At 41.6% G+C, this 140,000-nt stretch overlaps 9 protein-coding genes across 18 annotated transcripts in view; 3 read left to right on the top strand and 6 right to left on the bottom strand.

Annotated features, from left to right (window-relative positions):
- The window catches only part of ank1a (ankyrin 1, erythrocytic a), a 161,190-nt gene extending 150,072 nt beyond the window's left edge, over positions 1-11,118 (top strand). For 2 of the 3 annotated variants that reach the window (XM_055162095.1, XM_055162096.1), the window contains 4 exons: positions 826-909; positions 2,614-2,742; positions 8,444-8,527; positions 10,618-11,118. In XM_055162095.1, the coding sequence (XP_055018070.1) occupies positions 826-909; positions 2,614-2,742; positions 8,444-8,515 (285 nt within the window). In that variant the 3' untranslated portion in view covers positions 8,516-8,527; positions 10,618-11,118. The remainder of the gene's footprint in view (positions 1-825; positions 910-2,613; positions 2,743-8,443; positions 8,528-10,617) is intronic. The other variant, XM_055162097.1, reaches the window with a different exon arrangement.
- Positions 11,119-16,629: 5,511 nt separating this feature from the next.
- LOC110172485 (eukaryotic translation initiation factor 4E-binding protein 2-like) lies at positions 16,630-19,348 on the top strand. The gene is made up of 3 exons (XM_020938367.2): positions 16,630-16,974; positions 17,866-18,051; positions 18,620-19,348. The coding sequence occupies exons 1-3, from the start codon at positions 16,836-16,838 to the stop codon at positions 18,655-18,657; spliced, it is 363 nt and encodes a 120-aa protein (XP_020794026.1). The 5' UTR covers positions 16,630-16,835; the 3' UTR covers positions 18,658-19,348.
- A 24,413-nt stretch (positions 19,349-43,761) lies between these two features.
- Positions 43,762-48,686, bottom strand: spaw (southpaw). The gene is given in 5 exon segments (XM_055161731.1): positions 43,762-44,075; positions 44,539-44,768; positions 45,155-45,718; positions 48,326-48,399; positions 48,401-48,686. Coding segments are annotated over 5 exon segments (1,152 nt in total). The 5' UTR covers positions 48,532-48,686; the 3' UTR covers positions 43,762-43,922.
- Positions 48,687-49,653: 967 nt separating this feature from the next.
- dguok (deoxyguanosine kinase) lies at positions 49,654-57,233 on the bottom strand. 3 transcript variants are annotated; one of them, XM_055162101.1, is made up of 8 exons: positions 57,126-57,233; positions 56,793-56,965; positions 56,135-56,244; positions 53,259-53,449; positions 52,038-52,185; positions 51,135-51,250; positions 50,402-50,501; positions 49,654-49,961 (listed from the first exon to the last, which is right to left on the bottom strand). In XM_055162101.1, the coding sequence occupies exons 2-8, from the start codon at positions 56,887-56,889 to the stop codon at positions 49,935-49,937; spliced, it is 789 nt and encodes a 262-aa protein (XP_055018076.1). In that variant the 5' UTR covers positions 56,890-56,965; positions 57,126-57,233; the 3' UTR covers positions 49,654-49,934. The 3 variants fall into 3 exon arrangements, with proteins under 3 accessions (XP_055018076.1, XP_020793988.1, XP_055018077.1); XM_020938329.2 differs by having other exon boundaries at positions 56,793-57,233; XM_055162102.1 differs by lacking the exon at positions 57,126-57,233 and having other exon boundaries at positions 56,738-56,877.
- An 874-nt stretch (positions 57,234-58,107) lies between these two features.
- Positions 58,108-65,361, bottom strand: tcn2 (transcobalamin II). The gene is made up of 10 exons (XM_020938378.2): positions 65,209-65,361; positions 65,031-65,107; positions 63,421-63,607; positions 62,199-62,386; positions 60,775-60,933; positions 60,196-60,368; positions 59,719-59,893; positions 58,900-59,080; positions 58,705-58,823; positions 58,108-58,264 (listed from the first exon to the last, which is right to left on the bottom strand). Exons 2-10 carry the CDS (start codon positions 65,086-65,088, stop codon positions 58,203-58,205), a joined length of 1,302 nt encoding a protein of 433 aa, XP_020794037.1. The 5' UTR covers positions 65,089-65,107; positions 65,209-65,361; the 3' UTR covers positions 58,108-58,202.
- Positions 65,362-65,588: 227 nt separating this feature from the next.
- On the top strand, positions 65,589-74,488 carry ccdc117 (coiled-coil domain containing 117). Of its 4 annotated transcripts, none has more exons than XM_055161725.1 (7): positions 65,589-65,883; positions 67,620-67,783; positions 68,661-68,756; positions 68,996-69,238; positions 70,956-71,099; positions 71,706-71,756; positions 72,048-74,488. In XM_055161725.1, the coding sequence occupies exons 2-7, from the start codon at positions 67,641-67,643 to the stop codon at positions 72,292-72,294; spliced, it is 924 nt and encodes a 307-aa protein (XP_055017700.1). In that variant the 5' UTR covers positions 65,589-65,883; positions 67,620-67,640; the 3' UTR covers positions 72,295-74,488. The 4 variants fall into 4 exon arrangements, with proteins under 4 accessions (XP_055017700.1, XP_055017701.1, XP_055017702.1 ...); XM_055161726.1 differs by having other exon boundaries at positions 65,612-65,883; positions 68,709-68,756; XM_055161728.1 differs by lacking the exon at positions 65,589-65,883 and adding an exon at positions 69,348-69,483 and having other exon boundaries at positions 67,691-67,783; positions 68,709-68,756.
- Positions 74,489-80,501: 6,013 nt separating this feature from the next.
- Positions 80,502-83,097, bottom strand: LOC129411241 (myosin-7B-like). The gene is made up of 6 exons (XM_055161461.1): positions 82,674-83,097; positions 82,379-82,505; positions 82,211-82,294; positions 81,906-82,099; positions 81,369-81,441; positions 80,502-80,708 (listed from the first exon to the last, which is right to left on the bottom strand). Exons 1-6 carry the CDS (start codon positions 82,988-82,990, stop codon positions 80,502-80,504), a joined length of 1,002 nt encoding a protein of 333 aa, XP_055017436.1. The 5' UTR covers positions 82,991-83,097.
- A 299-nt stretch (positions 83,098-83,396) lies between these two features.
- si:ch211-102c2.8 (myosin-7) lies at positions 83,397-89,371 on the bottom strand. Its single transcript, XM_055161460.1, has 18 exons — positions 89,282-89,371; positions 89,052-89,106; positions 88,867-88,977; positions 88,130-88,501; positions 87,805-87,876; positions 87,608-87,703; positions 87,428-87,535; positions 87,306-87,357; positions 86,828-86,936; positions 86,643-86,735; positions 86,252-86,364; positions 86,098-86,179; positions 85,819-85,941; positions 85,295-85,408; positions 84,953-85,183; positions 84,817-84,879; positions 84,221-84,280; positions 83,397-83,780 (listed from the first exon to the last, which is right to left on the bottom strand). The coding sequence occupies exons 1-18, from the start codon at positions 89,306-89,308 to the stop codon at positions 83,559-83,561; spliced, it is 2,103 nt and encodes a 700-aa protein (XP_055017435.1). The 5' UTR covers positions 89,309-89,371; the 3' UTR covers positions 83,397-83,558.
- A 23,289-nt stretch (positions 89,372-112,660) lies between these two features.
- Positions 112,661-140,000, bottom strand: part of osbp2b (oxysterol binding protein 2b) — a 39,541-nt gene continuing 12,201 nt past the window's right edge. For all 3 annotated transcript variants that reach the window (XM_055161811.1, XM_055161814.1, XM_055161812.1), the window contains 11 exons: positions 138,256-138,454; positions 136,115-136,238; positions 131,123-131,189; positions 129,337-129,489; positions 127,468-127,713; positions 125,440-125,560; positions 123,780-123,883; positions 122,215-122,310; positions 119,916-120,094; positions 118,095-118,315; positions 112,661-114,512 (listed from right to left, as the gene is read on the bottom strand). In XM_055161811.1, the coding sequence (XP_055017786.1) occupies positions 114,370-114,512; positions 118,095-118,315; positions 119,916-120,094; positions 122,215-122,310; positions 123,780-123,883; positions 125,440-125,560; positions 127,468-127,713; positions 129,337-129,489; positions 131,123-131,189; positions 136,115-136,238; positions 138,256-138,454 (1,653 nt within the window). In that variant the 3' untranslated portion in view covers positions 112,661-114,369. The remainder of the gene's footprint in view (positions 114,513-118,094; positions 118,316-119,915; positions 120,095-122,214; positions 122,311-123,779; positions 123,884-125,439; positions 125,561-127,467; positions 127,714-129,336; positions 129,490-131,122; positions 131,190-136,114; positions 136,239-138,255; positions 138,455-140,000) is intronic.

Below are 140,000 nucleotides of genomic sequence, written 5' to 3'. Positions count from 1 at the left end.
TAAATGACCAAATCCACACAGTGCTAGTCTAACTGAAATGTACATATTATATTTCCATCATGTACAAAGCTGCTCTCCCGTGTCTATATTCCACTTCCTAGTGTTTTTATTGCAGATAAAGAAACTACTACTAAAAAACTTCTTCTCCTTCATTTAGACCTTGTTATTATTAGCTGGTTAGCAGGGCTAGAGCAGTAAAAGAAAATGAAATGTTGGTAAGAAACATTAATGAACTCTGAAAATTTCACCAGTTGGCCTTAGGGGGCTTCCCAAAACAACCCCAACCATCTGTTGTACTGCTGTCTTTTCAATTAGCACTGAACAACTGTAAAAACACTGAGATACTGTAAAAACACTGGGGCAGTGTAAAAACACTGGGACAGTGTAAAAACACTGGGGCAGTGTAAAAACACTGGGGCAGTGTAAAAACACTGGGGCAGTGTAAAAACACTGGGACAGTGTAAAAACACTGGGGCAGTGTAAAAACACTGGGGCAGTGTAAAAACACTGGAATAGTGTAAAAACACTGGGGCAGTGTAAAAACACTGGAATAGTGTAAAAACACTGGGGCAGTGTAAAAACACTGGGGCAGTGTAAAAACACTGGGACAATGTAAAAACACTGGGGCAGTGTAAAAACACTGGGGCAGTGTAAAAACACTGGGGCAGTGTAAAAACACTGGGACAATGTAAAAACACTGGGGCAGTGTAAAAACACTGGGGCAGTGTAAAAACACTGGGGCAGTGTAAGCTACAGGCGGAGGGGTGCAGATGAGGAAAGCAGGGCACTCTCCCTGAGCTGATGTGTACATACATGTGTTGCCAGGGTGACGAGGCGGACAATCTCCCCGGGGAGCAAGTGAGCGAAGAACACTTCACAGACGAACACGGAAACATCGTCACGAAAAAGGTCAGTCCAATAAGCACATGTTCTGTGGTCTCAAACATGTCACTCCACTGAAGCACAGCCAAACACCATGTTAGACCAATGTACACTAGAGGCTCAGAGGTGACAACGACAGGCCCTCACTGGCTCTCAGCGCTTCAATGCATCACAAATGTTACAGAGGCTTGCATTATTTTATTCTTATATACACTATCAACATTCATATCACTCCAAACTGCAAACAACACCTCATAATAGAAATAAAGGAAGGTGAGGTCAGGTGACTCAGGAATAAAGTGCGTACACCTTTGTGGGGTTTTATTAATATGAAATAATATAGAAGGATTCTGAAGTGAAAATCGTGACGTGTGGTTTTGAACACAGCAGCAGTAATAGAAACATATTTACCCGAGACACAGTGGCAAGTGTTCCACAGAAGTGTTTAACAGCTGCTGTCTGTTCCATTAAACGACAGGCTCCATTTACACTCGTGCGCTCCAGTCCGTTTAATGTTCTCAGAGTGGATAGTGAGCAGTCCACACAGGGCACAGCAACACCACAGCTCGTGGTTCTGTACCTCCACCGCACGTTCACTATCGGCTCTGTACATGAGCCTGTTTGCTTTTACATATTTGATGGTTTGAACAGACTTTTTAGGAAGAGACTTTACATAAGTAGAAACCTCACTCATGATTATTATTTATTATTGAGGCGACCAATTTAAGACTTCATCTATCATCAGAATCATTTGTATCATTATAGGAATAGTAACAGAGGCACCCGCTGTGTCATTTTCTTAAAGGTTGTAGGAGGCTTTTTTTTTTTTTTTTTGTTTCAAATTGTCATTGAAACACTATTACAGAGACGCAGCAGCCTTGTAATTATGATGACCAAAAATAAAGAATGAAAATCTATCAACTGTGGACATAGTGAGGCCAGATAAACATCAGCCAATAGAAAACAAGGCTCCCTCTTTTTCTATTGGCTGTTCGGTTGTCAATCAAACTCCCTACGTTTCTAGTGTAACTGACTCGTCGGCGCGCGGGGATTATGTGGTTTATGCAGCCGTTCTTAGAGGTTTTCTCCAACTGTAGCTTCTTCGCAATTTGCACAAAGTTTGTCCCGATGGCGGACGAGAATCCACGACCAGTTCGCCGCAAAAGAAAGTCGGTTTTTGAGGTCGCTGAAAGAAGAAGAGAAGGGGAAAAGGAGCGAAGCCAAACTGAGGTGATTCTTGGAGATTTCTTCCAGTGATGGCGCGAATGAAGCAGACGAAGGGTCTAAAAACTGACACATCGGTCGCTAAATTACCTCTAGACAGGTCACTTCAACAGTAATTCTGAACGTGCACTGGATGTAAACAAAAACGTGATTTCTAGAGTAAAGAGGCGGGAGGAGATGTTTCTACTGAGGGAGCTGTGGAGGAGGAAGGTGGTGTCACACATGCACAACATCTGACAAAGGACTGTCGCTGTATTTCTCTTTCCTTAAAAAATCCTCTATACAACCTTTAAATATAATATGTGCTGTTTGGTAAATGGCGCGCAACACTCTCACAAATGGCACATGCTCTTGTTTTGAATTTGCACCAGGATTCATAAATGTGTCCCGTCCTTGTCCACCCTGAGCCTCACTAGTGTACATGTCCTCCTTCATCTTTCTTTTGCGTGGTCGTGATGCTCATTTTGTGTTTTCCTCTCCACCCGTGTGCCTGCTTGCCGTGTGCAGACTGTGAGGAAGGTGGTGCGGCGGGGCAAGGGTGAGGAGGGGGTTCAGGACATGACAGAGGAGGACCCCAATGACCTGGAGACCGAGCAGTACATGAGCTACGCCATCCTGGGCCGAGACAGCAGCAAGGTGGGCTACTGACCGGGCCCCTCCCTTAGCTAGCGCCCGGAGGACTCCACACCCACGCGCACTGTCAGAAGAGCTCTGAGAGGTGTGGTCGGCGGGAGGGGGGAGGCGGGAGGGGGGCAGGTGTGTCAAACTCAACGTTCAGACCGAATGAGAGCTTGTCACTAGTGGGAAGATTTAGGGCTTTGATAGTACTCTGGTTTTTCAGTCAGATTTCTACAGAAAACATGAATGTAAAACGGTGAGAGTGGCGGATGGGATAGTCACGGCAGTTTATCCTGCTGTAGATGGACAAACAAAACAAAGCTCAGGAGCTTTGTTAGAATTTTTGGGGCCTTAATTACACAGCCGTTCAAAAGTTTGGGGTCATCCAGACACTTTTGTGTTTTCCATGAAAAGTCACTTATTTACCACCATGAGTTGTAAAATGAGTAGAAAATATAGTCAAGACATTGACAAGGTTAGAAATGTTGATTTGTATTTGAAATAATAATTTTTTCCTTCAAATTTTGCTTTCGTCAAAGAATCCTCCATTTGCAGTAATTACAGCATTGCAGACCTTTGATATTCTAGTTGTTCATTTGTTGAGGTCATCTGGAGAAATTTCACCCCACACTTCTAGAAGCACCTCCCACAAGTTGGATTGGCTGGATGGACACTTCTTGTGTACCATACGCTCAAGCTGCTCCCACAACAGCTCAGTGGGGTTTAGGGTGAGGGTGAGGATTGCACAAGGGTTTTCTAATCATCCATTGGCCTTTTGACGCAGTGAGCAAACACATTGTACCATTAAAACACTGGAGTGACAGTTGCTGGAAATGAGCCTCTATACACCTATGTGGATATTGCACCAAAAACCAGACATGTGCAGCTAGAATAGTCATTTACCACATTAGTAATATATAGAGTGTATTTCTGATTAGTTTAAAGTTATCTTTATTGAAAAAAACAGTGCTTTTCCTTCAAAAATAAGGACATTTCGAAGTGATCCCAAACTTTTGAACGGTAGTGTATAAAATAATAGTTTGAGCTTTGGACAACAGACCCCTGTAGGGACCTGTGCTTTGGGAATGAAGTGTTCTGTTTGGGAGAGTAGGGGACAAGAAGATGTTAAATATAAGATGGGGTAAGATAACTGATGGCTTTGTATGTCAACAGCATGAGTTTGATATTGATCCTGGCTTTGATGGGGAATCGATAGAGGGAGACAAGCGCAGAGGTCTGTGGTCCATTCTCTGCTGCCCATTTCATATTATAACTGATGAGGAACTGAAGGTGAACTGGGGTCGCCACATTCAGATAATCACAAATGAAGCTATAAATTCATGTTAAATATTGCAATGACGTAAGGGAAACAAAATGGCTTTCCAGGTTCACATTTGAACTAAACCTCCTGTTTCTACCACATGGTGTGAACACAACACAGACATTTTCACTGCGGTCACTCAGTCTCATCATGTCCTGTGTGAAATAAATCATAGTGAGTCAGGAGTTTGTACTTCTCAAGAGCAGTGAGGGCAGAAAAATCTGTGTGTCATTCGTTCATTCGTTTTTCATTATAAAACAAAAAATAAGAAAAACAAAAAACAAAAAATGTTTTCATTATTTGTCTTCAAACCCAAATTGAAAAATCAGATAATGATTATTTTTTTCAGTTTTCGATTTTGTGTTTAAATGAAAAATGGAAAAAACGGATAAAGACCGTTTCCCGTTTACATGACTTCTGTGACTGCGATGCCGAACTGAACCAGGACTGAACCAGGACTGAACCAGGACTGAACCAGGACTAAACCAGGACTGAACCAGGACTGAACCAGGACTGAAACCAGGACTGAACCAGGACTGAACCAGGACTGAACCAGGACTGAACCAGGTTCGGGACCAGACCGGGACTGAGACCAGGACTTAGACCGGGACCAAGGACTGAGTCCGGGACGGGGACTGGGACTGGGACTGCGACCAGAACTGAGACCAGCATTGAGACCAGGACTGAGACTGGGACCAGACTAGGACTGAATTATTGTTTTTTTTTTTCATTTTTCATTTAAACACAAAATCGAAAACTGAAAAAAATGAATCATTATCAGTTTTTTTCATTTTGGTTTTAGAGACAAATAATGAAGAAAATAGTTTTTTCGTTTCTTATTTTTGATTTTATTTTGAAAAACAAATGAAGGAATGATACACGGGTTCAGAAGGAAGCTGTTTTCTGTGGCTGCAGCTGGACTAGACTCTACTGAGCTTGTCAAACTGATGCCATCACTAAAACACTAAAAAAACAGCAATTTATTAATAGATTAAGATCTTGATCTGATAAAAACCCAAACTACTCAACTACTCACACAGTCAGTACTTGTAGCTCTACTGTCGTCAGTTATATTTGTATATTTGTTGGTGGGGTAGGTGGTGCTAGCACAGGCTGGATGGGACCATGGGCCTTGGGTTTGACACGAGGGTGGGGGGGGGCTCAGATGACGCAGCGGGGGGCACAGTGAGACGTGTGAGTGTGTTTGCACAGACAGACAGACGGCCATCTCCTGCATGCTCCCACCAAACCACTGTGTCTAATCCACGGCTCTGGGAGAAGACCGGCTCACTGCAGCGCCACTGTTCTGTTATCACATCTGTCTATTATTCACCTTTTCATTATTAAAGACTCTAGTCCCTCATCTGCCTGTGTTCTCTGTCACTGTTCCACTTGCCCTGCCAATCCCCAGCCTAGAAACAAACAGCAGGAGTTATGGGCTGCGTTCACACTGCAGACTGAAGTGACCCAAATCCGATTTTTTGGCCCCTATGTTCCTGTATCTGATCTTCTAATGACAGTCTGAACCACACAGATCCGATTTTTTCAAATGTGACCCAGGACACTTCGAAATGTGCTCCTGAAACCGATACATATCTGATCTTCTGACATGCGACTTCAGTCTGAAGTGCATGAATCCGACCTACACGTTATCAACAAGACACAAACGTCACTATTCTGCGCTGAAGTAGCTGAAAATTGTTAATGAACTCCGTGTCATTGAAGTGAAGCACATCACCACTCACCACTCTTGTCTACGTCTCCACATCCACACGTTCCTTTCAACAGACACTGTCCCACAAAACACCACGACCAAAAACCTCATCCTTCTCCTTCTCAATCTCCTCCTTAAAACAAGTAAGTTGTTCATGTTCTGGCTCCGGTACGAGAGGAACTTTAAAATCTCCAGGTGCTCGATGCTGCGTCCATGTTTGGACAACTTCTGTAAACACAGAGACGCTCGCTGCGGTTGACGTCATCGTGTCTCCAGTGTCACATGTGGGACACTTTTGGGACGTTTAATGTTCACACTGGAGTCACATACAAGTCACATTTAACTAGAAATGTGAACGACCTCGCAAAAACATCGGATTTCACAAAAAAATCGGAATTGAGCATTAAGCCCTGCAGTCTGAACGTAGCCTTAGTTCCTTCACTTAAATGAGGTCCAGCTGAAATGACATGAAAATGGATCCACTGATTATAAAGCAATATTCAGCATTCCTCATTTACAAATGCAGGGAGTACAGCAGCAGCACATCTGGTGTCCCACTGGTACTTCTGGGTGACTAAATGGGGACTAGAACTATTAGTTTAACATTTAACACAGTACATTAACATCCGATACTGATCCGTGTACAAGATGGATGTCCAAATACACTTTTACTTGGGATTTCTTGGGATTTTTTACTGAATTTACCCAATTTTAATCATCTTACCACAATGTCGAGGAGAAAATTCAGTTCGTCGACTGGACAAAAGTTAGTTTGGTTGAAGACGTTTCGTAGCTCATCCAAGCTGCTTCTTCAGTTCTGGTCAGACGCTGGTGGACACTTCCTTATATCCAGTGTTGGGGAGTAACAGATTACATGTACCAGAGTTACATAATCAGAGTACAAATTATGAGTAACTGTATTCAGTTACAGTTACTGTTTCAGTGAGTGGTAATTAGATTGCAGTTACTTTGTTGAAATAAATGGATTACACAGCGGTATTTTCCTGTTTTCACATTTTGGGCTAAACCAGAACTAAAACAAGACTAAACCAGGACTAAACCAGAACTAAACCAGGTCTGAACCAGGACTAAACCAGGACTAAAACCGGGACTAAAACCATGACTAAACTAATACAATATGACACTAACAGGAGGATGGACATAATTGTGATCTCAGATAGAAATCATTTCTCTATCAATAATATTTATAACATGGTTAAGTAAAGACTGAACAAACAAGAATTTTCAGGATGTGGTTGTTACATTCATGTAGTTTTAAAAAACATGACAATATCAAAAAATCCAAAGTATTCAGATTACATTACTCATTTTAAGTAATTTAATGGATTACGTTACAAACTACATTTTGGGGTATGTAATCTGTAATCTGTAGGGGAATACATTTTAAAAGTAACCTTACCAACACTGCATATATCTGCAGGGAGGAGCTAACTCCACTGAAACTAACACACACACTTGTTTACTTGTTTACAGTTTCTGTTTGTTAGTTATGTTTATTGACCTGTACAGGGTATGGAGTCTAATTCATGGCCATAATGGAGCTTCCACACCTCTGGACCTGACCTGGATACACCTGTTGTTCTCTTGTTTGTTTAGATTTAGGTTTGAGGATGGAGTTGTAAATAGGAGATAGACGGTGTCTGAGTCCATTTCTGTTTAGAGAAGGATTCTCTTTCTTAACAAAAACAGCTTCTTACATGCTCCTCTCAAACCAATTATTTTCTCTGACTAAAATCTGTACCTCACTGTCCTTAAATTAGTGGAGATGTACAGCAGACTGAGGTCCACTGCTGCTCTCTCATCTGTGTTGGTTCATCCTCTTGTGAAGTAGATGTTTAGTTTCTCCAATGTAGCGTTCATTGCACTGAATGGAGTAGACCACATTACTTTGTTTGTGGCTCAGTGTTTTGTCCTTTGGGTGGTCAATAGGCTGAACTAACAAACCGAAACTGTAAACAAGTGTGTGTTAATTTCAGAGTAGTTTCAGTGTAGTTAGCTCCTCCCTGCAGACAAATAGAAGGAAGTGTCCACCAGCGTCTGACCAGAACTGAAGAAGCAGCTTGGATGAACTGAGAAATGTCTTCAACTAAACTAACTTTTGTCCAGTCGACAAACTGAATTTTCTCCTCGATGTGGCTTCTACCTGGACGACTGAGTGATTCTTCACACATCTTACCACAATAACAACTTGTTGAACATTCTTAACCATAATAAACATGGGCTTCTGCAGGAGTCCACAGTGTCATGAGCCCGTGGCCTTCCCTTCCTTCTGTTTGTCTGTTGGCCTGATGCTCCCTGAGCCTGGGTACAGCACAGGCTCCACACAAGCTTTTTTTTTTTACACCTCCCTGGGCTCACTTGTTGGGACTACCATCTCCATCAGCTCTACCCTCACAGTAGACTCTGAGTTGAATATGGAGCTATCAAGAGCATATAAGAGTGTAGATGTTAGCTCCTCCACAGCGGCTGCACACAGGTCAGCACCTCCACCTCAGCTCTGTGCAACTGTCCTCACCACTTTTTCTTTGGCTTGACATTTTCTCTTTTTGTTTTCACTGGCTGTCCTCAACTTCTCCTGCTCTTTTTCTGTCTCTCCCTTTCCTCTCGTTACTAACCTCCCTCTGGTGTGGGGCCCCTGTGGTGTGGCCCCTCCCCTGATGTAGCCCGATACAACTGATGTGAAGAGAGGGGCTCAGATAGTGAAATGTGCCAGTCTGCGGAGAGTTAAGCAGTGAGGCAGGCTGCAGGTACGCGCTGCCTCTAACCCATCTGCTCACATTTAACCCACTGCCCGCCCGGGTTAAATGCTCAAGTGTCACAGCTGAGCAAAACCATTCACTCTGACTGAAGCAAATAACAAAGACTCAATATCAAACACCTGCTGGATAATAAAAGAAAGTCTCACCTCTGCATCACACAGAGGCCAGGCCAAACCTAGCAGCTTATTCCAAGAGAGCCAGATACACCTGCAAGCGGCAATGAAGGGCCTTGAACTCACTAAAAGTGACCACAGAGATTCATTAGGAAACACACTCTTAAAACTTGTGTCTTTAAAATGTGAAAAACAAGAGTTTGCAGCATCTGTAGCATCTGAATAAAACAAGAGCCACTCACTTTACATTTGAGCCATTACGGCTGGTAAATAATGTATGCAATAGTTGATCTATAAGCCTATAATTGTCTTAAGAATGTGTATATTATATTTAAAGTTAGTCTCAAATCAGAATGCCATGTGATTAATTAACCTCAATTTTAAAAAGTGTTCAATCTGCTTTATTTTTCTATATCAACTGGCAGCACTAGTTTTAATGTGAATTAACAGGAGGTGGCCGGAATATTTCTTGACAAGAAGTACCACTAAATAGCTAGAGTTTAGTAGGTCTGTGCTAATTTAGTTTTACCAAATACTGAGCAAAGTGAAAACTTGATTCTGTAGAGCTAAATGCATTTGCTTCAGTCAAAATGGATTTCATCTTTATAGAAAAAATCTAATCTAACAATGTGCCTTTAATTCAGTACTAATCATATGTAACACAACACTGGCACTGCAGGCTCACCCTGAACCAGCCTGGACTCATCCATATGGGCCAAAAGGTTCCAAATACATATTGTTACTACTGAATGAAGCAGAGATTCATTCATTCTTGACATTTGCCTTATTGCAAATGGTTACAAATGACTGGAAATGTGTGCATGCGGGATCACATATTAGGCTGGTGTATTTCTACGCACACTTTCACATCTAACAGAGTTTTCCAATGGCCCCGACTGGCTGTTGCATGGTCTCAAAGGCCCTGGCAGCCACGGCTCCAGGCCAGAGTGAAAAAGTGAGAATGGAGCTTGAGCACAGCACTGCCCTGTGTGCGTGTGGCCTTTCCAGTCAAGCTCTATTTAGATGTGTTTGAATGCTCTGGCTGGTCTAATACAGCGACTGTCATCATCACAGAGGACAATTAAATATAGAGTTTCCATATTTGGCGTGTTTACTCACTAATGGCCGTGCATGCAGCAGGCTGCTTCTCTCTGGAGGAAACACTGCTCCTGTTCAGAACGAGCACTCCCAGCAGCAGGCAGCACGTGGGTTTACTCGACACGACGAGTCTGGGCTCAGTCAAAGCCCTTCACAGAGGACATGTTGGGCACAAAGCACACTCACTGTTGTGTCACACCTGTAGGAGCCTTATGCTTCTATTGACATTCACGCGCATATAACACCCACTGTGTTATTATAGTGAAAATAATAGTGCGTTTATTTTCCGTTGTTTGTTTGTTTGTTTTTTTCTACATTAGAGTCTAGTATTTTACACATATTGAAGGACTTCTGTATCCAGTTGTTTCTCCTCAGCTGTAAATTGGGAACAACACTTCCTGGTATATTGGACGCCTCGCGCAACCAATACTTTCACTTTACCCAAATGCTTGTTTAAACAGACTTTAATTGCTTATTTTCAAGATGCCATAATGACACACAATTCCTGTTTTCACCACCACCAGTAGTTGGTGATACACGTACGATTCAGCAGCGTCGCATAGTCATTTTGGTACAAATGCACATCCACTGCAGACAAACATGGCTTTTTTGTTGTCATTTTAGATTAATATTGGCATTTAAAATGTGAAAATGATAACATAAAGATCTCCAGGTGGGTCATACATCATAGCTGACACAAGCACAATATGTCTTCTATCACATACACAGCAGAGGACGTGCCCAGTGAGGCCTGCATGAGAGTGCCCGGTCTGAACAGAAGCAACAGAACTGTGAATGTTGAGAACACAACAAAACACAACCTTCTCTCTACACAGTAACCTTCACCACTGGCTTCTTTGCCCACAGAGTTCTCCACACGATTCCAGCCCTTCTCCTAAAGCATCGTACATGGACACATGACCCGGCGCTGTCTCTGACCAGTGACCACCTCACAGCAGACAGCCGGATAAACGGACCTGAGCACCACCAGACCTTCAGCACGCCACCACCGAAGGATATGGTTTTACCTGTAGTTTTTATGACATTTTTTTTAAAACCATGAGAAACATCTACTCTAGGCAAGACGCATGATTTCGTATAAAACTAAAACACAGACCAAAAAAAAAAAGACAAAAAAATTGAGCAACCAAACGAGCTTCCTGTATGTGTATGAGCATGAGTGACTCCCGCCGCATGGCCTGTCTTTAACTACGATACGAGGGGGGGTTTGGGGGACAGGCATGCAGCACTGAATATGGTCAATTATGGGCCAATAATAAAGTAAGGCGAAATTTGAAAAAAGGGTTATGAAATTTAAATTGAAAAAAATAATGATAATAATAATAAAGTCATCTCTAGGCAACAGTTTCTCTGCCCCCTGGTCCACGTCCACTGAACAACCAGTTCCATGTGGGATCCCATTTCTCAACAGTTTATCATGGCTTCAATATGATTCTGTAGATATCCTGCAGATGGCGCCATGCATCATCTTGTTTGGTCTTCTTAGCTTTCCACATTTTATTTCCATTAAGTTGTACAGTGTAGTTGACTTGAAGATCCCTTTATTTTACCCAAATGAGCAACTGAAAAGTAGTTTGATATGATATGAGAATATGTCTTTTGCCATTGTAGCGGCTCTGGTTTTATTTTGGAATTGTACACAAGACAAACAGTCCAGAAATGTTCATAGAAAGTTAATGACTGTGGTTTCCTAGAAAGAGCGACAACACAGCTTCATGGAAATAATGCAAAAGTTTGGGTTTCATATTGTCTTCTAAATGATCACAGAGAAGGACAGAAGACCGAGGAGAAGTCTCAGCCAAAGACGTGTAGTCAAAAGTTACATCTTATTTTTTACAGAATAACTTATATTTTCTTGCATCAAACAAAGATGATGAATGAGCTGCCGTGAGCGAGTCAGCGTCACGCGTCTTCCATTTGTGTGTGGTCTCTGTCAGTACCCACCGGTGCCGCCTCAGAGTAGATGTAGCAGCCTGGTCCTCGGGCAGGGGCAGGGGCAGGGGCAGGGGCACCGCGGGGCCGAAGAGTAGCAGCCACGTCTGGAGTCTGGCCCACAACCAGAGGCCCTCGAGACTGTACTGTGGACTGTAGCAAGGAGAGGAGACAGGTACGGGATTACATTTGTGCCTAAAGTAGGTTTCTCCTGTCAAAGGTCCTACACTCTGCATTACTTCTTGTGTTTAGAATGTGTTTATAATCCTGTGAACATTCGAGCAGTGACATGTCAGACTTTATGACACTGAGGGGTGAAGCGGTTTAAGGATAAATCAGTACCCTCTAGTGTCAACGTTCCTAAAAAGAGACACTAACATTGACATTATAATATCTGGAGCTGATGAAAACACGGTCAGTTAAGCATTACATTTTCTTAAAAGTAAAATTTAGAAATCATGGCATTTTAATTTTGAATCTGTATTATTGCTGTATTGTTTTCCCTGCATACATGAGCCGGACATCACTTCCATATTTAATGCACAATGTTTGCATAATCTGGGGGGCTGGTTTGGAGTTTTATATTGGTGCAAATAATGACAACATGAGCACAATCACCTTCAACAGATGTTCAAGGATCTGTATGTACCTGCACTCTACACTATATGTTTAACTGGGAACACAGATCTCACATACAGCCTCTTTAAGCAAGAATAACTGTGCAGTTATTTTAAAAAATGTATAGCTGGGGCACTTTTGTACAGTTAAATCCATTCTTCTGCATGTATGTTTTGGCACAAATGTAACTCCGTACTCAGTCGTGGAGAGAAGGGTGCGTCCAGTTGAGTTGAATGTTTGTCCCCTTGCTTTTTCTTGAGAGTCACCAATCACTGTGAAGAGTTCTCTGACCTGTAACTGTGAGTGTGGCCCATTACGAGCGCCACTCTCCTCCTCCAATCCAAACGCGCCCAAACCCACGCAGCAATAACAGCGCCGACAAGATTGTCCATGTGACCGGAGAGGGGACTTTAGCTTCATGTTCTTCCTAAACGCGGGCTTCTAGTCTGTGGAGAGCAGATTTAGGCTCCACTAAGCAATGATGTCAGTACATAGATACTTCATTTTGCACTTGTATAAAGCGACGATTACATTTCGAACGTAGCAACTTTTTTATCTCATCCTCGTTTGGTTTTGAACTTCCAATGAGCCATCTCACCTTCCAAGTGCCCAGTTCTAGAGATTTCCATTTCAGAGTGAAGAGTGTGTTTGTGGATGTCTGTGGTTGTTCTAAAACCACATGGGTTCTTCAGTATTGGGACAGTTAAAGGTTCTGAAATGGGCAGAGGACAAGCTTCATGTTCTCTGGAGTCTTCTACAAAACACCTTTTCTCAAGTTGATTTACCTCAAGTTTAAATGGCGGCTGGAAAGTTGCAAAATAAGACTTACTTAACTTTTTTTTTGTCACTTTAACCAACAAAAAGATTATGGGATGGAAATATCGGGGTTGCACAAGTTATCACAACTACCACTACAAATAAATGAATGAAAAGTCAGTTTCATTCATTTGAAAAGTCTTATTTTGCAATTTTGGTTTGCACTTTACGGCCACCAGAAAATCAATGTGTGCCATCTCATGTTCTATCATAAGCGTGTTTCACTTCCTTTCTCAAAGTTGTTCAAATAGTTGCTTTGTGTAAAGTCAGACTGATGTTGCAATAACCACCTAGCAGTGTTCGTTTAGTGCCACCTGAATCGATGAATGTACAGTCTTGGTGTACTGTAGTTCTGAAGTAGTCTTATGTGTTGATTGTATTTAAGTAGATTAGAGAATGTTTCACCTCTGTATCTAATCTAGTATAAAGTCATCTCAATGCTAACACAGAGGCACATGTGGGGCAAAAGGGTTTGAACTAACAGATGTTTCATCATATCATTTATATTTTGCTATATTTTTAATAAGACAGAAGCCAGATGTCAGTGAGAATACGCAGTAGCAGTTGCAAATGAAGGGCTCAAGAGTTTTGCTTGTTTTGGAAGCAAAGGGCCATTTTTATTCAAGGAGCCGATGTCAGGAGTGAGGAAGAGGGCAGGAGGGGGAGTGCTCAGAGTAACGGCTGTACGCACAGAAGAAGAACTGAACTGAAGAGCCACTGCTCACAAAAACTCTGTGGGTATTTAAAAATGTCTTTGTTTAAAAATGTTTTGTTCTAGAAATGTATAGATTGTTCCAATCCTTAGCTGATTCTGAGTCAAAACTCCAGTATATCCAAGAAGGAGATTCTGAGCTGGGATCCAAGACAGGATCCAGGACAGGATCCAGAACCCAGCTGGGTCATTAGCACACTGGGCATAGTTTAGGTGGGAGGTGAAACCCCAACAGGAAATCCTCCTGCAGTTTGATTTGTTTATAGGTATATGTTCTATATGACAAAACACAGCATAGTTAAAAACTTATGAGTGAACCATGAGCATCCTGAGCTGTGAGCTGCAGGGGGCGCTGTGCGTACAGCCACACTCTGAGCTGAGGGCCAGGGCACACTCAGCTGTTCACAGAGACGCCGTGGACTTAATGACCAGTTTTACAAGATGGCAGACATTGTCCCTCAGCAGCACAGCCCTTCTAGAGCCCACAGCAGATGAGCAGGCTTCCACACAGACTGAGACGTCACACAGGAGGTCATGCAAAAATATTACTGTTGCAAAAACTAGAGAACTTGTATATTCCTTTAGAATGGATTGAAGACATTATTAACGCAATAGTATATTACTCAATACTAAGGAATGCAACTGCGCACATGCACAGAAAATCTTTTTATCATAAAAGGCTATATATCTATAAATATATATATGAGATATAGGAAAATATATATATTTACTTAGAATGCTATGCACCCTTCCTTGTCAAATGGGATTATGTTATGGATGTACTTTTAGCATCATACAGCTGTAGCTACCAAGAGACTGTCGGGTAATGCCTGCAACCTGGGAAACAAGGGACGTTCTGGGGTATTTGAAATGATTTTTGTTTGCTTTTTTATTGTTATGGAGAATCCTACATGAATTTAAAATATATGTCAAAGCCTTTTAATCCAGTCGACTCTGTTAACATCTATGAATTTACTCGGTACACCAGCTCAACATTTACAAAATTAATAAAGAAATGAAATGTGTTTGTGTATCTTGTGTGTGTGTGTGTGTGTGTGTGTGTGTGTGTGTGTGTGTGTGTGTGTGTGTGTGTGTGTGTGTGTGTGTGTGTGTGTGTGTGTGTGTGTGTGTGTGTGTGTGTGTGTGTGTGGGTGTGTGTGTGTGCGCGTGTGTGTGTGTGTTTGTGTGTGTGTGCGCGTGTGTGCGCGTGTGTGTGTGTGTGTGTGTGTGTGTGTGTGTGTGTATGAAATATAAACCCACATCTGCTCGTGCGATACATGTGTAGAATATTCAGATTGTACTTTATCCATTCAGGTACATATTCTTGCTTCATAAACTTGTGTCTTTTTTAAACTGCCATTGTGTCTTTAGGCAAGGCACTTCCCTCACATTGCCTGGTATGAATGTGGTGTGTGTGAGGGTTGGTGGAGGCACGGTGGTGGAGATGGGCAGCTTCTCTTTAGTCAGTTCTGTGTGGTCAGAAGATGTTCCAATAAAACTCTGGAGAGAGGAGCAGAGGAGGACAGGAGGAGAGGAGCAGAGGAGGACAGGAGGAGAGAAACAGAGGAGGACAGGAGGAGAGGAGCAGAGGAGGACAGGAGGAGAGGAGCAGAGGAGGACAGGAGGAGAGGAGCAGAGGAGGACAGGAGGAGAGAAACAGAGGAGGAGAGGAGCAGAGGAGGACAGGAGAGAGAGCAGAGGAGGACAGGAGGAGAGGAGCAGAGGAGGACAGGAGGAGAGGAACAGAGGAGGACAGGAGGAGAGAAACAGAGGAGCAGAGGAGGAGCAGAGGAGGAGGAGGAGAGGAACAGAGGAGAGAGAGACAGAGGAGAGAGAGCAGAGGAGGACAGGAGGAGAGGAGCAGAGGAGGACAGGAGGAGGAGGCAGGAGAGAGGAGAGGAGCAGGGAGACAGAGGAGAGGAGCAGAGGAGGACAGGGAGGAGGAGGAGGAGGACAGGGAGAGGACAGAGGAGCAGAGGAGAGGAGCAGAGGAGGAGAGGAGCAGAGGAGGAGAGAAATGGAGGAGGAGAGGAGGAGAGGAGGAGAGAAACAGAGGAGGAGAGGAAGAGAAAAACAGAGGAGAGAGGAGGAGAGAAGCAGAGGAGAGGAGAGAGGAGGAGAGAAACAGAGGAGGAGAGGAGCAGAGGAGGGGGGAAACAGAGGAGGAGAGGAAGAGAAAAACAGAGGAGGAGAGGAGAGAGGAAGAGAGAGGCAGAGGAGGAGAGGAGGACAGGAGGAGAGGAGCAGAGGAGGAGAGAAACAGGAGGAGAGGAGGATAGGAGCAGAGGAGGAGAGAAACAGAGGAGGAGAGGAAGAGAAAAACAGAGGAGGAGAGAAACAGAGGAGCAGAGGAGAGAGGAGGAGAGAAGAGAGGAGGAGATGATGAGAGGAGAGAGGAGCAAAAGAGAGAGGAAGAGAGGAGAAAGCAGGAGTAGAAGAGGAGAGAGGAACAGAGGAGAGAGGAACAGAGGAGGAGAGGAGGGAGACATTAGTTTTAATGTCTAATTCAGGATTATGCAGTGTGTCTTGGTTTCCTTGTCTCCTCTGAGCTTGGGGCCGATTTTCACTGACAGATGAAAAATTGAGGATTGAGCAAAGGAATCAAGGAGAAGGAAGCGAGGAAAGAGAAATGAGATGCACCCAATATAACCCACAGGTCGTGAACCTGACCCACCTGGACACGCAGTGCGGTGTTGTGTCCAGCAGGGGGCAGTCCTGCTCCACTCAGGTCCAGGTTCAGTCGCTGTGTGTGCTCACTTGTCACTGTGTGTCCTCGGTGCACTCTGTGAGACTGAGCAGGAACGAGCCTCACGTCCTCTGTCCTCTGTCCTCACGTCCTTCTCCCGGTCCCTGAACACCTGCGCGCGAGAGGCATGTCACACACTGTGCATTTATAAGAAACAGATATTTCATTTTATTCTTTCAAAAAAAAAGAAACTTATTGGAACCTCTTTTCCACGAGACCTGAGTGGTTTGCGCCGACACAATGTCCACAGATGGACAGAAGAGCAGTGGCAGCAGGGCCATCCCGGGGACCAGGAGGGTGACGGTGCTCGACCCGGCGCACATGCCCCACGACTACAGCTCCACTCCCGGGGGCACCGTGTTCAGCACCACCCCGGGCGGTACGTAGGCAAATGGACCGGCTACAGCCCCGGGTTCCAGCGGCTCATCCAGGGTTTTACTTTAGACTGTAGAAAGAAAACATCCAGTGTGTGGGTTTACTGACACACGGGGCCATTCTTCCATATGGTGCGGGGCGTCGTGCCAACAGCCGGGCGAGTTCACGCTCAGACTTTAACATGGTTGTACAAAGAAAAGCATAGTCTGTTTTAGAAGTGCTCTTTCAAAGATGTAGAGTTGCATAAAGGTTGTGTAGCTTCTTAGTTAAAAATACAATAAGTAAAGAAAAGCAGCTGTGTGTATAAACTTTATGACTTCGTGGAATTTCGTCATTCAGTCACGTGCCGTTACCTCGCGTGAACCTGGTGAACTTCACCACAGCTCGAGCACTATAGACCCCCCCCCCACAGAGAGAGTATAAGTGGAACTGACCCCAGGTCTACTACACTACAATCTATGACTACTACAGAAATCTCTCAGGAGGACTAAACTTTGTGTATTTGAGTGAGAGTAAGAGTCTGCACTGTCTACACGTAATGATCAGGTTTGATTTACGTTCAGTGGAGTTTCTGACATATTCTACACTGTTAACACAGTATGTCTCCTCTGTCAGTACCTGTAGGACTGTAGTACAAGCCCACCACACACAGCAGGTGTATGATTCTTGGAGTGTGACTGTGGGCAATTGGATGATTCTTTGTTAAACACAAATCGTTGGCTATAAGACAATTGATTTTAGGAATGATTAATAATCTAATGAAGCTCAGTTGTCCTCAAACTCTTGATTAAGTAAGCTCGTCATGCTGAGACAAATGACGAGACAAACCATGACCATGAATGGAAAATCTAAACCCCTGTCCTCCTCGTGTGACTGACCGTGACTCCACACACAGGCACTAGGATCATCTATGATCGTAAGTTCCTGCTGGAGCGCCGGAGCTCCCCGCTGGCCCAGACTCCTCCTCGTTGTCTGCCTCACATTCCTGGAGTGACCAGTCCCTCGTCCAGTGAGACCAGAGACCACAGCAAAGAACCACTGAACAACAGCAGCAGCCTGGCACCACCCAGCAGCCACACTGGTAAGGACTGGCACACTGCTCTGAGCAGCCTGGCACACCAAGGAAGGACTTCAAAAACTTTTCAGATCCTTTAAGGGCCCTTTCAAATACTCTATCTTATTTTTTATTTTTTTATACATCTGCAAATCTCTAACACTGTTATCATGTGTCACACTGTAAAGCAGAGGTCCTCTGATACAGACACACTGTTACAAGTTCTAGACAGACAGATCTTTATTGATCTCACAGGAAAACAGAAGAAACAAACATAACATAATAATGTCATATGTTACACCGTTGTGTCCATAGGCAAGACACTTAATCCACCTTACCTAGTGCCTATGAATGTGAAATGTGAGTGATTGTGCTCAGAGGGGCTAATGGCACATATAACCAGCCTTGTTTCCACCAGTCTGCCCCAGGGCAGCTGTGGCCACAACAGAAGCTATAGAAGCGAGTGTGCAGTGAATGGAAAATGCTTCATGAAGCAGCTTGGGGGTCTTGAAAGGCGCTACATAAATCTAACCCATGAATCAGAGAAGTGAAGTAAAATCATACATCTGCCTCATGTTCGTGTGTGTTCTTGTAGGAGATGAAGACCAGTTCCAGATGGACATGGAGCTGTAGGACATGTAGCTCAAGTCCTGAGTCAGTCCTGCCTGTAAAGAAGAGTCCACCACTCTGCATCCTTCTTCTGTCTGCTTCTTTCTTCACTTCACAAAGCCTCAGCAGGCTCCACTCTCATATAGTGTGTATGTTAGTGTATATGTGGATGTTTTCATCACTGTCATACTTGTCCTCGACTATCATCTGAAAGAAGCTCTTTGTAGATTGAAGGGTTTAGGACGTCCTTGAGGATGTACCAACTGTTTAGTGAGTTTGGAGAATCCAACACTAGAATCATTTGGATCATTTAACTAACAATAAACAATTACTCAAACATGTGTGAATGAAAAACTCCAGATGTGTTTTTGAGGAGGGAACGACATTTTGACATGGTTCAAAACTCAATTTTGCCTAAAAACCTTTAATATTCATTTTCAATCGATCAAAACAAGAAAAGTATTTGGGCTTTATGGTGCCACATAAAAGCAAGAATAATGGTCAAGATGATGAAATAAAGACATGTATAAATGATAAGTGTTGAATATGAAGACAAACATAGTGTGGACATCATCTGTTTTGTTTGTGTTCTGTCACTTTTGCTATTAACAATGTTGCTAAGATTATGCATTACTTTACGCTTGAATAATTCCAAATTCAGCTGAATGCAGTTCATTGTTGTATTGTTTCTGCCACACAGCAGTGTCCGATAACTTGGAGCGCTTTTGGAAATTGTATGTACAATAATTGTACAGCACTTTGATTTTCACACATTATTTGTTGATAAACCTTAAAGAGTAAATGATCTGTGGATGTGTTTTCTTTGAATCTGAACTCGAGTTGTCAAAAGCATAGACTGTATAACGGAGTTTGACGTCACCCACAGCGTTTGGGTCCAGTCAAATGAAGCTCATGAAGTTAGCATTTATAGGGCAAATTTGGAGCTGAGTTCTATATTCTATATTCTATATATAGCAATAGGAATTTATTTACAGACAAAATAGTGAAATAAAAACAGCAGAATCATGTAGAGCAGGTTAATATGAACATTTTAATGTAAAGTCAGTTGGCAGCTAGCGGGTTAGCCATGTCTATTTATATACACAGTGTACGGTCAAAAGTATAGAAAATCTGACACGGATTGAAACAAGTTGATTGTTCTATTCTCAAGTATTGATAAGTTTGAAATGCGAAAATTGTGACAACACTGGTCTGAATCAACACTTTTTCTTCCTGTTTTGTGAAGATCCTGTCATCATGAGGAGATAAATGTGACAGCAGAAGGCTCGGGTTCCAACACATCAGTAGAATTCCTCTTTGAGTGGCTGCAGATAAGCCCAGCCAGCGCTCAGAGGTCTGGACACACCAGGTCAATACACGACTGGACACAGACAGTCACTTTCTCTGCCCTGCTCTTTAAACCAAGGAACAATGACACAGTTTGGATATTCTGTCCTTTGTCCACAAATCACTTTACACCAGATGCCCTTCCTGTCCCAGTCACACAGCTAGGAGCCAATACAGATAAGTATGTACACACTCACACATGTGCATGCATGTACACACTCACACATGTGCATGTATGTACACACACACACATGTGCATGTATGTACACACACACATGTGCATGCATGTACACATTCACACATGTGCATGCATGTACACACTCACATGTGCATGCATGTACACACTCACACGTACATGTATGTACACACTCACACATGTGCATGCATGTACACACTCACACATGTGCATGCATGTACACACTCACACATGTGCATGCATGTACACACTCACACATGTGCATGCATGTACACACTCACACGTACATGTATGTACACACACACACGTGCATGCATGTACACACTCACACATGTGCATGTATGTACACACTCACATGTGCATGTATGTACACACACACATGTGCATGCATGTACACACTCACACATGTGCATGCATGTACACATTCACACATGTGCATGCATGTACACACTCACACATGTGCATGCATGTACACACTCACACGTACATGCATGTACACACTCACACATGTGCATGTATATACACACTCACACGTGTGCATGTATATACACACTCACACGTGTGCATGTATGTACACACTCACACGTGTGCATGTATATACACACTCACACGTGTACATGCATGTACACACTCACACATGTGCATGTATATACACACTCACACGTGTGCATGTATATACACACTCACACGTGTGCATGTATATACACACTCACACGTGTGCATGTATGTACACACTCACACGTGTACATGTATGTACACACTCACACGTGTACATGCATGTACACACTCACACATGTGCATGTATATACACACTCACACATGTGCATGTATATACACACTCACACATGTGCATGTATATACACACTCACACATGTGCATGTATATACACACTCACACATGTGCATGTATATACACACTCACACATGTGCATGTATATACACACTCACACATGTGCATGTATATATTTGAGATTTGATGTGTTTTCATAGTGTTTCATTTATTTGAGCAATATATATGTGTGTGTGTGTGTTGGGGGGGGGGCAGGGTAGGTTATGTTGTTACATCCTCAGAAACATTATAAACATATATATATATATATATATATATATATATATATATATATATACTACTGCTACTACTACTACTACTATTGCTATTACTACTACGACTACTGCTGCTGCTACTATGCTACTACTACTACTACTACTACTACTACTACTACTACTTACTTTTTAGTGTTTTCATAGAAAAGCAGGGACAGCAAGCAGGTGATAGTTTTGGAGGAAAGGTGGATCCAGTGGAGCTGTCAGAGGAGGAGAGGGACATAGAAGAGAAAGAAGAACAGAACAGAGACAGAAAAGTGGATGAGGCTCAGATTGGCCCTGCAGCACAGGACAGCCCTGAATAGAATCTAAAAGACACCATCAAGGATCTGGGTGAAACGCAAACTGACCCACAACAAGTGAAATTGTCTGAATACCCCCAGTGTGGTGTGTAACCCTAACCCTAACCCGCAGTGTAGCTTTGGGATGAAAAAGAGATCATTCAACTCTAAGTTTGAGGCTTTTCCTTTGTAAGAATATTCACTATCTAAAGATGCAACTTTTTTCATGTAGAATCTTTGGCAGAAATTTGAAAAATGGTGCTTTTGTAAACAATGGCCTTTCAAATTGATAAAAAGCACGTGATCTCATCAGAGAACATGACAACACCAGCCATAAAGCAAGTGTCCACACAGCAAAAAGTAGAGTGTTAAAATTGACTCTCACAGAATCAACTTGAACAATTTCTCAGAGGTTATATGAGTCCAATCTGTTCTAGGGTTAATTTAACATTTTTGGAAATGTTAACTAAGATAACTCTGGACACAGTTTAACCCCGAAATCCAGAGTTATATTAACGTTTGAGAGTAAACAGCTAACACTTTGTAGAGTTAACCTGATTTCACTAAACAACACACAGAGCTGTTTTATTTTATTTTTACTTTATTTGAGTTCATTTAAGATTAAATGATGTACAAAACTGGTTCAAACTGGTCTGTAGTGAAGTGGTGACTGGGAGGAGCCAAATTAACACTAAGGGAAGTTGAATTAACCTCAACCACATCAACTCTGTCAAATAACCCCAACTCAAACCCCCATTTAACTTTCAAATAGTTAAAATAACACTTTTGGTGTTAAAAACAACTCACAATATTTTACCCTAAAATTTTAACCCTCCAGTTTTTGCTGTCCAGTGTTGGAACAGTTCTATAGAAAGTGTAACACACAGCAAATGAGGAGGAAATGAAGAACAGACAAGAGTATCGTGCCTGTGCTGTGGCCGTAGTTCAATTCCTGGCCAAGCAAAACATTCCTTTTCAAGGATGTAATGAAACAGTATAAAGAAACAACCAGGGACGGTTTTGAAAATTTTGACCCTTTCTTGCAATTATATAAAGTCATCTGAACTTGTACAGCTTTATCTAACTCAGGGCTGTGAATGCTGTCTTTGAAAATGTTCCTCCACTTCCTCAGTGCCTCATTAGCATTAATACCTCAAAGACAGTCAGGCTGCATCTCAGTTCTGTACTGTGTCCCTGCTGCTCATGTTCAGGTCTTCCTCTTGCTCTTCCTCTTTCTGTCTTTCAGCACATGATACAGCTCCACACACGTAAAGGTCACTGAGCTCTGTGCTACTGTCAAGGACATTTGTGCTGCAAATGAGAGAAAAAAAATAGCTGTACTTGCCCTGATTGATCGAATGGTTGCTGAGACTGACCACAGTTTTTCCTGTGAATGATCAAGTCCTTAGAAGAGTTCAAGCCTGCAGGCCCCTGTGAGTCCGCTTTCTCATGCAGCACCTTCAGAGACCTGCAGCCCACTATAATGTAGAGATCAACCCTGAAGAGGTCTTGCTGACCACAAAAAAAAAAAAAAAAAATCCTAAAAGACATGCAGTGTTGACACAGGTTCTTCAGACATCCCTCACAGTCCCAGTTGAAAGCTGCAGCGGTGGGCGTGTGCTGTGTGTGTGCTGCAGAGACACTTGGTTGAGGTGCAAGATGACACAAGATGACACAGGCTTCATCATGTGACTGTTGTATCAGTTGAGAAAGAAGAACTTTGTAAATGAAGTGATGTCACTGATCAGTTTGCCAAAATGAAAAATATGTGCTACAGTCTGCTGCTAAAGAAATGAAATGAAGGTTATTTATAAGACCTTTAAAAGCACCGAGGACCCGAGCTCTTGCAGGGCTTTACTGATTTCTCTTTTTTATTGAGCTGATTGGGACCTGATGAGTGCAACAATAAAGAATTATATTTTACATGATGTAGTTTCTGAGAAAAATGATGTCCACATATGATCTATAAAACATTCACTTTATGTTTTAATCATTTTGATGGGACACTATTATAAAGTCATAATTGAATAATGATTTGCAAAAACTATTTATTAAGTGCCTGAACAACCCAAAATGTGTTGAACATGTATGTCCACATATGTGGATGCCAGGTCCTAGGAGGACTGATTGTCACGAGGATAGATTTGTTCATTCTCAACAAACATACCAAGAGTTGTGTTTTGTTTCGTTTGTGTATGTTTCATTGGCTCCAGCGATACAAGCTAACACACTGGCTTTATTTACACATTATTTTAAGGACAGGGAATGCAGAGTGTTGACTTTCTACAGAATTGTTCAGTTTGTAAAACATTTATTGTCATTTAAATCAAATATAAATATAAAACAGCACTTGCACTGGCTTGTTTTTAGAGTACACAAAGCTTAGGAAACTAGTGTGAAAGTGCATGGCACAAACTCAAGCTTCTTTAGCCAGTTTATTCCATCTACATAGAATACTGAGGTGTTCATTTAAAATAAAATTCTATTCTTTTATGTGTTTTTAATGTATATTTTTAAACAGCCAAATACATTTTAAAAGTTGTTGGATGCTGAGTGCAGGATTTTCTAAGAAAAATCGACTTATTCCTATTTACATACAAGTTCATGTTCAAACATTGTGTTGAAATTAAATTTTTCTTAAAGTTTCAGGTTGTTCATAATATTATAATATTTTGTAAAAGAAAGAGTTCGTAGATATAGATTTGTGTTTCTCTGCACAAATATATAGGCCCGAGCGCCAGAGGCTGGTGAAGGACCTATTAGTATCGCAAAGCGATGCTCCTAGTGGCCAAAAAATGGAATGACACGACGTGACTCGCCTGTAGTGACCAGGGACCCTCGCCATGATGTAGCAATGCACCAGAGGTTTCCGAAAATGTATAGTTTGTCGGCAAAAAAAAAAAGCGGAACATTGTTCTCGTATCAGAAAATTATTCTTTCTTTCTTATTTTTTTTTTCCTAACCAACTCACCCATTTTTCACCCACTGAACAACGACGAAAAGTCCTGAAATTTTGCCATCTGGTAAAATTTGCGCTTCTCTAACTTTTGGCTATTTCCATTTACCAGACAGAAATAAAATGGCTCATCAGCGCCCCCAAACGACTCAAAAATGCATTAGGGAATACGAATGACAAAAAAAAATGTGCATGTACAATCATGAAATTTGACACAGAAGTCGATCATGTCAAGACAAGGAAAAAATATTATTACACCAACACCGTGCGCTCCACTAGGGGGCAGCGATATTGGCTTAAAGTTTGCTAAGCACACACATTATCTCAAGACGTGGAACATCAAAAGTTATCCACATTTTTCTTACAGTCTCTGAGCAGTGAAGCAACAAAAAATGCACACAATTTTGGAGATTTACAAATTGCTCCCATTTACTCAAACAAACTCTAATTTCAGTGAAATTTGAAACAGTTGTTAAACTCTCTGCCCTGAAGCTACTTAATGTGAAAATTATTAATTTGGGGCATTAGCGCCCCCTATAGATTGAAACTAAATTTAATATGGGAGAAAATCATTTGTTCCCAAATAGTTGTTAAAAAATTTCTGAAATTTTGCTCAAAATTCCATTTTAGCATCCTGATCCAAAAGTCAATGACACCCATGTCATATTTTTTATGGCGTTGCCATGGCGATGACATAAACTCTCAATTCCTTTTTATCTCTATTCCTTTATCTATTCCTTTGGGAAAATTTACAAATTCTGACACAAACTTTGGCTGATTTCACTCAAATTTTAATCGTGGGTTTGCACCTCAACCCTGAACAGACTGATGTCAGAAAAGTGGGTTCAATAGCGCCCCCTAGAACATTTGTATGGAAAAATAAGGTTTTATTTGTCATAGATATACAAAATTTGGTATCCACATTTGTGACATGGTCTCAATTAAAAAACTCAATGATGCCCACTCCCCATTTACACTGTGTTGCCATGGCAACAAGGAAAAATTCTGTCCTTGCCAATGGGACGTCCTTACACAAACTTTGGCATAGCCAAACCAAATTTGGTAGCCAGATGCATAATGGCAACAAGAACAAAAATGTATATTGAGACCACGCCCCTTTACAAACCGGAAGTTATGAAAATTACAGGGTTAGGGTTGGGGCTATGGTTAGGATTATGATTAGGGTAAGGTTTAAGCTTAGGGTTATTAGGGTCAGTGTGAGGTGTTTGGGGGGCGCTGTATTTGCAGGGCGTGGTGTTTGCGGGGTGCGGCCTTTGCAGGGCGCGGCGTTTGCAGGGCGCGCAAAGGCCGATCATTGCCGCTTGCGGCTATTATTATTATTTATTATTATTATTGTTAGGCCTGAGCACCTTTGACCTATTGTAATTGTTCAGCAGCACAGCGCACGCAAACAGAGCGTGAAGCGCTCTCCCCTTTCCAAACACAGTGGCACTCATGTCATCGACTGGTGTCCACTGACATGGCACAGTGGTATTGCCCATGGCCATGATAGTGGCCTAACTGTAATTGTTCACCCCAAAACAGAGCAAAAACAGAGGGCAGAGCGCTCTCCCCTTATCAAACACTCAATGCCACTCAATAGTGACACTCATGGCGTCCAACAGTACAGACTGGCATTGCCCATTACCGAGATAGCGGCATAAATGTAATCGTTAACTCTGGTAAACTCCAAAAACGTGCATTGGGTATGTCAGTAATCAAATAGGTCAAGAGCACAATGGACTCGTCATTGACAATGGAGCCTACGGGTGCGTTACTGGATGCGAGCTCTTTCCAATGACATTTATATGTGCCACCATAGGTAGCCCTATATTGTTATTGTTCTGTTTTTTCTTATTATTATTTTCCTCACCCCCTTAGCACAGTTCGGCAAATTGTCGCCGACAAAAACTCACCAAATTTTTCACAAAATTCAAGAATGCCAAAAAAATGGCATGACAGCGCCTATGGCTATACCCGAAAAGATGAACTTTGTCGTAAACAAATGAAATTCTTGTGGTGAATAGGTCCTGTCCTTCCAAACAAAAAGTATATATTATGTGGTTGCTAGGCAACCAACAGGAAGTCGACCATATTGGACTGATTGCCACCTGGCACCAAAGTCACGATTACCTGTCCACATACTTGAACAACTCGTCCTAGGGTTTTTGACTCAGCCTCACTAGAATCATTCTGTATCATCTGGACAAGTGGGACATTAAAAGTTGTTAAAAATGTTCTAAAAGATCAAATGGTGTTGTCGTGGCAACGGTGCAAATGTTTGCTTTTGCAGCTCGCCATCAAACAATTTTTTTAAATTTTTTTTTTTTAGTAAAATTTTACTTTGTCATAGATATACAAATTTTGGTACACACATTCGTGACATGGTCTCAGTGAAGAAAGTCAATATGACACCCACACTCCATCTCCCATTGTGTTTGCATGGCACTCACCTGCATTTAACACATACGGATCATTAAGATGTATTCCACTCACTAATGTTCATTTAACATCAGAACTTATTTTATCACACGGCTATAAACTGTTCATCATATTCTGCAGGTTACAAGCTGCAAGTAGTGTAATATGCAGCTGGAAACAGTAATCAAGCAGCAGAAAGAACATTTGGAGTGAGAAACTTGTGAGGGACTGGTGAAGAGAGACATGTATGTATATCTTAGGATTCTGGATTGTATAGTATGAATGCTGGCTGTGTGCTATGTGAACGTTGTCTTTGTTTGTTTGTCTTTTGTTCTGTTTTGATTTGTTTTTTTCTTTCTTTTCTGTAAATGCTACTTTTGTTAATGTATTAGGACCCCCTCGCAAACAAGATGCCACATCTCAAGGGGCTTCCCTTATTAATAAATGCATAAATAAAAGTGGAGGATTCTCTAACTGCAACAAAGAAAAGCAAAAAGTTAATTGCAGGCTAAAAGCTCGATTTAACTAGAGCTGGTGGAGTTGTTGAGAAGTGGCACCGAGGATGAAGAATTCAATGGATTTAGTGATTTGAAGTGAGATGGAGAGTTTGGTAAACTTGTTCTGTTCTGTTGTTGATGCTATAGTTATCTGAAGAACTGTTCATATGTGGCGTTAACAGTCTGTTGTTCTCTGTTCTGTTGTTATTACTATAACCTGCCTTTCAAGATGAAATGTCTGTTCTTGGTCTCTGATTTTAGAAAATACATTTCTCTCCAAAAATGCGAATTATCGTCTGGTGCGGCTTATATGTCTTTTTCTTCTTTTTCATTATGCATTTTTGGCTGGGTACATCATATATCCATAATTATCAAAGACGACCACAATTCAAGGTCACTTTTCTAATCAGTTTGCGTAAACATTCTATATTTAAATGAGACTCTCCGTTGCCATGGCGCGAATGATTATGTAAGTTCTGGAATCCTGCAAAACTGTATGTAAGGCCAACACTTTCTAGGTCAGTCTTACCACTGGTTCACTGGTTGGAGACACACTCTCGAGAGCTCAGAGCGCCTTTTGTTGTACATCTGTTGTTTGGATCCAGGTTTCATTATAGTAGCAACTATGTCATCTTGGAACAACTATGAGACGTCTGGTGCAGCAGGTAGATACACAAGAACCACACTGAACTCACTCAACACACTTCTCCAACACAACTGTTTCTAGTGACTCTCAATCTCTTTTTTGTGGAAATATTTAGATTTTAATGTAAGAAACAAGCACCCACTTGTGGACACGTACATGTAGTAGTAGTAGTAGTAGTAGTAGTAGTAGTAGTAGTAGGGTGTACTAAGTGATTTTAAAGGTAACAGTGGTAGTTTGCAAGTGTCCAGTGCATTTGACCCTGATGAAGTCTTGTCTTGTCTTGTCTTTCTTGTCTAGCACCTCAGCATGGGTCAGAGATCATCCTGCAGGGTCTGACCCACACTTACTGGTTCCAGGAGTGGCTTGGCGAAGGCTCCTATGGCCACGTAGCCAAGTGCCAAACCCTGGACACGAACCAGACTGTGGCTGTAAAGATCCTCAAAGATCAGCAGTTCCAAAACACGGGGCACGAGGTGAGTAGAGTTTGTCACGTTAAAGTGGCTGCTCAGAAACAGTCACACACAGACTTCTGTCCTGATTCTAAGGGATTTTGTTTGCAAAAATTGGATTTTGTATTGACAGAGGTGGTAGAGTAGCCAAACTAATTCAAAGGACAAAACACCAATAATAAGTCACTATTTGCTTAGTTAAATCCAAGTAGTGACTTCTGGATCAGTATTATTTGATGGATTTAATATTATGCTCTTTGACTTCACAGTTGTAACTCAAATGTTTGTGTCCTTAGGTGTCCATGTTGGAGGAGCTGCGTGTGCTCGACCCTGTGCGCACTAATATAGTGCACTTTGTGGAGCATTTTAACTTCAGCGGCCTGCATTGTCTGGCCTTTGAAATGCTCGACATTGACCTGTTTTCTTTAATGATGAGGAGGAACTCTCTTCCACTCCAGCTCAAAGATATCCGGCCTATTGCCCACCAGGTACTAGAGGATTTACCATAAATATTATGTTACAATATAAAGGCCCTGCACCAAATGTGGACTATTTCTAACACATCTAGTACATATTAAACTGTTAACCTCATTTTCTCACTTTTTCACACATTTCTTACATCACAATTCTTAACAAAGTCCAACCTCATTTATCACAGTTTTTCACAGTTTGGACTTTTTATCGATTCAAATCACACAACTTCAAATGACACTCACTTTTCCCTCTTTCCCTCTGTCTGCAGTTGTTGGTGGCTTTAGACGCGCTCCGAGGGCTCGGTATCATACACGCAGACATCAAACCGGACAATGTCATGTTGGTCGACCTGGTGGAGCAGCCTTTAAGGCTCAAGTTAACTGACTTTGGACTGGCCAGGAGGACCTCCCAAGTCCAGCTGGGGACCAGACTCCAGCCATGTGGATATAGGTGCGAGGCAACTCACACTAATATCACGAGGAACATAGTGGGCACATTCTCATTTTGGCAGCATTATTTCAGCTGCATAATATGTCTCCTTTAAAATGTGACCATAGACCAGGACTAAACCAGGACCAAATCAGGACTAGTTTGAACTTGGTCTTTGTTTTCCAGAGCTCCCGAGGTCACACTTGGTCTGCCATACACTGAGGCCATCGATGTGTGGGGGTTGGCTGTGTGCTGGCCTTTTTGTACCTGGCTGGTCACCTGTTCCCAGTGAACTGTGAGTACCAAGTGCTAAAGCGCCTGGTGGCCATGCTGGGCATGCCCCCAGACCACTTGCTACAGGCTGGATGCCACAGCACAAATTTCTTCGCCCAGTCTTCTAACGGCACAGCATGGAGACTCCTGGTACTTATTCACTTTGTTTGTTATGAAGATTACATTGTTTTGCTTTGAAATGTCCAAAACTAACCTAATAATTTCACTCACTTCACTGTCAATGTATAGACCTCAGAAGAATATGCTGCAAAAAACAAAACCACCACTCAAGAGCAGCCTGCCTACTTTGAGGTCCCCAGCTGCCTGGATGGCCTTGTCAGTGTAAATGTCCAACATCATCATGTCATAATGCACGTGTATTTCACCCAGTCTAAACACTGTTTGTTTTGTAATCTGCAGAGCACTCATGAAAACTCCACCGCCAAAGTGGAGGACAGGAAGGCCTTCATCGACCTCCTGAAGGGGCTGCTGAGTGTGACTGAAGACCAGAGGCTAACTCCCAGCCAGGCCCTTCAGCACACCTATATCACCATGTGTCACCTGAGAGACAATCAGCTCCAGGAATAGTAAGTGTCCACACCTCAACCACACAGTGATGTAAAGACTGAAAGTGTGTGTGGGGACTGATTTGTGTGTGTGTTTTTTAGCTTCAGGATCTCAGAGGAGGTGATGGCCATCTGTCCGCCAGTGGACTCCTTCTCCTGTCCCCTGGAGAAGCAAACATGTGTCTCCCGTGTAACGGTGGACACTTCTTCCTGTCCCATGGAGGAGCAAACATGTGTCTCCCGTGTAACGGTGGACACTTCTTCCTGTCCCATGGAGAGCAAACATGTGTCTCCCGTGTAACGGTGGACACTTCTTCCTGTCCCCTGGAGGAGCAAACATGTGGCTCCAGTGTCAAAGGTGAAGTCCAAACAGATGCACCAAAATCATCCTCATCTATTGGCCAAGACTCTGGCGTCTGGTCCCTTTGTGGACAAGCATCTTCTGCTGGTCCACTTACAGCGTCCCCCAGCTGCAGGGATGAGCTGGAGCCCATTGACCATTCACACAGCGCTGACTTCATAGTCCTCCCCCACTTGGAAGACAAACATCTAACCACAGATGCTGCTCCAGTCAGCAATCCTCTGAAGCGGTCTTTTTTCCAGAGGGTTGCTAGAGTGCTACACAGACTCAGAGATGCTTTGTGCTGCTGTGTGCGTCCACAAGAAGACCACTGAGTCTTCCTACATTTTGATTATGAATAAAAGTATTATTATCATCACACCATTCACTCGTTCTGGTCTCATTTGGACTTTGACAGATGTTACAGATATAATAAATATGTCAGTTGGTCTCCATTAAGTAGAATCACAAGTGGGAAAAATGCTATAGTACTTGAGTAAAGGATAGAATGGTAAATATCTATCATTCTATGTCATCTAGACATTAAAAATTGTTAAAAGCTAAAAGAAAACAGTGAAAATTTCATTTGTTCCCAAATAGTTGTTCAAAAATTTCTGAAATTTTGCTCAAAATTCCATTTTAGCATCCTGATCCAAAAGTCAATGACACCCATGTCATATTTTTTATGGCGTTGCCATGGTGATGACATAAACTCTCAATTCCTTTTTATCTCTATTCCTTTATCTATTCCTTTGGGAAAATTTACAAATTCTGGCACAAACTTTGGCTGATTTCACTCAAATTTTAATCGTGGGTTTGAACCTTTTGTTCTGTTTTGATTTGTTTTTTTCTTTCTTTTCTGTAAATGCTACTTTTGTTAATGTATTAGGACCCCCTCGCAAACAAGATGCCACATCTCAAGGGGCTTCCCTTATTAATAAATGCATAAATAAAAGTGGAGGATTCTCTAACTGCAACAAAGAAAAGCAAAAAGTTAATTGCAGGCTAAAAGCTCGATTTAACTAGAGCTGGTGGAGTTGTTGAGAAGTGGCACCGAGGATGAAGAATTCAATGGATTTAGTGATTTGAAGTGAGATGGAGAGTTTGGTAAACTTGTTCTGTTCTGTTGTTGATGCTATAGTTATCTGAAGAACTGTTCATATGTGGCGTTAACAGTCTGTTGTTCTCTGTTCTGTTGTTATTACTATAACCTGCCTTTCAAGATGAAATGTCTGTTCTTGGTCTCTGATTTTAGAAAATACATTTCTCTCCAAAAATGCGAATTATCGTCTGGTGCGGCTTATATGTCTTTTTCTTCTTTTTCATTATGCATTTTTGGCTGGGTACATCATATATCCATAATTATCAAAGACGACCACAATTCAAGGTCACTTTTCTAATCAGTTTGCGTAAATATTCTATATTTAAATGAGACTCTCCGTTGCCATGGCGCGAATGATTATGTAAGTTCTGGAATCCTGCAAAACTGTATGTAAGGCCAACACTTTCTAGGTCAGTCTTACCACTGGTTCACTGGTTGGAGACACACTCTCGAGAGCTCAGAGCGCCTTTTGTTGTACATCTGTTGTTTGGATCCAGGTTTCATTATATAGTAGCAACTATGTCATCTTGGAACAACTATGAGACGTCTGGTGCAGCAGGTAGATACACAAGAACCACACTGAACTCACTCAACACACTTCTCCAACACAACTGTTTCTAGTGACTCTCAATCTCTTTTTTGTGGAAATATTTAGATTTTAATGTAAGAAACAAGCACCCACTTGTGGACACGTACATGTAGTAGTAGTAGTAGTAGTAGTAGTAGTAGTAGTAGTAGTAGGGTGTACTAAGTGATTTTAAAGGTAACAGTGGTAGTTTGCAAGTGTCCAGTGCATTTGACCCTGATGAAGTCTTGTCTTGTCTTGTCTTTCTTGTCTAGCACCTCAGCATGGGTCAGAGATCATCCTGCAGGGTCTGACCCACACTTACTGGTTCCAGGAGTGGCTTGGCGAAGGCTCCTATGGCCACGTAGCCAAGTGCCAAACCCTGGACACGAACCAGACTGTGGCTGTAAAGATCCTCAAAGATCAGCAGTTCCAAAACACGGGGCACGAGGTGAGTAGAGTTTGTCACGTTAAAGTGGCTGCTCAGAAACAGTCACACAGACTTCTGTCCTGATTCTAAGGGATTTTGTTTGCAAAAATTGGATTTTGTATTGACAGAGGTGGTAGAGTAGCCAAACTAATTCAAAGGACAAAACACCAATAATAAGTCACTATTTGCTTAGTTAAATCCAAGTAGTGACTTCTGGATCAGTATTATTTGATGGATTTAATATTATGCTCTTTGACTTCACAGTTGTAACTCAAATGTTTGTGTCCTTAGGTGTCCATGTTGGAGGAGCTGCGTGTGCTCGACCCTGTGCGCACTAATATAGTGCACTTTGTGGAGCATTTTAACTTCAGCGGCCTGCATTGTCTGGCCTTTGAAATGCTCGACATTGACCTGTTTTCTTTAATGATGAGGAGGAACTCTCTTCCACTCCAGCTCAAAGATATCCGGCCTATTGCCCACCAGGTACTAGAGGATTTACCATAAATATTATGTTACAATATAAAGGCCCTGCACCAAATGTGGACTATTTCTAACACATCTAGTACATATTAAACTGTTAACCTCATTTTCTCACTTTTTCACACATTTCTTACATCACAATTCTTAACAAAGTCCAACCTCATTTATCACAGTTTTTCACAGTTTGGACTTTTTATCGATTCAAATCACACAACTTCAAATGACACTCACTTTTCCCTCTTTCCCTCTGTCTGCAGTTGTTGGTGGCTTTAGACGCGCTCCGAGGGCTCGGTATCATACACGCAGACATCAAACCGGACAATGTCATGTTGGTCGACCTGGTGGAGCAGCCTTTAAGGCTCAAGTTAACTGACTTTGGACTGGCCAGGAGGACCTCCCAAGTCCAGCTGGGGACCAGACTCCAGCCATGTGGATATAGGTGCGAGGCAACTCACACTAATATCACGAGGAACATAGTGGGCACATTCTCATTTTGGCAGCATTATTTCAGCTGCATAATATGTCTCCTTTAAAATGTGACCATAGACCAGGACTAAACCAGGACCAAATCAGGACTAGTTTGAACTTGGTCTTTGTTTTCCAGAGCTCCCGAGGTCACACTTGGTCTGCCATACACTGAGGCCATCGATGTGTGGGGGGTTGGCTGTGTGCTGGCCTTTTTGTACCTGGCTAGTCACCTGTTCCCAGTGAACTGTGAGTACCAAGTGCTAAAGCGCCTGGTGGCCATGCTGGGCATGCCCCCAGACCACTTGCTACAGGCTGGATGCCACAGCACAAATTTCTTCGCCCAGTCTTCTAACGGCACAGCATGGAGACTCCTGGTACTTATTCACTTTGTTTGTTATGAAGATTACATTGTTTTGCTTTGAAATGTCCAAAACTAACCTAATAATTTCACTCACTTCACTGTCAATGTATAGACCTCAGAAGAATATGCTGCAAAAAACAAAACCACCACTCAAGAGCAGCCTGCCTACTTTGAGGTCCCCAGCTGCCTGGATGGCCTTGTCAGTGTAAATGTCCAACATCATCATGTCATAATGCACGTGTATTTCACCCAGTCTAAACACTGTTTGTTTTGTAATCTGCAGAGCACTCATGAAAACTCCACCGCCAAAGTGGAGGACAGGAAGGCCTTCATCGACCTCCTGAAGGGGCTGCTGAGTGTGACTGAAGACCAGAGGCTAACTCCCAGCCAGGCCCTTCAGCACACCTATATCACCATGTGTCACCTGAGAGACAATCAGCTCCAGGAATAGTAAGTGTCCACACCTCAACCACACAGTGATGTAAAGACTGAAAGTGTGTGTGGGGACTGATTTGTGTGTGTGTTTTTTTAGCTTCAGGATCTCAGAGGAGGTGATGGCCATCTGTCCGCCAGTGGACTCCTTCTCCTGTCCCCTGGAGAAGCAAACATGTGTCTCCCGTGTAACGGTGGACACTTCTTCCTGTCCCATGGAGGAGCAAACATGTGTCTCCCGTGTAACGGTGGACACTTCTTCCTGTCCCCTGGAGGAGCAAACATGTGGCTCCAGTGTCAAAGGTGAAGTCCAAACAGATGCACCAAAATCATCCTCATCTATTGGCCAAGACTCTGGCGTCTGGTCCCTTTGTGGACAAGCATCTTCTGCTGGTCCACTTACAGCGTCCCCCAGCTGCAGGGATGAGCTGGAGCCCATTGACCATTCACACAGCGCTGACTTCATAGTCCTCCCCCACTTGGAAGACAAACATCTAACCACAGATGCTGCTCCAGTCAGCAATCCTCTGAAGCGGTCTTTTTTCCAGAGGGTTGCTAGAGTGCTACACAGACTCAGAGATGCTTTGTGCTGCTGTGTGTGCGTCCACAAGAAGACCACTGAGTCTTCCTACATTTTGATTATGAATAAAAGTATTATTATCATCACACCATTCACTCGTTCTGGTCTCATTTGGACTTTGACAGATGTTACAGATATAATAAATATGTCAGTTGGTCTCCATTAAGTAGAATCACAAGTGGGAAAAATGCTATAGTACTTGAGTAAAGGATAGAATGGTAAATATCTATCATTCTATGTCATCTAGACATTAAAAATTGTTAAAAGCTAAAAGAAAACAGTGAAAATTTCATTTGTTCCCAAATAGTTGTTCAAAAATTTCTGAAATTTTGCTCAAAATTCCATTTTAGCATCCTGATCCAAAAGTCAATGACACCCATGTCATATTTTTTATGGCGTTGCCATGGTGATGACATAAACTCTCAATTCCTTTTTATCTCTATTCCTTTATCTATTCCTTTGGGAAAATTTACAAATTCTGGCACAAACTTTGGCTGATTTCACTCAAATTTTAATCGTGGGTTTGAACCTTTTGTTCTGTTTTGATTTGTTTTTTTTCTTTCTTTTCTGTAAATGCTACTTTTGTTAATGTATTAGGACCCCCTCGCAAACAAGATGCCACATCTCAAGGGGCTTCCCTTATTAATAAATGCATAAATAAAAGTGGAGGATTCTCTAACTGCAACAAAGAAAAGCAAAAAGTTAATTGCAGGCTAAAAGCTCGATTTAACTAGAGCTGGTGGAGTTGTTGAGAAGTGGCACCGAGGATGAAGAATTCAATGGATTTAGTGATTTGAAGTGAGATGGAGAGTTTGGTAAACTTGTTCTGTTCTGTTGTTGATGCTATAGTTATCTGAAGAACTGTTCATATGTGGCGTTAACAGTCTGTTGTTCTCTGTTCTGTTGTTATTACTATAACCTGCCTTTCAAGATGAAATGTCTGTTCTTGGTCTCTGATTTTAGAAAATACATTTCTCTCCAAAAATGCGAATTATCGTCTGGTGCGGCTTATATGTCTTTTTCTTCTTTTTCATTATGCATTTTTGGCTGGGTACATCATATATCCATAATTATCAAAGACGACCACAATTCAAGGTCACTTTTCTAATCAGTTTGCGTAAACATTCTATATTTAAATGAGACTCTCCGTTGCCATGGCGCGAATGATTATGTAAGTTCTGGAATCCTGCAAAACTGTATGTAAGGCCAACACTTTCTAGGTCAGTCTTACCACTGGTTCACTGGTTGGAGACACACTCTCGAGAGCTCAGAGCGCCTTTTGTTGTACATCTGTTGTTTGGATCCAGGTTTCATTATAGTAGCAACTATGTCATCTTGGAACAACTATGAGACGTCTGGTGCAGCAGGTAGATACACAAGAACCACACTGAACTCACTCAACACACTTCTCCAACACAACTGTTTCTAGTGACTCTCAATCTCTTTTTTGTGGAAATATTTAGATTTTAATGTAAGAAACAAGCACCCACTTGTGGACACGTACATGTAGTAGTAGTAGTAGTAGTAGTAGTAGTAGTAGTAGTAGTAGTAGGGTGTACTAAGTGATTTTAAAGGTAACAGTGGTAGTTTGCAAGTGTCCAGTGCATTTGACCCTGATGAAGTCTTGTCTTGTCTTGTCTTTCTTGTCTAGCACCTCAGCATGGGTCAGAGATCATCCTGCAGGGTCTGACCCACACTTACTGGTTCCAGGAGTGGCTTGGCGAAGGCTCCTATGGCCACGTAGCCAAGTGCCAAACCCTGGACACGAACCAGACTGTGGCTGTAAAGATCCTCAAAGATCAGCAGTTCCAAAACACGGGGCACGAGGTGAGTAGAGTTTGTCATGTTAAAGTGGCTGCTCAGAAACAGTCACACAGACTTCTGTCCTGATTCTAAGGGATTTTGTTTGCAAAAATTGGATTTTGTATTGACAGAGGTGGTAGAGTAGCCAAACTAATTCAAAGGACAAAACACCAATAATAAGTCACTATTTGCTTAGTTAAATCCAAGTAGTGACTTCTGGATCAGTATTATTTGATGGATTTAATATTATGCTCTTTGACTTCACAGTTGTAACTCAAATGTTTGTGTCCTTAGGTGTCCATGTTGGAGGAGCTGCGTGTGCTCGACCCTGTGCGCACTAATATAGTGCACTTTGTGGAGCATTTTAACTTCAGCGGCCTGCATTGTCTGGCCTTTGAAATGCTCGACATTGACCTGTTTTCTTTAATGATGAGGAGGAACTCTCTTCCACTCCAGCTCAAAGATATCCGGCCTATTGCCCACCAGGTACTAGAGGATTTACCATAAATATTATGTTACAATATAAAGGCCCTGCACCAAATGTGGACTATTTCTAACACATCTAGTACATATTAAACTGTTAACCTCATTTTCTCACTTTTTCACACATTTCTTACATCACAATTCTTAACAAAGTCCAACCTCATTTATCACAGTTTTTCACAGTTTGGACTTTTTATCGATTCAAATCACACAACTTCAAATGACACTCACTTTTCCCTCTTTCCCTCTGTCTGCAGTTGTTGGTGGCTTTAGACGCGCTCCGAGGGCTCGGTATCATACACGCAGACATCAAACCGGACAATGTCATGTTGGTCGACCTGGTGGAGCAGCCTTTAAGGCTCAAGTTAACTGACTTTGGACTGGCCAGGAGGACCTCCCAAGTCCAGCTGGGGACCAGACTCCAGCCATGTGGATATAGGTGCGAGGCAACTCACACTAATATCACGAGGAACATAGTGGGCACATTCTCATTTTGGCAGCATTATTTCAGCTGCATAATATGTCTCCTTTAAAATGTGACCATAGACCAGGACTAAACCAGGACCAAATCAGGACTAGTTTGAACTTGGTCTTTGTTTTCCAGAGCTCCCGAGGTCACACTTGGTCTGCCATACACTGAGGCCATCGATGTGTGGGGGGTTGGCTGTGTGCTGGCCTTTTTGTACCTGGCTGGTCACCTGTTCCCAGTGAACTGTGAGTACCAAGTGCTAAAGCGCCTGGTGGCCATGCTGGGCATGCCCCCAGACCACTTGCTACAGGCTGGATGCCACAGCACAAATTTCTTCGCCCAGTCTTCTAACGGCACAGCATGGAGACTCCTGGTACTTATTCACTTTGTTTGTTATGAAGATTACATTGTTTTGCTTTGAAATGTCCAAAACTAACCTAATAATTTCACTCACTTCACTGTCAATGTATAGACCTCAGAAGAATATGCTGCAAAAAAAACAAACCACCACTCAAGAGCAGCCTGCCTACTTTGAGGTCCCCAGCTGCCTGGATGGCCTTGTCAGTGTAAATGTCCAACATCATCATGTCATAATGCACGTGTATTTCACCCAGTCTAAACACTGTTTGTTTTGTAATCTGCAGAGCACTCATGAAAACTCCACCGCCAAAGTGGAGGACAGGAAGGCCTTCATCGACCTCCTGAAGGGGCTGCTGAGTGTGACTGAAGACCAGAGGCTAACTCCCAGCCAGGCCCTTCAGCACACCTATATCACCATGTGTCACCTGAGAGACAATCAGCTCCAGGAATAGTAAGTGTCCACACCTCAACCACACAGTGATGTAAAGACTGAAAGTGTGTGTGGGGACTGATTTGTGTGTGTGTTTTTTAGCTTCAGGATCTCAGAGGAGGTGATGGCCATCTGTCCGCCAGTGGACTCCTTCTCCTGTCCCCTGGAGAAGCAAACATGTGTCTCCCGTGTAACGGTGGACACTTCTTCCTGTCCCATGGAGGAGCAAACATGTGTCTCCCGTGTAACGGTGGACACTTCTTCCTGTCCCCTGGAGGAGCAAACATGTGGCTCCAGTGTCAAAGGTGAAGTCCAAACAGATGCACCAAAATCATCCTCATCTATTGGCCAAGACTCTGGCGTCTGGTCCCTTTGTGGACAAGCATCTTCTGCTGGTCCACTTACAGCGTCCCCCAGCTGCAGGGATGAGCTGGAGCCCATTGACCATTCACACAGCGCTGACTTCATAGTCCTCCCCCACTTGGAAGACAAACATCTAACCACAGATGCTGCTCCAGTCAGCAATCCTCTGAAGCGGTCTTTTTTCCAGAGGGTTGCTAGAGTGCTACACAGACTCAGAGATGCTTTGTGCTGCTGTGTGCGTCCACAAGAAGACCACTGAGTCTTCCTACATTTTGATTATGAATAAAAGTATTATTATCATCACACCATTCACTCGTTCTGGTCTCATTTGGACTTTGACAGATGTTACAGATATAATAAATATGTCAGTTGGTCTCCATTAAGTAGAATCACAAGTGGGAAAAATGCTATAGTACTTGAGTAAAGGATAGAATGGTAAATATCTATCATTCTATGTCATCTAGACATTAAAAATAATTAAAAGCTAAAAGAAAACAGTGAAAATTTCAGGTTCGGTTTTGTGGCTCACCATCAAACTTTGACAAGTTTGGCCGATTTCACTCAAACTTTAATGGTGCAAGATTTCTGTTTTAAACATGCGTGAATGAAACAGAACACAACTCCAGGGATGTTTGTGATGAGGAAACAACATTAAAAGAGAGGTCAGAAAATGGCGTAATATGGACCCTTTAATAAAAAGAACACGAATCAGCTAGTAACTTAAAATATCATACTTGAAATATCATATGTTTCCTCTTGAGACAAATAAAATCATTTGCATCCAAGCACTAAGATAGGCATGAACGAGCACTATGTAATTTTTCTGGTGTCATCTGCTTGTCTCTATGACAATGCTTTGCCTGGAATGCTCGCCAGTCAGTCATTAAGCCTATTCAACAAGGCCAAATAAGTCAGATCTGTGGAGAGGTGTACCCACTTGAGTAATAATGCATGCTTTTAAGGTGTTTTTGTGCACAAATTACCTTAAAAGCAAGATAGATGTTAAATGCAATTGTAACACAAGTGAAGACAGAATAACAGGGCTTTTTTGACAAATTTTAAAAATTATAGGGTTAGGGTTGGGGCTATGGTTAGGATTATGATTAGGGTAAGGTTTAAGTTTAGGGTTTTTAGGGTCAGTGTGAGGCGTTTGCGGGGCGCAGCATAGGCTGATCATTGCCTCTTGCGGCTATATTTGAACTTTTCTGATCCGGCCCCTTTGGGAACAAAGTCGGTTAGAGACAGCCCCTGGACCACAATGAGTCTGACACTCCTGCCCAACTTTATCTGGCCAAACTATCCAAACCATGAGACAGAAGTGCACGCACTAGAGCAGGGGTCTTTTTCCTCCAGTAAGTCTCTTTTTCAAAACGAAAAGACCAGAGAGCTACTTGTTTTAGTGGTCTTAAAAAAAAACTGATTTAAGAAAGAGGGCAGACCTTACATGGGGTACAGCCTATAAAACATAAACCATTTAACAGTTCACAGGATGAAGTACAAGTGGCAATACTCATGTAATGAATGTATTTTGAGTTATTAAGCATAATGTGTAATTCAGAAATCCCTTGGTGAACTACTTGGAAGAGGGTGGAGAGCTCCTGATATCCCCTGAGCTCCAGGTTGGAGACCCCTGCACTTGAGATTGTTATAAATAATACACCATGTTGCCATAGTGATAAGAGGTATTATAATTTCACATTCCAAATAAAGCTGGAAAATCAAGGAAGGTATTCTCATCAAATGTAATGACTGCACGTGCTTACACTCTGTAAAGTGTAAAATCATTTAAATAAACATATGTACAGTTTATTTTCAGCTGGAGAGTGTCACTATTCATGTGTTCATACCAAAGATCTGTTGCACATTCAGTACACAGTGACATCACGCTGGAGGTGTTCTGCTTGTATCTCTATGGTGGAATGTTCATCAATAATAATAATAATAATAATAATAATAATAATAATAATAATAATAATAATAATAATAATAATAATAAGTATAATAATAAGTATAATAATAAGTATATAGTATAAGTAATAATAATGAGTCTTTTATAGTGCTTGTTCGAGTCACTATACAATTTGGTGCATTTTTCATTCATGCCACAAAATGTCAATATAATAAAGTAACTTTAGAACATTTGTCAGCTGCTCGACCCTTTGGCCTGTTATGATAATGACTTTATCGACTTCACTGTTCATCATATGAAAGCTGGAGCAGTATATTTTGAGGCTCAATATTTATTGTGTGTACAATTAATTTGCAGTAGTGTGGAGATTTTAGCTGTGAAGGGGAGAATAAATACTTTCTGTGACTACTTATTGGACCATTCTGTTATTTGTTGCAGCTCGTGGCTTTTAATGATACTGTCTATTTAAAAATGCTGTATCAGTGGCATCAAGTTCAATATTATGGTTTAATGGCAGTATTTCTCTGTGGCCATATATCAAGCTTTAAACTTGGTGACAGGCCTATTGACTCTCTCATGTGTATTGGCCTTACACACAGTCCTGCTGGGGGGGGGCACACAACAGTCCATTAAAGACCGTTTGATCCCAATCCACACTCAGCCTAATGAGCCGCGGCCTGGCTGTGGATTGGACTGTGGAGCTGCTAACTGCCCCAAAACTGAGCAGAGAGTGTCAGTTTCACCTCTGGCCTGTGCTCTGTGAGGCAGGAGGTGTGTCTGAGGAACAGTCCACACATCCTGAAAATATAAGCATGTTGTGGTTTGGTAGTGGAGGGTCTCGGTCCATTGTTGGCTGTCTGTCTGCCCCATGTCTGAGCTCAGGTGTGGTGGTCTATGAGATTTTGTTTACAGGACCTATATTATGTAAAATTGTGAGCTTTAAGCCATGTTCTAATGGTGTTACCTCCTCAAACACATCTGGAGTTGTTTTGTTTCATTCACTCATGTTTGACTAACTCTTTATTATTAAACTGTCTCCAAAGCTCAAAATGCTCTGCTCCACCTTGTGATGTCATTATTATTTATTATTTTTATTCAGTATTTTACCAGGTAAGTCAGTTGAGAACACCTTCTAATTTGCAATGGCGACCTGGCTAAGAGGCAGGACAAAACAACACAAACAGAACACACTCGCACATCACAACATGAAACAGTGAAACATTTGCAGATTGTAGATATAAAAGTGTTAAAATCATGTGCAATGATCCTGTAAAATCACCTGGAAGGAGTTTTTAAAAGTTGACAGAGGTAAAACTAAACTAAGTTTTAAAATCTGTTGAAGGTGGTTCCAGTCACGTGCTGCAGAACTGAAATAAAGATCGGCCCAAAGCTGTGAGAGCTTTAGGAAAGACCAGGGTCATGTGTCTGGTCATTTGGAAAGCCCGCACAGGTTTGGGCCGCTCCTCATTTCAGTTCTAATGAAGCAGTAGTTTTTTATTAAATTTTTTAAAAATTTGTTTATTTATTTCATTCATAAAGTATAAAAAGACATCGAGAGCGTCACAACATCAGACATACAAAAAATGAATGAAAAGGAGCAGAAAGAAGAGAAATCTTATGTTATCTGCCCCCCTTTCCCCTTTCAAGACAAAACATCAACATCGATGGTCACTAAACATGGAAATATCAGTTCAGGCACAATTACTGATGAATTGCAAGCAGAAATCTTCACTTTTATGCACATCATAATTCTTTTTCACATACACATTGCATTTGATTTTATGTATTTTTTAAATGTCATCATTGTACTTGATTCTTTTATTTCTTTGTCAAGTCTCTTCGATAAGTGACGCTTCGTTCAATAACCTTAGTTCTGAATCTGAGTTTTTTTAAACATGTAGGTTGTTTTAAAATTGTAGTGGCTTGTTCTCATCTCAAACAGACAGTTTTCAAGTTAGCAGCTTTCTTTTACCTTTTGTTTAGTGGAGACTGGAGATAACAAATACTAGGGAAGGTGTAACAACACAGTGAAGCACTTCCTGTATTACCATATGACATCACAAAGTGGAACAGTGTTTACTGTTTGAGAGAAGAACTGTTGTAAAGGTTTGAGCTGGCTTCACAGTGTCTGCTGTCCACTCGGTCTGGTTTCAGCTTGATCATGAGCTCGTGTCGCTCTGGTCTTGGTGTGGTTTATCTGGTCTAATCTAAAACCAGAGGCAGGTGTTACTCAGTTACTTTTACCGAAGTCACTTTTAATAAAACTGAATTTTTCTGAGTAGTGTCTTCACCACATAGTCTCACTCCTACTTGAGTAATGTATTTGAAAGTATTCCTACTTGAGTAAAAGCGCTTCCTCTTCCCACTGTAAGTCTAGAAGTGACAAAAGCTTTAAGTGACAATATGAAATGATTTGAACATCTGTATTTCTTGCAGCGCTGCTTCAGATATGATTTAGTTTGTCTCATTTTTGCCTCTATCCTCCAAAATAATCAGATTTTGTGCATTATTATTGTATGTTTTGTCTTTAATAATTGCTCTTAGCTGTGGCATACTGTTGTGTCTTTAGGCAAGACACTTGGCCCACATTTCTTAGTATGAATGTGATGTGTGTGTGTGTGTTGGTTAGAGGGCCTGTCCTCACTTGGCAGAGCAAGTTTAGCAGAAATGAACCATTCACTGACTGCACACACTTTATATATGTTCATTTGTCTTTTAATATGTGGTAGTTCATTATCATAATACAGACAAATACAAAAACAGAAAATGCTTCAATAAAGTGTTTAATAAATTCTCAATATTATATGTACAATATATACAACAAAATCATAAATATATAAAATATAATTCTCAGAAAGTACTATATGATGAAAGGTTGCAAAGTACTATCAGCAGTAAATGTGCAGTATGTCGGCGGTATCCCATGGCAACAGTAAACATGGTCAGTGACAGTCACGCTCCTCGACCACCATGTCTTCATGATGTCGCCATCGTATCCATGGTGACCGTAAACTATGGTCAGTGCCTTCCACACTCCTCAACCACAATGTCGTATCTGTGGCAACAGTAAACATGGTCAGTGACAGCCACACTCCTCGACCACCATGTCTTCATGATGGCGCACTGCCAGGTCGTCGCTGTCGTAGTAGAGCATGGAGAGGGGTGAGAGGCGCGTGGGCACACAGGAGGGGCAGCTCACCCGCCCGGGCTGGTGGTGGCGCAATAGGCTCTGGAGAAACAAAAGACGGTGATAAACCACTATGTGGACATCTGCTTTTACACAAGGCCGCTCACATAAAGGCATGTCATGGTGTTTCAGAGCAATAAGAATATCTGTTGTTCAATAAACACAAGATGGACAAGTTTAATTCCATACTGTGGAACATTCCATGCAAAGCAACATCATCTCCATAGAGACGGGCATGATTACATACTGTAATCAATTACTAAGCAATAATAATGATGAGTACAAAAACCTGCAGGAGGCTGAGAGTTCACACCCCAGGGTCAGATGTGAAATATCAAAAAGAATTTTTGATCAATGTGTTTAAGCATCTGCTGTGAAATGTAAGAGTGTCCAACTAGAGGCGTAAAGCTTCTGTCTGAACACAAGGGTTTTTAAATGTCTGAATAAAGCATTTGAACAGCCGTATGTAATCCACAGAAGTGTTATAAGAGTATGGGGCCCTCACCTGCATGTAGGCGTGGTTGGTCGGGTTGAAGGACTCGTCTAGAGGAGTGGGACACTCCCCCTCACAGCGGTAGGCGTTGTAGCGTTTGGGGTGCACGATCCAGGCGTCCCAGCCAATCAGGTCAAAGTCCACCCACATGTCCACACGCCTGCACAGAGGCCGGGGCCCACCCTCCTCTGGGACCCCTGTGGGACTGGCCCTGTCTGATGTCCTCAGCCTCTCTTTTACAGCTGCACACAACAAGACAGTGACAAGCATAAATAATTCAGAATCATTTAGTCCTCTTCTATCTGCCAGTTGTTTCAACTATTTGTGGTTCAAACCACACTTAAAACCACACAGAAAATCTATGACATTAAGTGACACCAGAGCCTGGAATAAACCACAACTAAACACAACACTGTTAATGGAATAATGCTTGATCACTACAGCAGTGGTCCTAGACTCTCATCATTCTGAAACCCATGGACAGACTGACTAGATTTCTGTACTTGTGTAGTGTGTTTACAGTACACTCCTGCTGGTGTGAAGCTAAACCAAGACATGTACAGGCCCATTCCTGATGGATTGCAAACATGTCTTTATGACAGTGTCATAACCAGGTGAGCGCTCTTACTGTGCTCCAGCCGGTTTCTCTTGTGCCTCCTGCCCATGCTCCTTCCAGGCGACTCTCTCCTGAACCTCCCCACGTACTTGGAGTTCTGCACGGTCTGGATGAGGCTGTAGGCTGGCTGCCCCACTGAAGGAACACTCTGTCTGGAGAAGATCACCATGGTAACGCGGTTTGTGGTCACGTGGGACACCTTCCTCTGCGTGGGTCTATCGAGCACCAGTCTGCCCCCCGCTGCCGCGCTCCCCTCCTCAGAGTCCCCTGAGCTGTCCCAGGCCAACGCTCCGCCGCGCCAGTCCTGTAAGAAGCCCGTCACGTTGAACACTTTCCAGGAGGAGGCGCTGTGGGCCGAAGCGCTCTCAAACGTGCCTAACAGAACGCGCTCTTCTCTGCAGTGTGAGTGCTGAGGGCAGGAGAGAGCTCTGGAGTGGTACAGGTCCACAATAGCCCTTTGGGAGGCGGAGAAGACGGGGAGACGCACGCGGAGCTCAGCTGACTGCACACGCTCACTGGAGGAGACAGAGGACAGGTCAAAGGTCATGGTCCAGTGGGCTCCGACCTGATGGCAGCCTGAGGAGAGAACAGAGGGAGAAGTGAGGAGGAATGACAAAAACACCCTGTCAGTCCTGTCACTGTGATGTAGCACCATGACACACAGCCTTGTGTCTGGGAGAGTGTCTGGCAGCTGTTTTTCCTTGATTTTTAGCAACATTTGGGGGATGCACAGGTCCAGCACTGATATTAGATATTGGTACTGATACTGGAAAATACACTGGAGCAGAGCAGCCTCCAAATATCAGCTCTGTCAATATGCTGGTTGGACATACTGATGTAATAAAACTCTTTTTCTTTGGTCGTAGTTGGCCCAGACATTCTCATAATGTTTGAACTTTTATTTATACGAAACTGTTCAGTAGTGACTTAAAGGATAAATCACAGCTACATGCAATGTTGGGGAGTAACAGATTACATGTACCAGCGTTACGTAATCCAAGAACAAATTATGAGTAACTGTATTCAGTTACAGTTACTGTTTAAATGAGTGGTAATTGGATTACAGTTACATTGTTAAAATAAATTGATTTCATGGTGGTATTTTCAGGACTAAACCAGGTCTAAAACCAGGACTAAACCAGGTCTAAACAGTATGACACTTAACAGTAGGTGGACATACTTTAAAAATCATTTCTCTGTCAATAATATTTTTAATCTGGTTAAGTAAAGTCTGGGCTTTTTATTTTCTTTTAGCAGATAAAACATCTTATGTTCAGATCCTCGTCTTTGCTTCTCTACTGCAAACAAATGCCTCTTCATTTAGACTTGGGCTCAATTTGAAGAGAACAAACATGAATTTTCAGGATGTGGTCGCTATATTCATGTAGTTTTAAAAATCATGACAATATCAAGTAATCCAAAACTATTCACATTATTTTACTCACTTTAAGTAATTTAATGGATTACGTTACAAACTACATTTTGGGGTATGTAATCTGTAATCTGTAGGGGGATACATTTTAAAAGTCACTGGCTACATGACACATAAATGCAGTTTTCAGTCTCTGAACTGGTATCGCTTGACATCAGGTATTGGCAGATACTTAAAGCTTTAGTATTGGAATCTGTATCGGAAATGAAAAAAGCTGGATCCCTACAATTGGATGAAAATATTATATATTGTTATTTACATTCTTTATTTTAATTTGTATAAACTACATAAATAAAGAATGGTTCATTAAGAAATACAGGCTAACTAGGGAAGGGATTATGGAGTTAGAATTAGTATCCGTTAATAGAAAACAGTGTAGGTACAGTATTGTAACTTGTAACCAACAGTCAGATATTCTAAACTATTTTTAGAATGACAGCCTAAAAGAAAACATGATTTTAGCATCATTTAAAGGATCTGTACTCATATTTGTTCCTGTGTAGAGTCAGGACAGTCCCTCTGGTGGGCCTGGACAAATGTGTGCCGTGTGCAGAGGGAGGTGTGGACACAGGATGTGGATTGGCCCCTCCATCAGCAGCACAGGCGTCTAAGGGCCAATATACGGCCCCTCCACAACATAAAACACCACAGGCCCTTTAAAGTCCAATCAGCATCTGACACTGGCCCTCGTAAACAGGGCCCCTGATAAACGCCGCATACACAGCCAATCCACACGGCTGCATTTCAACATACTAACACACGCACTTTTACCTTTCACTATTTCAGGACGTTGTGGAATGACTTCTATCTATGTTTTCAAATTTGTATATCAAGCAAAAGATAGATTACTGTGATTTTTTCTTCTTCTCATAATTCAAAGTGAGAATAAAGTTGTACTGAGCTATATGAAAAACTAAACTATAACTCTAACTGCACAGGTAGATCCTTTAGTCTTTAGGACATACAGTATTAAAGGAAAGCACTCAAATTTAATCAAAAGGAGATTTAGGTGGGAATAAATTTGAGTGTGAGAAAATTGAGGCCACTTGCCTTGAACATGACTTTGGGCTGACATTGGTTTAAAATACCAGTGGCTACATGTTTAAAACAGTGTAGGATTCTCAGGGGATTAGAATTCACAATAACTCATGATTATATATGTTATACAATGGTCCAAGTCCTCTAATAAACAAAAAAACAAAACAAAACCTGATGTTACATTATAGTTCCCATTTCTAGGTCATTGGACAAAAAATATTATTTCACAAATAATTCAGACATTTTATACAACATTATGAAGACATTGTAATCTAACAGACCATGTGATTCACTTACAGTTTCAAAAATTATGTTTCTCACAATAATCTTTCTGTCTAGGGCTGCAATATTAGTCACAAGCAAATCAAAATCACAATTTGAAAGAAAAATTTTGAAGTGCCCTCATTTCTTTAACAAAATCTCCTGTTATATTGTGCACAAAAACTGCTAACCCTGCACAAACAGATGACATATTTTTGTCTTTTTGTCAATTTTTCTGGGTGCATTTAAAATATGAACTTTGAACAAAATCCCATTATTAAAACATAAACGGCAAATCAAATCGCAATGCTTAAAATCTTAATTTGATATTTTCCAAAATCTTTCAGCCCTACTACTGTATATGGAATGATGTATTTATTATCCTCCAAAATACCCCCCCAATTACAAGTACCTGTTAGTGATATATACTTGTAGAACATTGTGACACTCACCTTTGGCTGTAAGACTGAGCACAGAGTCAGAGTTTGGTGCGATCATCTCCTGCCCGGGGGTCAGAGAAGACAGAAGAGTCAGACATTTTAAAGGCCCGGTACAACTGCATCATGTACAGAGGGTATCCCAATGTCTCATTCCTCTGACCGCTCCCAAGCCCTGAACTCAAACTCAAAAGAACTACAAACATGGCTGAATATTCCATAGCTGTTGGTGCTGGTTTAGCTGTGTGTGTATATGTGCCTGCTTCAGAGGCTCAGAGTGAACTGATGCAGAGAGGGCAGTGCACACAGGCTTTATAATGACCAGCTGCTGACCTCCTGACCCCTGCCCTGTGATCTGTGAAGTGGACAGGGGAAGGAAGGGCCAGAAAGGAGCAGGCAGACTCAGACAGAGGTAGGCAGGAGCAGACAGGGGCAGACAGAAGCAGCCAGACAGGGACAAACAGGGACAGAGTCATTGTCTCAGGCAGAGCTCACCTCAGTACACATGGGCAGACACAGCCGGGACCACCTCCACTCTCTCCACCCTAAACCCGATCAACAAAGCAGGCGACTGGCAGAAACTCACAATAAGTCACACTGAACATGTAAATGAGTGAACCCAGTCATGCTGATAACATTTTGATTCTTATTTAAGACCAAATCTGGTCTAAACTGGATTTAAAATGAAACAGGACCTGGGTGAAAATGGCGGATTGTAAGCACTATTCAAGTGTTTTGGTTTTATTTGTATTATAAATAATTTAATTATATAAAACTTTTAAAAGCAGGATTATGGCATTTCTTTGGGTTATTAATTGTTACACACGACATATTCTGATAACTATATTGCTATATTTGCAAAAATCTATGTATTAACAAATAATAAGTCTCACTTTTGTTTTTGACGCTCTGAGTCCCTGCTTCCCTTTGCTAAGTCACTTCCCCTTCAGAGCGCCATCACACAACAATCAGTGTGCATCCCGCTAATGAAACTACTGCACATCACATCAGGTTTGTGCATGTGTATTCTTTTGGAGCATGGATGATGTAGAATTGTGGGTGGAGCATTGCACAGAATCGTACTGCAAAGTGTAAGTTTCAAATTGGGGCTGAGGAAAGATGCCTTTAAAACCTTGTTTAGGGATGGTTTGATGAGGGTTATAACACTTTAGAAAGCTCCAAAAAGTCCAAGTTGCATTAGTCCCTCAGAAAATAATTACTGCATTTACTGAATACAGGTCAAATATGTTGGCACAAATAAGCTGCAAACTTAACTTTCTATATTCTACATTTTGACTAAATATAAAAATATGTCAAAATAAAACAAAAAAAGAGAAAGCCAATTAAAATTTTTAAAATCTAAATTTATTGTTAAAAGGAATGTATCAAACATGTCATTGACAAATCTAATGTGGTGTAACAGTGAGGTCAGTAACGGTGGTCAGAGTACAGCTTTCATTGAGCTTACAATAAAGGAGCTAAATAAACATAAAACATGTGAATGTATGTACAGAGAGTAAGAGCAGTAACGGCTCAGACAGGTGCAGTCTGAGGAGAAGCTTATTATACTTGTACAGTATCTTCATCAGCTGAGTACAGTATATTTTGTACTGAGACCATCTTCTCATAAAGAGCTGAAGAAGTCTCTCACCTGGGCAAAGAAACACATTATACACATATTTAATTACAAATCCAAATGAATTTATTTTAAAACCCAACTAGCTAAATTTGAAGTCTAGAAATTGTAGTTCATAATGAATGTGTGTAATCACATGTTCCAGGTAAAGTACATGACCAAAGAACAGGTTTAGTCATCGCTGCTTGTGGGTGTAACTGGCTCTTATGATGACAGATACAAGCTGTTATAGTTGGCTTATGAGTCAGTTTGGTGCTCATACCTGACCTTTATTTTCCTCACGGAGCACATGCTGTTAAACTGGAGATCTGCACAGCGTCTTTGGTTTATTTATATTATATATACATACATATGTATACACATACATATGGATATATGTATGGATGGATGGATGGATAGATAGATATGAAGTGTGGATGTTTCTTTGCAGTCTTTGCGTTTCCATGGAGACAAACCTTAGAGATGTAGTCATGTTGAACCTGCAGATCAGACTTGAACTCCACACTGGCATCCAGCAGCAGCACAGGGGCCCTGCGCAGAGCCTCAAAATGGACCCTGAAAACACACACACACACACACACACACACACAGATGAGGCTAAAGTGGCTGCACACAGCACTGCTCCTCCTCTGGACAAACTGACCCACCTGCACTCAGCAGTAGGGCATGGAAGTGTTATTTATTGAGCTTCATTTAATCAGGATAGTCCCGCTGAGATTAAGGGTCTCTTTTTCAGGGGAGTCCTGGTCCCCGAGGATAGGAGCCTGTTGTACATGTTTTTGTCAGAGGAAAAACTGGAGCACTCGAAGGAAAACTACACAAGCTCTGAGAGAACAAGGCCCTGTGCCGCACCAGAACTGAACCCAGAATTGTGCTTGTCAAACACAGGTGTGAACACAGACTACTAACATCAGATGTAACTGGCTATGTTTACATGCACATCAACTCTGGCTATTATCTGATTTCTGCATCTTTAACAGTTTAAAATCAGAGTGACCGTGCTCTGAAAGAAAACAGATGATTTTGTTGTTTACATGTCATTTTAAGAGTTTAAACTCTGAGAATCACCATGACATTTCAGTAATCAGACAATGATCAGATTTTGAAATCACTGAGTGTTGTGAAAGTGAAAGAACCTCCAGGACACACTGATACACAATAGCAGGTGTCTCAAAGCAGTGTCCTTACTCTGTGCTCTTATCCAGCAGCCACCGCTCATGCTGAACGTGCAGTTTGTCCAGATACTCCTGCTGTACGGCGCCCTCTTCTGGCCTTGCTCGGATCTTCAGACGCTCCATACACGTCTGACACACACAATTAGGACATGGTTGGTTTTGGACATTACATAGACTCCCATTCATTTCCTGGAAACTGATCCAATCCTTAACCATAGTCCCTACCTTAGCATAAACACTAACCTGAACCTACTTTAACTCAGATCTGAACTTTAAATCATGTGGTTGATCTAATAATAAAGGTGTTTTTTGTCCCCAAGTAGGTCCTCATGAGTGTGCACAGGTTGTCTCCCAGTTTTGATAATAATACTATACGTCATGATACCAACCTAACACTGTATTGTCTTAGCTTAATCAGTTACATTTACCAAACTCCAGTCTGGAATAAATAAAACTTTTAAAACTAGTTGAGATTTGTTATGGTTTTTTTGAGACGCTGCTGCTCATACTGTAAGTAAGTCAATATATGAGGATAATGTTTGAATTATTGAGGTCCAACAGATACACAAAAAGCAGGGGTTCATAGTACCTAGTAACACACACTTGTGTTTACTCAAGTAATTTTAAAATCATACAATTATACTTCTCTGTATGTCTCAAACAGCATATGTTTGCTCTTACTTGAGAAGTATATTGTACAGTGTAACAGCACCTTCCTGGACCACTACTTTGTAGTACTTTGTCTACTTGAGTAAATTTACTTGACAAAACTTGTATCTTGAGTATCTTAGTACGACTCTTTTGCCAAACGTTATTAGTGACCTTTTTAGCTAATTCTCAAATATTTTAGCCAGATGTCCACATTGTACCAAAACTTTTACTACTGTCTATGTAAATACTTGTCTATGGTCCAGACCTGTGGAGGGGCTCGTAGGTAGATGATGCCCTCTAACGCCACCCTCTGGCCAAACTCCTGCACCAGCAGAGTGTGCCAGTCCTGGTAAATGGCCCATTCAGTGGAGTTGATAGAGCCCAGCTCAAAGGAGTTGAGGGCAAAGATGTACCTGCAACACAGCATTTGCTCTTTAAGTAAAAGTGCATTTTGAGCCAGGTTATAAGGGTGCATGGTGCAAGGTAAAAAATAAAGTTTCAGACCTCGACTAGAACCTGCATTAGGTTTTAGCATCCAAAAGATGATTTAGGAAGAAATGTGGAAGAAAAAGGAGATGTTTTAGAGGTTGCTCAAGCTGCATGAAGTTTCCTGGAAATTTACTCGTTTTCAGCAGTGTTGGGCATGTTACTTTGAAAAAGTAATTAGTTATAGTTACACGTACTAGTTACTTCTCCCAAAACATAACTGCGTTAGTAACTGAATGGCTTCACTATAACCAATTACTCTTTCTTTTAAGGACAAACTCACACTAGCACAGCACGTTTTCTTCTCTTTGTGGCAAGCCTCTGCATCAGAGTATGTTTGAAGCCCCATCACCAGAGAAAGCTCCTGCAAATGATTTGGTTTTCCTCCAGAAGTTGTCACAGTATGAAAATTCTGGTGTCAAGAAAGCAGCCTTAACAGCTTTTGGCCAACATCTTTCGTACTTGAGTGTAGAAATGATTGGCCTGGAGTTCGACTCCAGTGTGACAGAATATTTGTGATAATTATGTCACAATAATAAGGAAGGTTCAAAGGTTCCACCAGAGTGACGGGATGCTCTTAATCAAGCAGATTATCAGGAATTTTGATGCTTTTCTTTGAAGCTCTTGATCTGCCAAAAACATTTTGAACAATATCCCAGCAGCAGACTGGGCTAATGATGCAGACTTTCAGAAGGTGCTAAATCTGTGCATTTCAGTAAAGTTGTCAGTAATGCTGCTGAAGGGGAGGGGGTGATGCCAACAAAGCCACAGTGAAGCTGGACTTTCTAAGAAACTTTTTATGGACTTAATGGACTTTGTAAGCAACTTTTATGGACTTTCGAAGTAATTATTATGCAAGCTTCAGTTTGTGTTTGCACAAACTGTCATGAACATTACTTTGTGCTGAGACTGCCGGGTACTTTTCTATAGCGACAGATATGACACTGTAAAACACTATTGTCTGATGCACAGCTGTATCAGAGTAGCCCACCCTCGGTACCTGTCACTGTAGATGGACCTTTCGTACACCTGCATAGCGCCCCCCTGTGTCTGGAGCAGGCGAGGGGCTGGGGGCTGCAGCTGTGTCCTCATGCGGCTCATGCACGAGTGGGTCTGGAAGGTGTAGGACCAGCGCTGGGGGTCGGTGTACATCATCTGCAGCAGGTTACTCACGGAACACTCAGAGCCTCCCTGCACACACACACACACACAGAGCACTCACACACACACAGAGCCTCAGAGCCCAGCACACACACACACACACACAGAGCACTCAGAGCCCCCAGCACACACACACACACACACACAGAGCACTCAGAGCCCCCACACACACACACACACACACACACACACAGAGCACTCAGAGCCCCCAGCACACACACACACACACACACACACACACACACACACAGAGCACTCAGAGCCCCCCTGCACACACACACACACACACACACAGAGCACTCAGAGCCCCCCTGCACACACACACACACACACACACACACAGAGCACTCAGAGCCCCCCTGCACACACACACACACACACACACACAGAGCACTCAGAGCCCCCAGCACACACACACACACACACACACAGAGCACTCAGAGCGCCCCTGCACACACACACACACACACAGAGCACCCTTGCATGCACACACGCACACAGAGCACTCAGAGCCCCCTGCACACACACACACACACACACACAGAGCACTCAGAGCCCCCAGCACACACACACACACACACAGAGCACTCAGAGCGCCCCTGCACACACACACACAGAGCACCCTTGCATGCACATACGCACACACAGAGCACTCAGAGCCCCCCTGCACACACAGACACACACACACGCACACACACAGAACACACGCACACACATAGAACAGACACACACACTACACAAGACAGCCCATCTGGTTTGACCGGTTGGATCTGATAAGTTTCTCTCACTAATGAACATGTAATTTAGAAATGTATATTACGTAGTAGCGTTGTCACAAAACTAAAACTTCAAACTCCATTTTGATTCTGAGGAATAGAGTTGACACTCAACACTGATTCCAATACCACAACGATAATACAATACCACAATGATTCTTTGGACAATAGAATGTGATTTTTTTCATTAAATGGTAGAACTTTCTTTTCTCTTCCCATGTGTGTTGTATGTGTGTAATCCTCAGTGGTGCAGGTAGGTTCATGTTGGTCCATGTGTGTATACTAGTCTATGTGTCTTCTACTTGTTCTTGTACAGCTCATCATCATTCTAAAGCTGTTCAGGAAAGGTTCTGCTCTGGACTGTCAACATTTTTTAGTGTTGATACCTGCTCAAATGAGTATCTAGTTTCTGTTCTAGTTTTAGTATTAATTAGTATCTGACAGCACTTGTAGGTGGAGACTCATCATTTAAATGGAAATCTTTATTTAAATGATTTCACTGATGTCATTAAGATGATCACATACCAATCTCAGTGCTAAATCATGCCTGACAATGTCTTGAGGTTCTGTTCAACATCATTCCACAAAAAATTTAAAGAAGAAATATCACTTCACTTACATGTTGTTTTGTTTGACAAAACACATGCATTTATGCTTTTATTCATGTTTTATTTTTACTTACATGCATGTGCAACTCTTTGTGAATCCCCAGTGCCTCAGTAAAAATAATAGAATGATTTGTCAGAGTGGAGGCAAAAAATGTATCTGTGTCTATGGAGAATGTTCCAGAGTATGGTTTTAACTTTCTATTTCCATGGAAACATACAGATAAAATATAATAAAATGTTTATAAAGTTAACAGTAGTGGGGTGTCGAGGCCTGCAAGGCCTTCTCTGCTGGCCTAAATAAAATATCTGAATCACAAACTGATGTTAATTGTATTATTATTAAATAATTCCAAATGTTCTGTCCTCTTCCTTTCAGAGCTTTTCCGATGGTTGTGCTGGTTCCACACATGCATTTCATATTAAAGCATTTGACCAATCACATTTCAGCCGTCACTTGTTGCTAGGCAGAGTCAAAGTCAAAGAACTATGCCTGAGGCCTTCACAATCCGTTCTGAAGGCCCTCGAACACAAAATACCCATATGAAATGTCCATGAAACTGTTGCTTCAAACAATCAGATTTTGACTTGGTGTGGCCAGGGCCTTTAGCACACATACGACGTCACCGGATTCACACCCGCTGATTGGACAGTCAGAGAGCGAACCAGCCAAATCAGCAAACTGCATCTGTAGCGGAACCAGGACTAAACCAGGACTAAACCAGGACTAAACCAGGACTAAACCAGGACTACTCCAGTTCTAAACCAGGTCTAAATTAGGACTACACCAGGACTAATCTTGGATTTGAGCGAGAGAGCAAGTGAGTGAGAGTGTCCAGAAAGCGCGATCAGGCGACAGCTGCACTGAGCCCCATGCGGCTGTGGGGGCGGGTGCTCTGTGCAGCGCGGAGCCCCGGCCCCGGCGCAGTCCTTTTGTCTGCGGTAACCTGACAGTCTATGCGGGTGCACCTTCGGGTCAGTCCCGACAAACAGTCCTGGTTTAGTTCTGGTTTAGCACCGCAGTGCTCCTCACTTCTTCTCTGTGCACCGCACACCCCCCTCTCCTCACTTCTCCGTGCACAGAATCTCCATGGCTCTTTATACTGTGTACAATGTAACTATAAAATAGTTAATGAGGAGTGGTTTGTTTCAGATGGAGCACTACTGAAGGCCTAGGTGTGAAATGCACGCTCCCCCACTGCATTTTATCCATCCGTCCATCCGTCTTAACTCCATGAATCTGATAATAATCAAATTTAGAGTGCCCACATAAACTCAGCCAGAGGCCCTAACCCTAAACCCAGGTCAGGGGCTTTAAAGAACAGTTCACTCACCCCAGAAGCTCCACTCTGGATGTTCTGCCATTTAGCGACGGGCTCTGGCACCACCTCCCAGTCTGGACAGGCTGACTGCAGCAGGCGGGCAAACGTGGACTTCCCAACAGCTGAACATTCAGAAATACAACAACACTGTGTTACTTTAGACTTTAAACTTTTATCGTCCCCAAGGGAAAATTCATTTTTAGGCACACAGAGCTCGACTGACATATACAGCAACAACACAGCAGAACAAACACAGACGCATTACAGTAGGCATTAGAGTACACACAGCGGTGCCTGTTGTTCAAAAAATGTGATGGCCAAGAGGATCAGGGTTCTGCCAAAGTGTACTCGCACCATATAGAGGTGTTGTTGTTGTTGTTGTTGCTGTTGTGGTCGTGGTGGTGGTTGTGGTATAGGTTTGGATGATGTGGCATGAAATGACTGACTGATATTTTAGTTTAGTCCACTTTTAGATCTGGTTTAGCCCTGGAAAAATTTACTACTGTACTACACATCTCAGAGAGAAAAAAGATTTATCTAAGATTTTCCAACGTATATATAATGGGGTAGAAGTATGTGAAATGATGAGACAGCTGAACCGTTAATGCCACTTACCTCTGCTTGACAAACACATGCAGTACAGAGCAGAACAGTGCCATCATCTCCTTACCGATGTTACCCTCGATGGACACCCTCTTGACGCGGGCTCTCCCCTCCACACTCGCGGATGTCCCACTCGCACTGCTGCGGGCTACCTCCTGCGCCATGCTCCGGCTCTGGGGCTCAGGTTTGGGGATGTTTCGGGTCGTGGACCGGAGGACCGGAGCAGCATTCCCTCCACACCTGACAAACGGCACGAAACACGCGGGGAAGTTTAGTCTGAGAGCGCTTCTCCTCCACATGCCCCGGGCTTTTACGGACTGGACACTGGATGAAGGCGGCACGGCTAGGCTAACGAGGCGTAAACCAGAGTGCTGGTCATGTTATAAGCGTAAAAGCTCACCTCACTCTTGAAAAAAGTGGAAATAATATTTAATTTAACACTAAACGACACTGAAAAACTTGTAAACACCGGTGCGCATGGGGAGGCGGGTACAGCGGAAGTGCGCTGACTAATGCTTCCGGTGCCGTGCGAGAATTTCATATTAATAGCCCTCAATTTACTTTATTTATTTATTTATTTATTGTTTTGTGCCTAAACAATAATGATCACTTTATCATTTGTAATTTGTACATTATATTTATTTAATATCCCTGATAATCACATTTTAAATTTCCTATTGATTTTCCCCTTATTTATTTATTTACTTTGAATGTCGTAGGTAGGTAGAGTAGCCAAAAATGTACTCAAGTAAGAGTAACCTAACATTACTTCAAAATAATATTACTCCGGTACTACAAAGTACCAAAAAATTACTCAAGAAAGTGAAAAAGATGTAGACTATCTAGGAAAAGTACTACTCAAGTAAGTAAGAGTGACTACCAGCCAGGACATAACATCTGATTTATAATTTAAAGTTAATATTGTAAAGATAAAGCTTTTTCCATCAGTCTGCCACAGGGCAGCTGTGGCTAAATAGAAGCTTACCACCACCGGGTATTAGGAGTGAATGAATCATGTTCTGTAAAGCGTTTTTGTGACATACGTCTGTGAAAAGAGCTAAGTTGTAAATTACAACTTACTTACTTTTGTCACTGTAAATTTACTCCCAATGGGGAGAGTAACCAAAACCTTTACTCAAGTAAGAGTACTATTAAATATTAGTGAAGTAATAGTGATAGTATGCTAGAAAGGTATTATTAAAATAGAAAAAGGGTTGTTGTTCTGTAGTAAAAAAAATAATAATAATCTATGTATTTCTACTGAATCTTCAACAATAATAAACAGCTAACAAACTAAATAAATACTTTAAAAACTTTTTTATTTATACATTTTATTAATTAAAATTCAGTTAGTTAAAAAATAAATGCACTTTCATTTACATTATTTCCCTTTTGACAAGTCATTCAGTGTAAAAAAAAAAAAAAAACTAGAGAGAGAGTTCACAAAAGCAGTCATCGGCCTGGAGCAGAGCTGTGTTCAGTAGCTCGTGTTCTTAATGACGATCTTCTGAGGTGTCTCAATCTTGTAATCGCTGATACCTAAAAGGCAAAAGGCTGGTGCTAGTTACAGAAATCAGCTGAACTTGCTAGCTGAAGATGATGCTTATTAAACACAATATTGACCTAAATGTCTTAAAAATAGAGAAAGGCCCATTGACTTCCTGTTCAAAATTGTCAAATGAATTCTTAATTGAAAACAAAAAATAATTCACATGTATGACAGGGTGTTATAATAATAATAATTATACAGGGCTGTGGGAGGAGATAAGGGCTACATTAAAAAAAAAAAAAAATTTAAGGTAACTCAAGCAAATGCAGTGCAATACAGGATTACTCAAACATGCATCAGTTGAAAACTCTACACTACGTTTATGATCTCAGTTCAAAGCTCATTTAAACTGATCTCTTTTAAGGATTCAAATGGATGGCGTTAATGTACCTGCCTGTACTAGTAGTTTGTATGTAGAAGTGATACTTACCCTGTGTGAGGCTGGCTCCCTCTGCTGACAGGTGCCAGTATCTGCGGTCGCTCTGCCGTGCCTGTTCTCCATTCACTACACTGAGGAAGGGCCCCCACAGACTGGACTCTTTCTCAAACCTGCAGTAACATTACACACACTTTAGCAAACGGAACTCCTATCAGCTGGATTCTGCTTCTGAACTGTTGAACTCACGTGAAACTATCGTTCTCTGTGGCCAGCAGCTCCAGTGTTTGCAGCAGAGAGCTCCCCTGAGGCACGTCCACACTGTACGACCTCTGTGCCCCGTCTGAGCGCTGCACTGTCACCGACACAGAGACTTTGGGCCGGACAGTAGCCTCTATCACAGGCTCAGGGGGGTCCAGGACCAGGCTGTCTGCTCACGCACACACACACAAACACACAGTTATGATAATGAGAGGGTAAAACTGCTCAGTGTGGGAGTGTGTACTAAATGTGCATGCATGCTTTTGGGCAGTGTGTCAGAAAGCTCACTGAGAGTTATATTAACACTAATAATGTACTGGAGTTATGCAGCGTCTTTCAATACATATTTATCCCACACTTTCTTGGTGCTACCTTTAGCCACAGCTGTCCTGGAGCAGCCTGACAGAAGTGATGCTGCCGATCTGTGACATCAGCCCCTTCAACCACCAACACTCACCCACAGTTATAAAAGCCAAGGTGGGTCTTGCCCAAGAGCACTACATGTGGTTTAAGGTAGTTTACTGATGAGACTTTTGAAATGCAATATAATTATTAGTAACTGTCACATTCCTATACAGGACTGTATAGGAACTGTCTGTGACAGTCCGGTGAGGGTCGTCTTAAAGATCCTCTGCTTTGCTACAGACTGTTACAAACCTACCAGGGCTCCAAATATTACATCAGATATGACTCATTGTCATAGTGTCAGCAGCATATCATCCAGTACAAAATGAAAAGGACATTTACATATACAGGTTTCCTGAGTATTAGACAGGAGTGTGTTGAGTGCAGGTGTGTGGGGTTTACCGTCCTCAGCCAGGCACTGCTTGGTCCTGGTGGAGACATAGGAGCGCAGGTGGAGGGCGGGCAGGAGCTGGGACAGGGCCATGGGGTTGTGGTACAGGTTGCTGCGGGCATCTCTCCTCAGAGCCTCCAGATACACGGAGCACTCAGGCACCTGCTGGCCCATCGCCACTAAGGCCTGACAAAGCACACAGCTCAGTGTAAAACACAGACGTGTACAGCAAACACAAGATTTGAGTGTTCACTTCTAGAGCAGAGAGGTGGAGCACACATTCAGTCAGTAATTAATAATGGGAATGTTCTTGCCAAAATATCTTCTGACTATAGTCGGGATGTTGAGATATTCATCTTTGTCAATATTACCCACTTAACATCTTTATACAAAGAATACCCCCACATCAATACATATATTTTACAAACTAAAGAAAAACTCTAAAAATGACACCTAAAATCCATGAAAAGATTCTGTGTCAGTCGTACCTGGACTGCCAGGCCGGTGCTGTACTCATTGCCGATGTGGCCATCAGGTCTGCGTGCTGCTAACAGCTTGTTCTGAATCTTTGTGAGTGCTATGCTCAGCTCATGGGCCCTCAGGACGTGGGCCCCAGAGTCTTTGACGCACTGAAGGGCCATCCCCGCCATGGCGTACGAGTCTGAGGGACACAGGGCGGAGTTATGTAGGGTTGAGATAAGATAAGTAAGCAACTAAAACTTTCATTAAAGGAATCCTGTGTAACTTTTCTGGTGCTGAATCCAACACTTGCTTGTCTCCATGGAGATCTCAAGGCTTTGCCTGGAATGTTGCACAATATGGTAAACTAAATCTATTTTGTATAAAAATACCTTAAAAGACATTCTTACTGCAGTAGGGTTATCTCTCCACAGATCTGATATGAAACTTGCCCTGGTGGTATCACCTATTTGTCTCCACAGACATAATGTATATATGTTTAATGCCAGACTGTGGAACATTATAGGCAAAACATGAAGAAATTATTTCTCCACTGAGAAAAGTTACATGGAGCAGCTTTAAAGTAAACAAATGCCACACACACTCACCCGCACACTCAGCTTCTCCGTGTTTCAGATGATCCTGCTCCACAGCCTTCACGAGCTTATGGAGGACATGGTGCTCCACCCTGACCCCGCCCACGCACAGGGCCAGCACCCCCAGGGAGTACTGGTAGTAGTTTGTGGAGGGACGGCTGTGCTGGCTCACTGTGGAAGCACGGCACAAAAACATTAGTGTTATAAGTTTTAAATTATGAACTGCCAAACTAATACGAGGACATGTTCGAGGTGGAGAGGAACAGGTCTAAACTACTGGGTTAGCAGCTTTTACACAGAATAAGACCCCATGGAGACACAGGGACATTTAGATGTGTGTGACCTTTAAAAACACAAAGAAGCACTTCCTGGATCTGGTTAATTGTGCAGTGAGATGTCGTCTTTTGAAGCCTGAAAACACTGGATTACTGAGACGATGTGTAAATGCAGCAAAGAAAACAAGATTCTGATGATATGAGGAAACATTTGACATTTTCCAGAGATCAAGAGTGTATATATTGTGATTGCGCCCTCTGCTGGCAGTAGTAGTGCTTTTCATGTTGATGCTGAGTAGCTTATACTGTAAAGTAAAAAAAAAAATAAAAATGTATACAGTATACATTAATTTCTACTGAAGAATCATTTCAAAATATGGAGAAATCCCTAGGCTCATTCTTTTATTTCTGAATAATAGTGAGGAAAAGAGAGTGTAATGTAGGTTTTGATCCAATGTCCACACATGATCCATGTAACCGTTACCACTGACATAATCCAGAGCTAAATGATTAAACACATTTGAAAAGTGCTGTGACAGAAGAAGTGGTACAACTCCACTTTACGAGTGTGTTAACCTGCAGTGAACGGATCAGGACACGATCTGAGGCCCCGGGGCCCTGAGGCTCTGAGGCCCTGAGGTTCTGAAACTGGCAGCCCAAATGAGAGACTCATGTGAGACTCATTCTGCTTTTTGATTGTATAATCATCTTATGAAATAAAACACTAAATTATAACATAAACAACTGGTCCATCATGTCCAATATTTTTGTAATTCAGAATAAATTGGTATTACAATAGTTCTCAGTAAAAGTTGTATTTGATTTGAACATGTTTACCTCATAGCTGGGACACAGTTTTGCTGATGTCTGTGGTATAAAACTCAAACTCTTCTTTAAACACACTTTCCCAGGAATTTCAAATCCACTCGAAAATCAGAGTTAGAATGATCCCAGATACATCATGAGTAGAACTCCACTCAGAGCGATGCACACATCCATGTAGTTCATCCTCATGAGAAATTATTGTAAAGCCCATCAAAGTGACTTTTATAAACATGTAGGTAAAAAGGCAAATAAATAATAATTTAAATAAAATGTAGCCTTTGGGAGCTGCTAATGGCTGCCTTTCAGATGTGACAGTGTTTGAGGTGGAGAGTGTACCTGTAATCTCCTCCTTCTCCCGCTGCATGGTGCTCTTGAGCAGGTTGAGCAGAGTGACTGTGTGACCTTTCACTGTGAAGGTGACGGTGCTCAGGTCGTAGCAGGACGACTTGAGTGCCAAAACATACAGAGCCAGGAGACCAGGAGAGGGGTGGGTCTGAGGAGAGGAGGGGGCCTGGGACAGAGAGCTGACACACACAAGACATACACATTTACATCCAAATACATACACATTTAGTGCCTGGATGTTTTACTAAGTGTAGGCTGTGGTTCAGATGACGTTACACCGCTCTATAAACCCTCAGTCTTAGTGTAAATCAGTGTGGCTTTTAAGTCTTTCATTGTTTTAAAACCACAACAGTCAGCTGCGATTGTTGTAGAGCAGAAGTGTCAATCTCAAACTGAGGCCAAAATTAAAAGTTGTGGGCCAAACTAAATATTTATTAAAAAATGTCAACAACTGCACGTTTTCTCTTCTTTCAAGATATGTAATGTTAAACCTTTTCTTATTAAAATAAATGTTTAATAATAGTTTTATTTAAACATTGAATCCATAACAAGCATAATGTAAAATAATAACAACATTTTAAATAAATAATGTCTCTATAGCCTATGTGTAACCGGGAGGCCAAGTCTAATACATATTTGATATGATCTCACGGGTCAAGTTAAATTATGGCCCAGGGGCCTTAGTTTGACATGTCTACTGTAGAGTTTGGATGTTCTCTGAAGGTGCACTCATCAAATCATAATGCTGTGACTCTACAGACATGCAGAGGTAGTGGAGTAGCCAAAATGTGTACTCAAGTAAATGCACAAAATCTGGTCTTTTCAAAAGACAGAAACAAAAATGAGACAAACTAAATCATATCTGAAGGAGCCGCAAGAAACACAAATGTTCAAATTATTTCAGTTTGTCACATAAAGCTTTTGTCTCTTGCAGACTTACAGTGGGAAGAGGAACCAACACTTTTACTCAAGTAAGCAAGTAAGATACTTTAGTGAAAAACATTACTCACTTGAGTAATGTTGAGTAAAAGTATGCTTCAAGTAAAGTGCTCTGAAAAGTAAAATTCCTTTATAAAGTTACTGAGTAAATATAACTGAGTACTACCCACCTCTGGCGATAAACCCTGAAAAACAACCCCCTGCCCTGCTCTGTGAGAGAGGGACATAGTCCCACTGTGGAGCATGTAACCTGCTCTGTGGCGTGACCTCTGACCTCTGGATGTGGGCATGCAGCTGGCTGGTGAGACGCTGCAGGTGCAGACTTTCCTGCGCCTGGTTGTGCAGGTCCGACAGGCGCAGGGCCAGGTGCACACTAGGGTTCGGCAGCTGCTCCTGATTCTCCACTGAGCGCAGCAGAGCCTTGTTCAGAGACAGCAGCAGCTCACTGTTCTCCCGGGAGTCTACAGCACCGCAGAAGAGATGTACAGGCACTACATTACACAACACTGACTCTTGTGAGCTTTAACACATGTTTTAATGCCGTTAGCTTCTCAAAAACATGAAGCTGACTTTTGTTTCATTCACAGGAGTAATCCTTTATTATTAGTCTGTCTACATCTCCAAAGTTCCAAACGTTTTGTTCCACCTAGTGACGTCATTAAGTGGTAGTTTTCAAGTTAACTAAGCTCCTTTTACCTTTTGCTCAGCCTAAATATGCAAAGTTTGTGTGTTAAACATGTGTGAATGAAACAAAAAAACAACTCCAGGTCTGTTTGTGATGAGGAAACAACAGTAGAAGAGATCAGAAAATAACACAAATAGGTCAATGAAGTTGACGTGTCAGAAAGGCCACTCTCAGAGAGACAGTGAGAAAGACAGTGAGGTAACCTGAGCAGAGGTCAGAGTGGAACAGTCTTTAGACTCAAATGTGACTTTAAAAGTGCCACTCTAACCGGGGCCTCATAAAAGAGTCCCCCCCATGGCCCTGTTACTTTCACATGACACACCACTTTCAACTGGGACTAAACTAAGACTAAACCCAGAGCTAAACCTGAGCTAAAAACCTAAACTAGAACAGGACCAAACCAAGTCTACAACAAAACTAAAGTAAACCCACCCTCATGTTCTGTATAGTAAAACTGTAGATTACTTTGTAATATAGCTTTACAATAATATCATGTTTTAGGATTTGCTCACTTGTCGTCCATAATCCACTCTTCTTGTGTTACTACCAATACCACAGCCTTCAAGAGTGTCCTGTGGTAAAAGGCAAGTATGCAAGGTCAGCATTTCCACAAAGAGGAAGAGGTCACTGAGGCATTTCTACAATAATCAGTGATTTTTAACATGACAATCCCCAAGACTGGCTCCTTCAGGAGCTATTGGGACAGCTCTTCTGTTTATGGGTTTGCCTAATTTAGAGTTCATTTTATCCACTCCTTTTGATCATTTCTTGTTTAGAACTTTTAGCCCTAGTTTAGCCCTAGGTTAGACCTGGAATAGCCCCGTTATAGACTTGCTTGAGTCATGGAATGGTTCAAATACAGACTTTAGACTTTAGTTCTTCTGGTGGTTTCCTTAATACTTGCGTGAAAAGTTTGAAAAGAGTGAAAAGTTATGTTCACTGCACAAGAACACAGACCAAAGTGATGACAAAATCACAGAGATCCCCAGCAGACGCAAAAGGAATTACTCAATATTAAACTTCACAGACTCTGTAATAAGAAATGTAGGTCTATCACTTCTTTTAAAATATAGGAAATGTTACAAGAGTCTGTGTCTCTGAGGTCTGTGAATCCATTTGATAAAACAACTAATATAGGCAATAGTCAACCTTAAAGCTGCAAAGGGTTTTTAGTCAAAGAAAAGGCTTATGTCACTTACTGCATGTCTGCCCACACACCACAGCCGCCAGCACTGAGAGGATGAGCAGAGGAACCATTCTGGACACGATCCTTCACCTGCACGACAACATATTATACACTAGTTTTAGTCTGAGTCATTTTAGTTAAAATAAAACAGCTTTCAAAGACACGAGCGCAGTAACATCAACAAAACAAACCGAGTGTGTGAAAAGTGCAGCAGAGTCGTCCCGTTAGATCACAGAGCGTTACAGATCTGCTCCTGAGCGCGCATGGGACTGATCACACGGGACAGGACACTCTCTTTTCTTTATGGTCACATGACACTTGTTATTCGAGATGACAAAGCTCCAAAAGCGCCCAACTGTGGTCTTAAACGGCACATGGGCACGTGATATTGTAAACAGGAAGTGAGCGTAGTCCCATGCGAATTTCAAACAATTTTTAAATAAAATAAAACAATATTAATTTCACTGACACTGAACATTATTATTTATTTCGGTCGTTTGTATCTTTCTATTGTGTCTAAAATGGCGTAAATATCTGTAAAATGGTTTAAATCCTTTGCCTTTGTTTGATAAGAACTACATTACCCATGATGCCACACGTCTACGTGAACTACGCACTTTCTAGAAGCTTGCGGAGTGTTCTGGCGCTGCGGGAGAGCCAAGTGGAGGCCAAAAGCTCCACAGACTGCGTACCTCGGCTCATTCCCCGGCCTCTCTGCTCAGCATCGGCCTACGACCGACCAGGGATCATTTCGAGCAACTTCAGACGCTTTTGTGCACGAAAGAATCGCATTTTAAACGGGCCAAACCTGCACGACCAGTCCCAAAACACCATACAAGAGCATCGAGAGAGCGACAGCTGCACAGGTCTGGAGTTAAAGATCCACTATTTATAACTTGGATTATCTCGTCACTTATTGTCTATTATAATCTGAATTACAGCTGTCAGTGATGTTATAACGCTAACTGTCGAGGATATGGGAGCGTGCTTAAAAGGTGCACACTTTTATGGACACAAAGTTAAAACGAGGTCGCAATGACCTCTCCTGGATTATTGCAGCTAATTATTAAAATAGTTAACGCTACATGTTTGCTGAGCGTTTGCAGTTTGAAGCTGGTGGTTGAAATGTGTTGGATTTGCCGTAATTCTTTATACATCTGACACGCCCACCTTTTACAAACTCATTTACAATAGAACTTCAACAGGCGCTTCTGAGACACTGTCTTCTCACCAAGTTGGGGTTAACATTGTTTGTTTTTGAGGTTTTTTTCCTGAATGGTGTTGATTTCATGTTAAAGGTGCACTGTGGAACTTTTCTTGTCGAAGGTTTCCACTTGCTTGTATCCAGATAATGTTTTCACAGTGAGCCATAGAGCTGATCGATTGTGGAAAAAATCATTATCACGATTATTTTGGTCAATATTAAAATCACGATTGATTCAAACGCTATAACATTGTTATTGTTAATGTTATTGTTAATTTACACAAAACTGTGGGCTAAAAATATACCTTGGAATAAATAGAAACTCATAAATAAACTATAGATCCAGCTGTTCTACAGTCTCTATATTTTTTAAAAATAAACCAAATATACTTAGTTATATAAAAACTATCCCAAAATAAACTTGGTTAAGCTTTATCATTTCAACTCAATTATATAAGTTTAGAGATTGTTTGACACACAAAACGAAATTGCGATCAAAATTCAGTTAATTGCGCAGCCTCAGTATGGCATTACACTTGTCTACCTCCTCATGGTTGGGCAAGAGGTGCCAGCAGATCAAGTCACAGCTCAGATTTGTGTAGAGGCAAACTGTCTCACAGTTAGAGTGCATGATTTTCAAGGTGTTTTGAACAATTAAACCACTTGTGATTGAATAATGCTTTATTGTGGAACATTTCTGGCAGAGCTATTGCGTCATCTCAGGCTGCTCATTATTACAACAGTTCAACTGAGTCTGAATTTGAGTTGGCACAATTCTCAAAGTGTAAAGGCTGCAATTACTTAAGTATTTATTTAATCAAATGTCGCTGTAAAGAACAAATGATTTCCTCCCCCAACTTTTTTCATCTTGTTTGTTTAATAGATAAATAGAGCTCTACAAACCTGTTCTGGATACATCAGAGTCTTGGTGACAAAGGGGAGGTGGTGTATCCTTCAATAGAAAAGTTACAGAGTGTCCCTTTTAAAAGTAAAGGGTAAACAAACAATAGATAGTCACCAAACTTGTGCTTGTACTTGTGCCCATTGAACTTGGTGTATCTTTTCATTTTGGTTTGTCAAAGTGCAGTGGCCTGGTTGTTTATAAAGTCCGTGTTCTTGTCTCACTTTGTGCTGCCATGATAAATACTAGAATACTAGAATATATTCCTTGTGCTAGTGGAGAACTTATTAGTTATTTTTCTATACTACAAGGATAAGGATAGATCTGAGCTGTAGCTAATTAGATGATGATAATTAGGTGATTCTGTGATTCATGATCTAACTACTAAAGTGTTAAATTCTGCTATTTATGTATTTATTTCTATATATTTTCCTGTGCTGTGGTCCTGTCAGGAATCTAGCATTCTAAAATCACTCCTGTCTTGTGCTGTGTTGCAGACTGTAGCGGGCAGCTCTAGCATGCATCAGCCCGCCCCCGTGGCTCAGCTGGGTCTGCTGCCCCCCATGTACCCCTTCTGTGCCCCCAGCAGCCTCCCCGAGTTTAGCCTGGGAGCTCCAGTTTCAGCTCCACACCTGCACAAGCCCGCACACTTCTCCAACAGGTACTGTCCGCAGGGCTTTTAATAGGCTGGGTTCACCTTCTACACTTGGTCATGTCATCGTTTCAGATGGTGGGCAGGGGTCCAGGGCATAAGGGTGTCACTCACATCACTTTAGAGTTTCTGTCTGCCATTTTGGGGAAGTCATTGTGCACTGTGGTTTATCTTTGCTGTTGGAACGTTGAGATGCTACAGCTACAAATAGTGCAGCTCACTGAAGAGGGGAAAGGGAGATACTTGAAAAAGACAGAGGTTTGGGATCTGATCCTTTGCCGACTGTTTTAACACTAACATGTAACATGTTTATAAGGCCTCTCTACTGGGGAGCCCCAAGGTGTTCAAGAGCACCCCACTATATCAGCCCTAAAATACACTACCAGTCAAAAGTCTGCATTTTAGTTTACTTTCCACATGTCATATATATGGAAGACGTCAAGTACATATATGATGCAAGAAATATATATGAAAAAAGTTTAGTAAAATAACAGTAAAAATATATATTTTTTTAAATTTTTATTCAAATCCTCAGAATATCCACCCTTTTCTCAGCAAACTCTTTTCTCCATGAGCTTCATGATGAAGTCTCCTGAAATGGTTTTCACTTCACAGCTGGACCTTGTCGGGGACAAGAAATGCCAAAAGTGCAAAGCAGTTTACACAAGTTAGTGTTATTTTAAAAAGTGCACTGGAGTGATTAGTTAGAATCGTTATCTTTTGAGGTGTGTTGTTGGTGCAGTCAGTAGAGAGACATAACACCCTCTGTCCTCAAACTGGCGGTAGCAGCACAAGAGAGATTCTCCACCTGAGAATTGATAGTGTCACACATAAACTAGCATGTTTCTTCAACAGATCTTTATGCTGTCTGTTTGACCTGTTTTAGCCTTAGTGACCTGTTCTGGGGTGTAATGTCCTCTCCTCCCTCCTGCAGCTGGGAGACCAGGTGTCTGAGGAAACACCGACGGAGAGCACACGATGAGTAAGTGAAAAACTATATTAGTGTCTGTTTATTTAGTCTTTCCTGTAAAATTGTGTTTGTTTTGGTTAGTTGTTTTCTTTCTATCCTTCTATTAAACTGCTCACAAGATGTTCAACCTTTCAATGAATTTCAACTGTTTTACAAATATTCAAAAGAATGGACCCATAATCAATGACAATGAAATCCTTTTAATCTTTTGAATCCAGACCCCCCTAAACTTTGTACTTGTGTGTGTTCAGAGTGTGCAGTGCCAAACGCAGACGCCTCATGGAGACAGAGGGGGCGCTCTCAGACAGCTGCACTCCTCAGCCATCAGTGCAGTGGGTCAGGGGAGATAGCTGCTCCTCTGTGGCTCCCGCTAGTGGCCCCACTCTGCCCTGTCCCTCTGCTCACACGGCCCCCGCCCAGCCTGTACCAGGCCCCCACAGCTCCTGCATGGAGGTGGAGGCGGCTCAGAGGAGACTGCGGGAGATCGAGGACAGGTCTGTACACTGTAAAGGAGCTGTGTAACCGTCTTACTCCACAGAGATGATTCAAATGATATGGAAACCGCAAAATCATGTGCTTTCTCTCTGATCCTGGTCCCTCTAGATCACTCGCTCATTATCAGATCTTGGTTTGAATCTGACCAGTGCCAGTGTAGGAGCACCACTGGAGACCAGACCAGACCAGACCAGACCAGAAACAGTGATCATAACAGGGCTTCCCCTCTTATTTTTGTTAATGAGTACATTTGTTTTTCCCCCAAACAGTCTATTGTAAAAGCAGCACTTTGTGACAAAATGAGAGCACTGCTCACTGTCTGCAGCTAAAGTATATTTATGTATAATCATACCTTAAAGGTTGTATGGAGGATTTTTTTTTGTTTCAAATTGTCAATAATAGCATTATAGAGGTGCAGTAGCCTTGTAATTATGATGACCAAAAAAAAGAGAATAAAAATTCATCAATTCTGGATGTGGTGGGGCTAAACATTTGCCAATAGATAACGACACTGCCTCGTTATCTGTGAGTTGACAGGCTGTCAATCAGTCTCCCTACGTTTCTAGCGTAACTGACTTGCCTGCGCGCCGCCGGTACGTGGTTTACGTACGTCTGTCACGCAGTCCACAAACGCAAACCGCACAGACGCTGTTTACTCCACCAACGCAACAGTTCTTAGCGGCTTTTTTTGACCTATATCTTCCTCGCAGTTAGCACAAAGTTTGTTGCAATGGCGACAAGAATCCAGGAGCAGTTAGCCGCAAAAGAAAGTCCGTTTTTGAGATTGCTGAAAGAAGAAGACAAGGGGAAAAGCAGCGAAGCCAAACTAAGGTGATTCTTGAAGATTCGTTCCAGCGATGGCGCAACTGAAGCAGACGCAGGGTCTAAAGACTGACGCATTGGTCGCCAAATTACTCCTGGACAGGTCACTTCTGCTTATTATGAAAACGTACTTTATTTCCAAGAGCTAGTCAAACGTTTTTCAGGACACGAAAGCGATATCCTATGTCTGAAAACGTAATTTTCAAGGCAAAGAAAGAGTCCGCTTGCTGCTGCGTGTTGTAGCTAGTTCATTCACACTGAATCTCCGCGCACTCTTCTCTGCACCCCTTTTCCTGCTCCTCTCCCCCGCTGCCCGATCCGCTCTTCCCCTCACTTCTCCGGGCATGGAATCTCCGCGCACCGCTCCCCTCTCCCCTCTCCTCTCTCCTCTCCCTGCTCCCTGCTCCGCTCTTGTCCCTGCTCCTCACTTCTCGTCCGTGCACGAAATGTCCGCGCACCCCCTCCCCCCGCTCCTCACTTCTCCGTCTTGCCTAACCAACACTGTAGTTAGTTGTTTACAAGTCATGTGCAGCGCACCGGCTGTAAACAAACCTGTTTCTGGCGTAAGGAGGAGGCGTTTCTACGTAGGGAGCTGTAGGGGAGGTGGTTTCACGCATGCGCAACATTTGAAAAAGGACAAACAGTCGCTGGATTTCTCGTTCCTTGGAAAATCCTCTATACAACCTTTAACTTTTACAAATCTGTCCACTGATGTATTAAGTTGTAAATACCAGTGAGCATAGAGGGTATGATACCAGGCTGTTTACTCCACACGGCCCCGCTCGGCCCCGCTCGGCCCCGCTCGGCCCCGCTCGGCCCGCTCGGCCCCGCTCGGCCCCGCTCGGCCCCGCTCGGCCCCGCTCGGCCCCGCTCACATGAGTGTGTGTGTTTCAGAATCACGCTGGAGGACGACTCGGACTCAGAGCTGGAGGTGGAGGTGTGCCCCCGGAGGCCGGTGCTGGTACTGTCAGACAGTCTGAAGGAGGGTCTGCAGAGAGGACTGAGTGACATCCTGCCTCACACTGTGGCCCAGTCTGTGTACGTGTTCACGCCTCACCACTTATTCTGCTGCAGCAACTCACAACTGTGATAGGAACACTGATATTAGAAGCATTTGTATTTTGGACAATGCATATTATGAACAAGACACAGCAAAATCATAACTGTAATAAATATGACAATTTCCGTCATTTAGTCCCACTCCAGCCACACAACCCACACTATCTATACAGGATCACACACTATGTGCAGGTCTACTAATATATGTTTGCAGTGTTTCATATGTAAGGGTGTGTGTGGCAAATACTGGTCAGTGTCGTAGTATGACGACCTTTATTAACTAGAAGGGTTCAGATGACCAATACTCACCAACATTTAGGCAGAGGAGACAGATCTTTGTGTTTTTGTGGATATGCCCAGTAATTGGATAAGATGCACTATGTCACTTGGATAGAGCGACAGCCTCCTGATAGTCTTTACAAAGATGTAATTATTCTGGAATTTTTATAATAATAATAATAATAATAACAATAATAATAATAACAATAATAATACGAATAGTAATAATAAATAATAGTGATAATAATAATAATTTATATTATTATTATAATCATTGTTATTGTTATTATTGAGTTATACTTTTAGGTTTAACCTGGATTTCAACAGTGAACCTGGCAACCCAAAGGAAAGACTTATGTGAGGCTCATTCTGCTTTCTGATTGAATAATTGTGTTGATGTTTTTGCAATTAACAAATATAATGCTTCTTATCAGTAAAAGCTCTATTTGATTTGGACATGTTTATCTCATATCTGGGGACACAAATTGGTCAAGTTTGTCAAATTTAAAATCTGAATCTTTTCTGAATCTGAAAATGTCTGCCCTGAAATTGCAGATGTAGTTCTTATTGGTTCTTTATGTGCATGCAACCAATTAAAATGGAGTTTACTTGAACACATTAGTCACTGACGTGTGCTGTTGTTTCCAGGAGCCACTCGTGCATGGAGCTGGTGTTGTGGCGGCCCCCAGAGGACCCCCTGAGCCACAGGTTAAAGGAGTCCCTCCAGAGGCAGCGCAGACAGCAGCAGAGCGGGCCCCGGCAGCCCCCCACACCCTGCCCCTCCCCGGCCCCTCACAGAGACCCCCCCCTCTCCCCCCTGTACAGCTGCCCCGCCCCCGTGCCCATGCCCTTGCCCAGCCCGGGGAGCCAGGGGGAGGAGGCCATGGAGATGTGACCCGCTGAAGTCACACTCACAGTGGCACTCGGTCAACTGCACTAGGCTCCACATCTGGGACTTTAATGGAAGGACTTAAAAATGTACGTGTGCGAGGACCATATTTGTGTTTGTTCATGTGGCCAGCCATACGCCCCCTGTGTCCTGGGACCTCTCCACACACACTGTTGGATTCTCACAGATCAGCCAAGCGCTTGCACTTTTTTCTGTGCTACAAGTTTTTGCTGTGTCTGTCATTTTGGAAATGAATTGGGCACAGGAAGGGCTGCACTAATGAGTCATTTTCTAATCGATGAATTCAGTGATTATTCTTTTGTTCAGTTAATGAGTTATTAGATTGCAAAAGGAATACAAAATCTGACATCTTTGCTTAAGTGAATCTGCTCAAGGACATGCTGATTGGAATTTATTTTCAGACAAATGAGTTCATCAGAAACACAAAATGGACACTTGCTAGGCCTGTCACAGTAACACATTTGGAGGATAATACTGAATCTACTGAAGTGTGATGATCCCAGTAAATCTTTTGTTAAAGAAACTATATTACGACCTATATTATCTCTGTTCTAATGCAGTTTCATCATCACAAACAGACTGGAGTTGTGTTTTGTTTCATTCACACATGTTTAACACACCAACCCTGCACAGTTAGTTCTTCTCTCAAACTGAAAACACTCTGATCTACATTATGACATCCTTTGGTGATACAGGACGTGCTCTACTGTTTTTTAAACTCCATACACCTTAAACAAAAGGTAAATGTAGCTGTTAACTTGAAAACTACCACTACGTGACATCACAAGGTGGAACAGAGCATTTTGAGCTTTGGAAATGTAGAGAGACTAATAATAAAGGGTTCCTCAAACACATGTGAATGAAACGGAACACAACCCCAAGTATCGTTTGATGAAGTAATACTATATCATACCTGTAGCTTAAATCTGACAAGAGTCAATTTTGTTTAATCAAAATAATAACTTTAAAAAACAAGAAAAACAAGTGGTTCAATAAATAGAAAGACATTTTAATTCAGTGTTTCTCAAACCGAGGAATGCAAGCTCCATCAGGTGCTACCTGGAGCTCTTCAGTTTGTGAGTTTGCTGTGATCCTTTCGATCGTTTCTTTTTTCGAACTGCAGTGGAAATGATAGTCCACTTTTAGACCTGGTTTAGTCCTGGATTAGACCTGGAATAGTCAAGTTATACAATTTCAGCTTGTATTCAGAAAGTCAAATCTTTTTCTTGGGAATTGTTGGTGTGAAACATTTGAGAAACACTGCTTGAGTTAGTTCTGGAATTAGTCATCATCAAATCTCTTAAAAAACCCACCAGGGTAAAAACTGAAGCCTTTAAAATTCCTGTTCTAGCTCTAATTCATCACTGACTATAAGTTCATATAGTACTCACTGTGACAGGCCTTGCATTCGCTTTGTGTTTTAGATGTCATTCCTGCCCTGTCCTCGTCCCTTTTGTAACACATGGCATGTTTTTGGAGTGTGTGTATAGACCCAGTAGCCATTATTTGATGATTTAATTCCAATAACTGATTCATTGTGATTAATGGTTGAACTTGTCCCCGCTCTTGTCACATATGTCTTTCCTTCTGTCATTGGTTGACTCTGCACCTTAAAACCTCTTTCAAACCGAGCAGGACCACACAGACAATGATAGCTTGGTTTTGTGTTGCACTTTTGAAACTCTCGAAGCGCTGGTGTAGACCGATGGAAGTGTGTCTGCCAATCTGTGCCACATTCATATGCAGGCAAGCTAGTAGAAGTGTCCTGTGTAAGGACGCTTTCACCACTGGGCCACAACTGCCCTGTGCTTCTGTTAAACACATGGACGCACAGACATGGAGGTTCATGCTGTGTTCTCTTCCTGCTGCCTGTAATTAGCTCCCCCTGCTGTTGTAACGCTGCAGTAACAGGGAGACAATCATTTGCCACTCAACACGTCCAGTTCCAGCTTTATCTGCTCCCATACTCTTCATACTCCCATAATGCTCCTGTCTGCTCCTGACCGCTGGCTGGCTTGAAGGCTTCATGTGTCTGCCTTATAAACTCGCCTGCTTCTGCTTGCCAAAGTTGTGTGTTGAATCCTGACTTCATTTTGTATGTTGAATGTTGTTTTGTACTTTGATACTTGCTGTTGTAAGATCACTGCAGCCACAGCAGAATAAACTGAACTTTGTTTAAGCTGTAGAGGTTGGTCTTTTTAATGGTCAGTAGTGTTGTTACAGTTGAATTCAAATGAATTCAGAAGTACTGAAGACATCCAAGAGTGACCCATGTAAATCAAGACAGTTCAAATTCAGCTGAGTGAAAAGATAATAAGAATATTCTGAATATCATATAATCATCAAATTACTTACTAAAATAACTTAACTTATAGAAAGGACTCTACATACCTGTTTCTCAGATAATATCAATTTATAATAGGTGCAACATATAAGTTTATGGTTTAGAGTCAGCTCTGCCACTTGTCTCCATGGAGATGTTGCTTATCTGGAGTGTCCCATATTATGGCAATTAACTTCTCTGCAATTTAATAAATTAAAGGTGTTTATATTTATTAAAAAATAATAAAAGAAAATCTCCATGGAGACAGGCAGATGGTGGCGTCTCATACAAGTTGCATATTGCACCTTTAACTTAACACTGGGTAAGGAGGAAATATGTATTTAAATCTTGTTCCTTGCTCTCGTTAACACTGTGGCACATCACTAGTATCCACGTGGAAACAGGGTGGAGCACCACCAACCAACCAGCACCCATCTCAGAGAGTCAGAGAGTGACTTCCATGGCTCTTTCTTAAAGTTTGTAAAGTGTAACAGATTTTTTAATTAGAAGAACACAGTGTGTAGCTGACTGATGTCGTCACAAGACTCTGCTGTGTATGGAGGAAAATAAATTATATTAAATTTCTGTGACAAAAAGGTGGAAAAAAGAAATATTTCCACTGACTTCTAGGAAACTGCAGTGCCCAGTGGGAGCTGAGGTCACCATATATGTCATCACAATAAAGCCCCGCATGCTGTCAGCTCCTCCAATGGACTTTTTTTTTCATTTGTACCAAAAACACTACGCAACTCTGCCAAATCCTACATGTACCACTGATGCGCCCAGCAGTGGGAGTGCAAATGGGGGTTAGTTGGCAAAATAGCAATACATAATATACTAAAATAATATATTACAGATAACTTTGAGATTACTTTCAATGAGAAGAAACTACTATCACATGGTTACACGCTCTGAACAGTCCATTAGGCAGAATAGGTGTGCTTTAATGTAAGACTCAGAGTGTCACAGTGGCCTGGATGCCCCTCCGGTCACATCAGGACAATAGTGTGAGGGGAACAGGATTCCAGTGAGCCGTAAATGCTCCATAAATGTTCCATAAGCAGGAGTTCTGTGCTGGGCTTGTGTCACTGCCACTGTGACCTGATCTTTATGACAGTAGATCATTTGCTGTGAGATCTTTTAGCTTCAATAACTCACATTTATGGTTCTGTCCTACTGCCCTCTGCACGGCTATAACTCTGCAACGTGCTCATCAGGGTCAAATCTGAACTTTGTAGCTTCTATATTGTGTAAAATTGATTCTTGTGAGCTTTAAGCCATGTTAGAAAGCTGTTACTTCATCACAAACCTGTTTTTTTGCATGTTGTGTTTCATTCACACATATTTGTGTTACCTTTACCCTGCCTGTCTACATCTCAAAACTCAATGATGTCATGAAGCAGTAGACTTCAAGTTAACATCTCCTTCTACCTTTTGTTCAGTAGAAATGGCAATACCAGGGCTAAAATTAAGATTCTAGTGAAAGTGTATGAAGTTTAACCACACAGTGGAGCACTTTCAGTATTATCATCATCACAAGGTGGAACAGATTGTTTTCAGAATAAATATGCAGGTTTGTGTGTTGAACATGTTTGAATGAAACAAAACACAACTCCAAGTCTGTTTGTGATGAGGAAACTACATTTCAGCGACAGTTCAGAAAATAGCACAATATAGGCCGTTTAAAGATCACTAAACCAGGACTAAACCAGGACTAAACCAGGACTAAACCAGGACTAAACCAGGATTAAACCAGGACTAAACCAGAACTAAACTAAAATAATATGAGGATCATCTCAGCGGTACTGATTCTAGGACCTGTGGCAGACTAATGGTTGAGAGATCATGTTTCATGTTTTAAAAGGTGATGATGTCATAATTTTAGTTGGAGGGCAAGGGTCTATTTAATAGACTATACTAGTACAATATACAACTCTATGGAAGATTTACAGTTTTTGAGAGAATTATCCAACGTATGATGCACAAATGTTGCATCTTGTCATTTTTTGTTTAGGATTGGCTCCACTACTTGCCAAATCATAATGGCTATAAAGAATCATATGATTTTACATTCTATAAAGTGTATCTGTGCCCTCAAATGTGGGCATGTAAACAGTAGACACTTTTACTGAGAACTACTGTAATACTTATTTATTCTTAATCACAAAAACATTGGACATGATGGACAAGATGTTTATGTTATAATTTGATGTTTTGGTTCGCAAGAGGATTATCCAGTCACGTGAGACTCTCATCTTTGTTGCCAGTTTCAGTGCTGAAATCCATCTGATTTAAACCTAAACCCCAGCACCTGCACCAGCCATGAGTCAGTGCTAGTGCAGCCGCTGCAGCTCAGGGACAGAATTCTGGAGGTTCTGAGCTTCACACGAGGCCTGTCCATAACCTGAGAATGAGTATCTGCAGGTTAGGGCACTGTCAGCCTATGTTTATTTGTAAATGTAGACCCCAGAAACTGTAAGAGCGCAGGCTACATACTGTTCCACTTCCAAGTCTGTTCCAAAATGATGGGAGCTCAGCAGAAAGGACTTGAGCGCCATCTGGAGGCAGCATGTGGGAGGTGAGGTCAGGTCAATCATTAATAACCGGAGCTCATCCTTTCCACAGCTCTCCTTGTAATCAGTTGAGCTCAGATGGGAGCATTTGTCATGTATTGCACTTGGCGATAGATTTGATTGGAATTTGGATTCTACTCATGTAAGTCAGTCTCACCACTGACGACTGTTAATGATGTCGACACCCAGCCCTCTGGAATGACCAGTCAGAGGAGCAACTCCAGTCCAGATCGCCTCAGCTGATTCTGGTGAAATAATGCTGAAATTAAATCACAAAACAATAAGTCATGCTAATAAATATTTACTGTCCAAGAAGGAAATGAGGCTCACTGGATCAGCTCTCCAGGCCTCAGAGCTGGAGAACGCGGCATGATCTTAGGAGCAACCAGAGTTTCAAGGCCTCCACATGTACAAGTACAAGTACAAGTACTACAGTGAGTAGGAGTATACGGGGACAGGTGGTCCAAAGAACCAGAGCTGTGTACAAGTACAAATACAGAAAAGGGTAGTAGTCCAACTAACAGGAGTATAAGCAAGTACAAGCAGAGGTAGAAACCAGCCAGAGCTGTGTACAAGTACAACTGTACATTCTGTAATAAAATGAAAATCACTGTTACGTGTGGAAAGCACAAATGGTCAGGATTAAATATGTATAAAGTCATCAATACGCCACACACACATGTTCTAGTATCTTTAAAAGGTGGAACTAAACACAAACAAACACTCAGCTAAGTACATGGTGTTTTACCAAGTGCATACTGCCTCCAGTGACCATTCCAATTTCAAGTACTGTGACATATTACCAATTACTTTTTAATGTCAGTTATGTGAGGTATGAACTGTCTGTCAAATTGCTGTGTACAGTCACTGTGTGCACAGTACTGAGCAAAAGTTATAGACAGGTGTGAAAAAACGCTGTAAACTAGGAATGTCTTCAAAAATGAAAGTGTTAATCACTTATTTTCATCAATCAACAAAATGCAGTGAATGAACAAAAGAGAAATCTAAATCAAGTCAATATTTTTTGTGACCACCCTTTGTCTTCAAAAGGGCATCAGTTCTTCTAGGTGAACTTCCATACACTTTTTAAAAGAACTCGCCTGGTAGGTTGTTCCAAACATCTTAAAGAATAAGCCACAGATCTTCTGTGGAGGCTTCCTCACATCCTTCTGTCTCTTCATGTAAACCCAGACACACTCCATGATGTTGAGGTCAGGGCAGTGTGGAGGCCAGACCATCACTTCCAGGACTTCTTGTTCTTTACTCTGAAGATAGTTCTTAATGATTTTGGCTGTATGTTTGGGTAGTTGTCCTGCTGCACAATGAATTTGGGGCCAATCATACACCTCCCTGATGGTATTGCATGATGGGTAAGTATCTGCCTGTATTTCTCAGCATTGAGAACACCGTTAATCCTGACCAAATCTCCAACTCCATTTGCAGAAATGCAGCCCCAAACATTCAAGGAACCTCCACCATGCTTCACTGTTACCTGCAGACACTCAACATTGTACCTCTCTCCAGCCCTTCGATGAACAAACTGCCTTCTGCTACAGCCAAATATTTCACATTTTGACTCATCAGTCCAGAGCACCTGCTGCCATTTTTCTGCAACCCAGTTCCTATGTTTTTGTGCAGACTTGAGTCACTTGGCCTTGTTTGAAGTCAGAGGTATGGCTTTTTGTCTGTAGTTCTTCCATGAAAACACTTCTGGTCAGACTTCTCTGGACAGTAGATGGGTGCACCTGGGTCCCACTGGTTTCTGTCAGTTCTGAGCTGGTGTCACTGCTGGACAGCTTCCGATTCCAAAAGCTAACAAGCACTAAGTTTCCTTGGGCGACCACTGCATCTATGATCCTCAATGTCGCCTGTTTCTTTGTCCTTCTTCAAAAGAGCTTGAACAGCACATCTTGAAACCCCAGGCTGCTTTGAAATCTCTGTCTGGGAGAGACTTGCTGATGCAGTAGAACTACACTGTGTCTTGTTGCTGTGCTCTGTGGTGTTTGACCTGTGACATGAGACTGTCTTCCACAACTTCACCTTGGTCGCAGAATTTGGCTCTTCCTCACCCAGCCTCCTTTAAGTCTCCTACAGTCACAGCTCTTTCGGTTTCACTTAATGACTGTGTTCCAACCTACGTGTGACACTGATGATCATTAGCACCTGTTTGGAAGAATTGGTTGCTCATACATCTGACTATAATCCTACACAATCCCTGACTTATGACTTGTGTACCCCTTTGTATGAACTGGTGTTGGTTTGAAGACAAAAGGTAGTAACACCAAATATTGATTTGATTTAGATTTTTCTCCTCCACTCCTCCACTGGTGAAGAGGGAGCTGAGTCGAAAGGCGAAGCTCTCGATTTACCGGTCAGTCTTCGTTCCTACTCTCACCTATGGTCATGAGCTCTGGGTAGTGACCGAAAGGACGAGATCGCGGATACATGCGCTTGAAATGAGTTTCCTCCGCAGGGTGGCTGGGCGTCTCCCTTAGAGATAGGGTGAGGAGCTCAGTCACACGGGAGGAGCTCGGAGTAGAGCCGCTGCTCCTCCACATCGAGAGGAGCCAGTTGAGGTGGCTCGGGCATCTGTTCCGGATGCCTCCTGGGCGCCTCCCTAGGGAGGTGTTCCGGGCATGTCCCACCGGGAGGAGGCCCCGGGGAAGACCCAGGACACGCTGGAGGGACTATGTCTCTCGTCTGGCCTGGGAACACCTCGGGGTCCCCCCGGAGGAGCTGGAGGACGTGCCTGGGGTGAAGGAAGTCTGGGAGTCCCTGCTTAGGCTGCTGCCCCCGCGACCCGGCCCCGGATAAGCGGACGAAAATGGATGGATGGATAGATTTTTCTTTTGTTCGCTTGTATTTTGTAAATTGATGAAAACAATCATTATTTATATTTTTTGAAGCATTCCTTGTTTACAGCATTTTTCCACACCCACCTAAAACTTTTGCACAGTACTGTATGTGTCATGTTTTTAAATGAATTGTTGTGTGGATGGGTGATATAAGCTTCTTGCACAAAATTTTACAGCTAACCATAAGAAGAGATCGCTAAATTACTCAAACAAGCATGGATAACATCTAAAACCTCTTCAGGTGTGTTTTTTGATGAGGATGAACAAGGTTATAACATGGGAGAAAACAAACAACAAACGGTCTTAGATGATTTCTAAACTGAAAACTGCAAATATACCTAGTTTGCAATAAAAGGACTAGGGACAGTAGACAACACTATTAAAACATCATCAGCACAGATAAGTAGCAAAAAAGTAAGCTGACTGAGTGCTGAATTCACTTTAAGAGCACTGGTGCTTGTCTCTGGGTGCCTCCTCGGTACAGCAGTGCAGAGGTGCAGTGTGGTCTCTGGGGCCGTGGGTGGCGCTGTAGTTCTGGTTGTCCACGCGCAGCTGTTTGACCCTGGTCTGGAGGTGGAGCAGGAGCTTGAGAGATGCTGTGTCTGAGGAGCAGTCCAGCACAGAGCAGACAGAAGACAGGGGACAGGCCTGAAGACACACACCACTCTAATGTCAGTATGAAGACTTTATGTGGAGTTTTGTCTCACTTTTACAGTGGGACAGAAGACAGTGGACAGGCCTGAGGAGAGGACACCACTCGGAATGTCAATGTAGAATGTCTAATCTGTTCTGATCTCAAAAGATAAAGATGACTTAGTCAATTAGTTCGGGGTGGGAAACCCAGAAGTCATAGTGGTGCAGCACTTTTAACTTTCCATTGTGTCCTTGAGCAAGACATCCACTTTGCTTTCTGTGCCCATGCATGCAGGTGTGTGGATGAAAGAGTTTATTCCACTATAATGTTTATTCCACTAAAACATGGCAGTTTATTTTAGAGCTGCAGATTTTGTACTAGCAGCTGAAAACCTTGAATTTCCTTCAGAAATAATTAGGTTAATCTCTGATATGTTTTGTTTCTCAAGACAAATGAGCGCCTCACATCAGGTTGTCAAATTCTATGACTAAAACCTGGAAAACTAAAACCATAGGACTCTGTGTGATGTGAGGTGCACTGGACAGATAATGGCACTCCAGCTTCAACAGTGATCATGAAACTGTTTTTACACCAGTAAAATGACATGTATGAAATACCAGTGAAGTAAATACAAGTAAACAGAGGCAATCCAGAGCAGTGACATGCAGCTGTACCTTCTCCTCTGAACTCTGCTCTTCTTTGGGTGTCACAGGACCTTTCAGCTGTTCAGGGGCCTTTAACACATGTCTGAGAAAGAAAGAGTGGATGTTAGTGTTATTAAGCTGTGACTCTTCAGAGCTGTTCACTCTTGTGTCTGAGTTATTAGGCTCTCTCTAAAGCAGGCACAGATTAGTATCCAATAGTTAGTGTTCTAATCAGAGACGCTTTACCTCCTCCTCAGCACTTTGGCTTTGCACCTGTAGGACAGCAGAAAGTAGAGCCACACTTCAGCATAGACTGTATATAGATGACATACTAACACTGGACTTTACACCTTTAAGTATGAGATTTAAGCATGAGGTACTCATTTACTGTAGTTTTCATCCTTCATTTTTCTTGTTCGTATGTTTAAAATGTGACATTGTGACAGTTATTGTCAGCTGAATAATCTTGACATGTCCAGCTCATACTGAACGACATACTTGATTAAATGAAATGTCTGCTCATAAAAGCAGACACCCTCTCATGTGTGCTGTGTGATGCACCTGTACCTCTCCAGCTCAGTGCTTAGCTCCTCCTCAAACTTGCAGGCCATCCTGTGGGCAGTGAGCTCCTTCCACTGGACCATGCTCCTCTGGACCTGCTTCAGCTCAGAGTCCTTGGCCCTGAGCTGGCTCCTCAGATAGGCTAAGACCTCCTGTGAGGGCCCCTCCCTCTGCAAACTGCTCAGCTCCTCAATGTGCTCCTGTCGAACACACATCTGTCAGCTTTATTCAAACTTACTCGCAGTGGGACCTGTAGCACAGTTTGGGAAGTCCTGTCTTAGGTCAGTCCCTGTGGTCAGCAGTGGGACAACCTGAATGAGGCGTTCCTTCAGGGCATCCAGCGCGTGGTCCCTCTCCCTCCTCAGCTGCTGTCTCTGGACACTCAGCTCTCGCTCCTGGACACATGGTCATTAGATGGTCTGCAGAGGACTTCCTCAAACACAGTAGCTTTATATATATTTATATATATTTAACAGTACCTTTTCTGAATGCATCTTCTCAGTTGAGCTCTTGAGTGAAAGTAGCTCCTCTTGTATCTTCTGAGTGAAGCTCTGGACCTGCTCTCGCACTGACCTGAGGGCGGACAGTGCCTCCTCCACCGTGGGACTGGGCATAAGACACATGTTATGAACATGAACATGAGACTTGAAATATTACAACATAGTTTTGGTGCACTTTGTAAGTAATAAATCTGTTCTGCTGAAAGTGAACCCAACACATACTCCAGTATACAACTGGGTCAACAGCACTAGTGCACTAGTGTGAGGGAGAGACCTGGGGTTATGCTGGAATCCTGTTTTGCTGCTGTTGTTTTGGAGCAGTCCCTGCAGCTGGCTGACCTCAGTGAGGAGCTCCAGGGCCCAGTGCGAGGCTTGGAGCTGCCCCTCTGCAGTGCACTGAGTGTGTGCTTTCTCCCTCTCCTCTAGGCTCCTCCTCAGTCTGCTCAGCTCTGCTTCAGCCTGTTTGAGCTGCACTGCTGCCCTCTGCTGCTCCTGCACACACAAAACCACAGGCAGACAATACACATTGACAAGACTAAACACATTGATGCATGGTGAAAGGTACTGGCTGATCAGTGATGGTGTGTACATTTGTACCTTGAAACCACAGATGAATATGTCTATGTATCTGACTCATCCTTTAATGCGACACCTGGGTACCCAGATTATAGTTAGAGTACAGTTAAAGGTCCTGAACCCAATATGTATGTGAGAGAAAAAAGTCATGCCCCAGTAAAGCAAATATAAGCAGCTCTTGAGGGCAAAATATGCCTGCTGCGTGCTGCCTAACAAGAAGGCATTGCACTGTGTGATAATCAGGATGTTGTTGTTAGCTTTACATTCACAACAAAGTGATAAGATTTGTGAAAAGTGCTTATAAACTCATTAAGATGACTAATTAGGATGCTTGGAATGCACAAGGCAAGTGAGGAAAACATTTAAAATGCACTAGTTCTGTTTTTCACATTCTTAAGACAATAAAAATTAGGTACAGTGCCTTTAAGTCAGGAGTACCTGCTGGGAGATAAGCCTATTGTGCACATTTTAGGTAGATGAGTGAAATCAGGGTAACTATATAGAACATGCAAACTCCACAAAGATAGGCCCCACATAGCCCCATCAAACCAGAGTCTTTGCCTCTGAAGCAACGTAAGAATTCTTAAACTGTGGGCTGACTGGATGTGATGTTCCAGGTTCGTACTACGTGCATCTCCTTCAGTTTGCTGTGCAGAGTCCTAGCCTTGTTCTTCTCCTGTTGGATCTTGGAGGTCAGATGTTCCTCTGTGTCTCTGAGCTGCTGCTCCAGTCTGCTCTGAACTCTCACTGCCTCCTCTCTCTCAGCCTCCCTCCTGCTGTGCTCCTCCTCCACTGCACTCTGCACCTGGCACAACACAAAACACTATCAGTCACTATCAGTCAGAAGTGTGGACACACTTTTTAATTCAATGTTTTTTCTTCATTTTTGTAACATTTCATTACATTATAGATTTTCAATGATGGCATCAAAAGTATAAACTCTAAATAAACTTTAGCCTTTGCTTTGATCATTGCTTTGCACACTCTTGGGATTACACTAGTGAATCCTGACACAGCACAGCTGTGAAGTGGAAACCATTTCAGGTTTGCAGCGCTGTCAGTAAAACAAAGGATGAGTAGATTCAAATCTGAATCTAAAATATAAAACTGTAGTTTTGCTACATAATTCCATATATTCTTTTCTTCATATATTTGATGTCTTCAGTCTGTATCTATAATGTAGAAAGGTATCATAAAAAAAAAAAAAACATTGAATTGAAGATGTCCAATCTCTTTCTGCTGTACCTTTTTCAAAAGCTCCATCTCCAGTTCTTCTTTACACTTCTTTGCCTCTTCCTCTTTGAGCTGTCAAATTAAAATGACACATCAGGAAATGTTAGGTTTAGGTTCTACCATATTGTCCTAATATTTACTGGAACACATAATTGTATAAATATTGATCTCACTTTCCTCTAGAAAACTCTATTGTCAATGTGAAAATAAATGTAGATATTCAGAACTCAGGTAACTCTCACTGACAGTGTGAGATCCCAAAGGAGAACAATGCATACTGAGATATGGTTATCACTGCAGGATACAGGGGAGAGGTTCCCAAACTCTGGCCTTTTTAAGTAAGTCCTTGCTAAGAACTAGCTAAGCAATTGTGTAGTTCTATTTCTACCTGGGTTGGCCTTAGTTTAGACCTGATAAAAGTCTGAGAGCCACTGGGTTAAGGGTTTGGCCTTTATATTTATACTTTATTTGTATCTTGCAGAGATACTGATACATGTAGTAAAATTCAGTATTGGCTTCTGTAAGTATTGGTTCACAAGTTTCAGGACTGAAAAGTCTGTATTGTCCTTGTACATATGTGGTCCTAGATTCGTAACATTGTGTCTGACCTTGTGGATCTCTCTTTGATGCCTCAGCTCCAGGTCTCTCTTGTGCTGCTGCAGAGTTGTTTGCTGCCACAGAAAACACCATGAGTGTGTAGTATATGCATTAGACGTGTGAGGAAATGGCTGCCTCCCCGTGTACCAGTGTGGAGTGTGCGTGTTTGCGGGCCTCTCTCAGGGCAGTGTAGTGCTGGGTCTTGAGCTGTTGTAGCTGGCTCTGGCCCTGCTCTCTGAGGCTCTGCTCCTCCCTGTGGAGTTTATGGAGCTCCTGCAGCTGTAGCTCCTTCTCACACAGGATCTTCTCTAGAGTCCCCACTGTGAGCTGACTGCCCTCCAGCGCCCCCTTCAGCTCACATACCTGGGACTCTAAAGCCTAAAGAACACAGTGGAGCATTCAGTTGTGCTGCCTGTGTCCTAGTGTTGTGACTGTAACTCTGACACAAGCACATTTACACCAGAGTGAAATGTACTGTTCAGGACTGACGTGGAGCGCGTGGCTGCTCTGTCTGTGCTGCTCCTCCAGGCTGTCACACTTGTCCCTCAGAGCGCTCTCTGCATCTGTGGCCTCCTGCAGCTCCTCATGAGCCTCGTCCAGCCTCTGCTCAGCACACACACATACACACACTCACAAACTGGTGACAGCAACTTCACTTCACACACTGCTGGTGATTAGCAAAATAGACTTTTGTATGGTGTATCTTATTTTAAAACAGCATTTATAACAGCTTTTTATAATGTTTTTATTGGAGCAGTTTCTCTTTTGTATTGCTGTGTGGTTTAGAAACCGCTCTCAAACTATAATAAACAGACTTGGTTGTCTTGTCAAAGTGCGCAGTGAGAGGTCACAGAGAGGTCAGGCTCAGTTGCTGCAGCCTGGTGCATGTAATGGATTTCAACATACTGCACTGGAAACATATGCACCTAATGTCTGTGTGGACAAATCAAAAGTATGTAAGGACATCTGTATATGAAAAAAAAAAGAAAAAAAGAAATGGTAAGTTCTAATACTTCCTGCAGAGCTTCCAGTCTCTCTCTGGCGCGCCGCTGCTCTGTGAACAGGTCAGACTTGGCTGCGGTCAGCTGTCTCTGCATCTCATCCCTCTCCAGCACAGACATGACCACCACGTCACACTAAGAGAGAGGAGAGTCCACAACCTGTTTCACAAACTAAACTAGACTACTAAACTGGGGTTTAGGTTAAAGCCTATAAACTATTTTAACTCATATCTGAACTTTAAAGCTTAGGTTGTTTACGTCATAGGGACCTGCGTACACACACTGTCTCACCCTCTTGTCGCTGAGGTCCAGGGCTCTGTATGCAGTGTGGTGAGCAGAGTCCCTTTGCCTCTGAACCATTTGTAAATCATGCCTGCAGTAAACACAAGTATGAGTAGATTTCTGTTGCTAACACTTCATATATTTCTGAACATTGTATCCACACCTGACAGAATCCTTCTCAGCTTTGGTCTGCAGTAGATTACACTCCACACACTTTCTCTCCTGCTCCAGTCGTACAGTGTCTGCTCTCAGCTGGGCTATCTCCCTCAGAGCTTCCTGCAACAATATATTTTATTTCACATATTAATATTACAATATTATTAGACCTTATAATGACTCAGGTCAACACATTATCAAAATTACAAATTCTGCTGTAGGAGTCTGATCTGCCCACTGCCATAGCACTAAACTATGGGCAATAATATAATGTCACAGAAACTTCACCTATTTAAGTGTTAATCCAATAGGTTAACTTTTGACTAATGTTAATTTTTGACTAGTTCATATTAATTTAACTCACTGGTAAAAATGCAAATTCTGAACAAGATCCTCACCTGTTTTTTGTGTTGGAGTACAGTGAGGGAATGCTCTACTTCACTCAGCTGAGACCTTTTGACATTCAGAAGTGTGTCCTCTTCCTGACATTTCTAATATCAAACACCAGCAAGTCAATTCTACATGAACTGTACAGAGGTCTGGATAAGACTAGTGTCTAAGCAGAAAGAGGAGGGGCTCTGACATGTTGGAGGCTGCAGAGGCACTCTCTCATGGCTGGACATCCTGACAGCATCCCTGGGGAACTCCTCTTGGACTCATCCTCCAAATCCTCCTCTTCATCAACAAGGGGTCTAAGTAAAAAAAGTACCAAATAAACCTAATATGCCACGAGATACTGGGTGAACAACTAACTAACCTCAATGTGTGTACATAAATCAGGGAAGCATTCAGCTCTAGATTAAAACTTACATTGTGCTGCTACTGTGCTACAGACAATATTCGTACTGAATTCCTAAGTCACATTTCTACCAATGAAGACAATAAAAATAACTGACATAATATCTTCTCATCCCCTGTACAAATGAGAATATGTAGCTAAAAGTGCTTTTGTACCTTTGTATCATGTGAATATGTTTTTAGGAACTTGACTGTAAGTCACAGCAGTTCAGTTTAGTTTGTCTTTCAGTCCAATGAATCCATTTCATTTGAAGGAGTCTTACCTGGTGGACTCATCTCTGAGATGTGGAGTTGTGACTTGGTTTTCTGTATTTTCTAAACAAGACATGGTCAGTGAATTCTCCTTCAAGGATTTTAGTCTAGATGAGTGAAAGAAACACAGTACCTGTGTGACTCAGATGTTCAGTGTCCTGCAAAGTGTCTGCGTCATCGTCTTGAGGACCTTTACAAAGTTCATCCAGATTTCGGACTGATTCCATGAAAGAACGCCATCCTGTGTAGAGAGGCCAGGATATATGAACACACTTTGTAATATTCCTATTGGCGGTGTTATGAAGGGTCTGACCAGGCTGTTTGCGGATGTGCTGACGGAGTCCTTCTGTGCACACCGAGTCCAAGTCACTGTCGATGGACACAGAGTCAAAGCTCAGCACAGGAACACCTATGACAGGACAACACAGGGTTACCACTCCTATGACAGGACAACCTGGGCTTCACACATGTACTGGAAGTGTGGATCAGACAGAGGCAGAGGGGACATACCAGCCACACACTTAGGCTTAGGAGTGCTGGTGTTTATCTGAGGACGCTTCACATGTGGAGTCTTCAGGGCATCTAGAGTATAAAATAAACAGCAGTGTTTAATAACTTTATTGATATTTTTGCATTGTTTAGATTGCAAAACTCAGGTTCTTGGGTTCTCCAGTTTCACCTTTCACTAAGTTTAAGTTTTATTCAAATTAAACCATTAAACTCTCCTTCTTTATATATCTCAATAAAAAGCATACTGCTTTTTGCATGCATACCTGTCACATTAATATATAATGTTAAGTTACACTTATCCATCTAAATAAATAAAAAAACTTACTGTGGCCATCCTCAGTGGCTCTTCTTGGAGATCTGCACTTGAGTCGAGCTTCTGTCTTCTGTGTGTCTGCAGGCTTTGCTTTAGACAGATCTTTGGTGTCCCCTGTGGATGCCCCGTGACGCTTGCGTGTGACTGACTCATGAACCATCTCCTGGCTGAAGCGGCGGGCGAAGTCCTCTGTACAGATGCTGTCAGACAGGGGCTGGAGTGTCCCTGCGTCCCCACCCACACAGGAGTCTCCCAGGAGTCGGTGCAGCCTCCACAGCGCCTCCTCCTGGTGGGACTCCTGCACTGCCCTGTCCCTGTCTCTGTCTCTGCTCCTCACACACACCACTCTGTCCCCAGGATGATCTTTAAAGCCTGTACTGCTCTCTAGTGGCACAAAAAGCAAAGGAACAGTTGCACTAGTCATGTCTGGTGAGGAAAAATGACATTTCTCATCATTTAACAATTTTCTGATGTTTACATGGAGGAATGTTTGGTTTCATTCCCAAATGCATGTTTCCTGGATGCTGGTGAGGGTGTCTGATTCTGAATAAACAAACAGAACTCTCTAAGAAGGCACTGAACACTGAACATAAAACCTAAACACAATATAAAGTATTTATCATATTGTTAACAAAATCCACAATGCTAATCTGACATTTCTGACACTAGAGTTCAAAAGTGTGTCAGATAAAGTTATGTGAGTTGATCTGAGTTGTCTTGCTTCTTTGCTCTAGCTGTTTGTCTGTTACCTGACATGTGGTCCGCTGGGCTCTGGAGGTCCTGATAGGACAGAGGGGTGTCTGTCTGAGTGCTGCCCAGACCTGTGTCCTTACTCACAGACTGGCTCCATCCACTGGTCACTATGAGTAACAGACCTATTTATGACCAGCTCTAGAGTACTGGATACAGTGTGTACACTTACAGTATGGATTACCTGTCTCTTTGCAGACATTTTCTCTGAACCTGCTGGAATTCTTGTGAGAGTGGATCTGCACACACAACAACAGATACCACAATATAACCATAAGAATGACACACTCCTTTCCACGTTTTCACTTTTTTTTTTTTTTTTTTTTATTGTAAATGTATAGTATTTCTAAGGATTTAATTGGCTTTCAAAGATTACATGTCATCTTTATTCTCTAGAACAGAACTGTGTCCGACCTGCAACTGGTCCAGTTGTTTGTCCATGGCATCGAGGAGGAGGTCACAGTGATCTGATCTGAGAAAGTCCCAGTCCGGACCAACGCTGCTACTCAGATCTGAAAGTATAATAAATAATACATTTGTCGTGAACCCCCCCCCTTCGGCCACAGGAGAGCTCACTCGGGTGGGGTAAAAGGATGAATGTTTTGGCGTAAGCCCCACTAAAAGGGCTCCTGAATTCAGATGAAGATGTTCATGATGCTTTATTTTGATAATTGAATAACTGTTAGAGCATTAGAGATTAAGAATTAGATATTAGAAGTGCTTTTGTGACCCATATTACCCTGAGTTACTTGTTTTGCTTTGATTTAATCTGATTTGTTTCCTTTATATTGATTTGCTTAATTCTTTCAATTAAATTTTTAAAGTTTAGGTTGTTTTGCAATAATTTCTGTAACCGTTATGTTTGTGTGCAGGAAAGACAAGGACCTTCTGTTCTTTTGACAGTTGACCTTTATTTGACACTGATGTACGAAACCTATATGTTCTGCGGTGTGCGGGGGGCCTGTATGCAAGGCGGTTGCGAAGCTTCCTGCTCCTTCGACGAAGCGAGGTGGCCGTTGCTTCACATCTGGCTGGGGCAGAGGCGTAGGGGGTTAGTACGTAAAAAAACTCAGTAGATAGTGCAGATAGACGGTAATTAAATAACGTTGGACTCAGGAATGGTTGTTCATCCTAAACAGCTATTCATTAAGCAGCATGCTCAGTAAGTTTAAGTGCATGAGAAAAAGAAAGGTAGGCAGGGATGGGCCTGAGCTATTATCCATGTTTTCAGGGCCGTACGAGGGCTCCCTGGATCAATGGCTCCAGGTCCTGCCCCGAGATGCTGTCTGCCTCACTTCAGGATTTATCCTTGTCAGTGCCTCTGAACAGTGTGTTAAAATAGGCAAATCTACTCCTTTAACCCCGGCAGGCATGAAGCTCAAATGAGAAGTGTATGAACCAGGATGTTGTGTGCTGTGACAGGGTGTTTGTGCTAAAAATAGCTGGTAGGAGCTAGATGCAAAGTTTAAAGTGACTTTCTGCATCAACTGTTGGAACAGGCATAAATTCAGATATAGTATTGGGAGACTGGACTAGCATGCTCTGGAATGACAATGTCGGACTGGCCCAAATGGGCTTCCAATGCTGTTTTCAAGCAGATATTAATCTTAAACCCGTGGGTTTGGTGGCCACTAGGACCCCGCTCGTTTGGGGGTTCCAGCAAGTGAGGAGGGACCTCCTAGACTCTTGGAGAGTCTCTGTTTTAATTAAAAGTGCCAGGGGCTTATTCGGCTACAGGTGTTACCACATCTGCGTTTAAACCATTGGGAGACTTGTTTGTAGAAATGTTAGACCTTATAGGTACTGGTACTATTTGATATTTAGCAGTGGTTTTCTGATTGGCCTTTTCACGCTAATGTGGTTTGTAAATGCGTCCCCTGTGACTGAGGTGCTCGCCTCTGGGTCTTATGACCTTAGTAACCTCTAGGTGCAGTGGACAAATGTTATGGTTGTACGACCCCCCATTTGTTGAAATGGCACTCGATGTGATCAACGTAGTTGGGAAAATGAATTCTCCAGAGTGTTAGGACGCCCTAAAAATGAAGTTAGACATTTTCTTGCGCTTACTGGATTGCTTAATAACACTCCCACTGCGACAGGGGGAGATCACTGTGCCTATTCATCCGATTGGCAACAAATATATGAATTAATGGAAAGAAAGGCCGCCTTAGTGTTGGATGCACATGCACTGTTGAATCGCAGTAGTAGTGTTCGGTGTCACGTTCTGGATTATTCGCTTAGTGAAAAGCAGTTGTGGATTCATATTGAATGCATAGATAATTTGGAGGATCAAATCAAACGGTGTAAACAGATAGTAATTAAGACAGTGACAAATAAAGGAGAAAAGACATGCGTGAGAGAATCCAATTGCTTTATAAAGAATAGCAGGTTTGGAAACATGGTGCAACTTCAAACGATCTCAGAAAGACTCCTAGAGTCACAATATGAAGACGCCATAAAGGAGATAAATAAATTTGCTGATTTAAAAAAAAAAAAAAAGGGTCTTTAAGCCCAGTAAGCAAGGAGAGGCATTTTAAATTAAATTGATAACGTAAAGAACAAAGACATGATGTCACATTTGTGCTATAAGTGGTTAGTATTGGTCGTGTTCCCCTCAATTTGGCTTTAGTAAGGAAGATATAAAATGATAACAATAATAATATTGATATAAGATGGTAGTGAAAAAAATGTAACTTAAAGTGGGAGTGAAAACTAACCCGTGTACACTTGTATAAGTACATAGTGAGAAAAAGGGACAGAGAAGGCATTAGCAAAGTGAGTAGCGAAGGAGTAAAATTATTCAAATTAAAAACGTAAACTGAAGCACTCCGGGGGTATAGTCAAAACTGGAAGTGCGGTCAAATAGTAAACAAAATATTAGCAATAAGTTACTAAGGAAACAAATAGAATATCCATAAAGTAAATTTTCCTTTTAAATACTAAACGAACTGTGAAAAATTACCTCACAGCATGTGCTGCTAATAGAAAACAAGAAAAAAATAAAAAATAAATAAATAAAAAATTGTGTGTGTGTATGTATATGTATATGCATATATATGTATTAAATAAATAAATAAATAATGAGATAGATAGTAGTTAAATCTACAAAATGAAGTTTTTAGTTATACAGGAAAGACAGGCACTCTGTCTAACAGGTGGTTGAAGAGGAGAAAGAGGAAGTTTAAGACGAGAGGAGGAGCAGCGGGGGAAGCATGGCCAGTGAAAACAGACACACACAACCAGACTTCTATAATTCTTCTAGATATAACCACATGGCAGTCGTTGGCACCTGCGGGCGCTCTCACAGCGGGACTGGGGACGCTACAGATGAAAACAAAGACGAAAGGGTAGGAGAGAATTCTGCCTCTTATACTGATTTTATTGGCTGCCTCCATGAAAGCTAGAAATTAAAGCTCAAATGTAATGAGCAAGGTTATGATTCTGTTTATCGCTTACTGATTACAGTCCGAACTTTTGTGTTAGCAAATAGCACGTATATAAGATAAGTTTAAATGTAGTTCTTTTGGCAGTTGTAGCTCAGTTCATAAGCACAGTCTCTCTTTCGGAGGGTTAGTGTTTCACTAAATAAATAAAATTAACATGACCAAATTGAAATCTATTTACTGATTGGAAAAACAGGCGCTGAAGTTGCCAAGGCAAGCGTGTGCGGTACGTTAATTCTAACCGCAGAGAGAAAAAAAAAAAAAAAATCAATTATTAAGTACAAACCAGAGAAGTATATATATGTGTATATATATCTGCATATACATGTGTGTATGCATATGTGTATACATATCGGGCTGAAGTTATTACTAAAGCAAATTTGTTGCTGAATACAAAGAAATGTATGTAATAGGAAGGAAGATGGATGATCGTTATGTCTGTCTGTTATGTCCTAGGACGACTTATTGGATCAGATAGAAGTCAGAGAATTCATTCCCGGTCCTAAGGAACGATTCAGCCCGGTTAGTGCCGGGGAAACCAGCCGTAGCCCTCCAAGGAAGAGGACACATGGAGAAGCCAATCCACAGAGGGTCGAAATCGACACAGAATCAGTCGTGCTGAGTATTCCTGGCGTAATCCGGGGAGAAAAAGAGGGGTGCAGACTAGGAAAAGGGGTCATATGTCTTAATTGTTTGATCACCAAAAGAGACCGTGCACACGTACCTTATAGTACGACTTATATAGGAAAACTGAAGGGTTTCGATACTGATATAACAATAGAGATCAAATCTAGGGGGCCATCTCAGGGCTCTAAAAGTCATACATGCATAGCCTACGAAGAAGAGGCAGTAGGTGCTATGGCTCACGTCTCCTGTCATTGGGAGAACAGCAAAAAATAGAAAAAAAAAATATATATATATATATATATATATATATATATATATATATATATATATATATATATATATATATATATATATATATATATATATATATATAATATATAAATAAATAAATAATAATAATTAATAATAGAAACATATATATGTATATATACATATATGTGTGTATATGTATATATATATATATATATATATATATATATATATATATATATAACAATAATAATAATAATAATACCCTTTTTCTTTTCCCTTTTTTGGGGGGTTTTACAATGGAAAATGAATTGGACCTTGGGATAGATGATCAATGGGAAGACATATTCACGGTCGTACCAAATCAAAATCAAAATGACCAAAATGTACAATCATTAGGGGAGATGTTACAAGGCTCTGTATTATCAGAAACAGGAGAGGGTCAGAGCACGGACCCTGACCTGTGCGAGTCTGTGGTGCAGTACAAGTACCAATTGAGAGGTAAGACCTTAAGAGAAATCCATCGGACGCGTCCATGGCCTACTTTTTATGATAAAAGATTAAGACCAATTTTGAATAGTTCAATGAGCAGAAATCAAGTCATTAAGAGGGTGTGTTTTGTGCGATGGGGAGTGCGCCTGGGCAAATTTGTAATTCCAGAAGAGAATTTGGACAAAGAGATGCCTAAAGCCTATAGAGAAAAACGATCAACTTCTGCCTTTTCCGGCACCACTCCTCCAGGAATGTCCAGAGTGCTCTGTGGTTCTTTAGTTTGGAACCCTAGGAGAGGAGGGACGTCTACTCTTCTAAAATTTTGTGATGAACATTCCGGGAGGATATTTTACACAGGAAACAGACAGGCCGTTTCCACTCTCATGATGGACTTCTCTGGGGGTCATAGCACTCAATGAAAAGTTTTGACTTTTGTTTTTATAATAATTTTTGTTTTTGCTTGCTAAATGTAGAAAACTCATATACTCAATTTAGATGGCAGTTTGGCACTTATGTATTTGTGGTTTGATGCTAAAACCTGTATTTTGTTTTGTTTTTCTTTGAGATGTATCGTGTGCAGCAGACTAGGACGCCTCGGCCAAATGGGAAAGGGGACGAAGGGCCCAGAGGTCAACAGAGGGGAAACAGGCTCATTGGCCGCAGGCGAGGTATCCCAGCATGCGTGTAGTTTGTAGAGAATTTGGCTTGCCCTATTTGGCACCCACGTGCCCTTATTGGACACCGGGAGCGGCTTGGATGGGGTGTTTCACTACTACTTTGCCGAAGTACAGTGAAGTACCGAGAAACTTGTGGCTTCCAAGCTCTCCTTGGGAACTTTATGTTACTGTGGGGAAACAATTTATCAAGATCCAGTCGGAGAGGTGCATTGTCAGGAGCAAGGGTGGTAATGAACTGATTGGTTATTCTCAAACTGGGGGAACTTGGTGGCAGTGTCCGGCAATGCACCCTGATTTGACTGGGGCAATATTTGAGCACCCGGTAATTAAAAAACCAACGACTGATGTTTGTAATGAAGTCTGGTTGTACAAAGCCTGTAAATGGAAGTATTATGGAGGGTTCAGTGAGCCTGATTACTGTACTTCGGCACATCCAGATTATAACGGTATTATTTGGAGCGATGCTCAAACCATGCAAGAAAATTCTCCCGAACTGCTTAGCATGCTGCGGACGAGCAATTATAACTCGATTGCGGCCTATCATAGGCAATTTGGTACAGGGAATAGGCGTTACATGTTAAATGAATGCATAGTTCAATATACGTGTACACAGTTAGAATGGTGAAGATTGTGGTTTCCAAGAAGTGCTGCCTGTACTTGAAAAAATGTGTGCTATCTGTGACGTACTGATCACTTTGCATGTACCTGGGTGGAGTTCTGTGACCTCATATAAATATTGAAAATTCCGCATAATAATTCAGATCCTGATTTTTGGTTGGCATTGGCCCTCCTGCTGTAACTCGGCTAAGGAGGTCAGATCTCAAATTCGGACTAGGCTGTGCTTTATAGCTTTCCTGGTCACAGGGTAATTTCTCTAAAAGGGTACTTGCAAGGTGATTTGTCCTAATTATTTTTGTATGAGCTTTCTGGTAAAAATACAATAAAAAGCAGATGAAATAAGACAAAGACAAATCACTTGTTGGAATCTTTTGTTGAGTCTTTCCCTCAATTATTATATATATATATATTCACTACGAGCGAGTCAAGTCATCCTAGGTGAGTTACTTACAAAAATGCAGTGTTTTTGATGCAAAGCTAAATTTGGTTAAAGGTTTTGAGGCACTGCTAAGGATAAATTAATATTTGAAATGTTTTGGTATAAAACTAAATCTGGTTAAATTCTTTGAGGCATTGTCAAAAATGTGTTTTGGGCAAATGTCAGATAGAGTGTAGAGCATTTCATAGGGTGGTTTCTAAAGCTAAGTGAAGTTGTAAGTGTTCCCCAGGTGATACTTTAAGAGTTGTTTAAGTTACCTGTATGGTGTTTCTTAAAGTTAAGTGATCTTTTTGAGTGTAGTAAGATATTTACCTTGTGTTATCGAAGTTAAACGATAATTTTTGAGTGTAGTGAGATATTTGCCTTGTGTTATTGAAGAAATGATCCTTTTTGAGTGTAGTAAGATATTTACCTTGTGTTATTGAAGAAATGATCTTTTTGAGTGTAGTAAATGATATTTTTGAACATGCATTGTGGTTTTAAAGCTATGTGATCTTTTTGAGAGTAGTCAAACTTATTTGCATTGTGTCTTTAAAGCTGAGTGATTTTCTCAGGGTTAATACAGTGATTAGAAAAGGAGTAGTGAGATCCAGGTGGTGCAATTTAGCCGCTGGGACTTTTAACAACATTTTAAATACATAACACATTGGAGATTCATGTTAAAATAAGAGTCAGACTACATTATATTTACAAAGTTACTATGTTTCTTGCTGAAGTTTATAATTTAACTTCCTGGTTGACATGGGCAGCAGATATAACATACTTAAGAGGTAATGCCTTAACTGTTACCCAGCAACTACCACAAGGACTAAAACCTCTATATCGCACAACAAGAGGTAGAGGCATTCTGTTTTAGAACTCATCGCTACTGTCTGCATTTATGTACTTTTCTTCTTAACTTTTTTTAACACAAACTGTTGTAAAAACTATCATAAATATTTACCACAGGTACTATCCCACCAAACAGTAAGAAGAAAATCATTAACACCTCATATGTGCTTCAATGAGATAAACTGAAGACAATACTCACCAGAGAAGACAAGTCCCTGTGTCCCACCAGTGGAATCTACCTCTGCCTCAGACATGTCCCAAAGCTGCAGACAGAGGACAAGTGCAAGGGAACCATAAAACTCACTGGACAGGACTGGTTAGTGAGGACTGGCTGAGCACATATTGTGAGTGGGGGTTTATGTACCGAGTTGTCCCGGAGACCACTACAATTTAGCCCCTTAGCAAAACAAGCAAACATCTTTTCAGTAGAGGAACTGTAAATCCTTACTCTTGACTGTCCCTTTTGAAAAGCTAAGTAGTAAAAGTTAGCACATGTTCCATTTCAGCCTGGATCTTGATGGGTCTGGGGGACTGGCATGACTGTTACAGCATAAGCCTGCTGCTTTTATTAAGTTTTGTATTGAGTAGCATAGGCAGAGGTGGGTAATATCTGGCACAAAATGTGATATTTTCAAACCATAGACACAAAAATGTGGAAAAAAAACATTATATTATAAGGAGTGGTGCAAGAAACACAAATGTTTAAATCATTTGATATTGTCAGTGTAAAGCTTTTTTCACTTGTTGACTAGAAAAGAGGAACTAAAGCTTTTACTCAAGTATAGGGTGACCTGTTTGTATTTACCTGGGACAGTCCCAGTTTTGAGCATGGGTCACCTGTCCAAGAGATTTATTCAAAACCAGTGATTTGTCCCCGTTTTATACAAGAAATGTCCCTATTTTTGACAAATTTGATCCCTGCTAAACGTAAGAGAGGCATAAATTGTCATTTCTTTAGGTAAAATACAGAAAAGCTGCTTAAAAATGACCCAAACACAAAGAAAATGTGACTCACATTAGTGCCGAGTGCAGAACAATTTTCCTTAATTATGCACTCGTTTCACAATTTTATTATTATTAACCACCACAAACCAGCGTAAGTGTACTGTTACTTCAGTAAAAATATTATTCAAACATGAATAAAAGTATGCTGCTAGTAAAGTGCTCTCAAAAGTACAATTTCTTACTTTACTGAAGGAAATGTAATGCAAATGTGATGTGTAAATGTAACTGATTACAACCATCTCTGAGTAGACACCATAGACTTCTATTGTCCAGTCTACGGTAGGAACTAGCAAATAGGTTAATCATTAGTGAACTTTCTTTTATACACATACTTTGAAGTGACATCATGCTGGGGCTGTTCTACATGTATCTCTATTGGCGGAATGTTCAACAGTTACCATGACGACAACAAGAAAAAATATAAAATGGATTTAAACAGCACATTTTCAGGAATATTAACCTGGTTTAAAGTGCATCAAAGAGCTAACATTACTGACATTATTAGCCACATGTCTATAGCTAGTCCGGCTTTTGTGAATGCTGCTTTCTGTGTTTTGTAGCCTAATTCTAATTTCGACGTCAAATGCTGAATGTGAGGGCAGAAGAACTGTCTATTGATTTGGAACATGTCCGTGAACAATGAACTTTTAAGCTCCACACGCTAGAAAAAGTAAACACACGCTAGAAAAAGTCAAGCTGCGTGAGTTCATGGCGTCGCGGTGTCCTCGCGCACTTACTGTTCTCCTCTGCTCGGGCTTTAACTGGTCACGCGCTGGTTCGGCTCGCTCCGGAGGCTCGCGCGGCGGTCAGCAAACACGGATTGGAGCTGGTTGCCATGGGAGACGCTCAAACAGCCCGCGTGGGATACAGGCACGAGCGGCAGACGGCGCTCGAGGACAGTGCAGCGGCGCGTGTCACTGCCATAGAGCGTATGTAGACATGTAGCCCGATAACATCAACAAAGTACATCAGCTACAGCTCATTTAAAGATATGTCCAGATATATTACATATTTGTTCATAAAGTTAAGAGAACATTTCATGGATTTTAAAATGAATCATTAAAACACACTCAGTTCACTCAAGCAGGTATGTATATATTGATTCAATGGGTTAACCTAAAGGGGCTCAGCCTTTATCATCAGAAGAGCCTCTAGTCAGAAAATCCATGTTCAGGTAGTGTTGCAAATTCTTACAAATGAAATTGTATTTCTAGTTTTAAATATTTTAAAAAGTAAATATAAAAAGTAATAAATATATTAAACCCTTAAAATACAGCAAAAATGTTGGAGGAAATAATGATTTGGGTGGAAATGGCGTCTTAAGTGTAACAGTGTTAATAATTGTCTGATTTTCAGGCAACAACTGGCAAAATGTTCAGTAATTCGAGCTCTACAACCTTCATTTCAATTTTATTTTAAATCTTTTTCTTTTAATATAGCATTGGTGGGTTTGTAAACCAACAAATTAAGTCATGTTGGCCTTAGCTAATGATGTTATGCATGATTATGTGTTTTCCTGTCAATATCTCTAAAAATGTTGATATTGCAGCCATTTTGAATTGGTAAACATCCAAAAGTTTACTAATTCTTCCCTGATATCCAGGGATTATTCCCTGTTGCTTTCATTAAATGTGGGCTTTCTGACTAGGGGGCCTTCTGATGATAAGGGTGTAACCTTTCTAAAGTTTTAAGTAGTAAAGTATTATCTTTTATTTTCGACATATATTCTATGCTTCCCTACATGTGTACAAGACTAAACATGGGTGCAACATTACCTTATTCTACACTGACTCGGTTTAGTCCGGTCCTAGTCCTGGTTTAGTCCTGATCAACCATGAACCTAAACAAAGTTACAGATGCTTTGTACCAGGCTGTAGGACTAGTGCTGGAAATCACCAGAGAAAACCACAAAATGACGCTCAGAGCATCAAACATGCCATCGTGTGGATATACAGTGCAACAGCAAAGGTGCAAGAGCCCATCCACTAAAACTCGAACTAACCCCAGTGTAACGGGAATACAGTCAGGAGCCTTAAGAAATCATGAAGTTCATTCAGAATGACCACAAAGTTGAATAATGTGCTCTAAGTGGCTTGAAGATAGAAAAGCGCTATATAAAAATGTGACCATTCACCATTTACCAATACGACTGACTCAGGCTCAGTAACTGGAGTAAGGAGTTAGCCTGTTATACATCATTCTTAATACACCATTAGTTTATTGTGAATGAAGTCTGTGTTCATTAGTTATTTGTTATAAAGTAGTCATTTTCTTATTGGTCATTCATTTGTACTCATCCTGAAGCATTTCACATGTATATCTCAGTCAAACAGTCCAATCTAGTGACTGTGTTAGGAGCCCCTGTCACAGGCTGCCATGTTCCAGGCCCTGATGGAGCACAGAGGCCCACTCTCACAATGTCCCGTGGTTTGGCTTTTTTGACTTCAGGAGCCACTATGTGCACCAGTTTGAGCAGCTGGACATGTGTCTGGTCAGATGATATCATCAAGAACGGCACTCTCCAACTTAAAGAGATCTGACCAGTCATACCACAGGTCAGACTTTTCACTCACTCATCAAAACAAACATGTATCCATTTGTGATTGTAAAAAAACACAATACAACAGAGCAGAGGAATTCAGTCTTCTGGAGGTTCTATATATGTCTCTGCTAAAAGAGGGGTTATTTTGCCTTTTATTTTATTTTTTTTAACATTGTTCCCTCAACAAAAACATGCCTGAAGAGGTTATAGACGTCATCCATGCATGTTTGTTTGCAGTTAATACCCCATAGAAGAGTAATACTTACTTTTGTCTTTTGAATAATGGGCTGTGCACCTTTAACTGGCATTCAGGGCAGGAGCAGACTTTTTATGACTCAAGAATTACTATTTTTACATACAAGTTTCACTGGTTTTATTGTTGTAAATGTGAGATTGTAAGAAGTAGAAGTGTGTATACATGTATTTGTACATACTGTAGTGACCAGAGCTCCCTCACATGCACATGGTCAGTGCTCCCTCCTGCTTCTGTCAGCTTTGGAGCTAAACGTACCAGTGGAATGAGTAGTGAGCTAATGATGTCACACATTGAATATTGTAAAGGTAAACCTATTGAAAGGGCTTATATTCTAGTATTTTCTGATGTATGTTGCAGTGGTGTAGTTATGTGGTGGCACAAGCCCGGCAACCCGCTGTGTCCTCTCCTACCCTTGCACAACCAGACTGAGTGTGACTGAATGAAACCAGAAATATCCTGCAGCAGAACTAACACAGAGCCTTATTATTTCCATGCAGGTCATGGGGTGTGTACATAACAGCGCTCAATTCCACCCTATATCTGCATTTTCTCTGAAAACCTTTGTCATTTGTCTATGTAGCCTGTAGCCTAACTTTTTACTAATGTTTCTGCTGCTTTTTTTTCTGGAATTCTCTTACACATACCCTGTAAGAAGTGCAGCCATTTAAATGTTTAATCTTTTTATTACTTATTATTACATTTATTATGAGTAATATTAATCAATTTATTCATTTAGACACACTGCTAAAGATGAAAAGTGCAATATGTTTTCAAGTACATTTTCAATATTTACTGTTCAATTAATATTATTGCTCAGGCAATTTAAAGTTTATTCGTGTTTGAATGTCACCACAGAAACTTAAATAGTCCTTGCTGCGCCCCCTGTAAAAAATAAAAAATAAAATCCATTTGTGAAGAGGTGACACTGCTACAAAGAAATGTGATTGAACAAACATTAAATAGATATGTTTAATGTCATAGTGCGGAACATTTCAGGTAAAGACCAAACATATCCAGACACATGTAGTAGCACATCCTCCCCCTCAAAAATTGACATTTAACCTATGACATGTCTAACACTTTATCCATGAGACATCATGTGAGTGAGGCTGCTGTTTTCAAACTTAATCTGAAGTTGAGAGAAACTAAATAGATTTTTCTCAAATAGACTTTTATTAGTTTTTTGGTTGCTGCAAAGGAGATTGTGAAGCACCCAATACATTGCTCTCAAAAGAAATAAAGTGTCAGAATAGGCAAGTGGTTCTCTCCTGTGTCAGAAGTAAATCATGTGAAAGTTCCACATGGTTTTCTTGTGAATGAGTGTTTTTACAGGTGCCTGAGTATTTGTGTAGGATTTGTGGATGTGCTGGCTCCTCCATGAGAACAGAGGACAGGATGGAGTGCTCCTGAGCGGGGTCAGCCTTATCTTCAGAAGACCCCCTAGTCAGAAGAGCCTCTAGTCAGAAAATCCATGTTCAGGTAGTGTTACAAATTGTTACAAATGAAATTGTATTTTAAGTTTTAAATATTTTAAAAAGTAAATATTAAAAGTAATAAATATATTAAACCCTTAAAATACAGCAAAAATGTTGGAGGAAATAATGATTTGGGTGGAAATGTCTGTCTTAAGTGGAACATAATTGTCTGATTTTCAGGCAACAACTTGCAAAATGTTCAGTAATTCGAGCTCTACAACCTTCATTTAAATTTTATTTTAAATCTTTTTCTTTTAATATAGCATTGGTGGGTTTGTAAACCAACAAATTAAGTAATGCAGGGCCTTAGCTAATGATGTTATGCATGATTATGTGTTTTCCTGTCAATATCTCTAAAAATTTTGATGTTGCAGCCATTTTTAATTGGTAAACATCCAAAAGTTTACTAATTCTTCCCTGATATCCAGGGATTATTCCCTGTTGCTTTCATCAAATATACATTCAGTTGTTCAAGAGAAATGTTGCTGACAAACCAATAGAAGAGGGAATGATTTTCTGACTGGTGGGCTTTCTGATTAGGGGGCCTTCTGATGATAAGGGTGTAACTTTCAGGCAATGGCTGCCACTTGTTTTATGGAACTGGGAGAAGGCACAAGCGTTTAAATGTGCACTCGACTGTCTCCTTTATATATTTAAGACACACCCATGAGCATGCTTTATGGTCTTATAGGCGTTTGATTGTTCTGCTATTGCTTTGCATTAGGTGGATGGACAGATACCCAATGCAGACGTTGCGGCATTAAGTGCTGTGCCATCCGGACCCACGGCCATAACACCAAAAGAACACAGGGCTCTAGTCCCACAGTTGCACAATCACCTGCTCTACAACCCTCACTGTAGTTACCATGACCTTGAACTGCCCACAGGCCTTGTTCTCAGGAGGCACAAGGTCAAAGCATTTTGTGTACTGTGTGCTACATTTTTATGTCAGCTCTCATGAGTTTCAAATTTTTCAGAAATAAATATAAGAAAGAGTAATCCGTATCTTTACTGTTGCAAAAAGAATAGGACAAATATTTGTAGACATAGTTTTTTTGAAGGAAACACAGAAAGAAAAAAATGTCTTTTATTAGTGTGGGATGGAGCAGGCTGGTTTTGGAGCTGTCTGCTCAGAGTGTGGCAGGCTGCAGGTGATTTTGCTGAGCTCCTGTGGCCTAAACGTATCCTCGTGCTTTTGACTGTTGAATAATTGGGCCTGTTACACGAAGGGACAAGCAGCAGGATCTTTGAGTTGGCAGACAGCGGCCTCTTGTAATGGAGGGAGCATGCTTTTTCAGGGTGCCTTTGGAGACTTTGATTGTCCATGAATAAGAATGTGTGGACTAGAAACACCATGATTTTGTCATTGAAGCTACCTCCCCAACAGAACATATGAATCATGTGGTGAGTCTCTGAAATGTGTAAGGACGTGAAGAATGGAGGCAGTAGTTTGAAGGTGTTTGCATGGGTCAAGAGAACTAGGCAGAAGAACATAAGACAGCGTAACAGATGTAAGATTTGAAAATGTGTGAAATAAAAAATCAAGTGAAAAGTGGCCTTCCGTACAGTGGCCCCTGTCGTTCTACAGTCCCTGACAAAAGTCTCGTTGCTTATCCATTTTGTAGAAACAAAAGCTTATAAGCTGACTTTAAATTAATCGATTGGTTTTAGAAATGTCTCATATGAAGCTAAAACCCTCCCAAATTATGCTCAATATACTAAAATAAATTTGCTTCACTGAAGAAAGATTGATCATGTAATGAACACAGAAAGGTCAGATTTTGGCAAGACAAAAGTCCTGTCGCCTTGTCATATGATGCACCCAATCCTAGATTACAGCCTCACCTGTGATCAGTTACTGATCAATCAATTAGTGGGTGTGTATAAAAAGAACCCCAGCACACCAGACCTTCACATCAACTGCAACTTGACCTCTGACAACATGCCTAAGATCCACCCTGAGACCAAAGCGTTAATTATCAAGAGGCTGAAGACCAGATCCACTGCTGAGGTGGTGACACCTTCAATGTGTCTCAGCGTCAAGTACAAAGAATAAGAAAAAGATCTGAAATGACTGGAGATGCTTTTGACAAGCCCAGGTCCGGCAGACACCGCAAGATAACTGCTCGGGAGGACCGTTTGTTGATTAGAAAATCCAAGGCCAGCTCCTTTTCCACTGCAGCAGACTCCACCAGGCCTGGTCACCTCAAGTCCCTGTGTCAACCACAACAGTTTGTAGAATTGTCTTGAAATGGCCTCCATGATCGAATCAGTGCACAGAAACCAGCACTAAACAAAAGGCAATTAAAAAACCGTGTGGCATTTGCCAAGGCCCACAGCCTGCTAAAAGGATGGACACTGGAAAAGTGGCAGAAGGTGGATTTCTCAGATGAATCCTCAGTTGAATTACATCACAGCCACCGCAAATATTGCAGGAGACCTACTGGAGCCACATGGATCCAAGATTCACCCAGAAAACAGTTAAGTTTGGTGGCGGAAAAATCATGGTCTGTGGTTCCATCCAGTCTGGGGGTGTGCAAGACATTTGCAGGGTGGAAGGCAAATATCAATAACCTAAAATATCAAGAAGTATTAGCTCCTCTTACATTCCCAACCATAAAAGGGGTCAAATTTTGCAGCAGGATGGTGCTCCATCGCATACTTCTATCTCTACATCAAAGTTTCTCAAGGTGAAGAAGATCAAGGTGCTCCAGGACTGACCAGCCCAGTCACCAGACATGAACATCATTGAGCAGGTCTGGGGTAGAATGAAAGAGGAAACATGGAAGGCAAAACCAAAGAATCTTGATGAACTCTGGGAGGCATGTAAGACGCTTTCTTTGCTATTCCTGATGACTTCATCAACAAATTGTATGAATCATTGTCGAACCGCATGGATGTGTCCTTCAAGCTCATGGAGTCATACAAGATATTAAATATGGATCTCACAGCACCACTACTTCATTCACTGATGTTATGCAACATATTTTTGTATTTGAAGTAAATTATTTGTTCAATTTTCTGTAGGCGACAAGACTTTTGTCTTGCCAAAATCTGACCTTTCTGTGTTCATTAAATGATCAATCTTTCTTCAGTGAAGCAAATTTATTTTAGTATATTGAGCATAATTTGGGAGGGTTTTAGCTTTCATATGAGACATTTCTAAAACCAATCGATTAATTTAAAGTCAGGTTATAAGCGTTTGTTTCTACAAAATGGATAAGCGACAAGACTTTTGTCAGGGACTGTATAGACACAGGATTAAAGCCAGTTGTCAGCTCATGTTGGGTCATTGAGTTGAGTCAGTGTGGCTGCTTTTGGCCCATTTGGAGCTAAACGTAGGCACCAGTGGGATGAGCAGAGAGCTGCTGATGGAACACGTTTGATATTGTGAATGTGAACAAATTGAAAGAGCCTATACTGTGCTATTTTCTGATGAATGTTCTGTTGTTGTTTCCACATGAAAAACAAAGCTGGTCATATGGGAAGTGCTCCAGTGTGTTTTTAAGGTGTGTCCATACACTTTGACAAGAATAATTTGGCCTGGAAGTGTCAGTCTCTACTGAACTAGACTTAGACTTAGACAAACATTATTGATCCACAAGGGAAGTTCCTTGGACACAGTAGTTCACACATCACAATATATCAGAATACCCAAAGGGAAATGATTATATGAAATTCTAAGCAAGTAGTAAAAATTGCACGAGACTGGTGTCAAAAAGACATCATTATATAAATGTATATATACAAGTAAAAATTTTTAAAAGAAAAGAAATATAGTCGTTAAAATATTCTCAACTATATACAAGAGGTGGCACTGAAAAACAGTGCAAAGACGATCTGATGATTGACAGGACATAGGGTTATCTGTTCCATAAGGGTGAGTTGTTGTACAGTTGTAGGGAGTATTATCTGTTCCATAAGGGTGAGTTGTTGTACAGTTGTAGGGAGTATTATCTGTTCCATAAGGGTGAGTTGTTGTTGTACAGTTGTAGGGAGTATTATCTGTTCCATAAGGGTGAGTTGTTGTACAGTTGTAGGGAGTATTATCTGTTCCATAAGGGTGAGTTGTTGTACAGTTGTAGGGAGTATTATCTGTTCCATAAGGGTGAGTTGTTGTACAGTTGTAGGGAGTATTATCTGTTCCATAAGGGTGAGTTGTTGTACAGTTGTAGGGAGTATTATCTGTTCCATAAGGGTGAGTTGTTGTACAGTTGTAGGGAGTATTATCTGTTCCATAAGGGTGAGTTGTTGTACAGTTGTAGGGAGTATTATCTGTTCCATAAGGGTGAGTTGTTGTACAGTTGTAGGGAGTATTATCTGTTCCATAAGGGTGAGTTGTTGTACAGTTGTAGGGAGTATTATCTGTTCCATAAGGGTGAGTTGTTGTACAGTTGTAGGGAGTATTATCTGTTCCATAAGGGTGAGTTGTTGTACAGTTGTAGGGAGTATTATCTGTTCCATAAGGGTGAGTTGTTGTACAGTTGTAGGGAGTATTATCTGTTCCATAAGGGTGAGTTGTTGTACAGTTGTAGGGAGTATTATCTGTTCCATAAGGGTGAGTTGTTGTACAGTTGTAGGGAGTATTATCTGTTCCATAAGGGTGAGTTGTTGTACAGTTGTAGGGAGTATTATCTGTTCCATAAGGGTGAGTTGTTGTACAGTTGTAGGGAGTATTATCTGTTCCATAAGGGTGAGTTGTTGTACAGTTGTAGGGAGTATTATCTGTTCCATAAGGGTGAGTTGTTGTACAGTTGTAGGGAGTATTATCTGTTCCATAAGGGTGAGTTGTTGTACAGTTGTAGGGAGTATTATCTGTTCCATAAGGGTGAGTTGTTGTACAGTTGTAGGGAGTATTATCTGTTCCATAAGGGTGAGTTGTTGCACAGTTGTAGGGAGTATTATCTGTTCCATAAGGGTGAGTTGTTGTACAGTTGTAGGGAGTATTATCTGTTCCATAAGGGTGCGTTGTTGTACAGTTGTAGGGAGTATTATCTGTTACATAAGGGTGCGTTGTTGTACAGTTGTAGGGAGTATTATCTGTTACATAAGGGTGAGTTGTTGTACAGTTGTAGGGAGCATTATCTGCAGTGACTGAGCAGGAGTGTCCATGGTGGAGAGCAGTTTGTTCAGTGACATTGGATTGAGCTAAAAGCAAAAGGAGCTGTAAAGTTGAAAATGAGTGCTTGATGACATCACTAGGTGGAACAGAGCATTTTGACGTTTGGAGATGTAGGCCGACTGAAAATGCAGGATTACACATGCAGGTGTGTGAATGAAAATAAACACAGGTCCAGGTCTTCTTTTGAGGACGTAACAGGATTATAACACATCTTAAAGCTCAAGAATCAGTGTGTGCAATATAGGAGCTTTAAATGTGCACTGTGTGTGTACTTTCCTGGTGAAGGGTCTGTCACCTGCTTGTCTCTGAGCAGGGAACACGCCACAGTAAAACATCCAAATGATCAGTCTCCACTGATGACATGTGCAAACCTATGACATTTCTCACATTTTATCCATGAGATATCATGTGACTGAGGCTGGCAGTAACCTGAAGCTGAGAGAAGAGAAATGGATTTCTCTAACAGCCTTTTATCGGTTTTGTGTTTTTACAGGTGCCATGGGTATTTGGAACTGGGAGAAGGCACAAGGGTTCAAATGTGCGCTCGACTGTCTCCAAATGTGCCCTTTGAGGATTTAAAACATGCTAATTACACAGCAATAATCTCCCAATCCCAGCACAAAACTTGTGCCAGAGGTGGTCCATCCATGAGAATGCTTTAAGGTCTTGATTGTTCTGCTTGGTCCCACTGCTGTTGCTTTGCATCAGGAGGATGGACAGATCTCCGAAGAGCCCAAAAGTGTCCTTCCAGGAAACAGTGCAGATTGTGTGTACACCAGTGCCCATATACAGCAGCAGTCCCACATCATCAGCACCAGTGAGCTCTCATCTTCAACTTTCCCTCCTCTGGTCAAAAAGGGGAGGAGCACAAAGGGAGTAGGGGAGCTTCATAGGCTCAGTCCTCTGCCTCCCCTGGTCCAATGCTGTAACCTTAAAGCAGACCATTAGAACCTTTGGATGCTTTTCCATGTATGATTTTGTGTAGTATGTTAGGTTTAAGGTGATATGCAACTGTAGAATTTACCATCTACATGACATCAACGCATCACTGACTCTGTCCTATCCATTTGTTTATTTGTTTATTGAAGGACCTCCATTCGTCTCTCCATTGTGCAGACTACTCTTCCTGGTGTCCACTCTTCAAAATAAAAGCAGTACATGAAGTAAATTACATTAAGAATTAATAAATACCAACAATTGCTCTCCTAGGAGAAACAGGCAGAAAACACAGAAGTGAGTCAGTGCTTGGTTAACATTAACCATGTGTAATTTTCATTTGCAAACATTGATTTCTCAAGATTTTTTTTTATTTTATTTTTTTTTATAATTGTGTATCAGCATCATTTGTTGATGCAGTTTATTCCAGTGAGAAATGGTTGTGTATACAAAAATACTTTTCAGTGCATCAGTTGTTGGTCTAAGCAAAGGTTGCATAGGAGACTTGTGTTGTGTTCACGAGTCTCCGCCCATGTTCCAGGTGGGCTGTATCAGTGAGGACAGGCTCAGAGGTCTGTGTGTGGTCCAGACTTTATATAAAGACACAACAAAACTACAGTCTGTCTTTCACTTTGATCCGTCACACTCTCTGCTGCATAGCATTGACATGAGTCCTGAGAGGGCTGCTGAGAGCGAGTTGTTCAGCTCCATTCTGAAGTCTCTGGAGTTTGTCCAGCTCCTTGTTGGCAGCACTAGACCACACAAAAGGACACGAGTCCATATGAGATAAAACGAGACAATGGATTACAACTTTTCTCTCTTCAGTTGGCAGAAAATGGGCATTTCTTCTAATTATTGAACTATTTCTACTCATCTAGTCTGCTGTTTTCTGAGTTTGACCATTTCACGTGTGATGGTCACGTGTGATGGTGTCACGTGTGATAGTCTCACATGTGATGGTCACTGTGGTCCTCTGTGTGCATCCTGTTATGTGGAATGTCCATTTCTAAATCATAATTTTGGATTGAAAACCACACACAAGTATGTCTAGGTAGACTTAAGTGCATATGACAGTTTAGGCTACTCACTAAAATATACTTAACATCACATTATTATAGTCTCTTTATTTATGTATTTATTTGAACAAGGGCCAGAACATGTGGAAATTACACAATAGTTAGGATTAAAGTCAAAATGTGAAATGCAAACACCTTTGATTTGTTCATTGTATGTTTAAAGTGTCAGAAAAAATCTTCGATATGCACTTGAAATCTATTTGTTTTCCTTCATTATGCCTCCTGTGTGATCTGCTCACGTCTACACATTTGTAATCATACATTGTGCTGCTTTTCAGCCCTGACACTTTCCTCCAGTGCACACTCTGCTGATTCTTGTGGGAGGGGCCAAGCATCACTTTCAGCCTGCAGATCAGAACAATGACAAAAGGACATATATACAAGTGTTTCTAGGGCTGAGGTTTAGGTAGTGTCCATTCAGATTAGACAGAGTCATTTTAGGTTTAAACACACTGGATTCCAGCTTTACAGGGCCTCTTTATAAAAGCACAAATGAAGGATTTATGTCAAAGTTTTGTTCTCTACACAGACTGCTGGCATTAGCAGGAGGTCAGGTGCTGTTGGAGCTTAAGACCCACATGAAAATGAAAAACATACACACAACATCATCATTTAGTGCAAAACAAATCATTTATTTCACAGTCCAAAAGTCTGTCACCTTTGAGTGGCAGGTACGACAGGCCTGTGGGTCCAGTCCAGTGACTGTGTTCTTGTGTTCTTGTGTGTTTACTTCACACTTCATACACAAACATTACTGAATCACTTTAAAGTGGGACTAAACACTAAATCAATAAATCAACTTTTGTATGGTGTATGGTGTTTTAATAGCACTGTCTACTGCCCCCAGTCACTTTTGGGAGATTTAGTGCAAACTACTAACATCTGATTAAAAAAAAAAAAAACAGCAGTGATTACAGTTAGGTATTTCTGATACGAACACCTGGCTGCAGCAGGGTCAGAGTTGAAGTGTGGATACCTGTTAGACCAATCACACTGTTCCTCATATGTCCAGACCCCGCCCCTCCTCCCCCCGTCACTCTCCCCTTTAGTCCTCCAGACCCCCTTCCCCCGTCACTCTCCCTTTTAGTCCTCCAGACCCCCTTCCCCCACACTCTCCCCTTTAGTCCTCCAGACCCCCCTTCCCCCACACTCTCCTCTTTAGTCCTCCAGGTCCTGCCCAGTTCAGAAGCTGTGTTTGACATGTGGCTGTGGCTTGAGTTTAGGTGTTTAGTCCCACTTTAAATGATTAAACAGATTTGATACGGGCTCTGTCAGCCAGTGGATAAAGCAGTAGTCACATTTTATATAACTGTATTTCATAATATGCATTTACAGTATTTTATCACAAAATATTCACAGGGCTTGGATCCTACATTCCTAACAAAAATATCATGAGTTTGTTTCCTTTTGTCACTCTTTTTGTGTAGTGACTTGTCCCTTGTTTGAGTGAAGGCAAACACGTGAGCGCTGATTCCAGATCAGCTCTTTACAGTGAGGGGCTGTACGTGTGAGGGCCAGGAGGGGGCGCTGTGGCAGACAGGAGCCAGCCTGTCCTTTCTGTATGTACAAGTTTGTTGGGTAAGGCCAGGTTAGTGCAAACATCAACACTGGGAGACTTGACTGTTCAAACAGCTGACATTTGTCCACACACAAAATAAACCCACAGTTTAAAGCTCATGAAGAGTCAAAACATGTCATGATTCTATTTGTTAAAAAGCACTATGTGTCTGAAGGCTCCAAACGCTCTATTCTCCATGAAGATGGAAACTTCCACAAAAATGGCATAACCCTTAGCAATGAGCACATAAACACGCAGGCGACCCTACCAAACCACGTACACACTGATAGAAAATACATCTGCAATTAAAGAAATGGAATATTCAGATGTTAAAGGAACTCTATGTAGCCTGCACGCTTACGTTAACGGGGCACAGTTGAGTCATGTTTATGAGATTTAAAATCAAACTCTTACATACAGTTCCTTTAATGGCGTACTGCGCCCATCCAGGCAGAGCAATAACATCTCCAGGAGACAAACTAGTGATAGTCATTCCACTAGAAAAGTTACACAGCGCACCTTTAAATGTGTCTGTTTTACTCAAAAGAATCTGATTCAAACATGCACATTCTCCTCACTCTTCAGTTTGAGGAGGGTAATGAAACTACAATAAAATATTACACTACATCTGCATTTAAACTGGTTTAACACAGTGCCTCAAACACAGGAGGACGTGTGGGGTCCACTCCTTTGTTCAAATGCTCTAAATGAAACAATCAGCAACGTCTGGCTCCGCCCCTGAGCGCAGCCCTAAGCCACACCCACACAGAGGCTTTAAATACTATCCCTACAATGTTCTGTTGACTGGAGGAAAAGGGAAAAACATAACAGATTATCAGTGATGAACTGACCCAGATCTAAACTGTATAATAACATACACTCCAGAATGTCCAGCACTGATATAAACTAACAGTAAAACTTTCACTAGAAGTGTGTCATCTCTTATTAAATAGTCTAATAATGTCAAGGTTAATGGTTTTTTTTTACTTGCTCAAATATCAGTTACATGTAGTTGTGTTTTCATTTACCAGAATTAAATTTGTATTTCACAGTTTCAGACTCTGAGGCCTGCTGACATGATGTTCCACATTTTTTGCCTCCTGTTGTCATTCTGGAACCTTCTATAGACATGTGTGAACAGTACAAGGATCTTCAAGCAGTTTATGAACAGAACATTATACTGAGACTCCTGTAACCATGAAGAACCATGAAGAACCATGAAGAACCATGAAGAACAATGAAGAACCATGAAGAACAATGAAGGCTCATGAAGAACCATGGAAGCCTATGGAAGGAGACCAATCAGAAGAGACACTCTGGTGACTAGGGACATCATGTGATTCTGATATCTGATCATTGTGATTATAGTGGTTGCAATAAAATGGTAAGAAATATAAATTTGTAAGAATTCATGAAAAGAAACATGATTTATAAGAAAGTAAGAAAGATAATATTCATTAGAATTTTAGAAACAAAATAAGTAATTTCAATTAAATGTAAACAGCCAAAAAGTCAACCTGAATCTTATCTCAGCAGATTTTATCTGTGCACTTATGCTGCACTAACAGGATATTAGCATTCAGACAGTTTGATTCAATGAAGTGAGTCCAGTACTGCAGTACAATACTGCAGTACAATACTGCAGTACAATACTGCAGTACAATACTACAGTACAATACTACAGTACAATACTACAGTACAATACTGCAGTACAATACTACGGTACAATACTACAGTACAATACTATAGTACAATACTGCAGTACAATACTGCAGTACAATACTGCAGTACAATACTACAGTACAATACTGCAGTACAATACTACAGTACAATACTACAGTACAATACTGCAGTACAATACTGCAGTACAATACTACAGTACAATACTACAGTACAATACTGCAGTACAATACTACAGTACAATACTGCAGTACAATACTGCAGTACAATACTGCAGTACAATACTACAGTACAATACCACAGTACAATACTGCAGTACAATACTGCAGTACAATACTACAGTACAATACTACAGTACAATACTACAGTACAATACTGCAGTACAATACTACAGTACAATACTGCAGTACAATACTGCAGTACAATACTGCAGTACAATATTACAGTACAATACTACAGTACAATACTGCAGTACAATATTACTGTACAATACTGCAGTACAATACAGCAGTACAATACTACAGTACAATACTGCAGTACAATACTACAGTACAATATTACTGTACAATACTGCAGTACAATACTGCAGTACAATACTACAGTACAATACTGCAGTACAATACTGCAATACAATACTACAGTACAATACTGCAGTACAATACTGCAGTACAATACTGCAGTACAATACTTCAGTACAGTACTGCAGTACAATACTGCAGTAATGAGTATCAGCTATAACTGCAGTGAATGAAGGACTCACTGTGGTTTCAGCATGATGTGTCTGTACTGGTGTCTATAATAGTGTGTAATAGTAATAGTAATAGTAATAGTAATAGTAATAGTAATAGTAATAGTAATAGTAATAGTGTTTGTAAGTGTCTGTAACAGTGTGAGTAATGGTTCAGTTGGAGTATTTCTTTCCACAATAACAGACAACACTAGAGTAGATATGTTGACATCCCTCGTCATGACCAGTGTTGGGAAGTAACTGAACATGTACCAAGAATATGTATTCTGAATACTCATTATCTGTACTCCAGTACTTTTTCATTTGGTGGTGTTCAGAATACAGTTACTTTCTCAAATGAAAACACATCATACATGTTAATGCTTCATCATGCAATTTTTGTTTTGAACTGTGCAGTATTAATGAGAAAAATGGAACATTTCGCAATTTTTCATCTTAACCATAAATGATGTTGTAATGCAACTTGTGTAAAAGTATCGCAAGTATTCAGAACACAGTACTCTGATAGGACCATGTATCAGAATACATTACAACACATTTTAATACAGGTTGGGCCTGGTTAGTACTTGGATGGAGACCACTGGGAAAATCAGGAGCCACAGTGGGACCAGTCCTTAGGCAAGGCACTTCCCCCACCCATTTCAGTATGAAAGTGGTGTGTGTGAGTGATGGTGGTGGTCGGAGGGGCCGATGGTGCAGATTGGAAGCCTTGTTTCAGTCAGCCTGCCCCAGGGCAGCTGTGGCTACAGTACCAACTTGCCACCACTGAGTATGGAGTGAATGACAACAATGAACACAACAACACAACAATGAACTGAAATCATTTGGATGTCTTGAAAGGAGCTATATAAATCCATTCATTAATTCATTATTTAAAAACTAAAAACAAACATTTCAAAGTACTCATCTTTCCATCACGGGTCATGACATGAGCTGCTTTGGGAGTTCGCAGCAGCCTGTCCACTTGCCTGAGACCCACAATACTGATGCACTTATTAACTTATTATCTTATTTTTTTTCTAATTTTTTGTTCTATCTGGAGTTACCAGGCTCGATCTCCACAGTCAAGTGGTGAAGTGTATTTTAATATGTGCACTAACTAACTAAACCCAGCCCATGTATCACTCTGTCATAGTTTTGACAACAGGAGTTAGCAGTTAGTCAGTCACACTTGCAAACACGCACTTCACCTTTTCACAGTTGTGTTAAAGAGGCCACTCTTCACAAAATATGTCTCATTTTGTCTAAAATAAGATATGGGGTTTACATACACTGCTCATGTGAGTGGAACTGCTCGTTCTCTGAACGCACATACGTTTATTCTACTCACTCAGAGAAGGCATTGTGGGTAGATACTGTTTTCCTGGAGTGAGAAAGTGCCTACTCAACTCTCTACTGTTGAATGTAGTCAGTATTTCAAATGGTCACTGAGAATAGCACTGCAAAATCTGACTTGTTTTTAGTCTTTTTGACAAATATAAGGTTTACAATTTTTCAAATTCTTAACTCAAGAGTAACAAAATCCCACTTGAAATATTTTTGCTTTGAAATAATCATAAAAAACTTCACAAAGTCTCAAAATTATTCATTGAATTCAAGTCATTTTAACACATGGAGAAGTCCTATTGTAGCAGTGCAGAGTGCATATGGGCCAGCAGGTACGCCCCCTAGAGGCCGGGGCGTTGGCTTGAGGTCAGCTGAGGTGTGGGCAGCTCAGGGGGGCGGGGGTCAGAAGATGTTGGGGCACATCCTCCAGTCCTGCTTGTCCTTGGACTCCCAGTAGCCGCCCCTGTAGACGTAGTTGATCTCCCCGGTGATGGAGCAGCGTCTCTGGGTGAACCACAGCGGCTGATAGCCCTCGTACTCGCGGCCTGTCCAAGCACACGCACACACGTAAGCACAGGGCAGAAATACGAGCAGAGTCGGAATCTACAACTATTTACCACACATGTCCATTTTGACTCGAAATGAAGCCAAAATGTTTAATGTACACAAGTACTCAAGACTTGTAAAAGAGATAAGAATACACATTATAAACAGAGGTGGGTAGAGCAGACAAAAATTGCACTTAAAGAAGAGTAATGTTACTTTAAAATTGTAGAAGTAGAAGTATAAAGTAATGGTCCAAGAAACTCAAATAAGTGTATTTGGAAAAAGTACTACTCAAGAGTAACTGTCAAACCGTAACATCTGATTTATAATTTGAAGTTATTGTAATTTGAAAGACACAAAATCTGGTATTTTCAAAGGACAGACACAAAAATGAGACAAACTAAGGCTGCGTTCAGACTGCAGCCTGAAGTGACCCAAATCAGATGTTTTGGCCCCTGTGTTCCTGTATCTGATCTTTTAATGACAGTCTGAACCACACAGATCCGATTTTTTCAAATGTGACCCAGGACACTTGGATATGTGCTCCTAAAACCGATACATATCTGATCTTTTGACATGTGACTTCAGTCTGAACGGCCAAGGCGCATTTATTCAACTTACATGTTATCACACGGTGAACTTGTCTATGCCAAAGAGGTTAGCTATTGTGCGGTAACAAGCACCTGTTGCAATCCAATGCAGACGCGTTTGCTCACGGAAACAAGCCGCCAAAGATGTGTTTCCTCCCGCAAGAGTGGCACAAGTCGGCGCTCACAAATGTACACAAACGTTCTTCTCGTCATACGAAAATTGTTAATGAACTCCGTGTCACTGAAGTGAAGTGAAGCACATCTCTCTCCCACCACTCTTGTCTACGTCTCCACATCCACACGTTCCTTTCAACAGACTGTCCCACAAAACACCATGACCAAAAACCTCGTCCTTCTCCTTCTCAATCTTCTTTTTAAAACAAGTAAGTTGTTCATGTTCTGGCTCTGGTACGAGAGGAACTTTAAAATCTCCAGGTGCTCGATGCTGCGTCCATGTTTGGACAACTTCTGTAAACACAGAGCACGCTCGCTGTGGTTGACGTCATCGTGTCTCCAGTGCACATGCGGGACACTTTTGGGCCGTTTAATGTTCACACTGGAGTCACATTCAAGTCACATTTAATTGGAAATGTGAACGACCTCGCAAAAACATCGGATTTCACGATAAGAAATCCGAACTGAGTGTTAAGCCCTGCAGTCTGAACGTAGACTAAATCACATTTGAAGGAGCTGCAACAAATGTTCAGATGATTACATATTGTCACTTAAAACTTTTGTCACTTTAGACTTACTCACAGTGGGAAGAGGAACCACAACTTTTACTCAAGTAAGAGTACTGTTACTAAGGAATGCTGCTTGAAAAGTACTTTGAAAAAATTATTTATAGGAGTTACACGAGTAAATATAACTAAGCACTACCCACCTTTGTAAGTAATAATTTCATGTTTTGATTCAAAGATTCATTGTTATAAGAAATGAACAACTTCAAGTCTTACCAGAAGAAATATGTATGTTGCCATTTAAAGGTGCACTATGTAACATATTCTAGTGGATGGTCAGCCACCTTTGCCTGGAATTTTCCACAGTATGGCATTAATGAGTTTTTATACATTTTTGGAGCTCTCTACTATGTCATAATGTCCGCTCACAAAAACGCCTGAAGAGGTTTAAGAGTCATCCATGCATGTTTGAGTAATCTAGTGATCTCTCCTGGGCCCTACTCAAACGATCCTTATTGTTAGCAGTACAAGTCTGTACAAGGCTCCGCCCACAAGCCTATGAAAGATAAAAGAAAGATACGTTTATTTCCATACTACGAAAAACATCAGGCAAAACAATATCTCCACAGATTCAAGTATGTGACAGACATCCCACAAAAGTCCCAGAGTGCACCTTTAAATGTGTGTGCTTAAACGCTGCCATGAGCACGTGATGAGGAGTGAAGCAGTGATGACATAAACACGTGCAAATCCCACACAGATGGACAAAAGGACAGACTCACCAAAGTCACACTCACACTCTGACCACCAGGGGGAGCACAGGAGAGACAGCACTATGTTAAAGTCCAGTGCAGGTTATGGGGCGGGTTCTAGGGTCTTATAATACAATGGCTGCTAAAGCGTCTCTATAGGCCGTGGTGAATAGAGCAGTGCAGGTCTATGAGGAGCACTGGGCTCGGAGATCTTGTCTGGGACACTGGAGTGTGAAGGTTGTGGGGGTGAGGGGTTGGGGGTTTACATTGGTATAAACTAAGGCTAAACTAGCACTAAAACAAGACTAACAAGGACGAGAATAGAACACTTAACTAAACTAAGCCTTAATTCCATATAAACCAGGATTAAACCAGATCCTAAAGACTAAACTATGCACTAAACCAGGTCTAAACCCTGACTAAACCAGGTCTAAACCAGGTCTAAACTGGGTTTAAACCAGGTCTAAACCAGGACTAAACCAGGTCCAAACTAAGTCTAACACTTTAGTCCTGATGTATGCTTAGGTTAGGTCCTGTTCTAGTCCTGGTCTATTCCTGGTCTAGTTTTGGGGTAGTTAATCTTTAGACACAGTTAAGTAATAATTTTGATGTTGTATTAGTATATGTGCAATATGTGCATGTGTGAATGCACCCTTGACCAGGTCTAAACCTGGACCAAACCAGATCTAAACCTGGTCTAAACAAACCCAAACCAGGGCTAAAACGGCTCTAAATCAGGACTAAGCCAGTATTCAACCAGCATCAACCCAGTACTAAACCAAGCCTAAATTCCAAATAAAACAGGATTAAACCAGATCCTATAAGACTAAACCAAGTCTAAACCCTGACTAGAGCAGGTCTAAATCCTCAATAAACCAGGTCTAAACCAAGACTAAACCCAGACTAAAATAGGTTTACATCAGGTCTAAACCAGGTCTAAACCCAGACTAAACCAGGTCTAAACCCAGACTATACCAGGTCTAAACCCAGACTAAACCAGGTCTAAACCAGGTCTAAACCCAGACTAAACCAGGTCTAAACCCAGACTATACCAGGTCTAAACCCAGACTAAAGCAGGTTTAAACCCAGACTAAAGCAGGTCTTAACCCAGACTAAAGCAGGTCTAAACCAGGTCTAAACCCAGATCTAAACCGTGTCTAAACCCAGACTAATCCAGGTCTAAACCCAGACTAATGCAGGTCTAAACCCAGACTAAAGCAAGTCTAAACCCAGACTAAAGCAGGTCTTAACCCAGACTAAAGCAGGTTTAAACCCAGACTAAAGCAGGTCTTAACCCAGACTAAAGCAGGTCTTAACCCAGACTAAAGCAGGTCTTAAACCCAGACTAAAGCAGGTCTTAACCCAGACTAAAGCAGGTCTTAACCCAGACTAAAGCAGGTTTAAACCCAGACTAAAGCAGGTCTTAACCCAGACTAAAGCAGGTCTTAACCCAGACTAAAGCAGGTCTTAACCCAGACTAAAGCAGGTCTAAACCCAGACTAAAGCAGGTAACATGTCTATCTTAGCCTGGAGAGTTAACTGTGGTGTGGTGTAGTTACCTTCACCGTGAGCGTCTGCAGCGTCTGCCTCCCTCCTCCTCCTCACGGCTCTCTGCTTCTCCTCCAGTCTCTGCTTCTCTGCGTTGGCTTCGTCCCAGCGGCCGTCCTCCATGAGCCTCTGGTCGGGCCTGAGGCGGCTGTCCGTCAGAGCCACGCCCTCCTCCGGCTCATTCAGCGTCAGGGCGAGAGACGAGAAGTGGTACATCTTCTCTGCGTTCTCCCTGGACCACACCACCACAACAGAACATCATGACCATCAAGGCTTTCAATGCAATCTGTCAAACCTCCAGCTGGGACTGTTTTAAAGCTCCGAAATTACACAAAGTGGATCATGTTAGAATGTTGTGCTTTATTTCATTCACACGTGTTTGAGGAAGCCTTTATTATGAGTCTGTCTACATCTCCAAAGCTCAATCTTGTGATGTCATGTAGCAGTAGTTTTCACGTTAGCTGCCTTTCACCTTTTGTTCAGTAGAGATTGGCAATTCTCAGGATGAAATTATTATTCTTGTGAAGGTGCATGAAATTTAAAAACACAGTTGATCACGTCCTGTGTTACCACATGACATCACACAGTGGAACAGAGTGCTGAGAGAGAGAAGGACTCTAAATGTGCAGGTTTGCGTGTTAAACATGTGTGAATGAAACAAAACACAACTCCAGGTCTGTTTGTGATGAGGAAACATTATAACATAGATCAGCTCATATAACCTCCTCCAAAACTGTGCATGCACCACACACACACAAAAAAAAAAGCACACAAGTGAAAACTAGAGACGACAGAACTATGAGAGCTGGAAACCTCACACTTTGAACACCTACTTATTCCTTTAAGTCAAGGGTGTCAATCTTATTTTGGTTCGGGGGTCGTATCCAACCTACTTTGATCCCAAAGGGGCCAGATCAGAAAACTCATGTCATATAAACCCCAAAAATAACAATAAGTTTAAATATTTGTGCAGAGAAACACAAATCTATTACAGAAATCTTTTTTAACTGATAAACTCTTTCTTTTACAAAACATTATAATATTATGAAAAACCTGAAACTTTAAGAAAAAATAAATTTCAACACAATGTTTTAACCTGAACTTGTATGTAAATAGGAATAAGTCAATTTTTCTTGTAAAATCCTGCACTCGGCTCCACTTTTCTCATGTTGGACATTTTTCTGATGAGGGTGTCACGGTCAACAGTCAAAACGATCGTCCTTTAAGAGCGTTTGGAAAGAGACAAGTCTTCATTTGTGCTGCTCTGGTGGGAGGGGCCACGTACAGAGACACTGCTCTGCTCAGCACCGCAGAAAATTAACAATATTTTAATAGAAAATATAATTCAAATATTTTAGTAGAAAATCAGCCGAGGGCCAGATTGACACTCGTATGTTTGACTGTTTTAATGGTTTGAAAATATATGACAGCTTTAAAAGTAATATTATGAATGCTATTGTAGAAAAACTACTGATTTTTTTAAATCTCTAATAACGCTCTAATCAAATGTTAAAAGCTTAAAGAACCTGTATGTGAGTCTTACAGCACTACAATCTAATGCACAACAATCACAACTGAACTGTGTCTCCAGAGCCTTCACCTGCAGACAGAGACAAGTCCAGATTTGTCTCAATCTCAGTTTATGTTCAGGTCTCAAGTGAAAACTCAGAACCTCCAGAATTGACTCACTGAGCTGTACAGGCTGCACTAGCACTGATTGAAATGGAGCAATAGTGTATGCAGTCCTTCTTTTGCTACAACACATGCATTTAACAATAGCAGCTTGTCACTTTCTACATTAAAAGAGTCTCTGTGATTATTGTGCGACTTACGGCAGGGGGTACTTCTTCCACAGCAGTTTGGGCGACAGTGTCTGGTACACGGTCTTCTGCTTGCCCTCAGAGCTCCCCTTGCTGCTCTGGATGATTTTGGCACTCTCCATCTTGTCGTCCCAGGTCCCAGAGAGGATGTAGTGAGCCTGGCCCACGCTGTCCGACACCACCCCGGTCACCTGAGCACACGCAGAGCCAGCGCAGGGAGACGATCACACATTTGGATGGAAATTGATAGGAAGAGTTGTTGTTTTTTCACTTTCCATTTGACTTTTCAGGAGTCAAGTGTGGCAAAAGCTGGAGATATAACAACAGACTATTTACTTTGTGTTAAAAATCAGACCGCAGATGCTGCAGTGTTGAGCGGGGGCCAGCAGGGGGCAGTGACACATCACTGAACCACCTCATGCTTACACTGGACATGTAACACATTTTGAACTACGATAAATTGCTGAAGTAAAAATAGATGATAAACAATGATACTGAAACCAAAACATGAAGCATAATTACCACAAAAAGTATAATAAATGTGCAATACTGTTAAAAATATCAACAGCAATAAATAACAGAACACAACAATTAAATGGTCCATATTATGCAATTTTCTGATCTCTTTTCTAATGTCGTTTCCTCATCAACAAACTGAAGCTGAAGTTGTGTTTTGTTTCATTCTCACATGTTTAACACACAAACTTTTAGGTTGAGTTCTTCTCTTGAACTGAAAACACTCTGTTCCACCTTGTGATGTCATGTGGTAATGCAGAAAGTGCTCCACTGTGTTTTTTAAACTCCATACAGTGGAATCATTTGGATGATTTCAGTCCTGGAAATACCAATCTCTACTGAAGTAACGGTAAAATGTAGCTGTTAACATGAACTACCACGTCATGACATCATAAGGTGGAATAGAGCATGTTGAGCTTTGGAGATGCAGACAGACTAATATTAAAGAGCTAATCAAACATGTGTGAATGAAACAAAACACAACTGCAGCTCTGTTTTTAAGGAGGGAACAACATTCTAATAAGAGACAGTTTTGTGTAATAAACATTCGACCTTTAAGGAGTTTGTTTGTATATATAGTCACATTATCAAGTTCATTATTCAACTTCTACAGCTCAAATCTCAGTTTGGTGAAGAAAAATAACAAAAAGTTTCTCAGTGACACAAAGAATAATAATCCCCAAATATGATCATTCCATCTGTCATGTGATGAACGATACAGCCAGTATCATGACAGGTCTACTCATGCACACACACACACACACACACACGCACACTCACACACACACACACACACACACACACACACACACACACACGCACACACAAACACCGACGCACACACACTCACAGACATACACTCACACACACACACACAGACACACACACACACGCACGCACTCACACAAACACACGCACACACACACACGCACACACACACATGCACGGACACACACACACACACATCAACATTGGGACTACACTGGGACTAAACCTGGACTAGACAGAACTAAACCCAGACCAAGTCTATGTTGGGACATAAAAATGCTGGAATCAGGAGTAAACACAGTGTGAACATGCCCTTAATCTGGACTTTCACACCTAAACTAGTTGAAATGGAGACCAAACCAAATGAAAATCATGCTGCCTCCTCCAAAAACAAAGACTAAACCAGATGTAAACCAGGTCTAAACCAGGTCTAAACCAGATCTAAACCAGGACTAAACCAGGTCTAAACCAGGTATAAAACCAGGACTAAACCAGGTCTAAACCAGGTCTAAAGCCCAAGCTCAGCCTGAGGAAAAGATAATCTAACTCTGTACTAAGAACAAAACAAAACTAAGAACAAAACAGGACTAAAAAATAGAACTGAACGATTTTGAAAATAATAGAATTCTGTTCAGTTTACATTTTAAAACACAAACTAATACAAGAATCACATTTCAGAACACGTTTGTATAGATATAAAGTGCAGGATTAGCATCTTTTATGCAGAAAAACACAGGAGATTTTGTTGTTTGTGGAGAAAAGACAGTGTTTCAAAAATCACATGCTTTAGTTTCTGCTAATTGCGTCTATTCACATTGCACTTTTGATTCAATCGAGATGAATCTTGCCGTAAATCTTCCTCAGGTCATGGTTTTCTTTGTCTCTTTTCTACGTTCACTGTAGTAGTCTAGCATCAGTCTAGCTTTTTTTTCGTAACCCAGACCTAAACACGTGGACATGAGGAGGACGAGGACAGGTCTGGACAGCTCGGGGGGTGTGAGCGAGCAGAGGAGGGGAGGGACGGTACCTTTCGCGGGACATCCCTGGAAAAGTAGCTGTACGGGGAGAACTTGAGCTGACAGCTGTCTTTGGTCCTGTGGTTCACGATCTCTATGTCTCCAGACTGAAAACACACACACACAAACACACACACAGGTTAGACTGAGCATGAAACTAACTGTACATAACGTTAGTCTGCAGTGTTGGGAAGGTGATTTTTAAAATGTATTCCCCTACAGATTACAGATTACATACACCAAAATGTAGTTTGTAACATAATCCATTAAATTACTTAAAATGAGTAATGTAATCTGAATACTTTGGATTACTTGATTTGCTGTAGAGAAGCAAAGACGAGGAAATCTTCACATAAGAAGTTTTATCTGCTAAAAGAAAATAAAAAGCCCAGACTTTACTGAACCAGATTAAAAATATTATTGATAGAAGAGAAGCATGGTTTAGTCCTGTTTTAGGCCTGGTTTAGATCTAGTTTAGACCTGGTTTAGACCTGGTTTAGATCTAGTTTAGACCTGGTTTAGATCTAGTTTAGACCTGGTTTAGACCTGGTTTAGATCTAGTTTAGACCTGGTTTAGACCTGGTTTAGACCTGGTTTTACTCCTGGTTTAGACCTGGTTTAGACCTGGTTTTACTCCTGGTTTAGACCTGGTTCAGACCTGTTTTAGACCTGGTTCAGTCCTGGTTCAATCCTGATTTAGTCCTGGTTTTAGTCCTGGTTCAATCCTGATTTAGTCCTGGTTTTAGTCCTGGTTTTAGTCCTGGTTCAATCCTGATTTAGTCCTGGTTTAGTGTCCAGCAATGAGTGGAATTACAAAAAAAAAAAAAAAAAGGAATACAGCCCAAAATGTGAAAACAGGAAAATACCGCCATGTAATCCATGTATTTCAACAAAGTAACTGTAACCGAATACAGTTACTCATAATTTGTACTCTGATTACATAACGCCGGTACATGTAATCTATTACTCCCCAACACTGTTAGTCTGACAGCATAACACAAAACAGAAGATCATAAATGAATCAAAATATAGATGGATGTAAAAATGTATCTTTTGTGAGCTATAAGATGGACCAGGGATTGGCAAATATTTTAATTATTACTTTGCCCTCTTAAAAATTAACAGCTGAATTAAAGTGTATGTATATATCTGTAGTAATTAAGTTCATTATAGGTAATAAACAAACAAACAAACAAAAAACATGCTTCTCTGAATGGCCATTTATTTGCTTGTCTACATTCTAAAGAGTGTTCTGCTGCCCAAACTCTGACCTCTCCCTCCTCCACAGATCTGACCCTCTCACAGAAATACACAGATAAACTCCAGTCCTGATGAAGCAGAGTCAGAGGAGCAGAGGAGCAGGTTCAGAGGAGCAGAGGAGCAGGTTCAGAGGAGCAGAGGAGCAGGTTCAGAGGAGCAGAGGAGCAGAGCCAGAGGAGCAGAGGAGCAGAGCCAGAGGAGCAGAGGAAGAGGAGCAGAGCCAAAGGAGCAGGTTCAGAGCAGGAGAGAAAGAGGAGCAGGTTCAGAAGAACAGAGAAGCAGAAAAGCAGAGGAGGAGGGGCAGTTCTGGGCCCACCTGGTCAATCCACAGTTTGCCCACAATGATGTTGTGCACGGTGGAGGTGACCTTCCTCCAGACGTAGTGGTTCCCAGACGAGTGGAACTGCAGGTGGATGGCCCCTTAAACACACACACACACACACACAGAGTTTACATTGACATACATGAAGTTCCCTTAGACCAACCATAAATCATGAATACATGCTCAACCTAACCTGAACCCTAACTGATTTTTATTAGTCATTATTTGTATTCATCTGGAGTTCTTTCTCTGGAGGGATGACGCATCTTTCAGTGCTTCCTGGGGTCCAGTTAAAGACAGTTTCCTTCATTATTTGATGTATGCTCAAGAATATAGTTTAGGCTGGTCCATCACAGAATGGTAAAAAATAAAGTTTCAGAGAACCTCGATTAGAGCCCTGCATTAGGTTTTAGTATCCAAACGATGATTTAGGAGGAAATATGGAAGAAAAAGGAGATGTTTTAGAGGGTGCTGCCACAGTAAACATTCAAGAAATAACTTTAACAGCTTTTCAGTACTACCTAAACCTAACCGCCATCTTTGGTGCTTGAATGAAGAAATGTTTGGCTGGAATTCGACTCCAGTGTGACAGAAGAACAGAAGAAGCTGATTGGTTCACAATATTATGGAACAGGAAGGTTCAGAGGTTCCACCAAAGCGACGGGACGCCCTTAATCAAGCAGATTATGAAGGGAAGAAGATCAAAGATTTTGTCACCACCAGCAGGATGCGTTTCTTCAAAGCTCTTGATCTGCCAAAAACATTTGGAACAATTCCCAAAAAATTCAAAGAGCACAGGAGCATCTTTAGTGACGCCAACAAAGCCACAGTGGAGCTGCTCTTTCTAAGTAACTTTTTATGGACTTTATGGACTTTGTAGGCAGATTTTATGAACTTTCTAAGTATTTTTTATGCAAGTTTCAGTTTGTGTTTGCAGACTAAGATGACATATTATTTATTTGGTTGGTTATATTATAGTAATTTTCAAGTATCTTGAGCAACCTCTAAATATGAATGAATTTGCATAAAATTTTAACCCAAATATTTTGGCCAGATATGGAACCAAATGCAGGTTTCTAATACAGAGAATCTAAAAAAAAAACTATTGGACCACCCTAATATAGATGTAGAAAATGTACAAATAATCAACAATGTTTAACAAGAAATTGAAAATAAATATTATATGAAATATCATACTATCAAAAACTGAGCACAGGTACGTCTTTGGTTACTACATTAGAATATGGTCGCACAGGTGTATCTATAGCAGGGGTGAGCAAACAATAGCCCGGGGGCCATATGTGGCCCTTTAATCTTTTTAATCCGGCCCTTGAATAATAATAATAATTTTCAGTGTTTTAAATGTCATTTCAGTAAATAGTAAATACTGTGGAACTTGAAAGACAGATACTTTGTTGTAATGATTTTCAATTATGGGATATCTTTTCTACATATCCCATGTTATTTTTTTCTCTTACCAAAAAACTCCATCCCTGTGCTCCTGGTCCGGCCCTTCCATCAAATTTTCGAACCCTTTGTGGCCCACGAGTCAAAAAGTTTGCCCACCCCTGATCTATTGTAATAATGCAGGATTTTTTATCGTGCTTTTCCAGATGTTCAGAGGTGTAATGGTTGGTGTGGTGCTTGGTCTTACCCAGCGGCATGATGGACAGGTACTTCCCTCTGAACTTGCTGGCGATGGTGATCTCCTGCCACAGGGTCCAGCCTCTCTGTGAGATGACGTGGTGGGCAGCAGCCGGAGGGTGATGACTGACCTGAGCACACACACACACACACACACACAGGTCAGACACAGACACACACACACAGACACACACAGGTCAGACACACATAGAGAGACACACACAGGTCCGACACAGACACACACACACAGACACACACAGGTCAGACACAGACACACACACAGACACACACAGGTCAGACAGGGGCTCAGCAGCTCCCTCTCTGTGTGTTACAGTACATAAAGCTAAACATCCAGTGATGTTACTACAGTTATTCTCTATGATCTTACATTCCCTATATTGTTTTTATCTTTTAAATCATTTGAACAGGTCATGCACACTTTTGTCTCCTCCCGTTTGGACGACTGTAACACATTTTTCTCTCAGACTCCAGCATTTTCTCGCTTACAGTTGGACCAAAATTCTGCTGCGCGCCTTTTAACTGGAACCAAAAAACCTGTTCTCTGCCTTTTAACACTGCGTAAGTCGTGTGCTCCTCTGTGTCTTTTATTTATTATATTTATTTTACTTATTTACTGCTATTTAATGATTTTTACGGTTTTGCTTTTATGGTTTTATTGTTTTAGAACTGGTGTGATCAAATTTGAACAATTTACCTTTGTGTCTTCACTTTGGAAACTGCTTTGTTTGTAAAATGTGCTATAGCAATAAAGTGGATTTGGAATTTTCAAAAGTGTATTTTCTGTTAGGTGTGGTTTTCAACACAACATAGTAGGGGGCGTGGTCAGGTGTGGGAGAATACAAGTCAAAGATGTTTGCCAGCAGATTCTGTGTCACTGGCATGATGATACCTTGGAAAAGTATGTTCTGTTGATGTTAAAATACAGCAGGTGGAGCATCATGATAGCATGTAGGATACATCTACTATTAGCATTCTTGGATATTCATGCATGTTTGTTGCTCTTGTAGTTGTTGAGGTTTTTGGCTTTGTTTTCCCAAGGAGGTGTTGAGATCTTCTGTTGGTGGGAGCTCCTCTCATCTGCCCACTGTATCTGTGCGGTATCTGTACCCTGTCTATGGAGATGTAATCACTTTGCTTAGAATGTTTCACAGAAACCTGTACTGTGCTTTGCATATATTTGATAATTTCTAATAATACAACTGTAAAAGTACTACAGCATTGCACCTATTAAATACATTTCCCCATCTTTATCTTAGAAGTCATACTGATCTTAAAGCGATAGTTTGGATTTTTTGACATAAATCTCTATGTCATCCCCGTGAGCAGTGTCGTGCATCCACACTGACTTACCCCCGACAGCGTCCGGTGAACCGAGATACTGGCCGTTTTCGGTGCTGACGAAAGTAGTCCGGCAAGTTGGCTGGGGACTGTATAATAAAGTGTTTTTCTTCTCAAAACAATCTGTGTTCAAAAGAGTGATACATTTGCATCACAAAACTTTTGTCCTCAAAAAAGTCAGACCTCATTATCGCTTGGAACTATTTTCTCTCCGTTCGTATCACTGCGCCAGGCCGCCAGGTGACAATCACTTTCTTCAGTTGTTTGGCAGTGGTTACGTGCTCAGCTCGCCGCGACGCGAGAGAGCTAACGTGAGAGCTAGAGCGATAAGTATATAAGCTTGTATAAGATACATAAGAATATATCTAAAAAATGGTGCGGACTTGTGATTATCAAGGCTGTAACAACACAAATCTGACACAATCTCTAAGCACATTTCACCATTTTCCTTTTTTCCTGTCACGGACAAACGCTTTATTTTAATGTCCCCAGCTAACTTGCCAGACTGCTTTCGTCAGCACCTAAAACGGCCAGTATCTCAGCTCAGAGGACGCTGTCGGGGGTAAGTCAGTGTGGATGCACGACACTGCTGACGGGAATGCCATACAGATTCATGTCAAAAAACCCAAACTATCCCTTTAAACCCATCCTGTTGTCCCTGGGCCGTCTGATGCTCTACCTGCTCACACAGGGAGCGGTAGCCCTGCTCGTCCAGGCGGTCCAGCTCGTAGGTCTCCCCCAGCAGAGGGTTGAAGGGTTTGGCGGTGCGGTGGACCGTGGTGGAGTAGGAGGACACGGAGAAAGCGGCCACCAGACACATCTGCTCCAGAGACGACTCGCAGCGCGCGGCTTTGTCCAGGAGCTCACTGTACTCCAGGTCCTCTGAGAGCCGCTGCAGCATGGACAGGGGCTCATTAAAGTTCACCTGAGGACACAGAGGAGGACACGGGCTTTCAAGTTGCTCTAGTTCTGACTCGGTTTGGTGGATAGTGTCAGTATTCACAGTAGTAGTACCTCAGCTAAATGATACTTCATGGAAAATCAACACAGGCAATTTAAAAGGCCCATTGCACATTATCCTCATCACAAACAAAGCTGAGTTGAGTTGTGTTCCATTCACACATGTTTAACTCACAAACCCACACATTTAGGCTGAGTTCTCCTCTCAGACAGAAAATACTCTGTTCCAACTTGTGATGTCATGTAGTAATACAGGAAGTGCTCCACTGTGTTTTTAAACTCCATACACCTCCACATTTGGATCATTTCAGCGACGATCATTTCCAATCTTTTCTGAAGGTAGCTGTTGAAAATTTAAAAACTTCTGCTTCATGACATCACAAGGTGAAACAGAGCATTCTGAGCTGTGGCGCTGTAGACAGACTAATAATAAAGGGTTACTTAATGTTCCTATATGAAGCTGCACATATAGAATTGTTATTGTTATTGCAGGGGTTCAAGATCTTTTCCTGCTCCACAAAAAAGATACACAAACCAACCCTCAACCCCCTCTACCAAGACAAACCAGTGTATTAAAACATTAGTATTCTTTAATCATTGGACACCATTGTTTTTGACCATATTTGATCCCTTAGAACAGGGGTGTCAAACTTATTTTGGTCCGGCGGCTGTATCCAACCTACTTTGATCCCAAAGGTGCCGAAAAAAAAAAAAAAAAAAAGGCATATATACCCCTAAAATAGCAATAAGTTCAAATATTTGTGAAACGCAAATCTATTACAGAAATCTTTTTTAATTGATGAACTCTTTCTTTTACAAAATATTATCATATTATGAACAACCTGAAACTTTAAGAAAAATGCAATTTCAATACAATGTTTTAACATGAACTTGTTTGCAAATAGGAATAAGTCTATTTTTCTTGGAAAATCCTGCACTAAGCGTCCACTTTTCTCATGTTGGACATTTTTCTGATGAGGGTGTCACGGTCAACAGTCAAAACGATCGTCCTTTAAGAGCGTTTGGAAAGAGACAAGTCTTCATTTGTGCTGCTCTGGTGGGAGGGGCCACGCACAGAGACGCTGGAGACGCTGCTGTGCTCAACGCCGCAGAAAATTAACAAGATTTTAATAGAAAATATAATTCAAATATTTTAGTAGAAAATCAGCCGTGGACCAGATTAAAGGTCTTGGAGGGCCAGATCCAGCCCTCGGGCCATATGTTTGACAGCCCTGCCTTAGAAGTTAGGATCGACTTTAACAAAACTTTAGACTTTAGAGGGTGGTGTATATTTAATTACTCCAAAAGAAAAAGAAAAAAATCAGTTTGACAGGGATTACACTGACATGACACTGACACCAAAAGTGAACAACTGCTGTAACTGTGGATAGTTCATGCCATAATTGGCTTGTAACTTTTGAAACAGACAAGAGGATAATGCCAAGCCTGAGAGTGAAAATGATAGTGACTCCCAGAGGTATGAAGAGTCACTAAAAATTATACTTGACTAAGAATACTATTACTTCACCATAGTAATATTAGTCAGGTAAAAGTATTTTGAAAGTATTTTGAAGCTGAGTATACTCACCGGCATGGGGATCTTGGAGAGCTCCTTGCCGATGCAGTTCTTCATGATGCTCCACAGGTTGAGGGAGTAGTTGGGTTTGTCTGGGATGTGTGTGCGCCGGAGCCTGCGGGGCCCCAGGTCCCGACTGGAGACATGGTTACAGCCCGGAGAGCCCTGAAGGACATGAGGAAGAGAGAAGAGTGAGAGAAGACGAGAGGAGAGTAAGGGAAGAGGAGAGTGAGAGATGAGTAGAGGAGAGTAGAGGAGAGGTATAGACCCCCCCCCACACACACACACACAACAATAACTTTATCCACATGGTTTACTGTGGAGTGTGTGAGTCTCTCGTTCATAAGTGTAACCTCCTTATTTATGATTTTAGTGAGGAGCATTGCCACAGCAGGTCAGTATGTGACATGTGTATGTGGTATTAACTAGGACATATTTAGATCACCATGTTTCCTTTTATTGGTTTGAAAATGCTAAATTATCTGGAAATAACTTATCAACATGTTTAATAAGTTTCACTTTTATTTTTGTTGTTCCCACTGCCCTTGTCCCCATGCAAAGTCCCTCATCCCTGTTCAGAGCTTCAGATCCTTGTACAGGATCATACTGCCAACTGTAAGGAGCACCCTGGAGACACTCATGCACAGGTGACCCCAACATGGTACAGATATTCAGATGCTCACTGAGGTTCCACGGCCGTGAACAAGGTGAAAAGCCCATGAGCACGCAGTCACTCCACTGTCTTTACACTCTGTCTAACTGGCTTTGGCCAGCAGAGCATCCAGTGCCATCCAGTGACACCCAGAGCCACCCACAGCCACCCAGAGCCACCCAGTGACACCAAGTGACACCCAGTGACCCAGAGCATGGCAGGCTATAAGAAGCCAGGCATGTCTCACATTGCATCATGGGATATTTGGAGCTCATGTAAAATGAGCCAATCAGGAATGGAGCCAAAGGTCCACAGTACAGTCCAGGGCAGTGCACAGGGCACGGGGCAGGACATGGGCAATACATGGGCAGTACATGGGCAGTACATGGGCAGTACATGGGCAGTACATGGGCAGTACATGGGCAGTACATGGGCAGTACACAGGGCAGTACACAGGGCAGTACATGGGCAGTACATGGGCAATACACAGGGCAGTACATGGGCAGTACATGGGCAGGATATGGGTAGTACACAGGGCAGTACATGGGCAGTACATGGGTAGTACACAGGGCAGTACATGGGCAGTACATGGGTAGTACACAGGGCAGTACATGGGCAGGATATGGACAGTACATGAGCAGTACACAGGGCAGTACACAGGGCTTTACGCAGAGTGTGTATACTGTATGTGTTCTTATGTGAAGTAAGTGGAAGCATGTAAGCAAGGACTGTACAGGCTGGGCTTGTATCAGGGCTGTCAGAAGTATTGAAAATCAGATACCAATCCAGAGTAAAACTAGTATAGAAACTCGATACTCATTTGAGGAGGTACTGATACTAAAAAGTCCCATTCACAGGAGAGAAATGAAATTTCCAGAATGTGTTTAGAATGATGTTGAGCTGCATCAGAACAAGTAGAAGACACATAGACTAGTACACACATGGAGCACAGAGAGGTTACACAGATATGAGGCCACATGGGAACAGAAAAGAAAGTTCTACCATTTATTATCACTGTGGTACCAAAGTCAATATTGAGTATCAAGACTATTCCTCAGTATGAAAATGACGTTTGAAATGTTCCTGTGGTGACAGCACTATAGGTCCTAACATGTGTGAGGGTGTGTTGTGGAGCAGATTTCATACATGGTCGTCCTGGCTCCAGTCACTGTTGGGACCTGCGCCGGCTCCACTCAGGTTACTCTGGGACCTCCTGGAGAAGAACAGGAGAACAGACCAGGATGAGAATCAGAATCCAAATACAAGTTCAAATATACTGGTAAACCTGAAGACACACTTTCTGTGCTGTCTGTATTCAAAGTAGTGAAAGGCCAAACTAGAAACACTTCAAGAGGTCAAATTAGAGCTGCACAAAATCACAATCAGTAATAAAAGTTGCAACAACAACAGTTCTTTAGATAGTAGAAAAATCCTCTGCAAACAACACACTGTCCTGTCCTCTTTTTATTGAACCACTGTCGTACCAGACAAGTGTAACACACATGTCTCTAAACCCAGAGGATCAACTAATAACCTTTCATTAAATGTGCACTGTGTAACTTTTCTTTTGAAGGGTATGCCACCTCCTTGTCTCCATGGAGATGATTTAGCCTGAAATGTTCAACAGTAGGACAATGAAGGTTCTATATTACACCAAATGGATTCTTGTGATCATGTTAGAATGTTATCTCCTCAAAAACATACTTATAGTTGTGTTGTGTTTCAGTCACATATGTTTGAGTAATCCTTTAATATTAGTCAGTCTACATCTCCAATGCTCAAAATGCTCTGTTCCACTTTGTGATGTCATGGAGTGGTAGTTTTCAAGTTATCAACTCCTTTTACCTTTAGAAGAACAAGAACTCAGCTTAAATGTGCAGAGTTTGTGTGTCAAACATGTGTGAATGAAACAAAACACAAGTCCAGGTGTTTTTGTGATCAGGGAATGACATTAGAACAGAGATCAAAATATAACCTGATATGGGCCCATTAAACAAGCAGCACCAGGCAAAGGTACAGTTCAGATCTGTGGAGATGCAGTCCTGCTCACAATAAGAATGCATAATATATATGTTTTTTTAGGTTAGGTTAGGGTTAGGTTGCTTTATTTGTACGTGTATGTAAATTTGTTTTGCAGATTTGAGAGACTGGTTATTTTACATCTCATGTATCGACACATACACATAAAACACACACATATATAAAACACAGACATATATAAAACACACACACATAAAACACACACATATAAAACACACACATATAAAACACACACATACACCACACACACATGGGTCCGGTCAAATGATAACGGAGGGAAACGGGGGCAGATTTTTGACATTCAAATGTCTCTTATTCAGAAACTAGAGGGACTATTGAAATAAGTAAAGTATCAGAATGTAGGAAAGAGTTACACTCCAACAGGGTAAAGTTAAACCTGTGATATTCTTTCAAGTTGTTGACAAAAAATTTAAAAACTCATGTCGGTAACGGAGGGAATGAAATATGCAGCACTTTTTGGGCAATAAATCCAAACAGTGATAACTCTTGGTTCTCACTTCCATATCCTTAACAAACTGGTTTGAATATTTACTTCATATAGTTTTCTACCATATGGTACAAGATTAGGTTGAAAAACCTCTTACTTTTTGAGTCATGAGATTTTTTATTAAGAAAGATCATGGTAACGGAGGGAAAAGTAACGGAGGGAAAATTTCTCAGCTTTTTTCTTCTGAATACTTTAATATTACTTCAAAATGAAAGGAAACTATTTCTATAAAATATGTCAGTCCTTCCAAGCTAATTTTTATCATTTTAAATACTTTTTTTTTTTTTTTAATCCTGTACCTTCATCAACAGTTCAAAGATGGAATAACACAAGATATGATGAAATACATCCATTTATTTACATGATTTTCAGGTCTTTGAAATTTGGGAAATAATTTTTGTTCCATGTTTCATACATGGTCTGTTTAAAACATATGGAACTTTAGAACCAAAAATGGTACAGAAAAAAGGTCAACAGTTTCATAAACTAGAGTACATATGTATCTGTTCAATACATTTTTATATCAGATGAATTAACTTGAATTTTTGGCCTTGATGTTTACTTCTGCTTGACCGGGCCCAGATATAAAACACACACATACACCACACACACACACATACACCACACACACATACACCACACACACATACACCACACACACACACATATAAAACACACACATACACCACACACACACACATACACCACACACACATATAAAACACACACATACACCACACACACACACATACACCACACACATACACCACACACACACACATACACCACACACACACATATAAAACACACACATACACCACACACACACACACATACACCACACACACACACATACACCACACACACACATATAAAACACACACATACACCACACACACACACATATAAAACACACACATACACCACACACACATATAAAACACACAGGTACAATAAAGAGGTACAGTGCTCCAGTGCACACTGCACCCGTAGCTGTAGCTGAAGAAATGCTACACAGATCTGTTTAAAGCCGCCCTGTGGAACATTCCAGGCAAAGCAGTCACATCTCCATGGAAACAAGAAGGTGGCAGAAATCTGAAAGTTCCAGAAAGTTATGAGCACACAGAGTGTCAGCCTTTCCGTGTAATTTAGGAGGCAGTCAAATGAGAATGTTTGGCCCTGGAGACTGGAGTTTATTTAGGGAGATTACGTTTGGCTAGCAACAACACTTTACCAGATCTGTACCAAAAACAGACAAACTGCATCTTCATCAACCTTTTTCTGCTGTAATTTATGACAGAGATAATTACTTTTAAGAACCACAAAGACAGACTCATAACCTATTACATCAGGACTACACCAGGACTACACCAGGACTAAACCAGGACTACACCAGGACTAAACCAGGACTAAACCAGGACCACACCAGGACTAAACCAGGACTAAACCAGGACTAAACCAGGACTAAACCAGGACTAAACCAGGACTAAACCAGGACTAAACCAGGACTAAACCAGGAGTACACCAGGACTAAACCAGGACTAAACCAGGACCACACCAGGACTAAACCAGAAGTACACCAGGACTACACCAGGACTAAACCAGGACTAAACATGGACCACACCAGGACTACACCAGGACTAAACCAGGACTAAACCTGGACCACACCAGGACTACACCAGGACTAAACCAGGACTAACCAGGACTACACCAGGACTAAACCAGGACTAAACCAGGACTAAACCAGGAGTACACCAGGACTACACCAGGACTAAACCAGGACTACACCAGGACTAAACCAGGACTAAACCAGGACCAGGACTACAGGACTACAGGACTAAACCAGGACCACCAGGACTAAACCAGGACTAACACCAGGACTAAACCAGGACTAAACCAGGACTACACCAGGACTAAACCAGGACTAAACCAGGACTAAACCAGGACTACACCAGGACTAAACCAGGAGTACACCAGGACTAAACCAGGACTAAACCAGGACTTAAACCAGGACTACACCAGGACTAAACCAGGACTACACCAGGACTAAACCAGGACTAAACCAGGACTAAACCAGGACCACACCAGGACTACACCAGGACTAAACCAGGACTAAACCAGAAGTACACCAGGACTAAACCAGGACTAAAACTGGACCACACCAGGACTACACCAGGACTAAACCAGGACTAAATCAGGACTAAACCAGGAGTACACCAGGACTACACCAGGACTAAACCAGGAGTACACCAGGACTAAACCAGGACTAAACCAGGACTACACCAGGACTAAACCAGGACTAAACCAGGACCACACCAGGACTAAACCAGGACTAAACCAGGACCACACCAGGACTAAACCAGGACTAAACCAGGACTAAACCAGGACTAAACCAGGAGTACACCAGGACTAAACCAGGACTAAACCAGGACTACACCAGGACTAAACCAGGACTACACCAGGACTAAACCAGGACTAAACCAGGACTAAACCAGGACTAAACCAGGACTAAACCAGGACTAACCAGGACCAGGACTAAACCAGGACTAAGCCAGGACTAAACCAGGACCACACCAGGACTAAACCAGGACTAAACCAGGACCACACCAGGACTAAACCAGGACTAAACCAGGACTAAGCCAGGACTAAACCAGGACTAAGCCAGGACTAAACCAGGACCACACCAGGACTAAACCAGGACTAAGCCAGGACTAAACCAGGACCACACCAGGACTAAACCAGGACTAAGCCAGGACTAAACCAGGTCTAAGCCAGGACTACACCAGGACTACACCAGGACTAAAGGCCTATTCAAAGCAGGGCAGTTGTGTAAACATCATGCTGTGGGTCCATACACGTGCTGAGCAGAGATGGGCAGAGTAACCAAAAATTCTACAAAAGGGCACAGTCAAAATAATATTACTCAAATACTAGTAAAAGAAGTAGTAAAAGCAAAAAAGTACTACTCAAGTAAGAAGAACTTAAAGAGTAACTGTCAGGACTGATTTATAATTTCAAGTCAATGTATACGTGAGGACAAAACTTTCAATCATTCTTTGGTATTTTTAAAGAATGTCCTAAATCATATCTGAAGGAGCGGTGCAAGAAACACAAATGATCAAATGATTTCAGATTGTCAGCACTTGTACACTGCACTGCTACTCAAGTACAAGTAAAAGTCTGAAAAGTACAATTTTATTAAAAACTGACATATGAGTAAATGTACTTAACATAAATGAAACTTAATGTCTAAAACTGGTCTAAACGAGGACTAAACCAGGTCTAAACAAGGGCAAAATCAGAACTTAACCAAGACTTTGATGTAGCACTTTCATATTTGAGCTCCTTAATCTTTATCTTGAATCTTTATTTCTTTATTTCAGTGTCATTTGTCGTGTGTGATGATGGTCTGTGGGTGTGTTTAATGTCTCACGGAGCACGTTGAGCCTCTTGCACATCCAACCGTCACACTAAGTCTTAGTAATGTTAACACCACCTCAAGACCTACAGCAGCTCTAAACTAAACATGTAACCATTTTGAAGCAGAACTAAACCAGACCAAACCCCAGTCAGTCACACGTGGGCCTTACCTGCGCAGCATGTTGTCACTGGTTGTCACGGTGATGAAAGCGGGCGAGTCCTCCATGGCGTCGAAGTACTCGGTCTCCTCATCCTCGTCACTGGGCTCCTCTTTGGGCGCGCTCTCACTCCCCTCTGCTCACACGCGCACACACACACGCAGACACACAGTAGACTTTAATGAGTGACCCATGGCACCTGATCAGCTGTAATCTGTTTAAATAGTGCAGCTAAGTGAGTTAGTGTGTGTTACAGTGCGAGGTGAATATTCTAAAGAGTGGTTCAAACACACTGTTCGGGGCTCACACACGAGACCACAGGCCTTTAACAATCCTACAGTCACAACACAACTACAGTAGACTTCTCTGGAAATGTGAGACCTGGAATCAGTTCTTTTAGGCTACGTTCAGACTGCAGGGCTTAATGCTCAATTCCAATTTTTTTTTTGGTGAAATCCGATGTTTTTGCGAGGTCGTTCACATTTCCAATTAAATGTGACTTGTATGTGACTCCAGTGTGAACATTAAACAGCCCAAAAGTGTCCCACATGTGCACTGGAGACACGACGACGTCAACCGCAGTGAGCGTCTCTGTGTTTACAGAAGTTGTCCAAACATGGACTCGAGCATCGAGCACCTGGAGATTTTAAAGTTCCTCTCGTACTGGAGCCAGAACATGAACAACTTACTTGTTTTAAGGAGGAGATTGAGAAGGAGAAGGACGAGGTTTTTGGTCGTGGTGTTTTGTGGGACAGCGTCTGTTGAAAGGAACGTGTGGATGTGGAGACGTAGCCAAGAGTGGTGAGTGGTGATGTGCTTCACTTCAGTGACACGGAGTTCATTAACAATTTTCATATGACGAGAAGAACGTTTGTGTACATTTGTGTCTTGTTGATAACGTGTAGGTCGGATTCATGCACTTTGGTCGTTCAGACTGAAGTCGCATGTCAAAAGATCAGATATGCATCGGTTTCAGGAGCACATTTTGAAGTGTCCTGGGTCACATTTGAAAAAATCGGATCTGTGTGGTTCAGACTGTCATTAAAAGATCAGATACAGGAACATAGGGGCCAAAAAATCAGATTTGGGTCACTTCAGGCTGCAGTGTGAACGCAGCCTTAGACTTCATAACATGTATAAGCACAGTGAGAAATGCATATTTAAAGGATATCATATGCAAATGTCCATCATATGCAAGGGTTCATGGGAGAAAACCTTGGCACAGTAGATAAGTGTTTTGCCTTCCAGCCAGGTTTAAAACTTGCTCACAGCTCATAAGTAAAGGACTACTGAGCAGCTCCTCAGACTGTTTCCTGTGGCAGGACGTCAGGGTTTAATAACATTAGTGACTGATTTGAAACATATGATCTTAAAGGAACTATATGTAGTCTGTGCTCTTACTGGTTTAAAAAGTATTACAATCACAACTGAACCTGTGTCTCCAGAGCTTTAACCTGCAGATATATGGACACTAGGGATGGGCATTCGATTAAATTTTCTCAATCGATCATCGAGAGAATTAACGATCGATTATCGATTAATCATTAACGTTTTTATATTAAAATGATCATCATTATTATTACTATCTGCACTACTAATCTGCATAATCTCTAGAGCCACATCAGCCCATTTGACATTATAATGTGTTTAATGCAGATTTGTGCAAGTCTCACAGAAACAAAACTTAAAACCACATCACAAATTTACATAAACTAAACCAAGAAAAAAAAAACCTCTTGTGCGCTGATGCGGCACGACTCAGTGGAATACAGGTTAGTGTGACCATATTTGCATTTGTCAAAACCAGGACACTGTACGGGGGAGGGAGGTGGGGTCTCGTCATCGACATTGAACGACTCTCACCTGGCAAAGCTTTTTCATGCCCATCCCTAATGGACACATCCAAGTTTGTCTCATTCTCACTTTATGTTCAGGCCTCATGTGAAGCTCAGAACCTCCAGAATTCCCTCCTTGAGCTGCAGAGGCTGCACTAGCACTGACTCGTGACTGGGGCAGGTGCTGGGGTTCAGTGAGTGAGAACTGGTTTAATGCCACAGGATCTTGATACCCAAAGTGATGTCGTTGGCAGAGTGGTTAGCGTGTTGCAGATGTATAAGAGCTTGTGTCAGAGTAGTTAGCCACGCTGCACTGACCCTTGCTCAGACAGGGGGCGCTGCTGGGCGTGCTGGGGTGGCTGGGCTTCTCTCTCCAGGCGCGCTCCAGGCTGTTGTGCTGTTTGGCTAGCTGCTCAATGGTCTCCTCCAGGTGGGCCCTTTGCTCCCGCTCATACTGCAGAGCACGCTGCCATCTTCGGCTGTGGCTCTCTGCCAGGTCCAGGAAGTCCCGACACGCCTGCACACATGACACACACACACACGACACACACACACACACACGACACACACACACACAGGGGTTAGAAGGGAACTAAACACTACATCAACTGTGTATACGGTGTTTGAATAGTATTGTCTACTCTTCCTAGTGCTTGTTGGTCATTTTTGTGCAAACCAGGTACATTTGCAGCTTTGTGTTCTTCCTTCAGAGGCCACTGCAATTCCACGTACTATGTGACATTATCTGCCCTGATTACAGCCAGGTCTTAATGATTACAAAACTCTAAAAATCTGGCCACAGGGGCAGAGTTTGTCCCCTAGACCCCCCCCTCCTCCCCCCTCACTCTCCCCTTTGGCCTGGTGGGATAATCCATTTATCCATTTCATAATTAGTAGACTCATTGAATTCATATTAACCCTTACATACTGTTCATTTCTTTAGCTTTCACAGTATGGTCCAGGTCACATTTGGCCCGGACCAAGAATTCCCTTACAATAAGTGTCTATACCAAATAAACAGACTGTCTCACATGAATAAATATATGTAATATATAAATACACTGTTTGAGAGAGCAGGAAGAGCATATTTTTGTAAGTTTTACAACACTCGTTTTTTGAGAAAAACATCTGCTATCACACAGTATCATGTCCTGTTTTACAAAACAAATAAAAACATAAAAGCCAATATGACAATGATATTTATTGCATTTGAAACTGACATGAATATTCTGGAACTGTTGGAAATGATAATATAACTATTTTTATCCACTGCGGCCATTATGCTTATTTCAAACTAGTCAATGCATTCAAAGCAGTGGTATATAAAAGTATAACATTTTTAAATATTTTCATTTTTGTGTAGTTTGGCAAAATTTAGGAAAAGTCTTCAAATTTCAGGATCAAAGAATGATGTTTAGTGTATTTTTACTACTGCTGAATGTCAAAACGGGTCAAAATTAACCCAAATAGTATGTAAGGGTTAAAACACAGGAAAATAGCTTCAGGTTTTCTTCATACAAATTCTGAAACAGGACAAGGATGAGGCTTACAGGCTCGAACAATGAACAGGACCATGCCTGTAATACAAGAATTTACTCACTTATTTGCTACAGAGGACATGGAAGTCTTTTTTGACAATAAAATACCTGGAATTTACTCTGTACACAGCAGCATGCCTGTTAGCGAATGCTAACTTGTGTTATACTTGAATTATTTCTGGTGTTGACACTTCATTAAGCATCAAGATCTCTGTACAAGGACTCTGTGCTGACATTCCCCTGCAGAGACTCTCCTGTTTTACGCCTATACAGAGACTTTTATACACAAACTATAGTAGGAGGTGACTGTGGTTTAGACTTAGAGTCTCTTCGTTGTTGCAGGGACCAGCCAGGCCTCTTGGCACGCTGCACAGTCCAATCAGGCTCCATCCGGATGTTATCTGACTAACAAGTCATGACATCATCCCTATCAGTAAGTCTTCTCCTATCTAGTTAGTTTGCCATTAGATAGATTGGAATATTCTTGAATAAATCTCTGAGTGTCAGAGCTGTGATCAGAGCCCT

Source organism: Boleophthalmus pectinirostris, unplaced genomic scaffold, assembly GCF_026225935.1.
Source record: "Boleophthalmus pectinirostris isolate CB_2022bp ecotype Guang Dong unplaced genomic scaffold, ASM2622593v1 HiC_scaffold_4, whole genome shotgun sequence".
Taxonomy (NCBI): Eukaryota; Metazoa; Chordata; class Actinopteri; order Gobiiformes; family Gobiidae; genus Boleophthalmus; species Boleophthalmus pectinirostris.
The sequence above is the reverse complement of the archived record's forward strand: the minus strand, read 5'-3'. Positions and strand labels throughout refer to the sequence as shown.

Excerpts from the sequence above, each read along its gene's own strand:
- LOC110172485 (XM_020938367.2), top strand. The coding sequence starts at position 16,836 with ATGTCCACAGATGGACAGAAGAGCAGTGGCAGCAGGGCCATCCCGGGG. Across the intron at positions 16,975-17,865 it reads GTTCAGCACCACCCCGGGCG|GCACTAGGATCATCTATGAT; the intron begins GTACGTAGGCAA and ends CTCCACACACAG. Across the intron at positions 18,052-18,619 it reads ACCACCCAGCAGCCACACTG|GAGATGAAGACCAGTTCCAG; the intron begins GTAAGGACTGGC and ends GTGTTCTTGTAG.
- dguok (XM_020938329.2), bottom strand. The coding sequence starts at position 57,024 with ATGTGGAGGAGAAGCGCTCTCAGACTAAACTTCCCCGCGTGTTTCGTG. Across the intron at positions 53,450-56,134 it reads TCCAGAGTGGAGCTTCTGGG|GGAGGCTCTGAGTGTTCCGT; the intron begins GTGAGTGAACTG and ends GTGTGTGTGCAG. Across the intron at positions 51,251-52,037 it reads ACCTACGAGCCCCTCCACAG|ACGTGTATGGAGCGTCTGAA; the intron begins GTCTGGACCATA and ends TGTGTGTGTCAG.
- tcn2 (XM_020938378.2), bottom strand. The coding sequence starts at position 65,088 with ATGGTTCCTCTGCTCATCCTCTCAGTGCTGGCGGCTGTGGTGTGTGGG. Across the intron at positions 63,608-65,030 it reads GGTGTGTGGGCAGACATGCA|ACTCCCGGGAGAACAGTGAG; the intron begins GTAAGTGACATA and ends GCGGTGCTGTAG. Across the intron at positions 59,894-60,195 it reads GCACCGGCCTGGCAGTCCAG|GCCTTAGTGGCGATGGGCCA; the intron begins GTACGACTGACA and ends GTGCTTTGTCAG.
- ccdc117 (XM_055161725.1), top strand. The coding sequence starts at position 67,641 with ATGCATCAGCCCGCCCCCGTGGCTCAGCTGGGTCTGCTGCCCCCCATG. Across the intron at positions 67,784-68,660 it reads CCCGCACACTTCTCCAACAG|CCTTAGTGACCTGTTCTGGG; the intron begins GTACTGTCCGCA and ends GACCTGTTTTAG. Across the intron at positions 71,100-71,705 it reads CACACTGTGGCCCAGTCTGT|GTTTAACCTGGATTTCAACA; the intron begins GTACGTGTTCAC and ends TTATACTTTTAG.
- LOC129411241 (XM_055161461.1), bottom strand. The coding sequence starts at position 82,990 with ATGTACACACCATCACTGATCAGCCAGTACCTTTCACCATGCATCAAT. Across the intron at positions 81,442-81,905 it reads CTAAGCACTGAGCTGGAGAG|ACATGTGTTAAAGGCCCCTG; the intron begins GTACAGGTGCAT and ends TTTCTTTCTCAG. Across the intron at positions 80,709-81,368 it reads AGCAGAGTTCAGAGGAGAAG|GCCTGTCCCCTGTCTTCTGT; the intron begins GTACAGCTGCAT and ends GTGTGTCTTCAG.
- si:ch211-102c2.8 (XM_055161460.1), bottom strand. The coding sequence starts at position 89,308 with ATGGACAAACAACTGGACCAGTTGCAG. Across the intron at positions 84,281-84,816 it reads ATCAAAGAGAGATCCACAAG|CTCAAAGAGGAAGAGGCAAA; the intron begins GTCAGACACAAT and ends TTAATTTGACAG. Across the intron at positions 83,781-84,220 it reads AGATGGAGCTTTTGAAAAAG|GTGCAGAGTGCAGTGGAGGA; the intron begins GTACAGCAGAAA and ends GTGTTGTGCCAG.